Source organism: Rhamphochromis longiceps, linkage group LG8, assembly GCF_057381845.1.
Source record: "Rhamphochromis longiceps isolate RC_006_pf linkage group LG8, R_longiceps_female_GT1.1, whole genome shotgun sequence".
Lineage (NCBI taxonomy): Eukaryota > Metazoa > Chordata > Actinopteri > Cichliformes > Cichlidae > Rhamphochromis > Rhamphochromis longiceps.
In genome coordinates this window covers 25,793,651-25,912,212 of record NC_140564.1, presented here as the reverse complement: position 1 = coordinate 25,912,212, position 118,562 = coordinate 25,793,651, and the positions used below count along the sequence as shown (strand labels likewise).

At 41.1% G+C, this 118,562-nt stretch overlaps 3 protein-coding genes across 10 annotated transcripts; all 3 read right to left on the bottom strand.

Annotated features, from left to right (window-relative positions):
* Window positions 1–2,088: 2,088 nt before the first annotated feature.
* fbxo11b (F-box protein 11b) lies at window positions 2,089–17,937 on the bottom strand. 4 transcript variants are annotated; one of them, XM_085416730.1, is made up of 22 exons: window positions 17,602–17,937; window positions 16,177–16,337; window positions 15,908–15,989; window positions 15,568–15,712; window positions 15,198–15,327; window positions 13,970–14,053; window positions 13,720–13,852; window positions 10,703–10,809; window positions 9,788–9,899; window positions 8,804–8,910; window positions 8,572–8,709; window positions 8,272–8,489; window positions 8,000–8,180; window positions 7,789–7,911; window positions 6,517–6,602; window positions 5,921–5,997; window positions 5,691–5,834; window positions 5,380–5,490; window positions 5,199–5,306; window positions 5,010–5,118; window positions 3,518–3,616; window positions 2,089–3,358 (listed from the first exon to the last, which is right to left on the bottom strand). In XM_085416730.1, the coding sequence occupies exons 1-22, from the start codon at window positions 17,687–17,689 to the stop codon at window positions 3,229–3,231; spliced, it is 2,673 nt and encodes an 890-aa protein (XP_085272856.1). In that variant the 5' UTR covers window positions 17,690–17,937; the 3' UTR covers window positions 2,089–3,228. The 4 variants fall into 4 exon arrangements, with proteins under 4 accessions (XP_085272856.1, XP_085272857.1, XP_085272858.1 ...); XM_085416731.1 differs by having other exon boundaries at window positions 15,568–15,709; XM_085416732.1 differs by having other exon boundaries at window positions 15,929–15,989.
* A 6,308-nt stretch (window positions 17,938–24,245) lies between these two features.
* On the bottom strand, window positions 24,246–40,078 carry fshr (follicle stimulating hormone receptor). 2 transcript variants are annotated; one of them, XM_085415317.1, is made up of 15 exons: window positions 40,002–40,063; window positions 39,873–39,959; window positions 36,802–36,873; window positions 35,889–35,963; window positions 35,570–35,644; window positions 35,396–35,470; window positions 32,757–32,828; window positions 32,271–32,351; window positions 30,119–30,187; window positions 29,950–30,024; window positions 27,237–27,422; window positions 26,425–26,645; window positions 25,297–25,478; window positions 25,013–25,204; window positions 24,246–24,782 (listed from the first exon to the last, which is right to left on the bottom strand). In XM_085415317.1, exons 1-15 carry the CDS (start codon window positions 40,061–40,063, stop codon window positions 24,246–24,248), a joined length of 2,061 nt encoding a protein of 686 aa, XP_085271443.1. The 2 variants fall into 2 exon arrangements, with proteins under 2 accessions (XP_085271443.1, XP_085271442.1); XM_085415316.1 differs by having other exon boundaries at window positions 39,873–40,078.
* Window positions 40,079–49,143: 9,065 nt separating this feature from the next.
* Window positions 49,144–116,066, bottom strand: nrxn1a (neurexin 1a). Of its 4 annotated transcripts, XM_085416726.1 has the most exons (25): window positions 115,671–116,065; window positions 113,153–114,587; window positions 105,517–105,534; window positions 104,650–104,679; window positions 88,569–88,870; window positions 87,364–87,387; window positions 85,319–85,480; window positions 83,540–83,611; window positions 83,059–83,283; window positions 82,097–82,244; window positions 79,720–79,850; window positions 77,438–77,690; window positions 73,848–74,051; window positions 72,394–72,420; window positions 69,401–69,523; window positions 68,696–69,077; window positions 68,112–68,302; window positions 66,971–67,144; window positions 65,620–65,739; window positions 64,585–64,766; window positions 62,187–62,358; window positions 61,172–61,261; window positions 59,814–60,124; window positions 52,654–52,732; window positions 49,144–51,843 (listed from the first exon to the last, which is right to left on the bottom strand). In XM_085416726.1, exons 2-25 carry the CDS (start codon window positions 113,883–113,885, stop codon window positions 51,542–51,544), a joined length of 4,455 nt encoding a protein of 1,484 aa, XP_085272852.1. In that variant the 5' UTR covers window positions 113,886–114,587; window positions 115,671–116,065; the 3' UTR covers window positions 49,144–51,541. The 4 variants fall into 4 exon arrangements, with proteins under 4 accessions (XP_085272852.1, XP_085272855.1, XP_085272854.1 ...); XM_085416729.1 differs by lacking the exon at window positions 61,172–61,261 and having other exon boundaries at window positions 115,671–116,066; XM_085416728.1 differs by lacking the exon at window positions 72,394–72,420 and having other exon boundaries at window positions 115,671–116,066.
* Window positions 116,067–118,562: the final 2,496 nt, after the last annotated feature.

Genomic DNA, 118,562 nt, shown 5'->3' with positions numbered 1-118,562 from the left:
TAGGCGGTAGGGTAAAGTGTCTTGCCCAAGGACACAACGACCAGGACAGAGAGCCCGGGGATCGAACCGGCGACCTTCCGGTTACAGATCCAGCTTTACAGTGGTGCAAAAAGTACTCATTACTGTGGCTCAGTCACACTAGGAGGAGGCAGCCTCCTTGCGACAAGGACAAATCTGTCTACATTACATTAACTGATTGCAAGTAGCTGCAGTGACTGGGCAACCAAAGGTGGTCACCATCCACCTCTGGGTGACCAGTTTCAGGTCACCTGGTGGGAGGCGACCTGTTTCCAAATAAACCGTCTAAATTGGACTGATTGCAGTCGGTCTCAAATAGACCGCTAAAGGTTTGGAAATAATTGTTCTTCGCCAAATACTGTAAACAGTGCGAGTCAGGCTGCTAAAGAGTACCACTCACCTATGACACATCTGTGTGCCAAAGAGAATTGGTCTCAGCTGGTAGCAAACTGGCTGTGGTCTTGTTATATTCCTACATAAAAGCATTGTTACCAAGTAGCTCATATATCTTGGTTAAATTGTCTATTCTGCAGCAAATACATCACTATTTGTGGAGTTTCAGATCTGAGGCTATGACTGGACTCTAATTGTAAGTAAATATGTATTTGTATGTAAGCAGTAGCAGCAGTTTTCACTGATTTATCACGTTGAATAATCACATCGCAAACAGATATCATGCAGTTGACTACTTAACCCTATTCAGTCCCAACTGATTGCAGACTTTCTCAGTCTAGTGGTTTGCATGTTTTCCAAACAAGTGACAGCTCCCTGGTTTGATCCCAGGAGGATCCCTTTGGGGTTGTGATAGGAAGTGAATCTGGTGCAAAAAAATCTAACAAATTAAACATGTGGAACTACCTGCTGTGGTGCCACCTCGTGAAAAAGGACTTTATCTCCATCGCTGATGTGTCAGTAGAAAAGGAGTAATACATAAGTAAAGCCAGAACTGAATATTACTCATATGTATTTTTATCATCTTTCTCATGCGGCCACAGTGAGTCTCCTTTGAAATGTTCTGCTAGATGTTTATCATCTTATATATTTCACCAGAATTCAGTCATGCTCATTAAATTTGGAGGCTTGTATGCTAAAGTAAGTAATCCTTCTCTGCTCCAATTACATTTATAGTAAAGGCTGAAAATGCTGTTAAATTGTCAGAAACCCCAAATTCTTTAAATATCTTAATCTCGTAACGTGAATACCAATGCGCCCACAATGCAAAAGCATCATAGAACAAGTACCACCTCAGCCCAGAGGGAACCCACAGCTCTTTTGTTGTGCGTTTTGTACACCAAATGATTAATGTAGCTATAATTTCGATAGCAAAATTGTTAGTTGCAAGCCTACCTGAAACGGTGAAACTGACTATATCACACTTTTGAACCGCAATCCTCAATCTTTGAACGCACGCAGCTTTTAGAGAAAACCTGATTCAGGCGTTCAGCAAAGCTCGTCTCTTTCTTCCTTCTGGCTTTGATCTGTGTACAGCTGCAATATTAAGTCCATCAGTCATTGTAGGCAAGTTCAACACGTCTCCAAACGGCCACTGGAAACAATCCAGCCATAAATCTTCCATTTACATGAATTAGACATAGCAAACAGCAATCTGAAATATCAGCAGCCAGTTCTGATGATTGACGCCGTTGCTCCATGACAATCCAAAACCCCTGACAGGCAACAGAAGACTCGGAGCGGCTGCGAGCAGTCAAATTATATCAGGGCAGTTTTTCACCATCATAACACATCTCCTCGGGTTCTCAAGTTGCATTTTGTTTTTATAAAAACGGACATTTATTGCAAGTGAATTTAAAGACAGACACCTCTGATCTAATAAAGTTTTATTTTCTTAGAAATGGCCAGTTTCCTGTTTTCTTTTTTTGTCTTTCTAAGAAAGTATACCCTTTTTGGATTCCAACTAGCATCTACATAATGGTTATTGAATACTTCACAATATATTAAGTCTAGATGTTATGGTACATGCATACGATTCAGGCTGCATGAGGAGCCACAGTCACCACGATACACAGGGCTGGGGGTGAGACAGGGGAGGATATTTTTTTTTTGGGGGGGGGGTGGGGGGGTGGGACGTGACTGCAGATTGTCTCTTTAGTTCCAGTTTTAGAGGAGTCTTGACACCTATTGAAACCCTCTTCACAAAAAACACTGACTGCATCAATTTATAAACATATAATCACGCACACACAACTTTCACTGTACACGACACACATTTACACTCGTACTTTTTGTACAACTGTGGAGCTGCTCCACATGCCATTGAGTCTAATATACTAGAGGGTTTTCTTTTTTTCCTTTTTTTTTTTTTTTTTTAGTGTTTAAACGAGTTTCTCTTTCACAGAAAGAACTTCACAACTGGAACGTCTGAGTTTCTGCAGCCTGACAGGCTGTTTGGGCAGGAGAGGGGACGCTAACCAAAGAAATAATAATTATAATAATATATAATAAAATAAAAGACATTCAAATACAGTCAGCTTTTTGCTCAAAAATACAAAACTACATGAGAAAGCATTGAAATAAAATCCACTGATCTGAACATATATTAAAAAAAACAAAAACAAAACAAAAAACAGAAAAAAAGAAAAGCTTAAGTGCTCCATCACACGCGCGCACACACCATCTTGCTTTTACCCACACACACGCACACACAACAGAGCAACATCCACCCATCCGTTGCCTAGGTACAACTGCCTGGGCAGCCAATAGAGATGGCAGCTACGAGGAAGCAGGAAGTCTTTGACAGCAGTTCTTATGATGACGACGATGGTGATGATGATGATGATGGTGTTGGTGAAGAGGGGTAGGAGCTGAGGTTAAAGAACTGTGAGATCGTCAATACTCGAACCTCTCTGCATAACTTTTCTCTTCCTCCCGCGTTTGTTTATAGACTGCAATAAGAAGCACTCCAATAAGGAATCTCTTGTGGCCTTTCCGAGTCTTCCCTCAGCTCCACGGCTCCCTCTAGTGAAGTCTGCCTCCACTGCAGGCATACGAGCTGCAGGCAGCAGGAAGCCGCTTCCTCTGCAGCCTCTTTTACCTCGATCCCGTCCGAGAGCGCCGCAATCAGAGTCTCTCTGGGTCCTTATGGCTGCGAGTGGATGCGTGTGTGTAACTGTGTGCGTTTATGTGTGTATGGCCGTGTGTAATGTCATGTGTCTGTACGCTTATGGGAGAAAATAACTCCACCAGAGGCTTTCAGTTATGTTGCAGCGTGTTGGACTCGATGGGCGGCGCCGAGTCATACAGAGTGTCCGTGTCGTGTGTGGGCTCTCCCGCCAGCGTGCACGGGTTGGACAACGTCCCCGCTCCACAGTCACAGAAAAACCTGAAGACAACAGACAAGCAGGGATTTAAGCATAAACCTCAGAGACATTCAGGTACAAGAACTACTCGCTTTGCTTGAAACTGAGATGCATTTTTGTCAATATTTAATAAAAGTTATTAAATATTAAAACAGTGAAAAAAGAAAAAACTAAATCCTCACCGATCGTGCCGTATAAACTCTACATCATGTCCTTGGTGGCATTTTTTGATACAGTTAACACAGATGGCATTCCTATCTGTCGTATTACAGGTGTGACATCTGGAGAGACAAAGGGGAAAATCTCAAATCAGATTAATTTTCATAACAGTAAGGTCAAATAAAGTAATCTAAAACCCCTGCACTAATTATTATTATTATTGTTGTTGTTTAGCGACCTGCTTATTATAAATTTCTAGCTCAACCATTTGATCTTTAAATTCAAGACAATCCTCACAGCTGCCTCAGTTTCACTGTACAATTCAATCTTTGCACCAGGCATAAAAATAAGTCAGTAACAAAATCAGCAAACATCAGTCAAATACAGGAGCACACTTTAAAGAGAAATCTGGGGACTAGAACAGCAGCTCGGGAGGAAGCCGTCTATAGTCAAACTAATCAGCTTTTAATCAACTGCCCAATCATTTCAGCTCTAAATAAAGAAGGCCTATTATACTCATTTATTCTTTGCATGATTTACATGTTCAAAGTAATCCCTCTCTCTGCTTAAAACAAGGCACTTTACAACTTTCTTCTAATTGGCTGTCCCTACCACAGGGCTAGTGTGCTCACAGCTAAATCTCTATGCCTCATATTAATGACACTTTATTTGCATCATAAAGATCCAAGAGTAGAAAAAAATGGAGTAGTTCTTTCTAAAGCCTAAGATTTTGGCTTAGTAGATTACTCGCAAATGTGCCGAGTTAAATTTTGTGCATTTCAGTAACTACAGAAAATGACAAGGAGGGTAGTGAGAGGGTCAATGAAAGGTCTGAGGAGGAATTAAAGGTATCCACACAGGCAAAGACCATCAGCGACCAGAGAGCATGAAATTACAAAGTGCCTTCAAATGGGCATGACAGGATGCCAAACACAGTACTGTCCAAAAGCCTTGAGCCACTCCTTATTTCTTTCCACTGTTATGAAAATGGGTGCAGTGATTTATTAAAGCATTGACAGAGCTAAGAAAGGTGGACAAATGTATTTTTGTGAATAAAATATAATTTAAGAGGTTCTTTGCCAACTTATCTGTTACATTTAGAGAACACTGGCTCATCCCTTTAGCTAAGTGCCCTTTTATGATTGAATGAGTCATAAGTCAGCGTTAAGTGTCTTAGCAAAAAAGACAGTAGATGGATAAGTACACATAAGGTAAACATTAACAGAAAGCTTGGCTACTTGGAAGAAAAATAAATGAGAAGCAGCTCAAAACCTCCGCAGAGTATTACACATTAGAGGGTTGCCCAAGTAACCAGGGTCTGGAATGTCAACTAGCATTCAGCCATCAGCTACAAAGCCATTTTCTTGGAGTCAGTTGTTTTGTGTGTGGATGGTTCTTAAGCCTTAAGTTAAGGATGCATAAGTTGTTGGGTCCCATTATTTGGGCATCCTCATTGTATGGGTTTGTGTATATACATGACAGAAAACATACTGGCGTTTCTCTGACGAGCTTTACCTGTAGAAGTCGTGCATGGGGTAACTGGTATAGCTGGAAATCTTATAGAGACACTGTCCTCTGCTTACCGCCTTCTCAATAGCATCCTGATTATTCAGAATTTTATTATCTGGAGGAGGAAAGGCAGGTTACTGACCAGGTCATGACCCGACTGAGCTACTCTTTAATGCACATATAGCAGCACGTTACCTTTCATGGTGACGTTGACCCCTGAGGCCAGAAAGAGGCCTCCAAAGCGATTGTTGAAAATCTGGTTGCCCTCCAGTGTCGCGGTGGCATGGTTGGTGATTTCAATACCTGGAAATGAGAAATCGGCCATGAGTAAAGGAAGGGTACAAATAAAGAGGATATCTGCGCCCATAAATCTAACCTGCTGCGAAGCCATCAAAAATGCGGTTCTTGCGTAGTACTGGATGACTGTTTGTGCTGATCAACACACCAGCCTGAGCGTTCCTGAAGATGTCGTTTTCTTCCAGCAGACCTAAAGAAGGTTAGATTTCACAATAAGCTAAATATACACACGAGCAAAAAAAATAAATAAATGAATCACATAGTAACAGAGGCGATGGTTTGTTCATCAAACATAAATAGCAGCTACATAAGAAAACTGAAAAAAAAAAAAAAAAAAAAAAAAAAACATGTCAGAAGCTCCCCATGGCCACCCGCATCATGCTGTGTTACCTCTGCCTCCGTTAAAGATGCAGATGCCTCCATCTCTGCCATCGTGGATCTTATTTCTTCTCAGTGTGGGGTTGCTGTCTGTCTTGATCCACACTCCTGCCATGGCATTATCAAAGATCTCGTTGTCCTCAATGAAGCCCAGACCTGTTGAATTTAACAGCACGATTAGAGTAAAAAGTATTTGCACATTATTTGGCAGACCCAGTGTAATGAATGAGTGACATCCAGACCTGAGTTGTAGACTAAAATCCCTCCATTCTGGCCTCCCCAGATTTTGTTGCGCCTGATCTTTGGGTTGCTCCCCGTCCTTTAAAGATGTAATAATGATTGTAATTCATTTACCATATCAATGCAGTGGAGTGTACGGATATAAACATTAATGCCTAGTTATCCCTCCCTAGTATGAGCTATGTAACTTCCGTTTTAAGTAACAAATTTAACAGTGAGACAGATTTGCTCCCTTTCACCAAAAATGTCTTAACCTGCCAAAATTACACTGGAACCTCCATCTACAATTTCACAAATGTAACAAAAATGTGGTGTTACTGTATATTTGAATGCAAAAGTACTTAGTACTAAGAATACTATGCAACACCCACTGCAGTGAAGTTGAATCTTAATGCCTCAAATACATTTTTCGGCTTCATATAGATATGTTTGGTCAAACATTGCTCCTTTATTGGGAAATGTTGTTATAATGTTGGTCAAAGATAAGTATTAATGAGCATTTCTGCTCCTGATTAGAAAACTTTTCACTCTCAAAGTCAAATAAAAATAATTATTAAAAAAAAAAAAAAAAAAGAAGATAAAAGGGAATATGCTTTACCGTATTTGGACACCAGAGTACATGTGATTGTAGATGTCGTTATCTTCCAACACACCGTGCCCGTTGTCGTAGAAATATACACCAACCTGAAGTAAAAGGATGAAATAAAAAAAAAAAAAAAAAAAGAATAGTTACAGGTAAAAATTAACTAGATTATAAATTGGAAACAGGAGCAGAACACATCAAAAAGTGTAGTTTCGGATTACTGGCAACAACACTGCAGTCATTTGAAAACAAAGGTGAAACACAAACACCCTAGAAACTAAGGAGCAGTGGCCTTATCCCGGTAGCTTTAGGGTTAAACTTTACTTTTCTGTAATACGAAGGCAGTTCCCTTCCTAGCAGAGGTCATGTTTGAGATTAGGACTGAAAGAATAAAAACTAAAACTATGCACATCAATTATATTCCATCAAATCCTCCCATGTCATAATGACCGAGCTTTGATACTGATAAAGCTACAGCTTCGTCAGATTTTTCCCTCACTCGTACCTTTATGGTTGGTTCTTTTATAAAATTATCTCCTCTGCTGCCTGTACACCTTTTCATGCCTGTGATTGGTCAGATGGTAACAGTGGCACCCCTTCCATTTAACATGCTTGGGGCTAAATTTGGGAAACTGAGTTGACTTATCTAGCAATAACCACCTCTGTGTGCCCACTTAGCTTGATTGCTGATGTTAGGGTAAGAGAGGGCAATTAAAGAAAAGATATCCTGGGTAAGCTGAACTTGATTCATAGTACAAGGCCTAGAAGTTAATGATAATCACCATCTAGTCTCAGTTTCCATAAATAAGCCCCTTAACAAGAATATTCGTGTTCACACAAAACTCCTAAAAAGAATTTCTTCAAAATATCATCCATCAAATCATTGATAATAAAACAAAGAACAAAAATACGTTGTTTTATCTTCTCCGTTGTGATGCCTTTCTTTGTTTTACATGTTTACAAACAAATTTTTATATTCTCAATTGAGAAGGATAAGGCATCTTTGCTTTGGACGTATACAGATTGGTAGGAAAGCAGAAAATGTCAACGACTTTTCCCTGAACAGTTTAATACAAAAATGAAATGTACAGACTGACAAATACTCAGATGCTGCAAGCTTAAACAAGATCCACTTTAGTTGAGCTTTTACAATGCAGGGTTTTAATATTAAATGCACTGCTAACATTTAAATTAACACGTTTGTTGTTTTACATGCTGATATTGGCTAATATTAAAACAAATAAACCGAAAGAGAATCAGATTATTAATGTCAGCTCTTGTTTTTACCTGTTTGCCACTGTGAATGCGGTTCTTGCGGAGGACGGGAGTGCTGCCTGTCGTCACCCACACTCCTGCAAGCGTGTTGCTATAGACCTCGTTCTCTTCAATCACCCCTTGGCCTTTCTCATGCTAAAACAAAAACAGGTTGTTACAAACTTGTGGGTGTGGATTTTAAACACTGGGGAAATAATCTCAATCAACCAGATATCACATCTACCACGTAAATGCCTCCATGCTGTCCATCATGGATCTTGTTATGCCGTACAATGGGGCAGCTGTTGGTTCGAATCTGGATCCCTGCTAAGGCGTTACCGTGGATGTCGTTACTTTCTATCAAACCCCGCCCATCTCCAAATATGTACACCCCTCCTTGGTTACCATTGAATATAGCATTTCCCCTGAAATGAATAAATCAAATTCTATTAAACAATCTTGAATTCAACAGATTCAGTATCTTCCACTGCCTTTTTCCCCAGTTTATTATCTTACCGTATCGTTGGGTCACTGTTGGACGTGATCCACACACCGGCAAAATTATTCGCATAGATTTTGTTCTCTATAAACTGGCCCCGCCCCTTCTCGTGGACATAGATGCCTCCTGTTTGGCCGTGGTGGATCTCACAACGGACCACTGTGGGGTTGGCGTAAGCTTTCACCTCAAAGCCTGCTATGCGATTTCTATGGATGTTACAGTTCTCAAAGTAGCCCTGAAAGCCAGAAAAGACAACAAGTGAGTTCATCTGTGATGTTTACACAGAAAAATGTAAGAAAACAATTTACAGTAGTTACCATGCCATGGTCAAAAGTGAACACCCCAACATCTCTTCCGTGATGGATGTGGTTACGTCTAATGATGGGATTACCGTGGTTTTTCACCCAAATTCCTGCTAGCGCATTGTTACTGATTTCATTGTCTTCATAAATGCCCTGTAACAAAAAACAGTACGTGTAAATCAGAAGCATAATCTTGCCAAACATTTGTACGTGTGTGTGTATTCATGGAGATTTATTTTCGTTTTACCTGTGCGTGGTCTGTAATGTACAGTCCTACATTCTCACAGTCACTGATGTTGCAGTGTTTGATGGTTGGACACGCTCCCTGTCCACTCACACACACAGCTGAACCCACTAAACACAAAAAGAGGGAAAGAGAATTGTGACATGATCTTTAAAGACTGATCAGTTTTATAATCGACTGACAGTAATCAATTCAATTTTATTCATTAGAGATGCAAGAAAAGACTTGATCTTTGGAACTACACAAGTGTTTACAGCACACCAGTGCCCTGATCAGCAATAACACATGCAACTAAAATACAACTATGCAGAACCATTTCATATTGAGTTCATATGCACAACTAGTGTCCATGAACCAGTAAATAGAACAAATGCAATTTTAACCAGGATTTAAATGCTGTAGTATTACTGTTAAATTCATGACTGCTTCTTGCAGTTTGTGCAATAAAAAAAAAAAAAAAAAAGTCTTTGCATTCAATCAACACAGACTGAAGTATCATGTTACTCTCACAAATACAGTAGCTGTAGTGCCTTTGGAAACCCACAAATATTTGCCCCAATAGGCAACTAGAGAAATAGAAGTACAACAGAAACTGGAACCAAGTAAGAAAAACATTTTCACAGATTTCTGAGAAGCCTGATAATTTTACTCTTATATCTCCAAGCCCTCCAATGCTAAATCTAGGCTAACCTGGAGACTGATCAGTTAAGTGAAATAAAATAAAAAAAAATTAAGAAAAAAAAAATTAGGGATACAGCTGTGATTTCAAATCAAAGAAAACCTTGGCTCAGACCAGAACATACACAAAAACAAAAGGTTCCACAACATCATGTAAAAATAGTTCAGTCCTGCAGCAAACACCACATTTGTCAAGCTGAATATTCACATGCCAACAAGGCACACGCCGAGTCCTGCTTCACAAGGTTGTCCAGGGTCAGGAGTACGCCCCTATAACCTGTAACAAGGAGGTATAATTGCGTGAAATACCTGTACACGTGGAGCGGATAACGCAGTGGTCGATGTTGGGGCTGCAGTTCACCGTGATCTCCAGACAGTGGTGGGCGTTATGGTGCTGCGCTGACTTGTCATCAGGATTAAACTGAGGAGAGAAAAGCAGCAGAATTTAGAACGAGCCACGATTACTGACAACACATTGAGCTTCTGTCCTCCCACAACATCCACACTGGACTCCTCCTACTGGAGGCAATTAGTGCAAGTAATACTTGAAGCTCATAACAGGATATTTCAAGGCACCTTAAAACATCCTGTTATGATACAATACTTGCGTTTTTTTTTTTAACGCAGAAAGGACAAAATATGTCTGCCATATTTTTCTCAAGATTTACAATTTCTTGTAGCCAATTTAGCCTTTAATACTAAATCACCAAATACACAAAGATGCTGTGCCTCAAATGACACACTTCCACTATCTCAGGTGCATAAGTCAGGGTTATAGAAACTAGAGAAGTAGAGAGGGCCTCAGGAAATCATATTGCTCTCCCACCTTTAATTAGCAGCTAATCAATGAAAAGACATCAGTCACACACACAAGGCCATAACTTTCCACAATGTAAAGCATTTCTCATGATCTCTTTCCACATTCACCAAGCTGTAGATGACTGTGAGGCCCTCATAATTATCATTACAGGGTCCATGTTGTTTGTTATTAAACCAATGTGATTTTTGCTCAAGTACATGTTCTATTTGAGCCACAGAGACTCCCATGAGTTTCAATTAAGGACGCAATTTTGTCCTTAAGTATGAATGAACAGATCAGAGACTAAGCTGTACTCTCAAACACAGAGACTACATAACCTAACAACAGAGCATTGTGATGGCACTAAAGGACAATCTTTGATACCCAATCACTCTTTAAGTGTAAAAGCTGAGACATACAGTTACCTTGATGGTCATGTATCCCACATACGCATCCTCTGAGCCCTCCATGAAGACGAACGTTGAGTCTCTTGTGTTCTCTATTATCACCTTGTCTGCTACTTTATTAGGCGCTGAGGGGAAAGCATAGAACAATGATTAACACCCTCATTCAGCCAGATCCAGTTCATGCACAGCAATGAAGTCTTTTACAGTTGCAGCATAGATTTTGAAGTTCATTTAAGCAATTACATTTTGTTTTTCTCCCCACAGCCTCAAAAGCAACTCTAACTACTACAAATAGTTGCATTATTTTTAATACTTGGAAGTGAAATCGATGGCTGCCTAAAGTCTGTAAACCAAACGTCACCAAATGTTGAAATATTTTGCCACTCCTTTCCTGCAGCCACCTTTAAATGATAGCACTGTCATTAACAGGTGAACAGGAAAGAAATTAATTAACAGGGAGGGAAGAAAGAAAGACCCCCATGGGGAAATTCCTCTCTGCATTTAACCCATTCACTCGGTGATTGGGTGCCATTGGGCATCCGGGAGCAGTGTGTAGGGATGGTGCCTTGTTCAGGGGTACCTCAGGGTAGCAGTTCAGTGGATTCGAACCACCGACCTTCCGATTATGGGGCCACCACTCTACCTACTGAGCTATCCCTGCCCCCTGAAAAGCATGCTCAGTTGAGCTGAGGTCATGTGACTGACTGACATTTAAAAACATTACATTTCTTTGCTTTACGCTGATCACGGATTCCTTTCACAGTATTGTTGGCTCACCTTATCAGTTTTACAGCACTGAGTGAACAGAAAATACTACTCTGCACACATCAGCATGCATTCTTCTATTTCTGTCAGCAGTAACATAATAAACACCAGTGACCTGGTTCTATAGGAAGTCACACAGATCAGTGCTGTAACATTGCCTTCTTAATGTTTAAAAGAAAAAATGAAATTTGCTTTGGATCATTAGCATTTCCTTTCCTTCTCCATACTTTCTCAAATTTTTGGCAAGTAAATTTTGGTTCAAAGAGTGATTTGATTCAACGACTCTTCCATAGAAACGGAACAAATAAAAAGAAAACAAAGAGATGGGTTAGGGAAGATTGAGTGAAAACATAGCACATATAGGTTCTGAAAATATCTCACTTTTGCTTGAGTTAACGGCTGTACTCCTCTGACTAGCACTCCAAGCAGCCGTATTCACACAGGTAACAAGGCAAAACTTTGCTCTGGCATTTTAGTTGGGAAAACTCCCTTTTAACAAGAAAAAAACCTCCAGCAGAACCAGCTTCAGAGAAGGGCAACCATCTGCTACACTCAGTTGGAGGTTTGAGGATAAGAGAAGAGAAATAAGATGGGACAAAACAGACTGTGATGTGTGTCTTCTGGCTTTATGGATAGACAAGGCTGTGTGTTGTTTGCACAGCAATGAAAATGTATGCTTTGCCTTCTAATATTACTGCATAAGGGTTCTGAGAACCAGGAACTCCATATTTAACTGTAATGTGTGAGAAACACTCCCCATCTATACAACCCCACCCTCCCCAAAAAAGAAACAAAAACCAAAACTCAGATGGATGCGATTCAAATCACTCTATTTCTTTAATAACAATATAATGTTTGAGTATTTGTAGCAAAATATACTGGTCAGTGGTATCTGAGGTCTAACAAGACATGCACGGAGACTCATCCGCTGTCAGAGACCACGACATCATACTTAGCTTTCACTAGCACAGTTTCTTTACTATAATGAATTCTGAAACCTGACAGAGACTGTTGTATTGCTGAGTTCAGCAGTGTAATTCTTATTTCTTTGGAGGTAATTAAAAAACAAATCAAAACAAAAAACCCAACAAGTCAGCAGTTACCAGATAACCAAATGAGTTATTAGCCATCTATATCTTTGCAATTGGACTAATGTACTTTCATCTTTATGTGAGAGCTTTCTAATCTTTGTTTAATGTCACATGGTTTCTTTGTGTTATCACTCAGATGCATCTGGCTATGATGAGTGCACAAGATGCATGTGTTTGTTTTTTTAATTCAGTCTATAGAAATGAAACTGCTAGGAATTGCAGGTTTAAAAACAAAAATAGAAAAAAAAAAAGCACCTATAAGGCAAAGTCTGGCACATTTCACATGGTGCATCTGAGTGCTAATGTTAATTGATGTACATTGTTTCTTTTTAACTAAAAACCACCCCTTCTCGTGTTGTACAAACAGTGATGTCACCAGAGCCTGTCGCCATTTATACTGAGCCCTCAGACAAAACCTCCCCATCAGTGCTGGGATACAAGTAGAAGAAGTCCAAATAAAAACCAAAGTGATTGGGGAAGGGTTTTTCTTCAGAAAGTCTCATCCTTTCAAGCTGTTGCAACATCTCTCCCTGCATAATCTGAAAATCTGAGTTTCTGTGCCGATATTGAAATGGCGGAAAAAACTGACATGATAGTACATTCGTGTCTTCGACTGGCCAGCTAAGCCCAGATACAAAAATAGAAAGATAACCCGACCAGCCGAACACCAAAGAGTGGCTCGCACCAGTGGATGTAATGTCACTTTTGGTGTGAGATGCTGTTTCAGAGGGTGACAGCAGTGGGTATAATGAGCTCTGTAGTCTTCTTTCTCCCCCTCACAGCAGCCTAATGATGGCTTGCTTTACTTTTACTGACACCACTTTGAAATGCACACTGCTACAAAAATGCATCAAGCAACATAATAAAAAAAAAAAAAAAAAAAAAAAGAAACAGGCTAAATCTTCCCACAAAAGTATCACTCAAATCAGTCCATTGTCTAATTTTTTTTTTCAGGAAGCGAAAAAAAAAAAAAATTAGGTACTGTGTAAAAATGAAAAATGTTGTAAATCCTAAGTGCTTCTTTCACCCTTTGCCTCCTCTTGCAAATGCAAAATTACACAAGCAATGTAGACAATGTACACAACTGAAGTGTATCTTCTGCAGAGAGATGCTGAGTGCATGCAGCAGAGGCATCAAGATAATGTTTTAACTATCTTTCAGTGAAGGCAACTTGCTCACCTGCACCAATCATGGTGATCGGGGATTCGATGTAAATCCACTCATCGGTATAGATTCCAGAGTGAACAAAGATGAGACCATCGAAATGGGCCTCTTGTACCCCACCCAGTGCATCCTCAATGGTGTCATAATACTGCAGGAGAAAGACAAAGAATTCATTCATTCCAGGTCAGTTTGGAACCTAACCTTAAATTAGCTGTGCAACTCAGAAATATTTGTGCTGTACACTCCATCTACAGTTTTAACTTACCAGCATATTCTCTCTGCCTTTGTATCTGCCAGGGTTACTGTAGAAATGTTCAGCAAAGCCTGGTTTTACATGTGCGCCTTTGTACTGTAGCACAGAATAAGAACAAGGTCAGTACATATTGCTCTTGATCCTTGGACCTCAACATCAAACGGCAGAGCAAAAAATCATAAATTTTCTAGGTGTCAAACAATAATGGCGCTACTCAGTGTTTTCCTGACCTCTTTGGTTAGCAATCCTTGTTTAATTGTAAGAGGCATAATCATTTTATTAATAACGAGGAAAAGTGAGAGGGGATGTTTTTTTTCCTCCTTCTTGATCCCTGTTCTGTAAATCATCATGTAGTAAAATTAACCTGAACACCCCATGCAACCAAAAAACCAACCACAAGAGAATGACAACATAGGCAGTGTCAAAACAAAGAGTTACTTGCAATAGATGCAACAACAAGATACTGCAGTGGTTAATGTTATAACAAGCAGCTCACTCCAAGGACTAAGACATCTGCAAAAACCTTAGCAACTATAAAAAGCAAAATAACTAAAGTCAATGTGACTTGAAAACCAAATCATACATTTGACAGGCATTTCTTCCAACAGGTAAGAATTCACTGCACAGAAGTTCTGACAGGCCGTGTATAAGCAGCGAAAAAGCTATCCGTCATTGAGTTTGACCAGTTTCCTGTTGATAAAAGGCACTAGGCAACCACTTCTCTGAAATTCTGACACTCCAGCTTGTTTCCAGAAAGTAATGACACCAGATTAAAACCTTTAACTACTCAATTTTACTTGACTTTAAAAGTAAAGACACTGCACAAAAGGCATTCAGTAGTCACAGGGCAGAGGTACATATGACAAAAATCTGATTAATTACCTTTGACCCATTTCTGTGCTTGCAAGGAACATTCGTCACAGGCTCATTATTGTTATGAGTCAAATGATATTGACGCTTCTATAGCTCCATATAAAAATGATAAAACTTCTAAAATTCAGAGATATTGATTCGATTCTTAAATTCGTTTTGCTGTGTGTGCAACATGAAGCTGCACTATTCCCACAGAGTGACACTTTTTTTTTTTAAACTACACAAGTAGCAAAATTGTACTGCAAACCCATACACAATGTTCAAAACTCTACAGTGTTTACTTTGATGTGTAGAAAGAAAAACAAAGAAGGACAACATTCACTACTAATACTACAACTGATCACAGTGATGATGATGAATAACTCACCAGCTGCTGGAAGCTCTCCTTCCAGGGGTTTGGGTGTTCATGCTCTTCTGGGCTAACTTGATAGAACCTGCCTGGCTCAGGATGCATCATTGGACGTGTGTACTCAAACACCTCCATGTACAGGCGCTTCCTAGATAATTAAACACCACATTCAAAACATACCTTGGATGTCTCTTTGTTTAATAAGATAAGATAACCTTTATTAGTCCCACACGTGGGAAATTTGTTTTGTCACAGCAGGAAGTGGACAGTGCAAAAGTTATGAGGCAAAAATTAGGATACAATAAAAATAAATACAGTACACAACTGTACAGAATAGAATAAAATAAAATAATGACTACAATATGCAAAATGGGAACAATGCACTGACCATAAGATTGGATCGTTTGCTAGCTGGCTGAATCGTTTGCAGACACAAGCTGCCTGACAAAGGTCCTGTTCCAGTAAGTAGGAGAAAATCTTCAAAACGACCTCATCTGGAAGCTTCTGCTGCAGATATTGCTCTGCTGGTGCTGCTAAAAATATACAGAAAACACACACACACACACACACACACACACACACACACACACACACACACACACACACAATCAAAAGGTAAGATTTATGAGAATCACTTCACTACAAGAACATTAAGTCATGCTATTTAATAGATTGGGGGAAAAAAATGAATCACTGTCCTTGCCCAGCTGCAGACATTTAACACACACCTGGCAGGTCGTGGCTCTTACCGGACACACGTGCCCGCTTGGCTCGATGGCCAAAGACCTCTGTTGATGAAGTTGAAGCTCCCTGTAAAAGGTGATGAGTAGGATATAAACTTCAATGCCAAGAAAGTACTGAGCAATCAACGGGAAATTTACTGCTGTGTCACAAAGTTATTGCTCCTTTAGTGGAGGACAACTAATCAGCCATTCTCTCCCACTCACAGTCATACACAACATTGCAGTAAATTACTCAAAAAGTGCTTCTGTCTAACCTCCATTGGGCCCTTGCTAGGGCAGGCTGAGGCGGTGGCGGCAGCGGCGGTTCTCTTGGGAAGCAGGGTCTTGCGTCGAAGCTGGTAGGGACTGTTCTGGGCACCTGGACCGGACTCCTCAATAGCCATTTCAGCTGCAGCTGCTGCAGGCGCCTCCTCATCTAAGTAGAAAAGCAGAAACATATTCTACATATACACACCACTTTCAAGAAAGGCACCTCTGTGAACAAATCTGGTTTATAAAGCAGGGTGAGTCATGTATTTAAAAAAAAAAAAAACTACATTAAAAAAAAAAGATAAAAATCAACATTTTCTTATGAAGTCTCATCTTTTTCTTTTTTTAAAACCAATTTTTCACACCTATAATGTTTCCAGAAATGGCAACACTTTTATTATCCAGATCATTATCGACACAGTGGTGCACATTTAAATCCCATACTGTATGCCAACTGCGCAGGCTAACAGCCTGGGTAATAGCTGGCAAGGCAGACAAAGGTTGGTGATTGATAATGACAGATGCACCCGCTGCAGCCACATTACCAGTCTTATATGTTTAGTTATTCCCAACAGATATCAGTCGGCGTGCATTTGTCTGTAAGGCGGTCCTGTGTGTGCAGAATCAGACACATCTTTTATGGTGCTGTCAAATTAAGGGCCGCCTATGATGTCGATCAGACGTGCGGCTAATGGCTAAAAACTGAACTGCGTAGCTGGTAAATCCGCCGTGTAAACAAATCATACCACGGCTAGCAGTCACCGAGAGTAAGGAAGAGGGATAGTGCTAAAATCTGCTGCCTGCATTAGCTTCAAACTGCAGCGCAACGAGCACAAAATGGACTCGGTGAATTTATCCAATTTCCACCGTATCATCTATCACAGCTGATCTGTGTGGCCTCTTCAAGCTGCAGGGGAGGGGAGGGGGGCAGCTAGTTAGCTTTGCCCTCATTCGCTGCTAATGTTTTTGTTAACGTTACACCCCAAAAATGGCAGTCCAAAGACGCCGCAGATTTACACCCTCAGAAACTGTAGTGACAGCTGGGAATGCACCGCTCGAGCAGACGCGGAGATTGTGGTGTGAGCGACTGGAGTCGATCCCTTTGCCTCCCGCTGAGGTTACCTGAATCTGAGCTATTAATGTTGTAGCTACATACGCATTACGTTAAGCGAAGACAACACCCCCCCCCCCCCAACCACCATCTAACCTGGTGAGCTAGCTAGCGACGTTAGCTAGCCCCAATCACTCAAGCCAAACAAAGCGAGGCCTGGCCTGAGCCATAGAACGAGAAGCCTCGGTGTTTCCTGCCGAATCCGACGCCTGTAGGAGCGTTAAACGTACCATTAGCTAAAAGGGAGGGGTTATGTAAAGGCTGTTACGCCTGACATTACTTCGTGTGAAACCTTTAGCTTGACCGTGGAGTAGCGTACCTCTGTCCCCGTTGTTCCGCTCGGGCTGCACCGGGCGCGGCCTCGACACTCGCCTGGGTCTCCTGTTGGTGGCTCTGACGGAGTTCATCTGGGGAGTTGGTTGTTGGAAAAAATACACTGCTATCCTCGACCTCCCGCTACCAAATTTAGCCCGCAACCCAAACAGCCACCCGGACAGCAGTTATTCCCGGTTACACCCAAACAATTGCGATCAAAAACCCGCTACTATTTGGGGTGTAATCGCGTTTTTTTCCCTTCCTCCGTCGGTGTCACAGCTTCCCCCGTTTCACCGCTCGGTGCCAGCTCCGTCTCAGTCTGTAGCAGGAGGAGCCATTAACCCACACGGGAAACAATCGCGAGAAAAAAAAGAACACAAGGTCCGATGGACCAATAATATTTACCATCTCATAATCTCACCCTGCAGCGACCAATCAGAAGCGCCATATCAAACGACTTGCCAAAACCTTTCTGTTGGGGTTCGGAGTCGGTCAAGCGGCGATTTGATCATTGCAGGACACATCAAGGGGCTGTACAAGCGTCACGTAAGTGTATTTTACGGGTTAATTGTAAACCAAACACACAAAACTGGACTTAACTGCAAAAAGAAAAGCTATTAAAAAGGAATTTGTGTAAAAATAACTGATATGGGCTGATGTTCTGGTGGAAAATATGAGTCAGTTGAGAGATGTGTTTGTATTTAAATGGTAATTATGTTCAATTAGGAATTTTTCTAAATAAAAGTCGAACTTTTGGAATTCAATATTTTTTTGATTTCACCACACACACAAAAAAAACATTTGTAAATTAGCTTTTTGGAAAAATTGGTTATTAATTAAAAGTTTTAAACCAATGCGCAGTTAGTTTTATTTATTTATTTATTTATTTATTTATTTATTTATTGTTGCGTTTCTTTGGTGTAAATTGAAAGGCAGACTGATTGACTACACTTTTTTCTTTTGCATCCATAAATTCAAGTACAATTACAGTCACTTTACATTGCAGCCACATTTCTAAGCCCACTGGAATTGAGTGAATGGACACTGACAAAATTACAGATTTTGATTGGAATACAACTTTAACGCTTTAACTTGTATATTTATTATGCACGACGACCACCAGAGGGCATTGTTTATCTGCCAACGATTAGTCTTGAACTTGGAGGCTTTATACCGAGGGTGTTTTGTTATACCGTCTCCAGTGCTGTCTAGAGAAGATGTCAGAGAGCATAATGGCATGTCTTTCGGTATTGCAACACTCACTTTTTTTTAGTGCACATAAATTTGAGTGCAAATGCATTAAAATTATTTATCTTTTACTTACTAAAAATTATATGATATGATATAAAAATGAAGAAGACATACAGTGTATGTAGGGGACAGGTAACTGTCTGATGAGCATTAATCTTCATGCAGGACTTGATATAATCTTTTATGAAAATTATGTAGAAATAAAAAGTTATTTAAAAAAAAAGCAAATTAGGAAATAATGATTGATTATTTATTTTTGTCGTAAGACAACATCGAGCAAAATTTGTAGGATCTATTGAGACTGGTGATTTTATTTGGACTTTTGTGCACACAGATGGAGGTAAACTCACCAGAAATCTAGCCCCAGTAGCATCACCTGGTGGTGAAAGTGTATAATTGCACCCTAACTTTGAATGTTGGCATGTAGGAGGCAGTGTATCCATATCAATGAGATGGTCTTGGATTCCTTCTTGCAGCTGCAGCCTTGAGAGTGTGGGTTGCTACTGTGTGTGTGTGTGTGTGTAGTGCGTGCGCGCACAGCTTATCTAGCTGCTATATCCATCCCCCCGTAATAAGCAGAAAGAGCAGCTGCGTACCTCTCCTCCTACGCCCACCCACCCACTTTGCTGCACAGAGCAGAGGTTGGGAGGGTCACTTTGTCCTTGAAAGCTTTGGATGCTCTGAAGGACAGCATTGCTAGATAAAGACAGCTCAATTATTGCACGCATATGTGTGTGTGTCTGAGAGAGAGCTTTTCTGTTTGTCACGCCTCTTCGAACGCTCACATTCATCATACAAATTCTATTCCAGCAGAGAGGATATAATAAAACACTTTATAAAATAGTGTAAAAAACAGCACATTGAAATATTCTTCAGAAAAACAGATTCAAAAGTGACACTTAATGGGATGTTTGTTTGAAAACGTAAACACAATTACATTTCAAAGATAATTACAGGTCTGTGGCTTACAAAATAGACAGAGTTGGTGGCAAATTGTAGACATTGAGAGGTTCAGTAGACTGGGTGTATGAGGAGATTGTTAATCAGCAGGTCCCTGCAGTGTTCTTCTTAATGAATATCATTCAATCACAGCACTGAATGTTGAATGAATATGTTTTTTTGCAGTGTGCATATGCTGAAATCTCAAGCATCCAACCTGCTTAAAAACCATTCTGGAGCATTTTAGTTTGTTAGATTATCTCGGGATGCCAGACGGATGGTGTTTGTTACATAGTAGATGAAGTCATTAGTTTTCTCCCCCCTCCATTCTTTTCTTCTTTTACTGCCACCCATCTGGCACGTCACTTGAGTTAAAAGGAACCCATGGGTGTCTAGAAGAGCTGTTTGACCCAGATTTAGTCCAACTACATTCACTAACTACTTTATTAGGTACATTTTGCTAGGTTGAACACCCCTTTGTCTTCACACTGTCTTAATTTTTAAAAGAAATTCAACTGGAATTGAGTGGAGGAAACATTCCTCAGAGATTGTGGTCCATATTGATGTGATAGAATCACACAGGTGCTGCAAGTTTATCAGCTGCACATCTGTGATGATCAGTGTTGGGACTAACGCGTTATTAAGTAACGCGTTACAGTAACTACGTTATTATTGTGGTAACGAGCACGGTAACTAGTTATTATGCCAAAACCGGGAACGCGTTACTTGTTACTGGGATTTAGATAGGCTCGTTATTCGTTACTTCGTGTGGTGGCTATCGCGGAGCTTCCACAGATTCAATAACATTAGCAAGTGGATGAAGAAAGCCAGCAAGTGGATGAAGAAAAAGGGAGGCAGGAGGAGAGACCCGAAGCGGCCGCTGGTCCGAGAGTGTCAGGTGAACTGAACTTCAGGTAAGAAGTTATAACCTGCAGTCCATCTGGGTCAGATATGAACCAAGTTTAGGTGGAGTTTATTTTCGTTATGCTGACTTTTTCGTACTGCGTGCTAGCTAGCATGACGGAGTTTCTATACAGCTGGGTGGGTGCTATGAAGTTAATGATGTTGAACTTTATTTTGTTCATAAGGTTAATTATTAGAGTTGCCAACCGTCCCGTAAAAAACGGAATCATCTCGTATTCAGAGAAAATATTACGCGTTTCGTATTGAGGTGAAAAGGAACAGTTTCTCCCAGACTTCAGCTACAATGACAAAGACACACAGCTGGAGTTATTCTGTGTTTACGCCGCACAGCTGCCTCTTCTTCTCTCATCCTCTCACCCTCCCTCTCCTGTTTCTACTTCAATGAAACTGATCAATGATCAGCTGATCGGCTTTTCTCTCTTGTTTGTTTATCGCCCACTTTGCGCCAGAAAGAGGAAACCAGCGGATGTCGCGGTAAACAACAGCAGCACTTTTAAGCTTGATCAGCTGTTGTTAGAATTTATTTAATATTAATTTCTAGTATCAGCTGATGTTGGCTGGAGCCACAGCTGTAAACCTGCTGGTTATGATATTGGTTTGGTTATGTGATGAGAGGGAAACATGAAGATGAGACCAGGAGATGTCCTTACTGAATCATCAGAGCTGAACAGGTGATGGAGAAACAGGTTTACCTTTTAGTTAACATGAATGAGTTGAAGGGAAGTTATGAACTGTTTCTGAGAGACTAATAACACCAAGATCCTTTTCTAAGCAGCTGACAGCTGGTAACTGTGCAGGGGTGGGTCTAGCAAAGTGTTGCCAGGGGTCCATGTAGGGCATTAAAAGGGAAAGGGGGGCACAAAGAAATACTTTCTTATTCTCATTTAAAATGTCTCACTTTAAAAAAAAATAATTATCTGAGTCTTGCAACAAACAATTGATAGATTGATACATATATACCATCAGAACAGTGTACATCACTGTCACAACAGTGTTTATTTTCATTCAAAGGCTTTATGATTTTTCCTATAATGGTGGGCCGGTCTCTAGTCAAAATGCCCGGGACAATTTTTTTGTCCCAGTCCAGCCCTGTATGCAGCTCATCTTCAGTCTGGTGTTACCTACATCTTCCTATTCAGAAGGCAGAATTTCCGAGTTCTGAGTACAATCGAAACTGCAGTTTTCGTGTTGGATGTGAAAAGCAGGCTAGGATAGAATCAGGCGTGGGATTTCTCTTGTGGAAATGTGCACATTATTTTTTCCTTTCTATTGGTAGGTGGCACAGTGCACTTGTGGCAAGTAAGCAAGCTAGAAGACTGGCAATCTTGCTGGGTATCCAGTTACGGAAGCAACACATTAACAAGAGAATTCTGAGTAAAACCAAAGTTACTTTCCCTAGTAACTAGTTACTCTGAAAGTAACGAGTAACTTGAAGTAATTGAGTTACTTTTGATAGAAGTAACTAGTAATGTAACTAAGTTACTAATTTAAAGTAACTTACCCAACACTGGTGATGATGATCTCCCATTTGACTACATCCCAAAGGTGCTCTGCTGGAGTGAAATGTGGTGACTGTGGTGAACTCCTTTTCATTTTCAAGAAATCAGTTTTAGATGATCTGAGCTTTGTGACTCAGTTTGCTCCGTTACATCAAACTCTGAACCTACTATAAGAACGTCAGAATAGAAATCAAGAGTTATCAGACTAAGCAATGCCCAGTTTTCTTACATAACTTGCACACCTTGATTGTACAGAAGTTATTTAAGTTAATGTTGCTATCCTATCAGTTTGCAGTCCGGCCAGCAGATTGTGGCGACATGTGGGACCATCTGGCTCCATAAACAATGACACTATCAAATTAACTCCAATCACCTTTTTCCCATTCTGGTGCTCATTTTGGACTTTAGCAGGTTGTCTTGATTACGTTTACATAGAGGCATGTTTAGAGGGGGAGGAGCTTGGAGTGGCATCCCCCCCCTTTAGTAATCTTGCAATGGTCAACACCATTGGATGAAAGCTTGGTATCGACAATTAGAAATGTAAGTGAGTAAATTTACTCCAGTAATTTACTGAAGCAGAGATTTATTGTACTTGTACTTTATTTAAATGCTTCCTTGTTATGTTACTTTCCGCTTTTGATTCCATTTTATTTTGGATACAATTGTTATAATTTCATACTACATAATACTCATTTTAAAGCTTAGCTTCTTTTTATTTTGTACATTAATTGTATTTGTTTTATAAATGAACCTATTGAACAATATATCAGGAATCAAACTCATCAACAGCTGCCTCGTTAAAGAGACGAGAAAAAAATAGCCATTCTATATAAAGAGTGTGTTTACTTTAGGCACTTTGAATACATTTTGATTATATAACTTGTGAACTATTAAGCTGTTTAAGTGTAATTACAACTTTTACTTAGGTTAAGTCTAAATACTTTTTTTCCACCACTTTTCACACAATAAACTTGTAATAAAAAACACAGGGTTGCACACCAAAAATCATACCCAATAATTTCTGTCAGTTTTCTGATCTTTTTGCAAATCAAATATTTAAATTCCCCCCTCTACTGTATTCTTGGTCTCTGCCATGCCACCACATTTAAAAAATCTTGAAAATGCCCCAGTTTATGTGTCTGAATGCACTGAGCTGCTGCCATGCGATTGGCTCATTAAGTATTTGCATTACCAAGCAGCCAAACAAGTACACCTAATAAAGTGGCCAGTGAGTGTATAATTAGTTCTTTTGTGGTCATGTTTGCATGGATTGCTGCAGTGCATAGCTCAGGTAACCAAGTTTAGACACGCCACTGAACACTGTGTCTACTTTGTGCTGAATAGTCAGCTGATACTATTATGATTGAAACATGGTGATTTATGTGTAACCTTAAAGGAGAGGTGAAAACATGGTAGGTATGCATGCTTTCTCTTGGGTCTGAACTGCTCAGATTGTGGCGACATATAAATATAATTTTATAAAAAGCTTTTTGTGACTTGTACACCTCTGGTCTCATGGCCTGGAAGTCTAATCTTGACCACTTGTACATGTACATCCCTAACAGAGATCTCAGACTTGCACAGAGACAAGCATCAACTTCTTTGTTGAACTGACCCAGATCTCTATATGGAGGATCATCACTTCTGTTGAGAGCTGGGTCTCTGGATGCTATTTATTAACCGAAGCGCAGTCTTCAGTGGAAGCCTTCACTGGCTCAAGCCCAATAAACACAGAATCAGATTAGGAGCACAAACAGAAGCAAGAGCAAGAGCATTGTTTATTTTAACAATCACTGTGTTTTGCAGACTCCTGGGTCAAATTGTCAAAAATGAGTTCTCAGCTCTTTTGCCTTTCACTTGGTTGAATTTTGTGTTTTTTCTTAGATCTTTCTGGTCTAAGAAGACAGAAAAAATTTCCCAGGTAGTAATCGAAATTCATGATCTAAGGCATCATTTTAAGGAATTAGCAGCCTGTTTGTATCGATATAATATGCAATCAAGGCAAAAAGTCCATACCTGTAAATGTGGGTAAAAGTCAGCACTCTTGTTTTCCATCTAGACTTAGCGTATTGGCCAAGGAATACAAGATAACACGGCTATTCTTTGGAGAGGTCCACGCTGGCTGCTGACACGAGGAACTCTCTGTCCGGTAAATCTGCGCTCGAGTCTTAAACAGCCCGAAGCGAGCTGCGAGGAGAAAGAAATCCCTTCTGAAGTTACGGGTGAAAAAGGCATATAAGAAGGGGTTGGAGCATGAGTTGATGGGGTAGAATAGCACCAACAGTAGCTTCGAGTCTGAGACGGTGATGAGAGGCAGCTTGAGGGCAGCTGAGATGGCGAAGAAAGAGATCGGAGCCATGCAGATGAAGTCTGTGAAGATGAGGACGGCCATGCGTTGAGCCACACGGGTGTCGGCGTGGGCTGGCGCTGATGAAGGCTTGCGAAAGGTGAGGTAGATGCTGAGGTAGCAGCCGCACACACAGAAGAACGCCAAGATGTTGAGGAGGAGAAGACAGACCACGTAGAACTGGGAGACCAGGGACTCAACATCCATGGGGAGGCAGATGCTCACCTGCATGAAGAAATAAAAACAATAAACAGTATTCGGGGGTCTTGACATAATTCAACAATATAAACTATCGACTGGCAGGCTAAATTAGCAGACACCTACAGTATTAGGAGTACCGGTAGTAGTAAAAGTAGTAGAGCAATAAAAGTAGAGTGATGGTTGGTTTAAGAAAGGAGTGAAGTACCACCTTGTAGTAATTGTATCAGCATGTAGTGGTGAAATTTAACACTCACTTTGCCATAGCTGCTGATCCCAACTGTGGGCAGCAGTGCAGCCAGCAAGGAGAAGATCCAGCCTATTGTCATGATGATGCAAGCGTGTCTCAGGCGAAGTTTGCGGTCAAGTCGCAGAGCATGCGTGATGGTGTGCCAGCGCTCCACGGTGATTGCTGTTAAGGTAAACACTGACAACTCACTGGCGAACACCTGTAAATGACACACAGACACGCTACTTTACAATTCAAACACATGCTTGAATGAGCGTTGTCACTATGTGATGTGATGTGATGAATACACACCGTGAAGAAGCCTGCAGCATTGCAGCCCAAGCCCATCTGCCAGTCTATAGCATAGTTGTAGTACCGTCCACGTGTGAGCATATCCACGGTTGCAATGACTACCAGGTAGATGCCCATGCAGAGGTCAGCAAAGGCCAGGTGGCACATGAGGAATCGAGGAACAGTCAGCTTATAGCGGCTGCCTGATCACAGATAAAGAAGACAAATAAATAAATATCAGCAATAAAATCCACTTAGCAGATCCAAAGTACCAATGAGCCATAACATTAAATATTAAATGGGTGAATAACATGGTAGCAATGGCATTAGCACCTTTAATGGGGTTGTAGGATATGTTAAGCAGAAAATGGGCAGTCACTTCTTTATTTCGCTGCTTTGGAAACGTGAAATGTGGGCAAGTAAAAGGAAGTTTCCAGACAATTTGGAGTAAACTGTCATGGCTAAACAGCTGGGTTAGAGCATTTCTGAAACTGCGTGTCCTGTGAGGTGCGCCTGAGGCTTTTCGAGGCCCATGGCAAAGGATGGCTAGTCCATGTGTCTAATCCCTCAGAATGGCTACAGTTTCCCCAAAACCTATGCTGCACATGAAAGGAAAGGTTTCAGAACCCACAGGGCATCCGAGCGTATTTCACACAGATATGTGTAACTGCAGACTAATCAGAGCAGCAGAGCCACAGCTTGGGTTCCTCCTGCCTTCGCTGCTAACAACACCCAAATTCAAAATATCTCAAAATTTAAGGCTATTGTCTCAAATATTTAAATTACACATCTCAAGGTTTTGACTTACTAACTAAAACTTCTGAGTAAGTCAAACGTTTGAGATACCTAATTCAGAAAATGGAGTTAATAGCCAAAAATGTTAAATTATAGCCAAATAAAGTGGCAGAAACACGCTTTCATACATTTTGGTTAAGTTTCGGGGAAAAAGTCTTTGGTCAGGTTTCAGGAAATGGTCTCTGATAAAATAGATTAACTGAGAAGGTAAACAATGTATTAAAAAGTTTTCCTGGGTTTACTTTAAACCAGAAAGGCCTGAAGATCTGTCAGTTCCAGTGATGGAGCTGGAGAAATATTTATTTAGGTGTTCTAGACATAAATATCCAAATACCTTTTAATTACATAACATACCTAATAATACAAGGAGAACTACTGTGTTGCCCAGCAGGGCAAGGACAGAGATGATCCAGATGAGGATGCGTAAGGGGGCAGCAGACATTATATCTTCACAGGGGTTGAAGTCATCAGGGGCTGGGCTGCAGGTGATGGAGGTGGAGTTGGAGCAGTGTTCCCTGAAGAAGTGCAGGTTATTTTTAGCCTCGGGGTTGTCGCACAGTGAGTGCCATCCCGATCTAGTACACAACAATACACACAAAGTGGACAACACAGGAACAAAGTAAATGAGTTTTGTTTCAGCAACTGCTTGAGCTGTTGACTCAGTGGCATTTAACCAGAAATGGACAAATAGGATTTTGAAAAGACCATAAAACAAACCAACCCACACATTTGTGTACGTACATGTAAGGGCTCATCCCAGTGTCTCCCAACATTTTCCTGGCATGCCTCACTTCAAAAGGCAAAAATGCTTCACGCCTAACAGCCCACATTATTATTTATGATCCAAAACAGCATCAAAAATCTTGTTTGTTATATTTTCGCTTACAAAAGAAAATCAAATTAAATTTAGTTTCACTTCATAGTTTTTTTCCCAGCCTTTTTGTAGTCTTTATACCCCACAGTGAGAGAGCCACTGGATTGAAGCGACTGAATGTAAGCTTCACAGACAGTTCACACTGTAGTGCCACATTTAATAAACAGTAAGAGTGGTTTCAATCCTACCAGGTAACTCTTTGCAACAAAGTGAAGAAGCAACTTCCCCCAAATCTCATACAATTTCCAAAAAAACATCTTCAGGTGTCTTTTGACTGGCAGAGCACGCGTACCTGTTTCGGTGCATGTTCAGGAAGGCGCAGCAGTGTGATGGGTATGTCAGCTTTGCCTGGCGCAGTTTGGTAAAGAGCTGAAGAGGAGGAAGTTCTTTCAGGTTGAAGGCTGACTCGGCGATCAGCCTCTTGAGGCCTCCAAGGATCGAGTCTGGCAAAGAGGCAAGGGCTGTTTCAGAGATGTCTCTGCAGAAGCAAGCGGAGAAAAAAAGTGAGTTAAAATTTTATTTCCGGAATCAATAGCATGCTTAAATGGACAGTTCACCCCCAAGAAGCAAACAGACATACTTTTCCTCTGGGCTCTAGTGGTATTTATTGAAGTAATTCTTTTGGTGTGAGCTGCTTGGTTTTGAAGACATTTCTGGTCAAAATTTCTGTCATTTCTCGAACGTAATAGAGTCTTTCTTTGAGGTAGTTAAATTGTCTACAAACAAACTTTTAAAAACTCAACAAACCTTGTTTTCTTTCTACTCTACTCAAAGACCACATCTCAAAAACCAGAGCTCAACTGATGAACATAGAAAATAGTGACTGCCCCCCAAGAGTTCAAAGGTTGGTGGTGGAGGAGATGGATAAAATGCCCTAGATAACCTACGCAAGGTTGACATGGCCTGAAAGGGAAATTAACATATCACAAGGACTTTAAAGAGTAGGTCCTGGCAGAGATAACCAAGAAGAAATAAGACATAACATAAGAGAGTGGACCTTCTTTGGGGAACTTACATAAAGGCCTTATCACCTGGTGGAAGATGGGATTTCCCTGTAATGAGGGGCATGTTCACATTATAAGACATAATGATAAACCTTAATGGCCTCCATTCACGATTGAGCTGTAATGGAAGCAGCAGAAAGCAAACAGTTCCTCCTGCTCACAGGAAGCTTTGTCAATATGTTTTTGTTGTTGAGTAACCTGGCCATGTTTTGGGAAAGAGACATTTTTTCTTGGTATTTTTAAGCCTTTTTCTGCCTTTATTGGACACCAAAGCTAGGAGAGAGAGTAGGAGAAAACATGCGACAAAGGGCCTTGAGTTGAATTTTAACTCGTGCCACTGCATTTACGATTTCGTCTCCTGGTGTCTTAAAATTTTTACAGAGTGGTCTTCAGCAACAAGTTTCCAGGCTTTCAGAAGGACTTTCAGTCTTTCTTTGGACATTGGCTGCTTTTTCACTCAGTTTCAGTCCGATCCTCGAAACTTACCATTTTCACAAGGAAACTTGGGTTGTTTTGTTCAACTACTGAACACTCAGCTATGAATCATTCAAGCATAAAAATAGCACCTAACTCAAGTGATTAACTAGTGCCGTGTCTATACATAACAAAAATCTCAGCGAAGAACCAGTTCTAAATTGTATCTTTAGGCACTTTGTTACAAGCAGCCTGTCACAGAAACACATCATTTGTTCCAATTTCTTCAACTGAATATACCAGAAATACTAAAATAATACCGCAGTTTGACAGGCATAAAATACATTTTTTTTAGCCAAGGTGATTCCCTAAGAGCTGTTAGCCAAAAGCTTGGCAAATCATGTTATTGTGTTCAATGTGTTGAAAAATGAGGGAAACTGGACAAGTGGAGGAGAAAAGAAGAAGTAGCAGCCCCTAAAACTATCGACAGCAGATGAACAACAACATTTGAACTTCCTGTCCATAAGAAATGGGAGGAAAAAAATCCAGCAAAGACGTGACACAGGGCCTGAGAGACGCATCAGGCCCTTCAGCTTATCCATCTGCTGTTCACTGAAGGCTCATGAGAAATGCTCTCAGTGAAAGGATGGCTGTCAAGAAGCCCTTCTTAAGGAAGCAAAACAGGAAGAAAAGGCTGAGGCATGCCAGATTACACAAGAACTGGACTGAAAATCAGTGTGGATGGGTCTTATGGAGTGATGAATCTGAAGGTGAAATTTCTGGTGCAAATCGTTATCACAGTGTGCGGGTTAGGTCAGGACAAACTCTCTCTCACTTGCGTTCTACACTGTTTTAAAGAATCGCTGCATCCATTTACAATTTTCACTCTAAAATATAAGATTTCTGCACAGTACTATAATATTTTTTATGGTTTAAGCACCGCAAGGCAAGTGTCTTTCAGTTCTGTCACATGTAAGTGAAGGCAAACAGTTCTACAGCTAATATCTCCAAAGCTGGGAAACCCACACCAAAACAATCTAGATGGATAAATGTCACCACAGCCCAGAGGAAAAATGCATTAATTTAATTTAGGGGTGAACTGCCTTTTTAACAGATTCTTCTCTTCCCCTTAGTGTGCTGTCTGTAATAGAGATTTGATCAGTTCATAAAATATAAATTTTCATGAAATGCACTTGGATTTAAGAGAAGTGCCAGCTGAATAAAAAAAAAGAAAAGAAAGAAGCTGAAGAGAAGCTACTGTTTGATTGCCAAGTGACTGCCAGGGAGTGAAGGAAAAAAACATCACAGTGATGATAGTCCAAAAGAATAACAAATAATTTGTCTGATTCTTACTTCAGTAGACATGTCTCTTTGTTAGGGGAATAAACAGAAATCTCTATTTCCAAGTAGAGTCCATCATGTTCACCTGACCCTAAACTATTTTTAATCTTAGATCTGTAAAGATTTTCCAAGTCTGTGCAGATATCATCTCCCACCCCCTGCTTTCTCCAACATTCTGACTTTAATAAGGTATGATGAGCAGGGTGAATCATTTAGGCATGAGTTACTGTTGAATGTCATGCTTACAGTACCACCAACTCACTGGAACCCACAAAGGCACTGGGACTGATGTGAGTAAGCTGTCGGTTGCCTCTTAGGAACCTGAGAGCAAGGGAGAAAGAGAGAGTGGAGTTAAATGTGTATGTTTTTTTTTTTAAATCTTCTGTTTGTAATTGTGTCTCTGCCTGTGACTCACAATCTGTGCATCTTTGTTCCGTTGAAGGCGTCACTTGCCACCTCCTTGATGCCATTTCTGGTGAGCCGTCTGTCATTAGAAAGGGAAGCCAAATTACAGTCATGTGGCTCCAACACAGAACATTTCCAACTGTAAACTTACTTAGCTATCAATGCCAATTTTAGTGTTTGCACTTCTTTTGTTCTCAGTGAGTAAAGCTGTACAAATACAAAGAGTTTTAGTGCAACACTGAGTAAAGCGTTGATATGATTGTGTCGCCTTCTACTGCCTCTTCTGCTTCCTACTTTTCTTCTGTATTTAACAGTATGGATCTCAGACGCTGCCATCAAAATGTTTTTTTGGAAGGATCCTGCATTTATGGAAAAAAAATCCAGCTTCTTCTTGCTGAGTGCTGATTGCATCCTTTTATCCATCTCTATTAATTTACAGCCAGCAGCCTTCTGGATTACTATAGCACAAAGTCTGGTAGGAAAAAATGTTAATAATAACAACTAGCCCGGCACTGCTGACTGAATTGGAGAACATCGAGTTCTGTAGATAAAAGCTGCACAAACAAAGATGGTTTTGTTCGCTTTTTTTACCGCGCAGTCACAGAATAATAAACTTGCTTTGAAGTCTGGGTGCAGAGAGTCACAGCCTACCAATGATGGCCCTGAAGCTTTGAATTTGAACGAATATTTATTTATCAGACACAGAATTTAAAGTAGACTTTTTGCTCTTCATAAGCTGAAGACTATGCAGTTTGATTCCCAGTTATCAGAGTTCATAAGAGGTAACTGGGACTGCAGAGTGCATTTATTCCTGTAGGAATGATGAGTGAGTGGCATTTAGTGATACATACTTACATATTTTACATGTAAAAGCAAATTTGACATTTATTTCCTTCAACTGGTACCACCCTTTCTGAATTAGCTTAGTACAAAGCCTGGAAGGAAATAATAATAATGATAACTAGCCTGGCACAATTCAAAGGTTTAAAAAATCCACCTACTCCCTCCTGTAAGACTCATTAGTTAACACATTATATTGTTTTTTTGAAAGTGTAAAAAAAAAAAAACCCCAAATCAAAACAGTTTTACACGAGGTTATGTGCCAGACTATTTGTTGGATAGGTAGAGTAACTTCCTGACTGCCCGATAAGCTACTTAAAGCCAAGAAATAGTCAGACATATCATCCCTATAAAACCACAAGAGCTGAACAAATATAATTTTTATTAGTAGATAAATTATAAATTAAGTTATACAGTAAATTATACAGAAATGTGGCTCCACTGCTGTCTCCTATGTTAAGCTAACTTTTAAGCTAACCTATTGCTGGCTAAAGCTCCTGGTGATTTAGGCACATTAAACAAACAGCTAAACTACTGCTACAAGTAAAAGTAATGCTGTCAGCAAAGGTTTTTAAAATCAAAAAGGTCACACTGGCTTCAGTAATACGGGATTGATATCAATAATTCATTAGCAATTAAGCTGCATCTTCACTACTGGAACCTGTCATGGTTGAACTAATGCTAACTCAAATTTTCGATCTGTACCTACCAAATGACTGCTAACAAAGTTTTCGTAGGACTCTCTGAAGTCCTGTTAAAAATTAAACACTAAAACTAAACTCCCCAGAATTTGGTGGCTTGTAGAATCACCTTGAGTAGCATAACTTTGGTAAGTTGTTTCTGTATGACTTTATCGGTCTCTTACATCATTGTGGAGAACCTTTGGCTCACTCTTCTGTACAACATTGCTCTATTAGTATGTGGGTTGATTTAAAATCTTAATTTTTAAACTAGCAGCAGTTTTTTTTACAGATGAAAATGATTGAGTGAAAGCATCAAGAAGCCTTAAATAGAGGTAATTAATTACTGCTATCTCAAAATTACACTAATGCTTTCATTTTTTTTTTCAAAGAAAACAATCTGTGACATATGCAAAAAGCAAAAAAATGTAATTTTATGTTAGATTAATGATCTGCAGCTGAAAAGGAAAGCACAAAAATTTATAAAAGGCAATAAAAGTATGAGTATGAAACATAGAAAAAAGGAGAAACTCAGTGAAGAGGGCAAAGAGCATTTCGTGGAACATTCATCACTGTGCATGTAATGCCCACTCGGATCTGTGAGGGTGATGTGTTTCTAAAAAAGAAAGATGAATCGCTTACATCTCTGCAATGGTTTGAGTGCAGAGGCCTCTGAAGGCATTGGCAGGGACTCTCTTTATGTGGCTGTTGTCCTGAAGATCCCTAAGCAGTACAAAGAACAAAAACTTTAAGATAAATGACCACTATTGCTAAGTAAGTGGTAGAAATACATTTTTTAGTGGAAAACCCCCCCAAAACAGCAGAAGGTGTAAAACATTAGGAAGCCTTCAGCAGTGCCTGTCTAATCCACTGTCTTTTTGAAGATGACAGATGTCAGTTGGGAGACAGTTTGAATATGGATTTTTAAAGGATGACGGCTAGGGACAGATGGTGCGTGTTCCTGATAGTCTGTTTGGTAAGAACTGCTGAATTCTTACTGCAGTAATATATGATTAGTGGTGTGATTTCTTATGGGAGTATTTAATTCTGTATGCATATAATAGCCTATAAATTCACATGTGGAGGCGTGTATATGAGATCGTTTTTTGTAATTGTACTGAGACCTACAGCAGAAAGCAGGCGGTGGAATGGATCTTGGAGAAGTCTGGAAAAATCCTGAGCCCGGTGTTGGAGATAGTCCTGTGATGTAAAAGTAAAGGTTTAACCAGAACATGTTACTAAATTGTAACCTCTGAAAAGCAGACACTAAGCAGGGAGTAGCAGTGATAAAATCACATACACTGTCTCATCCATTGTAATAAATTAGATTAAAAAATAACAAAGACATACTGATGTCTGATGTGTCTGCCATCCTAACATAACTTAAAGACGATTCTCGGGAATCTCATTGTTGGTGCAAAAATGCCATTTTATGTTCGTTGCTCTGTGTGCTATCATTGGCATTTTTAAAAAATTCAGTAATAAAAATGGGGACAAATTATGTGTTTTTGTGGCAGCTAGTAACAAATTGCCTAAAAATACAACTCTAGTTTCTCCCCCAAGTTAGGTGAATTTTTCATGCTTATGATTCATATTTTAGCATTACGTGACTTACAAAACAAGCAAACAAAAAAAACAAAACAAAAACCCATTCCTCTGAAAATGGTCAGGTGGAATAAAAATGACTAAAAAAAGCAAACAGTGTCTAAAGAAAAACTTCAGAAAGCCTGGAGAACTTTTGCTCAAGATAACTTTAAAGAATTACAATAAAGTCTTGCTCCTTGAAAGAGACATGTATACTAATGGAGAAACTTTCTACTAATAACAAAAGTGTAACGTATCCATTGCTTCCTCCCACATTTTCACTGCAGAAACTCTGATATAATTGTGACACTTCACATCAGTCTGTCATGAAAACATTTGCTCCTCTCAGGGGGCGCTGAGCTACAACTGCTGAGTAGCCTGGCTTATTAACCAGCCAGGTAGCTAATTATACTAAATATATCTCTGAGTCACTCCATGTTGATAAGTGATTTTAAGTCTGAACCAGCTAATTGGATGTCAACATTATGAAGACCCTTTAAAGTTTGAGAACTCCTGGATTAAAGGTTAGGGTTCGGGCTACGATGAATCACAGATTTGTGCATGAAATATTCATATTCATGGTTTATGCACAGATTGGTGCATAGGCACCGTTTACCAATGAGGTCCAACGTGTTTTTGTAATGTAGGCCATTTGTTGTGTTTCGGTCCCTGCTATATTTGTGGGTTATATTATGTTTCTTTGTGCATGTAGTTTCTCCTGCTTTCTGTGTTCTCCTGTTGCTCCTATCACGTTTAGTCGTAGCCCTCATGTCTAATTGTCTCTTGTTTACATCCTGTTTTATGTTTGGTTTTACTTCCTACGTTTACCTCTTTTTGTGATTGTTTGCCATTCGGCCATCAGACTGTCTGATTGTTTTCATCTGTTTAATAACCAACTGGAAACCAGCTGTTACCCCTATCTGTGTGTGTGTGTATGTATATGTAGTGTTTCCTTGGTCTTTGTCTTTGATTGTCAGTCAGTGACTTCTGATTTGATTTCTCGTGTTTCCTTTAGTGGATCAGGAAACAGGATCAGCCATTTAAAATATTCTAAATCAGGTGTAGGCGCCTATACAGCCAATTTAAAATCTTTTAAAATCACCCATTAACCGGTGTACAATTTCAATCCCAGGACGTTCTTGCTGTGAGGCAAGAATTACTTTCATATAGTCAAGTAATACCTGTGAGCCAAAAGCTCAGGCTTCAGGCTGCTCCGACAGTTTTTTTTCTACTTTTGGCTCTGTGTGATGTTAAAGAGGGCCAGAATTCCTATTATGATCCTCTTACACAGGTCTGGCTCTAAGTCTAAAGAAGGGGTCCCCAATCCCAGTCCATGAGGGCCAGTGTCCCTGCAGGTTTTAGATCTCACCCTGGGTCAACACACCTGAATCACATGATTAGTTCATTACCAGGCCTCTGAAGAACTTCAAGACATGCTGAGGAGGTAATTTATCCATTTAAATCAGCTGTGATGGATCAAGGACACATCTAAAACCTGCAGGGACACCGGCCCTCGTGGACTGGGATTGGGGACCCCTGGTCTAGAGCCTCACCCACCTGCTCATAGAAGATGAAATGGATTATTTCCATGGGCTGCATAAAGGCCCAGCATAAGATGAATAAGGAGTATTTTGAACTGCAAATTTTGCAAAGCTATATTAACAATATGGAGCCGTAAACAAGCATAATAACACCCCCACGACCCCCAAGGAAAATATTTGAAAACAAACTAAACTTGCACTAAGGTGGCCCTCTTTAAAAAAGCAATCGCTTTATTCTTTTTTCTCACAGATTTCTGTTTATGTGTCCCAGTTTTCACAAATTGGGACAAACAGTAACAGTTAAGAATGTCTGTAAGGGATTTGAGCGCTGCAGTGTTCTTTATAAACTGCTACTTTGAGATTGTTTCAAAAGACATAAAATAATACTTTTTTTTTGTTTGCAACAAATTAAAGTAGCAGTCATGAAATGGCCTTTAAGTCATTTTGTGGAAAAAAAGACTTTCCCCCCCCCATGTTGGGGATGAAGGGTGACACTGGGGAGCCAAGCTCATTAAAAAATAATGTCTTTGATCATTTGCGGGCCATCAGAAGTAGGGCTGTCACCCGTGACCTATTTTGGACTCACAATCAGTTTTGAGAGACAAACTGTGGTAGAAATGTGAACTCTCACTGAGTACTCACAAGAACCGTAGTCTTGCCATGTTCCTGAATGCATCGGGGTGGATGGAACTCAGGTGTTTTGACTTTGTTATGATTCTGAAAGAAACATATTTCAGTCAGATTCTCATTAATATAAATGACTGGTTTGCAATTACGGGGTTTCACAGGTGCCATTATCCTGCCAGTTATACTTACATCTCACTGAGTTCAGGGAGGTCGGAGAAAGCAAAAGCCCCGATATTCCTCAGAGCAGCATTTTTAGATATTAAACTGAGGGAAACACACGAATATGAAATATATTTAAAAAAATCATGTGGTCTATTATTCATTCACACTCATTCTTTGGAGTCTTTTTTTGTCTCCGCCACCCCTCGGATGCTTAACTTCTCAATTATTTGGGTGATCTTCCTCAGAGGCCGGAGCTCTTCATGTTCCATTACAAAGACTAAACACAAACATGTAGGATAAAATCTGCTTTATGCAGTCAGCGGCTTTTAGTAATCAGTATACTCACATTTTGGTGAGCTGAGGGAGGCCAGAAAAGGCAAAAGCACCGAAACTCTCCAGCATGTCGTTCTCAGATATGGTCCTGTAGTTGGCAGTAATGATGAGTAAAAGAAGAAGTAAAGAATTTAAAAGTTATTATAGGAGGGGTTTTTGTAATCGATGTCTCAAATCAGACAGAATCCTTGGATTTTTCCTGTAAAGTTATTAAAAAATAAAAACAAACTTTGGGTGTAGGACACACCCTGGTTAAATATATGTGCAAAACACAGTTTCTATTTGCAATTCCTATGGTTTTAAAATCAATAAGTCCCTTAAATAAACTCTGCAGATGAATCATGAAAATCACAACAGAGGCAACTAAAAAGTTCAATCTATTATCAAACATTTTTTAGCTTGTGATTGCTTTCTTTTACACTTTAACATGTAAGAGTCAGCACCTGCAACTATTTTCACTTTTGAAGCTGAACAACTGATCCTTGCTTGATCAATATTTTAATCACTACTAATTAAAATGATTCATAGCAGCAGAAAAAAAGAACAATTTAATTTGAAATCACTGTTTGCTAATTATAAAAGTTTATTGTAGAAATATATTTATGTAGAAAGCAAAGTGATAACGTAATTGGCACCGTGTACAAATTGTCACATGAGTACAAAATCAATATCTATAACTCCAGCTCTTGTTAAATATGAATGTGGACCAAAGTGATTTTATTCATTCAATAAAAAAAAATTGATCCCCAATATGGAGATCAATTGTTTTATTGAATGAATACAGTGGCATTCCTGGCTGTGTTACCAGGAATGCAACTGAATTATTCCCCGTCTGTTTGGATGATCCATATCTCGTGTGTTTTGACCTCCTCAGCACATTATGCTCCGCATCGAAGAACAAACATAATCGACAGGCGCACACTTACAGTTCCATTAGGTGCTGGAGGCTGGAGAAGGCGCCCTGCTGAATCTCTCTGATCTGCGTCTGCTTAACTTCCCTGTTGATGCAGAAACAGCCACTCACATCAGGTTTCAGCACTTCACACTGATCACAAGGCTCGCAGGGGCTTTGTGTGCACACTGACCAATGAAGAAGGTCAGTTACTCAGTCACGATGAGATTTTTTTTCTTTTCATGTGTGAAACAAAATATATGTGAAGAAAGTCTACACGAGTTCCCAAGCTCTTTGCATGTGGTCTTGCATACTTGCAGCATACTTACTGCATACTTGCAAATATCCCCACTGTTCCCGAGCCTTGACCTTCGAGCAAAATATAGAGCAGAAGAGAACACACGCATGGCCTCCTGGGAGATCGCAGCGCATCTCTAGGGATGTTTGCTTCTTCTGCCACAAGTGTGTCCTTGTCTTGAGTGTGTGTCAGCTGTATTTACTCATAGGCTATGTTTTTTTGTTCTGTTTTTTTGGAAAGATAGATTGTGTAAGGAGAAACTGCTCGTGTGTACGTTTCGATAGAAGTTTGAATAAATGCTTAGGGTGATTCTAATCTTCACCTCACCCTGTCTCTTTCTCTGGAAGGCCTTGAGATTCTTTGCAAATGTTTAAGCAGCCAAAGCAAAAGGTCACTGTTTACTATGAGTGGCATCACCCTCAGATCTGCATGAGACACCTAAATCAATCATGTCACCTTTAATCAAGCACTACAGGTTAAAGTGACACTATGAAAGTAGAAATAACTTTACCTAGGGCTGTTTGATATAACGATATATATCGGATGACAATATAAAAACGTCTAAGTTTCATTTTACGCTATCGTTTGTTTCGTGGTGTTGTAAAATAAACTGTTTACGGCAATATTTTTTCATCGTTTTGATGGTCACTGTAGTGGCTATATTAATTTCTTAAAGTTCTCTCTTTCTCTTATATTTTATATAACCACAGGGACGGACAAGCGCCTGTTTTTATTTGTTGTGGTTAGTAACAACGACTGTAACAGCATCGCGTGTCCGCTTGTTTATGTTCCACATAAACCTTTCACAATAAAGCTCAAGATCCTGTTGAGACTTTTCAAAATAAACTGAATCACGTGAAAGAGCAGATTATTTACAGATGAGAATTAAAAAAGAGCTGCCAGGTCCTAAAAAATAAACCTTAGACTCAAACATTAGAACAGGCTTTTCCCCGCAATACTCACAAAGAAAACTGTGGCCTTTACAACTTATGTCTAAAAATGTATAGTTTCATGCATCGGTTAAAACACTCGACTCCAGCTACATGACGCACAGCTGGAACACTTCCCGCAAGTCGAGCTGCCCGAGATTCACAGAATTTACAGAAAATGTTACATTTTTGTGATTTATATCGTTATCGGACGATAGAATTCTTATATCGGGATATGAGATTTTGGTCATATCGCACAGCCCTAACTTTACCTGAGGCTTGGATTTCTCTACACTAAAGATGGGAACTTTGCTCATTTTCCTGGTACCAAAATCATGAATGAATGTCTTGATTGCTTAATCTGTATTAAAAAAAAATGTACAAACAGGACTTTATCATAACTGGGCAACAGCTAAGGAAATCATCGTGTTATAGTGCAGACAACACAATGCGCAATCCTTCGACAGTTTCATCCTGTATTCTGCTGATTGATAACAGTAACACACAAAGTAGCATAAGAAAAAGAAAAAGACTGCAAGCTCATAACCCAGACTGTCCTGGTGGGAAGCTCTGACTTTTAAACCCTTCATTTTGTTTGTTTACAAGAAAACTCAGCGGGGGGTCTTTAACCTGTGGCTACCTGCTCAGTGGCCAACAATAGTAAGTAGCTGCTGCTGCGCTACAAGGTGCCGAGGATGAGCAGAAAAACTTTGCATGCATTTCCCCGAATCACTAAATGTTTAATGAAACCAACCGAGTCAAGTTGAGAGCAAAACTGAACCACTCGTCCAGGCAGATGAGCGAGGATTAGACAGGAACGTCCGGATGATTATGCACGTTCACGGATGAGATTCAAATTTGTAAACATTTCATAGCTACTGTATAGCTTTAATATGGTGAATGGGTGGTGGGATTTATAGACACATTTGCTGCTCCACTCGCATGTCAGTTTGAGGGATGTCGCCAATTATACAAATTAAAGTTGCTCCACATAAGGAAATCAGCTCAGACTACAAAACAGCAGAAGCTATAATTTATGTACTTTGTGGTTGTTCAGGTTTAAAGTTTCAGGCTTTCTTGAAAGCAAACTTTCAAGCTACAGAAAGAAAAAAAACTCGAATTACATCACTGGGTCTATTTTAAACTTAATGTGTGGAGCGTGAGAGATGCGGGTACTCAAAAAGGAATGAAAAACTTTTAAGCTGCATTATTGAATATCTGGGATCATGTATTTAGTAAAGCTTGGTAAAGACAGAAAGGTATCTTTTTGGATCTGCTGGTTTGGACTTGACTATTCCTTAGTTTTTCTAGCTCTTGTGAGTCTCAAAGAAAGAAAAGTGTAAGCATGCTATCAAATACTGCCTGCAAACAATTACCAGAAAAGAATGGTGATCAGGTGATAGGTAGACTTCATTTAGAGGGGAGGGGGAATAATGTAATCCGAGGAAAACTGGCACACACATCTCCTTAAAAACAGTAAACAGAATGGGGAATAAAATCTATTAACATGTGTGACACTCCATTGAAGGCTTTCTATGGGCTTTTCTAATTTTCAGGGGATTTATATGAATTTTTCACCACTCTAGCAGTGTTACACTTTAAATATTACATCACATTAATTTAATTCATTTAAATGAATAGTGTGCTTCTTTAAAATCAGGATGAAACACAAAGAAAAATAACAAACAGCTGACAGTATCATACAGTAAAGTTTCATTCCGCACAGCGCTGTATTATAATGTTACATTGATGATGATTAGGCATGGTAGCTTAATATAATCTAACAATGATGGCAAAAAAAGTAAACATCTGGATCCACAACCAGTGGATCCTTTTGTGTGTGAGTCTCTGTGTGCTTGTGTGTTTGTGTGTACTCACAGGCACTGGGCGCTGGAGATGTTGGAGGGAAACGCCGTGACTCCAAACATGACCTGGCAAGACGGGCACGAGGTTTGTTTGGCCAAACTGGGATGAAATCCAGGTCTAATGTCCATTTCAGAGCCGCGCGCTGAGGCTGCTGCCGTCTTTATCGTAACGATCAGCAGCATTATTAGTGTCATTACCAACATCACTTCAGTCTGCCAGGGTCCACAGAGTGGTTTCACTTTTCTAGTTTGTCTTCTTTTTGTGTCTTTTACTCTGATATTGTCTCTGGTCCACGCTCCACATTTGATATGAACGCTTTTACCTGTCTGTCCGCTCGGGGGTTCAGCGCCAGGTCAGTTAGAGAGAAATGTGAGGTGTTTTGGTGTTTTCTGTCATGCAGTAGTGAATGCTGGGGGCGTGTGAAAAGCTCATGGGAGTATGAGGATGTAGGAGGTCTCAGCTGGGTGGAGTTATGTGTGTTTTTCTACTGTGTAACAACTTCCAGAACAGAGCATACGTCTTGATAAGATATAAATGACTGGTGTTCTATGAGCTGAGACTGCAAGAGAAGAATAAGTGTAGTGATGCGCTGTGAAAAACTGTGCAGTCCTCTTCCTTCTGTGAATGTGTATTTTCTTTTTCCTGTCCTATTATGTCAAATGTAGGTAAAGATCCCTTTAATAAGATCAAAAAAATAATATTTAACCTCATTGTTGGCTGTCGTGCATCTGCAAGCTTCTGTGCAACCCAACTCCACACCACTTCATTGTATATTTTCTGCATCTGACTTATCATCCCTGTTTCCCTGAGTGCCTGCGCTCATCTGTGTTGAGGTTTTGTTGCTCCTCTTGCCACCCCTGGCTTTTCATGTATACGCATGGAAAAGCGTTCAGGTTCCTGAACAGAAGAGTGCCACAAATATTAATGACTGCAGATGGAAATTTCAGTTTTCCTTTGAGTCATCTGGTCCTGCCTAAAAAGCTTCAGTGCACGTTACGACAGCTTTTCTTAAAAACACTCTTGCTGCCAAATATGCAGTACCTTATACACTCGTCAGACACTCACTTGTTATTATATAGTGCAGTAAAGAGGCGACAGTAAAGTAGGGAGAAATAGAAAGAGTGGCAAAAGACATGTAGCAAAGAGCCTTCGGTCGGAGTCTAATCTCAGGTTACTCGATTTTGCCTTTCGGCATTTGGTCATAAGTGGCCACTTTATTATGTATACCTGCTTGAGAGTTTGTGTAAAGCAGATATGTAATCATGCAATCACATAGAAGTTACTCCAGTACCTTGATGAATCTATGCAACAAAGAATTGAGGCAGTACCAGCCAGTTGTATCTAATAAAGTGTCTGTTAGTGTATAGATGAATATCCTTACATCATTACTGGTTACAAGTAGGCTTACAAAAAGCTTCTTTAGTTTAGTTTCAGCTGCACAGTCCTCTTGGTTGTTCTTCTTCTTCTTATTTCAGCTGCCCCCTTTAGGGGTTGCCACAACAGGTCATCTGCCTCCATCTCATCCTATTCCTAGCATCCTCCTCTGTCACACCAACTCTCTGCATTTCTTCCTTCACTACATGAATGAATCTTCTCCATGGTCTTCTTCATCTCCTCCGTACTGGCAGGTGCCAACACCAAAAAACAAAGCAGGACAGTCAGCTGATATGAAAGGCAAAGCTTGTAGCTGATGCTTGGAGTTTAACCTAAAACCAGAATATTCAGTTAATTAGTTTAACGACTCTGTTATATTAGAATGTTCCAGGTCTCTGTGGTATCTAGATATCTACATATGCCTTTATATTTTGTTTTTGCCTTTAGTTTCACATCCAAGTAAGGAACTGTTTCAGACCTACATGTACTTATCTTTTGTTTTTGTTTTTTTAAAGCATTTAAGCATTAAGTCGTGCCAGAAAACTAACAGTAAAAATTAGAACAGGCACCAGGTGTGAATCTGTTTTGTCTCTTGTCTCATATTTGTTGTAAATGATGAGCACATTTCGATAATAGTGGACATAATATTCTTTTCTACCACACTCTCCTCACACGTCAGCAGGACACGCAGCCAGCTTGCAAGGACATTCAGGATTCAGGTACACACACACACACACACACACACACACACACACACACACACACACACACACACACACACACACACACAGTAATTAAAAAAGAAATACCATATACAGTTTCTTTTCCCTTTGACATTTTCTTCTTTTTAATGTTCGGCTTTTGCTCTCCATTCATGTTGTCATCTTTTGTATTTATACATTTTTTGTGTGTGTGTGTGTGTGTGTGCATACAGGCGCGCGCGCGCGTGTGTGCTTGTGTGGACTGTGGGAATTTGATGTGGTTGAGGAAAAGAGCTCCTTGTAATTTATTCCAAAGCAGGAAGAAAAATGCAGCCTTGAGCTCCTGACACGACCACGCACACTCTGTCACACACAAGGATACACTCTCCCACAGTGGCTTGCTTATACACAAGGCAAAAAAAGGAAAGAGAAGGAATGTCATGGTCCTGGGTCGTGCGACCCAGTGTTTTGTGTTTTAGCCTATTTTGATGTTTATTCTTTGTTTAGGGTCACTAAGGCAGTCCAGCCATTTGTACATATTACCCGTGTATTAAGTCTCCCTTGCCCTTCGTGTGTTTATGTCTGCGTGTCTTATATTGTCAAGTCCATGCTGTCGGTTATGTCATCTCCCCTGTACTACGTCTCCCCGGTTCATGTGTCTTGTCTAATCTCCATGTTTCCTGTTTTACTTTGAAAGTCTGTATTCACGGTCAGTGTATTCAGTTTCACTCCTTCTGTCCTGTCGTTAAGTTCATGTGTGTCAGCTGTGTTCCCATGTGTGGCCACTTCCCCTGATCATCCCTCATGTGTATTTAGTCTCTGTGTTTCATACAGTCTGTCTCGCGTCGTCTGTGTTACCACCTCCTGTGTTCTGTACCTCCAGCCATAGTCTTTCCTTAGTTTTGTCCAGTTTAGGTTTTCTGTTGAGTACTACACGTATGCTGCCCTCATTCTGTTTTTGTTCTTTTCATCAGCCATAATAAAAGGCTCGTTTTGGTTGGAATCCACTCCTGCATCCTCGTTTGTGTTCGCACCTGGGTCCACCACACACCTTTCCGCACGGTCTGCCTCCGCAGACCTTGACAAGGAAAAAGAAAGGATAGGCAGAGTCTAACAAGCACAGCTGGAGGGAGTAGAGATGAAGGACTAAGCAGGGAGAAGCTGTACAGCACCTGTGTGCATGTGTGCGCTCCAGCTGAATTTGTGGATCAATCTGCTGCTGATTGCTCGACACCTTTGTGAGGGAGGTGGAAAATATTAGGGAGTTCCTGCTCTTTTTCTTGTGTGTGTTTTCAATTAAAAATTCTTTTTTTGAGACACATATTTTGCACTCCATTTAGGCAATCTCATTTCTGCGGTCTGCTACAGATTCAGTGGGACAGCAAGCCACTGTAATTGTGTCCGTGTCCTCTTTTGATTGTGACTGTGAGAAGCCAAAATGAAAAGGTAGACTAATGATGATGCTGAACAAACAGCTTTAGAAAAGAGCCTTTCTTAACAGTGTATGTGTCTGAAAAATCAATCAGTGCCTCCCACCAGACACCCTCAGAATCAGATGGTTTTCTTTGTACAACAACTGTAACTGTGAAAGGTTTCTTTAAAAATATATTTTTTTCTTTTTTTCCCTTCTTTTTACATTTTCATACCAGGCCAATCTTCTAACTGGGATTCTTTCTCTGTCAAAATCATTTTGTAATATAGTCATATTGATGAAACACTTTTATATCCTGAAGATTTTTTTCAACATCCTTGCAATTCCAGTGTATTGCACACCGTGCATCTCTAAGGGTTCCCTTTCATATGCTGTCGCTAGTTTTTGTCCTACATGGTTACATGAACCATGAAATCTAACACAAATTGCACTTTTTAAGCATTTTTTACACATGTATAGATTGGTGAAGATGACCTCCTGTAGTTCAAACAGAGCACCAGAATTGCAAAGAAAGTTTGTTTTTGAACGTAACGTGGTTGTTGGTGCCAAACAAGCTGGTCTGAGTATTTCTGATCTACTTGGATTTTCCCCACACAACCTCTGTAGAGTTTACAGAGAATGGTTCAAAAGAGAAAATATCCAGTGAGCAGCAGTTTTCTGAGTTAAAGGCCTCAGGAAAATGGTCTTAGCTGATAGGAGGACAGCAGTATCTCAAACAACCACTTGTTAAATCCAAGGTATGCAGAAGAGCACCTCTGAATGCACAGAATGTCAAAACTAGAACTAAAAACTGAGGCTAAAATTTTTACAGGGTCATCAGGGTCACCCTCTCCTCCTCCTCCTCTCCCTTAGCTTCCCTGCTTAGCCTCTTATGTCCTTGTCTAGTCTTGTGTTTTTTGTATTACTTTTCCCTGGAACACTCTCTCACAGTCTGTTCTCTAAAACCTAGGGTTGGCTGGAAGACTGTTTACTTAGCCTAGCAGGGCGAAGGACACTGTCTCAGCTGAACTCTGGACACGCACACATACATATACACTGATATGCGCACACTCATCCACCTTCCCTTTCCAAACGCCTTCGATGCTTATTCCCTTCCGATGCTGACGGTGGATCAAGGAGACCAGCGCACAGGCTGCAGGCCCGGATGTACTGTCTAAATCTGCTGTCCCTCACCCTTTACCCTCCCCTGTTGCTTGTCATGTGTTTCTTTGGTGTATTAAGAGTTTTTTCATGTGCTATGTGCAGAGGTGTTTTTTTTTTCTGTTCTCAAACTGATCTCCTTGTTGGAGCTCAGTCTGGGGGGAGTTATTTGTTTCTCCTTATCTTTCCTCATGTGGTGCATTTTCCATTGTTATACCTCTCTGACCTGTCTTCCCCATGTGATGTTTTGTGTAATGTATGTATGGTCGGAGGGTAAGATGGCGCTGCCATTGCGTGCAATAGGTCGGCAGCCTTATGAAATGAAATTTCCCCTTGTGGGACTAATAAAGGTATATCAAATCAAATCAAAATTCAACTATATAAGACTGAAAAACTGATTAATCTCAATCTCTTCAGCAATATTCAGACACTAGGGTCAGAATTTGGTGTAAACAACATAAAAGCCTAGATTTATGCTCCCTTGATGGCGGTGATGTAATGCTGTGGGGGTTTTCTTTGCACTTTGGAGCCCTTAGTATCAACTGAGCATCATTTAAGTGCCACAGTCTGTCTAAGTATCGTTGCTATCATATCTACGCTACAGTGAACTTTCTGATGACTTCTTCCAGGAGGATGAAAGACCAAGTCACAAAGCTTAAATCATCTTAAGCCAGTTTCTTGGACATGACAATGGCCTCCACAGTAACCAATCTCAATTCGGAAGAGCATCTTTGGGATGTCACGGATATCATGGATGTGCAGCCGACAAATGTACAGTCATCATGTCAATGTTTCCAACACTTTTTTAGAAGAATGAAGTTCCTGAAGGGGTCCAACACAGTACCGTAGTAGTGTGTACAAGTTCAAGTGAATACTAATGAAAAGTGTCCAGATTGCTGCAGCTTTGTTATTAAAACTGTCATCATATTCCATCATACTGATGCTCAAAGATTGTTACTCAAAAAAATAATGTGCTTAACAAAAACAGGATTCTGGGTTTTTGGCAGTTGGAGTGTGTAAAATGGATTTGGTTGCAGCTAAAATGAATTTGGCTCTAAAAATTTCATGCGTCCATCTCTTGTAGATATGAGGGCTCAAATGTGCTTTGAAATGATAAATTAAAAAGCACACCTTAGGTACTTTGATTGCCTGTAACTTGTATAATTCCACAGAATGAGTGCAAAAGTCATACTAAGGATAACTCTGAGGGTATCTGAATTGGATTATCTTCGGGTTTTGTTAACCTAATAGAGAATGTATATATCAGTGTGTTGCAGCAAATAAAATCCCCTGTTGTCCCACAAAGAATTTTCCCCATAGACCACAATCATAAACTGGACAGCTCTGATGTTGTTACCTCTGTCTGCAAACAAGGCCTTACCACTGTTTTTGTAATGACATGTGTCATGGTCTGGCTCCAAGGCCACAACAAAAGTAGAAGGGACACATCAGTGGGCGGTGAATTTGAACAGTTATTATGATGAAGCAAACAAGAAGAGAATTTTAAATCTGCAATATGTTTATCAGATAAGTCAGTCATATAAATGTGGGTGTATGAGGATGGTGAGGTGGAGGATGTTGTGGAGCACGAGCTGAACAATACCAACACAGGTGTGTGCAGACATTGATGAGGATGAGCTAGGATGAAAGCAAGAGAAAAAAACTAAGCTGGAATGGCATTTTCCCTTCTGATTCCACAGACTACATGTGACATTGCCTAACATTATCCTGTTATATTCAGGGGCATCTAGGAAAACAGAGATATTAGCTACATTTCATCACAAACTCTATGCTTTAAGTACTGTGCAAAAAGTCTGTGACCACCTTTGTTCTTCAACAGAGTCCGAAATCCCTTAGGTATTTCTTTAAGTAAAATAAAGTGTTGGTGTGTCTGTTTTCCTCCCTTCATGTCAGGTTTTCAGGTATCTTATGTTCATGTCTCATAGTTTTGTTTTTCCCAGTTTAGGTTATAGTTTTCGCCCCGGTTCACTGTGCCTTTTTTCGTATTCTTGTTCTTGTTTCTTGTTCAGCCAAATAAATGGCTCGCCTAGTTTTAGTCTCTTCCATATCAGCTTTTGGGTCGGCACCACAAACACACCAGCCCGCCTTTTTGTGACAAATGGTTCTTTTCGGCACTCATAATTCTATCAATTTTAACAAGACCTCCAACCCCACTGGGTGAAATGCAGCCCCAAACAGTGGCAGAGCCTTCACAATGTTTTACAGATGACTGTAGACATTAAATGCTGTATGTCTCTCTTGACCTCCTCCATACATACTGATAACAAGTTGATTCATCACTCCATGATCCCTGTTACCACTGATTTTTAGTCCATTTCTTGTGTAGTTAAGCAACCACCTTTCCACTGAGACCATTTCTGATGAGGTTTTGATGCCATAGATGGATCAGCTGAAGCGCCAGATGCATCTCTCTCAGGTCTGTCATATTTCTTAATGACATGAATGTTCGTCTGCTGTAGATAGTTTTATAGGCCTGCAACTACTTCTTTAGTCCTCCACTTGTCCAGCTCCTTCACATTTTTAAGGACCCACTTGCACAACTGAGATATACTGAGACAAACTGCTGAGATATAAGTTTTCAAGTTTTCAACCAGTAGATCTTTGGGAATCACGTTAGATAATCACTTTCTTGGTGCAAAAATCCTGTTTTATGCCTGTCAAACTGTACGCTATCTTTGGCATTTTTCACAGATTCAGCTAAAAACTGGGAACATGTGTTTGTGACAGGCTGCTAGTAGCAAAGTGCTTAAAATTGATTTTTTTTGCTAAGTTGTCTGTTATGTGTAGACACAACACTGGTTCATACCTTGAATCAAGTGTCCTTTTCTATGCTTGAATGATTCATAGGTCAGTGTGAAGTGGCTTAACAAACACAAAACATTCCTCTGAAAATAGCCAGGTGCAAGGACTGGACTGAAAATGAATGAAAACACTGTCAATGTCCCCCCAAAATTATTTGAAATACCCACGGAAAACCTGAAGAACTTGAACAGACCACTTCAAAATACAAGAATGTCTGGCTCTTGGAAAAAATATAAAGAAATGAGAGGTGAAAATACTTAAATACACAATACTGTATAGGTACAACTTACTTCAAACATACAAACACAGACATTTTATTAAAAAAATGTGTTAAGGAAGCAAACTTCTGATCCTTTTTTGCAAATAAGACTTAAATGGCACATAATTATATACTTGAGTATATACAATCATATACTCATTTCTCATGTTTTTATTTTTTCCATATAACACGTCCCTAGATTCGCACATTTAGAAAAATATTCAGCAAAAACAATAAACATCAAAAATATTTAGCTGGAGTCACATAAATAAAATGTAACCTTAAATAAATAAATGCAAATTTTTCCTAGTGAAGTAGTGAGTATTTTTTTTACACTGTATTGTTTTTACTTTTATTTACAGGGTTGCACTACTGCAAGATTGCCTGTTTTTTTTTATTTATTTATTTTTTATTTGCTTAAATGTAAAACTTGTCATTAACTGTGCTTCTTATTCACACTGAAGCTGGAAAAAAAAACTTGGATTCTAACATTGTCATAATAATAAACTACAAACAATGCAAAGCTACATTTTCCTGTTTCACTGCAACATTTGTTAAAAGGTTATATTTATGAATCTCCAATCACTCTGCACATGCTTTTTTGCATTTCTGAACATGTACAATCTATCTGTGTGTCATCTTACTTGAAAAACAGATCTCAATCTCAGTGACACAACCTGTTTAAAGAATTCAGATTATCTGCTGCTAATACTAATAATCTGATTGTGTGTTGTACAATCAGATTATTGTACACTGTCGAGAAACAGCGTTATTTTGTATTCACTCCATAAATATTGCAGGGCTCTGTCTTTATCTTTGTCCTAGCTGTCTGTGGCCAAGGACAGCAAAGCAGCAGATGGCTACAACCTAACACAAGCCTTTTGTTGAGCACAGACTGTTCTGCAAAGACAAAAAGAAAGCAAGACAAACAGCGAGAGAACAAGATAATGCAACTGGGGAGGTGTTTATTGAAATAGCAGCTCTTTGTATGTTTCACCTGAGGATGCAAGTTCAGCTCTGCAGTCTCAGGGATCTTTCATCCGGCAAACAGCAACTCTGCAGAGACTTTGCGTTTACAGCACAGAGTTGTGCATCAAAGCCCTGTTTAGTATGTGCAGTGGGGTATATTTGTGCATTTGCCATCCCAGTAAAATGGTGTGGGACCTAGAAAGGAAGAGCTGCTTTCTTTTCTTAATTTGATGAAACAAAAGTTGAAAGGATAAAACAGAATGTGGATAGATGTGCAATTTATGGTCTCTGAATTTACAGAAATGCCCTTAATTTCTGTACTTGTTACATGAGAGACTGATGACAGTCTCTTATGTCCATTAAATAAGGTTTGCTGGAACTAAAAGACATGCCTGACATCAATCTTCTTTTTATTGGGAACTATTCCTCTAAGATCTGCCCTCTGATTCCCTGCTACCTTTTGACTTGTGTTAATTAGACAGTCATCCGATATCATCATAGCTGAGGGGGGTGCGATAATAGGCGCTTTAATGATGTCCGCAGGCAGATGGGAAGTGAAAAACAAACACGCAAAAAGCTCACTTGGGTAATATTTTATTTACTCATTAATCTTCAAAACTATTTTTCATAATAAATTTCCACTTTATGTTCATCAAAGAACCGTAACAATAAAAATAAAAGTAAATACTGTAGAAAAATTGTACATATAGAAAATAAACATGGTTAATGAACACCTAGATGTAGAATAATCCCACTTGTTGAGACGCCTCCTATGTTTTCAGATGGCAACACAACAGAGATAGAGGTAAAGGAAAGCAACAGACATGGAGGAGAGGGAGACGTAGTAAACGAGAGGGAAACACGAAAGAGGCAGGTCAAAAAGGCCAGTTAAGGATGGCGAGAATAAGGGGAGATGTTAAGTTAATTTTGACATTTATACTTTGAAATCTCACACACAGTCTGTTTCATGTCCTTCCTTGCCCTGGTCTGTTTTGCATGCATCCGACTGGTTAGTTACATTGCTTGGAAGAACTGTAGGGGCTTGTTCATGTCATGGCACTGTTTGTATCTTGTGGGGCTACACTTATTGAGCTGCAGAGGGCTCAGACACTGCAAAAAGTCCATAAACAGATAATTCGCCATTGCCCATGGGAAACCCATCCGTCTGTCCCGTCTTGGGACATGTCACGAGTATTGATTCATCTGTCAACCAACAGCAATGAATACATGAGGACGCAAAGAGAAAGAGAGAAAAGGGAGAGCCAATGAAATCAAAGCAACTCAAGTTGTCGTATAGCCAATGGCATCAAGAACTGGACTTTTCTATCTATTAGCAACACATGGTAACATTTACTTTGTTATGTTTTTCTTTTCCTCAGCTGGTTTTTGCTATAAAAGGTGGTTGGTTAGCGTAGGTATAGTGGGCGTGACCTGTAAGACATCAGGCTAGGAAACAGGATGTGGCCTGTCGTGGGGCGCACGTGTCCGACGGCAACCCACAACATCCCCCTCCTCCTTTCCCACCTGCAGACAAACCTACCACCTTTGGACTTAGTGGGACACGCCACCACTCCACAGCACAGCTCGGGCATGCAGCACACTCGAGATGGTCACGCTTTGCCGATGAAGATTTGATCTGAGAGTCGATTTGGCGACTGAAATCATTGTTGTATCCCACAGACTGAAAAACCATTTGAAGTGCGTACTCAGAAATACTTCAAGCCGAGGTGGTGAGTTTATGATGGTGGTGCGTCACGATGTAACCTCTGGAGTTTCAACGCGGTATAAATCACACGGAGTAAGATAATTCACGTGCAATAAGATCCCCCCCCTCCCTTCCCCAGAGTCTATACTGCCCAAATGTTCCTCATATTCATCATTATCGTTGCCATAACAGTTATCATTATGAGCGTTGTCTTTTTCACCAATGTCTTCTTGTATAGTCTTCAGTGTCAGTTATGAAGATATGCTGCGCTTTTAGCATTGCAGGTAAGTGTATGTCTGCATGTGTAGATCCTTTTTAATTTTACCATGTGTGTGTTTGTATGTAGTCTATGTACGTATGTGTGTGTGTGCAAGACACCACAGTGCAAGACTGGTGCCTGTAGGTAGCATCTGAAGTCTCCTGTCCAGGAAAACATCTTTCAGTTTTTCACTGATTACACTGTTTTGTGATTTTCAGGGTGCCATAAAACAGCAGCGCTGCAGCGTAACAACCACAGCCCATCCGTTATATTAATGGTGCACCAGCCCTGCCGCTGCCTATCCACTCGCAACTCACTGTCTCTCTTTGGCTACACCCTGAATTCCTGCCGTGCTGTCTGAGGGTAGACTTGGACCATTGGTGTGCTTGTTTCCTCAGCATCCTCATTGCTTCTTCTAGCCCCATCTGCTAACAGGGAGAAAGGCCAAGAAGCTTGGAAGAGAGACACTTGGTGCTTGTCTTGGTGCTTTTACATCTTTGTTCTGGTGCTCTGCCTCTCACGCAAACACTCTGTCTGCCATGTGCTTCACTTAAAGTCTTCCTTGACCTCTCTTAGTCCAACTGAAGAGGTCCAACTGTGGCAGGGGAGTCTCTTTTTTTTTTCTTATCAGGCTGACCCAAAATGGTTCTTAACTGGGAGTTGAACTGGTGCTTTCTAAATCATTTGGAATGGTGTTAATGTTCATAAAAGAAGCCTCTCACAGAGGCTCTGCTCATTGGTAAATACTGTACAGTAAGGGCTCATGCCCTCAGGCCAGTCTGTGTGTGTATGTTTGTGCTTGAGTGTGTGTGTGCCTGGGCTCGTTTGTGTGCATGTTTGTGCTTGCCAGCATGTGTGCAGGTGTGATTATTGGGGAGTAAACATTAAGATCAGCATGTCTATGTCATGTGTGTTTGTGTGTATTTTTTTCTTTTTGAGAATATATCTATTTATGTACATATACCGTTATATATATAAAGGTGTATGCGTATATGTCTGTGTTTAAGAAGTCATCCGCCTCAGACATAGTACTCCTTGTCTTTGTTCTTCTTGTTTTTAGAGATCTTGGCGATGCCCAGCGGCTTGTCCTTAGCGCTGCCATTGGGCTGTGTGGCTGAGTTGCTGATGTAGTTGCGGCTCTCGTCCACGTGGTAGGAGCCTTCGTCGCGGTTGCGATACTTGTACATGGCGTAGAGAAGGATGAGGATGCAGAGGGCAGCAGCTGCTACAATGCCCACCACCATGCCCGTAGTGCTGCTGCTCTCCCGCATCTCCTCAGACGGACCCGGGAACATCTTCACCTCTGGCAGGGGAGGGCGGGCTGTGAGGGGAGAGAGGAGGAAATTGATGTTATATGATGGTTTAGTTTATACATTATTAATTTGGATTGCCTGCGATGATGGTGGGAGGAGAACTGGAAGACACAATGCATCATGGTGATGAATTATTTGACAAGCGTTTTGCATAATGCTACACGCTGGTAAGGGAAAGCTACAGCTTAGAGCCAAAGCTGTTTACATATCATCACATAATGCGTAAACAGATTACAGTACACATCGCTTAGAGGAGGATCCAGAGCACAGGTGCACGTTATATCAGGTTTTATTACATACTTCTGACACTTTACAACAGCCAGAGAGAGCTGCAGTACGGTGAGACTTCACACCATATTAAATGATTTATAAGGAAGAATTTAAATATCAAATTTTATGGCTGTCCAGACATAAGGGGATGGAAAAGAAAAAGGTGAAGGAGGGAGGAGGTAAATAAAATGGGATATATAAAAATGAAATTTTAATGACAAAGAGCAGGATACAGATGGGAAGATAGGAAGAGATGGAGAGTGTTAGGTAATGCCCGAGGGTGGAAACCTGAGCACAAATAAAAAATTAACTGGAGAGCATAAAAATGGGTAGCAGTGCGAGTGGAGGATGTAAAACAGGTAGGAAGCATTGTTTTTTTCTCTCCAAGGGCCACATACTGAGCATGTATATTGATAACTAATCTTTTTTTTTAACTTATTGGATGTTGGCGGCCAGACTTAGAGGGCCCAGGGGATGTATTTTGCCCATGAGTGACATAAAAGCTGCGTAAAGGCAGTTTCACATGTATATTAGTTAATGTTTCTCACCTGAACTGGGGTCACATGGGTCAATGTCTTCATCATCGCTTGGGCACTCAGCTGATGCCACCAGCAGGTCGTCTGTCGACTGAGAAGAGAAGATGGAGAAAAATTGGCAAACGTGTCACACACACACACACACACACACAGACACAGACACACACACACACACACACACACACACACACACACACACACATACACTCATATACATACAAACTCATGATCGTCATCATTTCTAAGACAGAAACCATCAGTTCCCCACACCCCTTCTGTTTATTTCCTGTATGTGTGAGCACACAGCACCAATCTTTCGCCCACCCGTTTTCAGTTGACCATAAACACTTCTGCCTGTTACAGCCCCCAGCAATAGCAGGCGGCCAAAACCTGAGTGCCAAGGAGAGAAGAAGAAAGAAGAAGGAGAAGAGAAACACTGAATCCCTTTAAAACCACAAGGAGACTGCTTAGTTATTATCTAGTACTGTCTCAACCCTCCCCATCCTTTGTTCTCTTCTGGCCTTTCTATCTGCATTCTGCCATCTCCATCTGATACTGGCAAATGCTCATACGTGAGGCTGAGGACAAAAATAAAACCAGCCTTCATTAGATATCTGTTAAGCGTTTGATAGTTTATTTAAATCTCTTTTATTCAAAACCTCTCCACGAGCACCATGTTGATTTTCTACTTATAGCCCACCTCTAACCTACACCAATCCACTAATACACTCAACGACCGATCCTTTTCCATGCTTTGCTCCCTCTCAATGGAAAAGGCGCCCTTTTTCCTCTCAGTCCCTGCTCCTCTTGTTGCCATGGCAACTCTAAGTTCAGGCTGTTAGAAATGATGGGGAATAAAAAAAGAGGAAAAAAAAGGGAGTGTGCACCCTCAGCGGGGACCTGTGCGTTGATTTGCAGTTCCAGCCAGAGTGCGAGGAGAAAGGAGAGAAAAGAGGGAGGGAGTTAAAGATAGATGGATGGATAAAAGGAATTTCAGGTGGAGGCTATTGGGGAGAAAGAAAGAGAAAAGAAGACAGGAGAGGAGGAGGAGCACTTCAAAGTGCTGCGGTCTTTACTTAACACGGTGCTAATGTGCTCCGCATATTCATGAACTACTGTTAAACATCGCCCGCCTTGACGCTTCGGCATGAGAGATATTAAATGTGTGAGCGTGTGTGTGCATGCGTGTGTGTGCTTTAACCACACTGGGTGCTCAGTGCCAGCATTAAATTAAAATTGGATTGTGATGCATTGCAGTGGATGTTAGTAACCCACGGAATAAAAGAGAGGCGAGAGAGCAGCGGAGCTAAAAAAGAGAGAAGAGCAACAGAGGTGGAAACTAAAGTGGAGGAGCAATCTAAACCAAATCAAAGCGCTGAGATGTCTAAGTTAGGACAAGAATAGCAAACGGAAACTCATTAAACTGCCATTAAACCTCGCAGTCTCTTCTTCCTGTAGGAGCACAGTTGGTGTGAGTAGCGGAGATGTGAAACCTCTGAAAAAGCCTGCACTGGCCTTACAAGTCTGCTGTAGTCCAGTTTGGCCTAAAAGTTACATTCGGTTACTGATGCTTGACTCGTACTCTTTCCTCAGCTGCCTTTCCAATCAGTTCTGCCCACTGGACTGTCAAATGCTGCTAGGGCGAGCTTAGCCTCTGGAATTCAGCCAGTCAATAAACCCTCTGTGCCTTTGCCAAGAAATAGCACATGAACCAATCAGGCCGCAGGAAACACACCACCCCTGACACCTGTCGGCGATCAATTTTGAGCCACGGTGCTTGATGATTGATTCAAAGACACCTATGTGCCCTCCGCAGACACCTGATTTGAATCCTGACTTCAGCTAAAACAAAAGCCGAGGAGCACATTTTTACAATGTCCCTCCTCTGATCTGTGACATCACCTTGTCAGCTGACCACCCCATCCAAAGGGAGGGTGTCAATTGGAGTATTGATCCACTTATCGCAAGGGAGGCAGTGAACACAAGAGAAAAATGGGGACATGCCAAACACAACTTAAATCGCATTGATTACCCACAGAAGTTCAGAGAAAATCTGCCAAAGCAAGTGTATGCCCGAGGATCCTCCGCCCCTCTGCCTCACCCTCCTTCTTTGTTCCCATCTTTTCACGGTCTATCAATAGAGCATGCTGACATAATAATGGACACAGATGAACACTGATAGGGAGGAAAAAATAGATACAGGTGGACAAAGCGAGCGTGACAAGAAGAATATCTGCATGCTTAAAGAGTAAAATCTCTACCTGAGCCGCCGAACAGTGCCAACGACCATCCATGCCTCCCTGACTGCCTAGTTCACACATAGTAGCTGCACTCAGTCCTCACACTCTCTTGCAGAAGATTCAACAGATTGTCTGCTACTTTCACAACTGGAAATCACACACACATGTACTCACACAAGCTCTATGACAGCCAAACATGCTCCATTGGTCTAGTTCTATTTAAACACATCTACACAGACACGCGAGCATACACCAGATCAGGCTGAAGTTGGCAGGCTGATGAAGAGATCCTGACGAGAGAGGAGAGGAGCTAGCTCCACTACTGCAGATGGTGAGATAGACTCATACACCGCCTGCATTAACAGCCTATCACTGGAGCTCAACCACAGACAGGGAGGGAGGGGGAGGGAGAAGAGGAGGGGGGGGGGGTGACGAGTAAATATGGAAAGATATGAAGGGAGAGAAAGAGCAAAGGGAAAGCGAAAATAACCGAGGGAAGAGGGAGAAAGTATCACCAGAAGATCGATAACAAGTAGAAGAAAGGCAAGATGGAGACGAAGATGTGAAAGATGTATAGATAGCGATGCAGGCAGAGAGAAAAAAAAAACAGACGGAGAAAGAGGAGAGGAGAGGAGCGAGCGAGGCATGAGACGTGGAAGTGCCTGGGTCAGCTGATTCCTGTAGCCAATTGGGCAGAGCTCCGAGCCTCGAGTTTCTTCCATCAGTCTTCCCATCAAACACAGGTACACACAAACACATGAATGCGCGCAAACACACATCCACCGACAGACAGGGAACATCAAAACCAAACTCGAGCTCTGTGACTCAGCGCAGCCTCTAGCATAAACACTCACACAAACTCTCCCTCTCTTCTCCTCGCTGGTGCTCAGCTGTCATGCATTATTAATCCCTTCCACTTTTCAACACGCAAAAAAACCCCACGAAAAAAGCCTCGACACAGTGTGGACGTCAGGAGGAAGCTCATAACATATTCTTACTGCACAAAGCACTGACGGCAGGAGCAAACCCATGGGGTAACTTAGGCAGATCCACTGAGAGACACACGCAAACTTGAGGCGTGTGCGAGAAACCGGCAAAGTGCTCGGACCCATTGCACCTTTGTAAGACATCTCTCACTGCCCCTCCTCTGATGCAACGTGCTGCAATACAACTTATTGTTCCCGATCCACCTGAGTGTATGCGCGCGCGCATGTGTGGATTCAATGTTTTATGTGTGTCTTGATTAAGGCCAGATTGGTTGCCAGGCAACACTAGGCAGCCTCAATAGGGAAGCTGTAGATTCTTCTTAAACAAGACAAACACACATACTCACAAAAATAGAGTTTGGGGGGCAACTGGAGTGATTTGACTTGCACAGACGAGCAAACGCCCGTGCTGCGGTATATCGAGCATATAGTGGGTCTGACCCACTTCTCATGCTGACTGCACTGCATAGCTCCACATCCCAGATTCAGCATTCACATCAGTAAATCACAGGCGCAGGAACAGTTCGCTTAAATCGCATACACATTGAGAAATTGAGCAGTGAAGAGTGTGAAAAGAAAGGCCCTGTGACAGCACTGTCACTCTGCAGCACTATCCCTCCAGCTCTCATATCCATTATTGATGCCTGAGGCTTAGCTCACAGCTCTCTGCGTTCTATTATTTATGTCTGAAACAGCTGGCGGTTTATACACAGAGGAGCTAGTCTCTGTGGGAGACTGGCTGGGAGAGAAAGAAAGCAAGCAGCGGGTAGTGGGGCTCACTATCTCCATGGCAACTTGTATCACTTAGAAAAAAAAAATAAATCTTTTTTTTCAGTGCTGCTGGCGCACAGTTTTATAACACAGGAGAACTGCAGCACACAGACGCCCACTAAGAGCCTGATAACATCTCTGTAGTGATCTGAACAATAGAGGCGTCTGCGGTGTACCTGCTCACAATGTATCCTCTGACATTAGCATCGACTCTTCAGCTGCTGCCGCTATAAAAATGCCACAATAACAATTTTGTGTTTCTATTGTACCATTTGCATCAGTTTACATATTATGGGAAAGCTATTACATCCTCCACTGGCACAAACAATTCTCCTGCAGTAATTTAGAAGGGAGGGACCACTTAGCGGTAAATTTGCCATCTAGTCTATTTCTGTGATTGTGCTGGAGCAAAAAGTGAGCCTTCTGTCCATTAAAGACAAACAAACAGTGCTGCAGGGCAAATAAAAACCTATTAATCACCCAATATAATTAGGAAAAGTGCCTATGGTATTTCCTGGAGCAAAAGCTATGTTTTTTTTAAAGATATTGGACTTTTTAGTTTTGTGGCATTATTTCCTCTATTTGCGGATATATAACTCTAAATAAATCTTGTATATATCCCATGAGCCGCAATCATAGACCCCATACAAAGATGAATTTGCAGTTTACAACATAAATTTGATGAATTTATGTTATTTATGAATTTATTTATGAATTTATATTCAAATTGTTTCTGCATGAGGTCTCTCCCTGTTGAAAGGGAGTTCTTCCTTCCTGCTATTGCCAAGTGCTGCTCATAGGGTTCGACTGGGTTTTGGCGTTTTATGTCTAATCTACCTTGCAATTGTTGCTGTTAAATAGCACTACAGAATACCATATCTTGCAGTGCCAAGGATAGCCAACACGCTCAAATCAAAGTTTAAAAATGGGAAACTCCAGGGTGATATCACAGTGGCTATGTCCAACTTTTATATACAGTCCGTGGCTGCAGCAGACTTATAGATGATAAGACTTGTTCAGACTTTGATTCCCTTTAAAGTCAGGTGAAAGACTTTGATGCTGGAGTATCCTAATGCCCAAGGGGCCTAAGGAGCTGACGCTGTAATTATTATATTTACCATCTGAGTTTTATCTGGAAACTTTTTTGTGCTATACACCCTGTCAGATTACTGCTATGCATGAGAAAAAAAACTATTTTTTTCAGTTCTCATCTGCCTTTGAGTAGCCCCTGAGGAGTCATCATTGTCCACCTTGTGCTTCTAGTTAATTTTAATTTTAATCTACGATGGGTAATGCACGCCCTAACAGGACAATATATAGCAGGCAGAAGGGAAGTAATGAAGCACAAATACTTTAATATTTTCAGGTATTTATACTTTACTAGTCTATTTTTTTTAAAATAGGCTCATTACTTTTTATTTAACACATCTGAAAGAAGATATCACCTCACATCAGAGCACACCTTCAAACACCAAAATGATATGAGTCACAATGGAGGGAATAACTCAAAAAAGATAACCCTATGGGTGTATCCATCATCAGGGCTTATTGCATACAAATAGATGAAATTTATAGTAATTTATGCATCATTTATAGTCTATACTCAGGGATTTAAATAGCTAGAATGATCTGAAACAGCATTCTTGGTGAGACTAATCTGGTAAGACTAGTCTGTAAGTTGTGATTGCAGTACTTCTAGCTAGCACTACGGAAACAGAGGATAAAGGAAGTAAATTTGTTTTTTGTTTTTTTAAGTGGCAATTTATTTCAAACGCAACATTTCTATCAGCTCAACAAATATCAGCCAACGCACAAAATGTTTGTGTGCAGTTTGTCACACAGCGTGTCTGCTAGCTAACAGTACAGCTACTGTATTTCACTCAGAGATGGAGAAAGATGTGAGAAAGACAGGATGGGAGAGAAAGAAAAGAGGTTATATTTGAAGGTAAGGACAGATCAGTGATATCTGACAACCTGAAAGGCTTCAAGCTCCAACATTCTGCAAAACAAACTGACGTATTTCTAACTTTGTATTATTCAAAGTTATATGAAAATACTCAGCTGTTTAGTGTAGGATAAAAAGTTTAGCTTACTGTAATGTGGTGAATGTAAAGCACTGTGCTGGACTGGAGCACAGTGGCTTGGTGTTCTTGGTCAGTGTTAGCTTACATAAAGGGTAGCAGAGATTAATTTGAATTTTAGCTGATGATGCTTAGAATTATTCACTTAAGTTCAATCTCCATCTAACTGTATATTGTCTTGTATAAAGACAGCACAAACAGTATGCTGTCAGTGTAGGGGATGGAAATCAGTCAAGATAGCTTGTTGAATATATCTGCTTACATCACGTTGAATTCATTTGTGAAAACCCACAAAGAGCAGTCAACCTCAGCAGCAGCACAGGTCAGCTGATGACAGCTTGTACATTAAGAAAGACTCCTGGAGCTCCAGTTTAAACCCTGACGGCACACATTTTTCTGTTTGGGTATGGAGGCAAAGTGAAAAAAGTCTGCATTCCCATGTACTAATATTATTTTATTATTATATTAATATAGCACTTAGCTTTGCACAAAAATAGCTTGTAGAAACGTTGTCCAAAGAGCTACTTTTCAGAGGCTCTACCTTTTACAGACATTAAAGAACGTCTGTATTTTTGCCATCTCTGATAATAGCATGCTAAATATGGAACTGAAAGGCAGGAGGAAAAGAAGATGACCACAGAGAAGATTAATAGATGTAGTGAGGAGGAGGACATACTGAGGGTTGGTGTGAAAGGGGATGATGCTAGGGATAGGGTGAAATGAACTGAGCAGTCAAAAGTAGAAGAAATCTGACGTATTATCCAGTGCTTCTTATTATTATGTGAAACACTGCATATGAAACGTGGTCCATGAGTAAAGTGAGCGGAGCTCTGAGCGGAGTATAAAACAATTCCACTTTTCCTGTTATATCTTTCCATCCTTGATTAGTGGGCTGCGGCATGCTAATCCTCTTACTGAGTGCTAAAAGAAAGTTATCAAAGCAAATTACCACTTTTTAATTACCTATTGCCACACGAAAGGAAGATATCTGAGGAATTACATTGGAACAGCAGGTCTTTATGTGACCACACAGATTGGATTTAATAGGTTTTCCTCACATGAGATGACAAAGAAAAGCTTGATGGTGCTCTGACCTGCGGTGTTCCACCCTGCTTCCTGTTAGTGGCTGTGGTGGTTGTGATGTCACTGATGGACGGGGCGGAGTCTGAACGGTTGCCTCCGGCCGAAGCGCTGGACTGCGGGGTGATCGAGGAGGATGGCATATCGCCGACAAGACGCGCGCTCCCCTCCACTTTGATGTGGGGGTGCCCCTCAGCGGCCATGTTGAGGATGCGGAGGCCGTTATAGTAAAGGCCAGCCAGCTGTCCCTGGAACATGGCTGCACCTCGCTCGCCTCCACCAACGCGCACTGTTGTCTGGCTGTTGAAGATGGTCAACTGGCGGCCTACGCAGACACACACAAACACCCGCAACCAAACACACATAGAAAAAAGGTGGACAGGCGCACGCAAATACAGCCACACGCACACACACACACATTCCAGTGGTCACATACGTGCGTACATACACACAAAGTAAGTGTTACACAATCCACCACCCCAAAGCCATGGTGAGAGGATGGGATAGATTATGCATGGCAGAGCAAAATCGAAGCCGTGGAGAACCGTGGAGAAGGCTGAGGCTGAGAGAGATAAGAGTGAGAACGGAGAACCAGAGAAGGAGAAGGGGGTGAAGAGACTGAGAAGTTGACGAGGAGGATGAAGAGGCAAAGAACAGGAGGAGGAGGAAGAGTGAGCAGATGAGAGGAGTCAGAGGGCCCCGAGAAGACGGGGCTGACAGATGGTTGCTATGGTGATGGCTGTGCGGCACGACATTGTATTTGAAGGAGCGACAGACAGGCAGACAGAGAGACAGAGATCTAGAGAACTGTTGTCACAGCCCTATGAAGCATGCACAGGTTATAAGCTCTAGCACTGCTCACTGTTAAAGGGACTAGAGTCTAATTTAAGGAGCTCTGCTGAAGTTTAGGAGGAAAACTTTTACATTTTTTCAAAAAGAATTGCTCTATTAGTCATTTCAAATTTACATAATTCTTACATGGCACAATACTTTGCATGTACTTTAATTTGATTACAAATTTTTTTTCAACATATAGTCTTTAGTAAAATGCTTTATCGTTTACAATTTGATAGGAAACAAAATTATTTAATAAAGCATCTTTTATCAGTACTTCTTTTCTATTTTCTGATTTATTCACATTTAAATCTCTCCATCGTCCCTTTAACCTGATATTATCAGATACACACTAACAAGATACGTTCACAGGCACTACAGTTTACACAGTATTACACACTACAGCTGCCCAACTTTTAAATACTTAGTTATGGATTTAGATTTTTAGATGTTAGTTGATGGTGCACAATAAGTCAACTGTCTTCAAATTGTATTTTTTAAGCTGAAAGTTTTAAGGAATTTTAATCAGGGTTTTTACCTTTGTCGAGTAGCCAATCGTCAACTACTCGACCGAGCCGATAGGGGATTCGCTGTCTGGCGATGGCCAGGCGCTCGTTATCAATGTTGCCTTTAATTTAGAGATGAAAACACAGTAGTAATTACGCACATCCAAACTTGGTACAGGAGCTGGATACAAAAAGAACAGCAATGAAAAGAAAGTAATGGTCTGCTCATTGTTGGCATGTCACTGTGTTAAGGTCAGCTTGAAGAGAAGAAGAGCTGAATTCACTACGTTTCCACTGAGCGGACTCTTACTCTCTGTTCATTGGGTTTAATTTAAAGAGACATTTCAGGGGTTAACATCTGCAAGAGCACAGGGAAATAATGTTACAGCTGTCACATACTGCCTATATGACTGACTGAGTTTAGTGTTACATACTCACACACACCTCACAACAACTAGCATTTAGCATTTTGGCTATGAGCTACCTAAAGCCTCATTGTGTTAAAGACTACTAACTAAGATTACCACTTTAAATATAAAACCCAACAAATATAAAAACAAATACTATACTCAACAAAATACACTTTTTTCTTTTTCTTATTTTTTACTCTAGTTAAACATTTATCTCCAAATATGACATGTTTTTAAATTATTATTTGACCAAAAATGCACCAGCTGTTATTATTTTCTTTTATGGTGAGAAAAAACAACTGTATTGAATATTTTCATAAATTACCTTTAACACTATTTAACAGGCCTAACATAACATAGCTGGCTAGTATACAAGCTATTGTAAAAACGACCTCATTTTATGGTTTAAAAAGTCATGTTTCATGTCAGATCACACATATTTCATTTCAAACACAATAACATAAAACAAAGCTGCAATTATATGTCTCAACCTCAGTGTTTGAATATAAACATTGAAAGAAAACACTGATTAGAAAGTGAGTTGAATTGGAATAAAGTATAGCTGGCGCTGCCCCCAGGACAGGCAGTGGTGTGATGAGTCAGAGGGTTGGGCCTATACGTGCGGGGCAGGGCCTACCTGAGGGATAACGCTCTATGACCGGCAGGTCGTCCAGCTGGAGGGTCGCATTGCCACCACTGCGGGTGAACCGAATTACGTGGTACTTCCCGTCGTTGACAAACTTGGAGCTCTCCTCGATGTTGATATCGTCAGTGCCGACATTAAACACTACTCTAATGTTGCCTTTGTCCTGAGGAGGAGGAGAGGTATGACAACATTTTATCAGATGTGTAAAGGTCAGGATATTACCAGTTTCATGTCTTTTGGGTATGCACAGCAGAGTGTGTGTGACCACGTATTTGTGTATTAAATGGTGTAAAAGGACCTGATAAGTTTCACCAAAAACCAAAAGTTGAAAGCAGACAAACAAAGGGGTGGACAATGAAAACCAACGCTGTCTTAAGTATGGTGAATTTAAGTACTTGGCCCATGCCTGCTTAACCAGCAGCTGCAACTGATTCAAATAACTTCAATTGTTTACTCAGAATGATAAAACTATTTAATCAATGCTGAGATAGAGCTGGGCTTTGGGTAGATGACCTTTGAACCTGGATCAAAATCTGCTCAGGTTAGTGACAAGTTATGCTGTTTTCCAACTTCATCTTGGATCAGTAAAGGAATCAGTCTTTCGCATTCCAGTCATAGTCTAGACAGAATTGTCACACATAATGGCCAGGGAAAAACTCCAATCCGGCCCAGTGAACAGTTTTGGAGGAGGATATACATTTTGGACTTTTAACTGTATTTTCATAAGTTTCACACTTTTTCCTAATGATTAAGACCACGGACATTTATACTATAGTAACAGATTGACAATTAAATGACAGAAAATTTCCTGTTTTTTTAACTATTGACTACAATAATTTATGTTTTGTTTTTTTGCTTGTTTTTACAATGAGTCAGGAGTTAAAAAAGATAACTTTTTTGTAAATTAACGAAACCTTTCCAACTTTCCACATCCTTCCATTTACTACAGCTGAATTTCTTTATCCTGTAGAAAGATTGAGACATACTGTTGCACCTCTTTTTTTTATATTAAGATACCTCAGGGCTTAAATGTGTAATTAAAGTTATTTACACTAACATAAAGCCTAGTTAAAATCGACATGAGCCATATGTGGTCCTCAATGTTAAAATAACTTTGAGATCCTTGGTCTCGAGGATGACATCAGTTTCCTGCCAAAATAAGGTTGTTTTATATTGTAAACTATACCAATGATGACATAAAATAACAGCTATAGCAATCGTTGATGGCTTATTTTAATGATCGTAACAGTGCTATTTTCATAGTCCTATTTGAGCAAACAAATGCTTCAAACTGAAACTGCTCTGTGATATTTCACGATTTTCTGATATTTTACCGTGCAACAAATAAAAGCTCGATTATGAGGATGTGAAATCTTGTGAAGGTGTTATCAACCATTGTAGAGATAAATGTGAGAATTTATTTTAGGAGGTATTGCTCACCACTTGTCAAGTACCCAATGCTGGGATGTTTAATAATGTCCATGTGTCTGTTATGACTGTACAAGTGAAAGTTTATGAGAGCTTGCTGGGACAAGGTTGATCACTGAGGGCACCAAGACCCTCAGTAAAATACACAGCTGAATGCAGTTTTGTTGGCCTTAATTTATACTTAATTATCATTTTAAGAGAACATGTTGTGCTTTGTCTTATTTTCTGTCCTATACATACTGCTACAATAGTTCACGGTCATAAACATGGCTTAAGTTTCAAATAATGAAGTCAGGCTATGAACAAGGAATCCTCATGATCCCAAAGCTAAAGCTTCATACTGCTCAGCTAAAGACAGTTGTTTCTACTTTTATGGGGGATATCCCTGATATAGTCATCTCGGACAGGTGGCTCTCCAAACCTTCTGTTTGTGAGAGAGCCAATCAGAAGAAAGTTGACTTAAAGAGAGAACATTACCAGATTGTTGGCTGAACTGAGGTACTTCATAGAAACCTTCTATAATATAAATAAGGAGCTGGAAATTAGTATATTAGGTCCATTTTATGCATGATCACTAATTTTTACACTAAAAATCAATTAATGTAATTATGCAGCCCGGAATCAATAAACAAATAGCTTCTGTTACTGGAAGGGAGGAATAAACGTGTTCAACTCTTTCATAGTGCGATATAATTTCCTTATGAGAATTCATAACAAGTCTTTTTGGTTTAAACAAGGAAAATACACAATCTGTAAAGGTTTTGCCATAATTACATGTGTCATTTGGAGTGGTGGACCATCGTATTATGATGAAGAGTGAATACTGTTAATAGATATTGAATGCACACAGTTCTAATTACAAGTGTTGTTACTGTAGCAATAGCTGACTAAATGAATACAAACAAGAAATACTACATGAGAATGATAAATCACATAAACCTTGACAAATTGTTGTACTTACTATCTGCAGCTGAAGGTAGTCTCCCAGGCCGGATGCGCTGTCCACCCGAAGCAGAATGGCATGTTTCTGTTGAGTGCTGAACCCGAGGGCAAGCCGGTCAGCCCTGGTGCTGGGACGCTCATTAGGGGGCCATGTGTAAATCACCAAGCCTCCATCACGGGCAAAGATATAAGTGGTTCCAGCTGGTCGACACAGATAAAAAAAATGTAATTACAGGTAAATCTGTGTGTTGTGATGGTGTTATCTGCCATCACAGTTCGACCACTCCAGCTGGTAAATCTATGTTTTGGTAAATCTTTTAAACACAAGGAGCATATTGGAAAATAATAACAAAAAACTTAAAATGTCACAGCTGACTGGCCTTTTCTATTCTGACAAGTCCTTCTCCAGGCTGTTTCCCAAATTACTTATCACCATTACTGCAGGAGGCTGACTGTATAAGTGACTCAACCAAATAACAAATCATATAATTGTTTGACTCATAGGGTGACTTAAAACCAACATATATCTCTCTTCTAAGGTTCTGGAGGATGAATTAATGTTTAAAGCTAGAGAGCATGGAGACATTTTTAATCTAATGTTACACATAGACACGCTATAGAACAGCCAGTTGAGGGATTGGTATTTTTTTACAATATCAAAATCAACAGTTGACAGTGCCCTCCTGTGGAGGCTGAGAAAAAAGGCACAAGATGATGCTGTGATTTGGTGTTTCAAAGCAAATCATTCGACTGCAGCATTTTCACATCTGCAGTTCTGCACCACAGTGAAGATTTGATTAGGTTTATTTCTTGCAGTTTAGAGAGTCAGCCGCTGTGATTCACCTAACTCGGTTAAATCAGATAACAAACCTGCTAACAAAAGGCAAATGCATGATGAAACCAGCATGATCCAAATGCTGGTAGATAACGTTTTTCAAGTTGGTATCTACTTTGAATACAGCAGATAACAAACTCTACACTTGAGCTGTCTGCACCACAAAAAAAACTGTAATCCCCCCTGGGCCTGGGAAAGACCATAAAAGCAAAGACTCACCATCGTTGCACAGTGGCCCGGCGTATGAAGTCATGCTGCAGTCACAGGTGAAGCCCTCCCACTGCTGCAAACAAACTCCCTGATTTGAGCAGGAGTCTTCTTGGCAGGTAGTGCTGGGCCCTGCAGTGACAGATGTGGTTGGGTGGAAGGGTGCAAAAGTTAGGGAAATAGAAAAAGACACATGGATTTGGTTTTGTGTGGAGCCCAATGTGTTTACAACATTATTAGAGTACAGTGTGGTTATTTTTAAACTGCATTTCCTTGAAAAACTTTGCAGTTTCAAATGGTTGAATAGGCTTTTTGTGCTGTAATGACGTTATTATTAGTAGTATTAGTCAGACTAGGATGTTGTGGAAAGGCTCCCATTCTTTAGCTTTACACTAACAGGATCCAGTATAAACACGAATGAACCTAAAGTGTGTTATTCAGTGAAAAGAGCCAAATGTGGAGAGCATGCAGGTGGTGAGGTTAAATGAATGGGGCGAGGACAGGAGGGGAAATTAAACATAAGAGAGCAGAGTTATGTTTAAAGGCCTTCATCTCAATACTCTTCCTTGAGCAGTCGGTCACCATTCTCTCCCTGCTTCATGCTAAACGACTCAGGAGGAGGAGAATGTCAAAGTGCTAAACTTAGCTCTCCTTCGTTGCCCTCAACACAAGGCAAGGAGGAAAGAGTGTGAAATGATTCACAAATGGAGTATTGAAGTTGAGGTTAGGAGTCAGTAGGAGAGAGGTTAGAGAGCATGCTGCAAGGTGGTGGAGCTGTGGTCAACTCAAGTCAAGCAGTGGTAATGTTGCTACTGTGATGAAATCACTACGGTGGCTAGGAGAGGATAGGTCTCCTCTGACCTTTGACTCTGGATCACTGGGATCCACACAACACTGGACACCACTGGGTAGTTTTAAACACACGCACACACACGCGCGCGCGCACGCACACACACACACACACACACTCACACACACGCGCACACACATTTCCTCAGCATCACACACACACAAGTGTCTCTTACATGCTCGCACAAAGCGATATACCTTGCAAGTCAGCTTTCATCAATGTAACTTTTGTCAGCCAAACAAAAAAGCAAACAAGCAAATTAAGTTAGATGGTTAGTCAATGCACACAGATGCCTGTGAACTACTGAAAGAGTGGATCAGAGAGAGAAAACACAATGTGCAGAAAGACTGAGGAGGAGATGAAAAGAAAGAGAGTAAAGTTTACATCTAACAGGCCAGGAGCTGGGTTAGTGGGTTATGCTAATAACAGAGAGCATGATTTAAATGAAAACTGAAAGAAAAAGCAGTTGGGACACGGGGCTGGAGCAGATCTGCCGTTTTGTCTGCACCTCACCTTCACAGCCCCTCTCCACTTGTCCCATGGTTGCCAAGGCATCAGCCAAAAGGTCCGGGAGCCGTCCGTTTAGATCGACTGTTGCTAAGCAACCCTGAAATCCCTCACGGGAGTGGACAAGCTTAGGCAGGTCTCGGTACATCTCTTTGGAAACGCCCCCGATGTACAGATCACCTGTCGAGGAGCAATATAGTGAATGGCAGCTTCACAAAGCAAACACGAACTGTCTAGTTTTGCATGACTGTATCAATAATTTAATTGCAATAAATTATAAATTACTTTATCAACTAATTGATCTAATCACATAGCAGTGTTGTCACAAGTTCAGTGAGCTCAGCCAAATATTTTCAGTTAGTCAGTTAGTTATATATAGTACCAATTTAATTTAGCTTGATAAATTACACTAGGTTAATTGTTTTTGCATGTTTTTACCCTTTAATTTTTTTTTTATAAAACTGTTTAATTGCTTTCTTAATTAGAGTTAGAATAATAAAAGACACTACTCTCATATCTGTATGGTAATAAGTAGCTACCTCCAGAAGCTGGTTCGGGCAGACTACTGGATCTGCGCTGCCTCATGTACACGAAACATAACTCTCCTCACATCATATACCAAACACACCCTCCCAATTTGGTAGTCTATTTAAGCTACAAAATTTCTTACCTTTCCCTCTGACATGTCAGTGCCACTACTGCCCTACATCACTGTCTGCTGTTTGCAATCCCTTCACCATCCCAGCATCCACCTGTAGACTCCGGGGGGATGTTTACTCATCACTTCCCAATTTTATATTTAACATATTCAATGGAGTGATGAGCTCAGAGAGTGTCTGCCAAGCTGCATGCTGCTGCTGTAACAAATCAGTTTAAACGTGAGCTGTCTGACTGAACTTTGTTTACTACAAAGGCTGGAAACAGGGAGATACGGCTAGTCTCGTTCTGCTCAAGGTAACAACACCTCCAACTTCATTGACTCAGAAGTAGTCTGGCACACAACCTCCACAAAAAACAGCTAGTTTGTGTTTAAAACAAAAAGAGGTGCGCGTATTACAGTATACGGTCTCATTAATAATGCAGATAATTAAGATTTATCTCGTGTCAGCTTCTGTATCTAACTTTGAATGCCTTTATTTTTGCGTACCCTTTAGGTCAAGGTTCTTGGCACCCATGGTGGTCTGTGTGGTGACTTTGGTGTCAATCTTGACTGTGTGGAGATTGTTAGTGTCTCTGGATATGTGCACGTTGTGCCAGTGGTTGTCATTAAGAGGACTGTTAGAGTTGCCCTTAATGAGGTGTGCTCCGTTTCCCAAGTCAGAGATGTAGTGAAGGTAGCTAGAGAAGGAAAAAGAAAAAGAGAGGGGAGGGGATTAAATAACTGAGAAGTGAAAAGGGAAATTAATCGTACTTGTGATGAAGAACAACACAGGGTCATCCGCTCCGGGGCATTATTATCTGTCTTTTAGAAGCTTAATTACAAGAATAAAAAAAGAGCTGCGTGACTTGTGCATTTTTCATATCGTACACTTAACAGCCCATTTCAACCTTAAAGTCAAGAAATTTTTATTTTTTTGTTCATCGAGGATGATCTTAATAGTAAATTATAAATTTCTGCAGGACAAACATTAACATGAACAAGTAAAACTGCCTTTTATGAGTAATATTTTATATTTTATTTGACGATGACTGACTTAAGGTAAATCACACACAACTTATTGTCCAGCTCACCCTTTAACCAGCTCTACCACTATGAAGTCATTGCCGTCTCCTCTGTTGAAGAGGATAAGACCGTCTGGGGACGTCGTCTTGAACTGCATGAAGAGATGCATGGAGTAATAGGCCTGCAGCGTGGGCAGGGTGACAAAACTGGAGCGGGATCGGAAGGTGACGGGGTCGGCCACAATGCTCTTATAACCGATAACAGCATTGAGCTCGCAGTAGTCAATGTCGCCGTTCTTGCACAGGTCAATGTAGGGCATGCCGTTCAGCGTCAGGCCCTGAAGGTGGCCGATGAAATTGGAGGGCACGGCAGGCATGAAGCGTTTCTCAGTCACAATGCCCGTCTCCACATTATGGAACTCCAGCTGGGTGTGGTCACCCGCCATCTGACCTGGTGGCGGGGTAAACTTAAAAGGTGAGGGCTTTGGAAAGGTGGGTTTCAGGTGGAACTGTTCAACACTAAAACTAAAAATATTATTTATTCAACATCCTCACTATGAATAAAAGACAGACTAATACTAAAGTAGACACTATCATGACCACAATCACAATTCAGTATGATTGCTTTCAGGCACAGATGCTCTCTAAAAAAGAAATAAACCGCTTAATGTTCAACACAGAATTCAAGTGGATGTCTACACTCCAACTTAAGACCTGGAAAAAGTGTCATTTTATGGGGAGAAAACAAAAAATAAGTCAGGCTGCTGTGGTTACCTTCAGCAGGCTGCAGGTCGTCCACGGTGAGTTTGAGGCTCTTGCCACGCCGGACTACCCTCACCGTGTGCCACTCATTATCATTGAGGTTTGACCCAGCAAAGATGGTCTCTGGGCCTTTACCTACACATAGCCCAGAGCACCATTAACATATTGCATAAAGATGAGGAGAGAGACAGAAAGAGAAACAGATACAGAGAAAGAACCAGAAGAAGGAGAAGAAGAGAGCCAGATAGTTTGAGTAAAAAATTAAGGACAGAAACTGAGAAAATGGAAGCTAATAGTAGCAGGGGAAGGAGCCATTCATACCCTGGGGAGACAAACACCTCAGTGTTAACGCACTCTTTCCAGACAAACAGACATATAGACAGACAGGCTTCTTTGCAGATTTACAAGAGAGACAGATGACGTGACACAGACAGACAGAAGGATTAACATAAATGGATGTTGGGGGTGTCTAAGACTGGAGACTGTGAGTCACAACAGGCCCACGCTGAGACAATCCATCTGTGGACAGATCGCACCGCCATGACGTTCTCCTACAACCCACACATGCACAGACAGCAAATTCAGACCCCCTTGACCACCCAACAGCCCTCTCGCCTCCACACTTATACTTGTTCAGGTGCCTGAATGTAGGAGATTTGCTTATGCAATGCTGCAGTCAGCCTCATGGTGGCACTAGACACACAGTGGAACTTCAGCGTGCTCTCCAAGGTGCTGATGTGCTGCAGAATGAAAGAAGCTGAGCTGTCCTCTCGTGATGTCTCTCTCTCTCTTTGCTCATCTACCAGCTCATATCTTCACATAGTTGACTGCACACATTTGACAGGCTGACTGTTCCCCAATCCTCAGTGTCCCCTTGCTTCTACTCTTTACAAGCACCCCACCAACCTTGAGCGCAACTCCCACTACCTCCCAACACACACAGGCATACACTTACACATACTCCCCTTCCCTCTACTTGCTTTGAGAGTCTGCTTACAGTGACCTATAGGCGGTAATGACGGGGGAGGTGAGAAGCAAACTGACCCGAACGAATTCTGCTGCAGAAAATGTCAAGCATGCCGACATCAATCACGGAGGCACACACATACGGTCCCACACAGTCACACACACATATGAACACAGGTAGAGAGGTAAAGAAATGTAGATGTACAGGCTGCCGACACGTAATCATAATTAAGTCAATCAAAATGGATGTGGTGTGAAATGTGTGTGTGTGCAATTGTGAAGCTAAAAGAGTGTGTTGGTGGACTCGGAGAGCACAGAGGGTTCCCCTGAGGAGACTCAGCTGTGCTCTGGGCATGAGCATCTCATCCTGTTACCATGGATCATTGCCTTGCACTGAGTGAGGGAAAGAGTATGTGCATGTATGTGCGAGTTTATCATGTGTGTATGCGTGGACTTTTTTGAGTAGTAACTGAATACTCAAAAAACAAGCAGACTGATGTGACAGTGAAGCAGTGATCTGTGTTAACCTGGGAGGGAGAGACAAATGCACCCACACCCACACACACACACACACACACCTATTCTGGGTCAGCGTTAAAAAGCCATTCAGTGAGTTACTAGTGAAGGCTGTGGTGGTCAGCAAACAGCCTGTGAGGTTAAAGCAAAAGATGAGAAATGACTCAAACAAAAAAAACACAAGGGAGGCTGATTGTTGCTTGGAAAACATAATTCAAGCCAAATGACATGCGAGACATTATAAAAGCAGGACAATGAAAACAAAACAAAAAAAAGTGTTTCATATTTCAATAGCTCCAAATAACAAATGGCTTTTCTGAAGGATACGCCTCAAATCTCTCCCATGCCGAGGCTTTTATTTGACTGCTGAGTGGACTATTTCACTGGCGCCTGCCTGTTAAATACATTTCCCCCCTTCCCCCTTGAATATCATATGTATAATTTATTGTATGCACACGGTGTGCCAGAAAAGTGGCTGCCTACTGAAATGTTCATTGAGACAACTGGTCTAAAATTGGCCAGCAGACATGCGGAATAGCAACAGTGCTGTGTGGCTAGTAGGGTTTCTATGGCAACAGCAGTCGTCCATTTCACCACCTCTTTGCCGTCACAGAGCATCCGCTTCTTTCGCTCTCTCTCACTCTCCTGCTTTCTCTGTGGTCGTGACAGAGAGAAACTCCACGTGAGGGAATTAAACTTCATCAGGGATTCAGCTCCACTCACAGCAGCATGAACAGGAACACACACTAAAGAAAACACACACACACACACACACACACAGACACACAGATGGGCAATGAAAAGACTACAGAATGCAAAGGCACTCACACAAGCACACACGCCAAAACCCACTAAATGAAACACTACCCAAAAATCCCTCATGTACAGTTTAGAAAGAAACAACAAGCAAACAAAGAAAACAACCCGACAGACGTCGGGATGAAGGTGCGACAGACAGAAACAGAGGGATAACACGTCTTTTGTCTCCGGCATGAAGGAGAAGTAATTACCCTGAAGCTCTAAGTTGTATTCATCCACCAGCTTCCACTCTCTACTTCCGTACCTCTTATTTATCAGCACACCTAATTTTACTTAAACACCTCATGCCCGGGTTTCTTCTTCTCCTTTTTCTTTTATTTTCTCCTTCCTTCAACCCCCACCATCCTCTCTCATTCTCTCTCTCTGCCATCGATCCCTCTTTGCTAAAATGGCCGACCTGGAAAACCCTGGCCCTCAGCAAAAATCGCACCTCTCCTGCAGTGTAGCTGAACATCGCACGCATATGTGCACCTCCCCCGTCAAACACATACACACATGCACACACACACACACACACATACATATCTGCACATAGACAAATGGTACAAAAATATGTTGAAAGAAGATTAAATGAACTGACATGATACACAGAGTGAAAAACAGCCACACACATTTATAAAAGCACATACACACAACGGCGCACACACGTTCTGAGGAGGTAGAGGAAAGGGGGGGGGAGTTAGGTGAGATGGAGGATCACTTACTGGCTGTACAGTTTATCCTGATACAGTCTGGAGGGAGAGCAGAGCAGAGGGTTAATGCTGCACACATACACATACTCTCCACGCCCTGGGGATGCACACATCGACACACCCTGCATACATATACAAACACGCACACAATGCTGAGAAAACACACGCCCCTCGTTTGTCACAGGACCACAAGCTGGACCTGGACAATGTGCAGCAAATGCAGTTTCTTCGATTTTTATTTTGTAGCCAATAAAAGGAAAAATCTGAATAAAGACTGATGGATTTTTACCTTGAGCACAATAAAGAGAGCGGTGTGTCACAGCATGACTGGTGTGGTCATTGGCTGCTCTGGCCTGAGCGACAGCTTCAGTCACCAATAAAAAGCGTGGGTAGACTGTGATGGGTTATGTGTGTCAGTTTTGTCTAACGACTCTGAACACATCCCATAATTTTTGTCGCCTATCCAGAGCGCGAATCTCCGTAAATGGTTGGAAGATTCAGCCCCTGTACCTTTTTTTAAAAAAAACCCCCATGATGCCTTGGTGTGTCGAGTGGCGTCAACCACAGAAAAGACGTGGCTGCAGACAACCAGAGACCAACACATGCACCCCTCTGTAAGGATGTGTGTGTTAGCATGTAAATGAATTCACGTGAAAGTGTGTGGCTGTGGAAAAAATGGCTGCGAAATGTGCAAAGTATTCATGTGTGTGTGCGTTTGTGTTGTTTGTTGAAGGTGTTGGGGATGCACAGGTCTGCTGGGAGTGAGCAGAGAATGCAGCTTGAGGCTTGACCCTCTGTTCAACACAAAACCAATAACCTTTAGCTGTTTATATTTGCATGTGTGCATGTAATCTGTGCAACATATCTGCTGAAGCAGTGAAATCCATCTCTTGTGCATACTTGCAGCAAAATTAGCTGAAATATTTATTGGAATTACTGAGAATTCTAATTTAAAAGGGACATCTCATGCTCATTTCCAGCTATATATTTTTAGCCTCGGACTCTGGTGCTCTACTTTTCCATTACTCTAGGTAGTGAATGAGTTCTGCATGATTCATATTTCAAATTTGTGTTCCTTTATCTAATACTCAACTTTTGCACAGTCCCCGGTTTACCCATTTCCCAAAACAATTCATTTTAACTCTCTTCTCCTTCTCTTCAAAAAAACTTTCTTTTGATTGGCTGCCCCTCACAAACAAAAGCAGTCAGGTAGGGCTTCTGTGCTCACACTAGAGTAACGGTGAGCACTAAATTTTGGCCATTGCAACAGTATATATGTATATATGACAGAAAATAAGAAAAGCATAATAGGGCTCCTTTGAGTTTACCGGGACAAAAAGTTATTAATCAACAGTTAATGACTTTTCTATGCAAGAAATTACCAAGAGGCCAGTATCAGCTGCATTCCCATGACAGGTAATTAAAGTAATGCTTGAGATTCTATGTGTTTGTGAGCATCTGTGTACCTAGGTTGACAGTAAGTCGGACACGGGCCCCATCCAGCTCCAAACGAAGGGTATCTGCGGAATTACGGGAAGTGGTTGCCATGAGAACGCCATAGGCCCGCTGGGAGCGAAAGCGCAGCGAGACGTCCTCCGCCTCGGTGTGCATCACCACAGGCAACTGCACCTTCATAAACTTACTGCCGTCGTACGACAGGATAGTTGCATCTGCACATGATCCACAGAGAGAGAAAGAAAAAGAGATATGGAGAAGGAAGAGAGAGATGACGACAGAGGAGGGTGAGGTGGGTAGAAAGAGAAAAAAGGAGGATGATTGACAAGGAAAAAACACATAAGGTGGGTGGAGGGAAAGGCAATCTGATGCTGAATGAATCAGATTTAAACATGACAAAGTATGTTACTGCGTGGTTATACTTTTGCTGGTTCCCCCGCCAATACATGTTGAAAACCTTTCTACAAAATGATCCCATCGCTTTCCACTCTTAATTCATCATCACTCCCTCCGCCTTTGAGAGGAGTATGTAAAAATAGCCGCAGCTGGTTGGCTGGCCCTATTATCCGGTTCAATCAGAATGCATGGTGTTGAATGTGTTAGCCATCGTCACTGACATCTCAGACCCTGGAGTCATAATGTAACAAGCTCAGGTGAACCTGCTTTAATGTCTTTTGCATACTCATTTGCATATTCATAATCTTCTCTCCCTGCTTCCTGCTGGGGCCAATCCCCGACTGCTAAACTGTTTACCTCTGAGGACCCTATTTTTTATTGGCCAATTACATACACAGCTAAACACACTCTCCATGCCTCTGTGTCTTTATCTCTCCTCCTTCTTCCCTTCTTCTTATATCTCTCCACTCCATTCCTCCTTTGCCTTCTCTCCCCTTTTCACTCTCCCTGTTTCTGTGGGAGACGGTTTGAGCCAAGGCAAAAACAAGAGAACAGGAAGAGAGGAAGGCGTCATGAATACTGATGAGCCGAGAAGGAGGGAAAGAGAGAGACAGTGTGCGTGTGTGTGCGTGCATGTCAGAATAAGTGAGTGAATTTAAGTGTGAACAGAGAGGGGTTTAGTAAAGTGAGAGTGGGGCTGGGGGGGGGGCAAGAAAGAGGGAAAGGAGGATGGGGAAAGGGAGAGAAGCTCCTGGCTAAAATGCAAATGAACCCTCATTAACTTGAGGAAAAAAAGAAAGTGGTTGGCCTGTTATATCACACATAACATAACTAACAGCCACACATACACCCGCCCCTGCGCATGCACACACATGAACACGTTTCTGATAAGGGAGACAGCTGACTAAATTTTCCTCATCACAGCACCTGACTCACTACCAGGCAAACAGGGGATAGAGGGTTGGTGAGAAGAAAAGTATGGAAGCCCGTTCATGCTGGGGAAAGAAAAAGACTGACGATACAATGCACGCTGGCTGTGTCACATACTGTTGCATCATTTGACGCCTGTAGCACACACCAGATGGACCATACAAACAGAATAAGTAAAGGATAAGACCAGTCACATTCTGCATTTTTTCTTCTCATGTCATCGATCCCCCGAAAATCCCAAAATCAGATCCCGGCTCATCTCTCAATGCCTTCTAACTTTCTTAACCTCATTTCCAAATTGATTTGTTCTTGCAAAGTTGTTAAGTAAAAAACATGTCAGGCTACTTTAAGTCACTTTGTCGACACATCCAACACAAGGTATTGGGATCAGGATATCTACATCACTGGGATTCAAGCACTTGTACTCTAATACTAATATGAACGAAACTATCTGCAACTGACACCCCCCCCCCCCCCCCCCCCCCAAAACATTTCAATAAATAAAAACCAGGCTAAACATCTGCTAACATTTGCACAGTGGTCACAATGTAACAATAAAAATATAATAGCCACTATTTGACACAGGGTTCACACACACTCACGCACACCGCCCTAGCAGCAGGGTGATGTGAGTATCAACCCTGTTGACATTTAAAAAAGCACAATTTATCCTAGAAAATCTTGACATGTCATCTTTTTGACTGAAAAGTAATAATTCTTAGCCATAAATTCAAATTCGTCATTTTACTACTCCCATTATACTCGCCATTAAAATGTGTCATTAAAAAATAAAAGCAAACTCGGAGCCAGAGCGTGGCGAGCATCTTTGTTCATTAATGAAGAGAGAGGGGGAACAAAGGAGTGAGAGAGAGAGAGAGAGAACGAGGGAGGGGAAAAAAGGGAGGGAGACACCGCAGGTAGAAGGCATAAACATGGCCAATCACTCTCTCCATCTGCTTCTCCATCTGGGCTTCCTTTAATCCACTGAACCACCAGTTAGTGACCCCTCAGTGCACACAGAGTGGGATGAAGTAAGATATACACAGAGCTAAGGAAAAGAGAGCGATAGATGCTGCATTGCTATGATAAACATACACACTGTGGATGTTTGTCCTATGAAATAAAACATTTTCATATCAACTCCTTTCAGAAAGCCTGTGTGTGAGTCTGCATGGGCATATCTCCTGCTAGATGATAGTACAATCATCACTTGAGACGCATCAGCGGTTATGGCGCAAACAACATTTCTTCTCTTCTTCTTGTCTGACGCCCATCTCGCTTCTTCAAACAGGCCTGTATCAGTCCCTCTGCCAATCTTTCCTGCTTTCCATTTCTCCCCCGCCCTGGTCTCATACCATTTCTCATAACTCTCTCTCTCTGTGTCAGATTTTCTTCTCCCATCTCCCATTCCTCCTCATCTCCTCACCCGCTGTCATATGGCGGTTCCAGCCCGGTGAGTCCACCTTCCTCTGTCACAGCTCCTGCTCCCTGCTTTCTGCACACTTCCTCTCCCATCGATTCCCAGTCACTGCATCCATAGCACTCCAATAGTCCTGTCTGCAGCCCTGCTTCTTCCCACCTCTTCTCCTCGACCTCTGTTCCCTCTCTCCTTTCCCACTATTCTTTCTTTGGTACAGAAAATACAGCCAAAGATAGAAAACCTGCACCGTTATTATTTTTGTTGGTGAGCTAGTAGACTAATTTTTTTCATTTTTTATCTTCACCCATCCATACAGTATCTACTCCTCTTTTTATTTTCAGCTTCCTACACTCCATCACCAGGGATTTAGTGCAAAGTAAACACATCAGGACATCTGATTTCAGCATTAAAAAAATGAAATAATGCTTTAGTCACATTTTTATTTACCGTTTTATTTTACAAGTGCACCTTTTTTAATGCACCTATCACGCTAATTCAACCTGCTATGAGTGAAAAAGCATAATTCAAAGTCACAAATAACCAAAATTTTTTACAACCAAGTGATCACAACATATTTTCAGCAGCTGATTTATTTTTGATCTTAAGACTTCTGTGCTTCCACCCCACATCATCTGTCACTCATGCCTTTGGCATTACTCAGTGTTCTCAGGCAAAAAAGCAAATGACAAAGCTGTCATGATGACTACAATTTGCATCATGACATATTATTAAATTTTCACCCAATGTGGCTGTGCATTGACTTTAATTAACTCTCTTACTCATCTCCATTGTGAAAAGGAGACATTAGCATTTCTCTTGCTCTTCGTCCCCAGTCTCCTACCCTGTTATTCTCACCTCTCTCACAGGAGCGTCCCAGGTAGCCCGTCCCAGAGCAGTCACACACATAGCGATTCCAGCCCTCCCTGCAGATACCGTTGTGCTGGCAGGGGTTGGACAGGCACTGTTTGGGCGGCTCTCTGGAGCATGAGGGCTTCACTCCCACCGCCCTCTGGGCCTCAGCCAGCCGCCGGATGTCTTTGCTCTGCCCGTCCACAAATAGATCTCTGATGCAGCCTACGTACCCGTAGTTCAACAGCGCCGTCCACACCTGAAGAAGAGGATGCCAGTGTTGAGTCATGACTACTGGATATTTGTCCAAACTCTTGCAGTGTGTGTTGCAAAACTAAATACAAACAAATAATGTTTGTATCATCACTGTACAGCTTTTATTTATTTCATCATGATGTATTTTTATTTCTTACACACTTTGCATAAAACAGGTATTGGGGTAATCTTTTTTTTTATTAATCTAAAAACAAAAAATTAGTTTAAACTTGGTTGTTTCATCTATAATTACTAAAACCTTTTGCTGAAAATCATTCTCTAAACACTGGTTGCACATCTGTGCTCCAAGACTGCAAAATGCATAAGCTGCATTTTTTTAAAAGTTAGTTTAATAATTTTTTATATACCTATTAATATTGTTAACATAAAAAGTTCCCCAAATCTAATTTTTTAAAATCAATTTCAATTATAGGCCCGCCAGTTATTTTCTCAATTAACTGATAAAACATCAGGAAAAACAAATGAAAATTCCATGTCCATGCCAAAAGGAGAAAGAAGTATAAACAACAAAAACAAGAACATAATAATAAAATAATCTGTATATTTGGGAATATGTTTTAAATGGTAATTTTACCAGCCCAATTCACCCATTCATGCAGCTCTTTAGTCTATGCCTTACGTTTTTCTAACTTTCACATATACTCTGGTGGGTGCAATTTGGAGTTCAGTGTCTTTGGTAAATACTCTACGGCATGTGGGCAGGAAGAGCTAGGGACTGCCGACCTTTCGATTAGCAGACACAAGTGCTCAGTAAGTTGTTGCTCAGTAAATTCACTCAGTAAGTTGTGGTCAGTAAATTAAATCACTATTGATTAAGTACTGGAGACTTACGGTCAGTTTTACCCTGGAGGTAAAATACTACCAAATTACTAACAATAAGAGGTGAAAGACAGCAAAAGAAATAAAAAAGGATATGTTAAGTCACTCTGTGCTTGACAAGGCTAGATGTTGCCAAGAACAGAGAGCACATGCTGCAAGCTAAAGAAATTTCTCCAATTGTGTTAATATATTTGAATGCCAGGAGAATTGAAGACATGCTGATTGCCATGGCAAATTATTCCGTAATCTGCTGGAGGAAATCAAAAACGACCTGAAACCTTGAACTATAAGAAAGCATTCAATGCAGGTGGAACCAAAATGTTTCTTTCAAACTTTTATTTTTCGCCCTCTGGTTCTTGATTTAAAATTCCAAAGATTTATTTTTCATAAATCCTTTTAAGGCTATGTGGCACCCAAAAATCAGCTTCATGACATTCAAACTCCCTGCTGTTTTTTCACAGTTCAGGACCATGGACAGCACACAGTTTTCTCCCCCAGATCACTGCCAACCATACAAGCACTATAAACAATGACTTCTTTTTAGTGTACCTCTTTAGGTCATAGCATCTATTTTAAACTTCCTCTCTGTATGGCACTTTTTTACTGTGCCCACAATGGTGTTAAAGTTGCTTCTTTGTAAGAAGTGGGACCTTGCTGTTTTGATGTATTTTAATGAACTTGTGAAACACCTCCTCCAACGCCTCCCATTCTACCGCAGAAAACTTCCACTGCTTCTTGTTGGTCTGTGATGTCATGCTGTTTCCTGGGAGAAACACGCGTAAAACCTACACGTTTGTCAGATTACAAGTAACAGGCTGCACACGAGTTGTTAACAGCTCTCTCGCACATTCTCCTCCAGCTTTGGAATGCTGGACTTTATTGAAATTAACTTGGTCAATGTTACAAAAAAGAAGAAAAAAATCTGTATATTGTAAGTAGATTGCCGGCAGAATCAGACATTCTGTTAATGTAGGTAAAAAATTTTAATATGGAGAGTTTAGGTTATTCATTATTGTCTGCAACTGCCACACTTTACTAGAGCTGAAGTTGACATCATCTGCCAGTCCTAAACACCCACACTGACTATATTAAAACACAGGAAAAAGTGAGGAATGTTTGATGTTTGCTGGAAATTTTCTTTTAATTATTTGAGCTAGAATGCTTATCATAGCACATGATATCTACACACAAACCTCTGTTGGGAAGATGAGTCCAGCACGATCCTCAGGTAAACCTCCGAGGTACAAGGTGTCATCCAGGTCCAGGATTTCACTGTCTCCCGGGGCCGTGTATGCTGTTCTTACACTGTTCACCGAAATAGTTCCTGAACACGTCGCCAGACATCAAAACAATATCAGTAATTGTTATGACCTTCAGCGTGAACATCCTCATCACAATCACCACTGTCATCACCAGCACCATCACCACCAGCACCACTATTATGAGTGCCATCATTATCATCTTTATCATCATCATCTTTGCGCCTCTCTTTGTACTCCTCCTCCTCATCACCACCACCACCACCACAAATCACAGCTACAATCAGAAGTAATTGAAATTCTACACAGTCCTCGGGTAGTCCCTGTGAGTTAAAAAATGCCACATTTAACATTTTTTTTGCTAATAATATATTTCCTTTTGGAACAGTAACGCGCGGTTGGAGCAAACAAATAGGATTCCCACTGAGAGGAAAGGCAGCTTCTACAGACCTCTGTAATTAACACAGAGTTTCAAGCAATAACTATATGCTCATAACAGGCTGACATGTGTAAAACATCCCCATCTGTAATAGAACTGTACAGTACTGTGCAAAAGTATAAAGTCACCCCTCATTTCTTTATATTTTGCTAGGAAAATGTAAAAATAGGAGCACCAGTTCATTGAAACACCTGCAAAAATGCATGGAAATAGAGTATGTGTAAGGCAAAAACAGAACTTGTACAATTCTAATGAGTTTAAAAGTAAATGTTTGACATGACAACCTTTATTCTTCAACACAGCCTTAACTCAATGGCAAGCTTTCTTTTAATTTCTTTAAGCAGTCTTCAGGAATAGTTCTCCGGGCTTCTTAAAGGCCACTTCAAACCTCTTCCTTGGATGTCTGCTGCCTTTTGCAATGTTCTCAGTCAAGATGATCCCACACTGCTTCAATAAAGTTGAGGTACAGGCACTGGGGAGTGCAATCAATGACTGATGGTGTTTCATTGTGTGTTTTTAATCCAGGTATGCTTTCACTGCATTGGTAGTTTGTTTTTGTGATCATTGTCATGCTGAAAAATGAAGCCATTGGCAATCAGGTGCTTTCCAGATGGTATTGCATGGTAGATCAAAATCTGATGGTACTTTTCCATAATTCCATCAATTTTAACAAAATTCCCAACATCACTGGATGAAATGCAGTCACTAACCATGACAGAGCCTCCATCAATTACAGACACTCACTAGTGTAACTCTCTCTTGTCAGATTACAAGTAAGAAGAGTAGGAAAGTAGATGGATCTGGCAGAAAGGCCAGATCTCACAGGTCCTGTATCTGGATTTGTTTCCTTTTCTTATGACATAACTGTCAGATGCTGTTCAGATGCTGTAGATAGTTTTTTTCCACCTCTTCTTTTGTCCTCACTCGTCCAATTTGTCCCTACACTTTTTACAACACAGTACGCACCATACGGAAAGTTTTTGGCTCTTTTGGGAATCACCTTGTTGGTGCAAAAATACTATTTTATGCCTCCCAAATTGTATTATCTTTGGTATTTTGAGTTGATTAAATTTAAAAACATTTGGAACAAATTATGTATTTTTGCAACAGGCAGCTAATAACCCTAAAGATCCCTAAAGATACAATTTAAAATGGGTTCTTTGCTAATTTTTCTGTTATGCATAGACACAACAAATCTAGTGATTCATAGGCCAGTCTTAAATTGCTTAACAAAAAAAACAATTCATCTGACAGTGGTCAAGTACAAGTACAAGTACAAGAACTGGACTAAAAATAAATTAACAAGCAATGAATGTCCAATGATAAACTTAAGAAAGCCTGGGGAAGTGTTGTTCAAGACTTTGCACAGCACTCGATAGACTTACCAGAGAATCTGGGTCCTTAGCAGCAAAGTATAAAGAAATGATGGGCGGCTCAAGACTTTTGCACATAACTGTAACTGCAAAATGATTTTAAGACATTGTGCAAGTATGTTTTACATACCGACTGACAGTAATTGTGACAGAAAGGAAAGGTTTAGAGCAAATGTGATTATGATGTCAAGTAGCATTAATGGGTCTACCAGTTGGATACGAAACAGGCCACCAAAAGCTTTAATTTTAGTCTGAGTGTTATTATACCAGCACATGAACAATAAACTTGACAGACCTGCTGTATATGAATTGGGTTAAAATAGTCAAAATAAAACCCCTTAAAGTCAGATTCAATAGAAACAGGTGAATTAAATACATACAGAATGCAGATGGTTGCAAAAATGGTCATGTTAATCTGCTGCTTGCTTCAAAATGTGCACAGCTACTGTCAGTTCAACTTTTGCTATTAGCTTCAGAATTAAAAGAGCTGCGATTGTACCTGAGCGTCCGTCTCTCTGGAAGTCAACATGGTACCATTCTCCATCATTGACCTTTCTGTCGATGGCCTTGGTCTTGGTGGTTCCTGAGCCCATGTCCAGCAGTAAGTACAGGTGTCCATCAAGCATCTCAATAGCAAAAAAGTCCACCTGTAGATGAACCGGAGACAGGTGTAAAAAAAAACAAACAGGAACATTTGTGCAAGCTGTGAAAATGCAAATTATAGTTGCAGGTGTGACATGAGTGCAATTTGTTCAATTTACTTCTTTTTGAATTCTCATTAATGAACTATTCATCTTGAATTTGTAGAAGTGGGGACTTTCGTTTGTTTAAAATCTCAATTCTGCAGCTAAAGCTCAGAATATCAGTCACGATTATAAAGTCACTGCCCTGTTAGAGAGGATGATTAAAGGTAGCCGTTTTAATGAACTGAATTTTCAGATGCAAAATCTTTGTACACATTAATAAGCGACAGGTGCGTTGGAGGAATAAACTTCATTAAAACAGCTCAATTGAACTCCCGCACGCTGTTCCACTTACTGTTCGTATACTTACTAGTGGACCATTCCACCTTCTTCATAAGTAACATCCCTTCATATCTATCTAGATAATCATTCCAACATCCAGCAGACTAAAAAGATTAATGAGATGAATTTAGCCACCTTGCAGTATGTGAGTGGTCAGCCAATAATATTCTACAAAAAATATTCTAAATGAATTTCTGTTCTTCATAAATGGATTTTGTACTATTTCATCAGAATTTTGAAAAATGTATACTTTGATAATACCTAATACTTTGTTTATTTGGCTACACCCCTTCAAAACTAAAGTAACTCATATGAACTTCTGCACTTTGTACTATAGTGACCCAAAATATAGCTGCTAAACATCAACACTGTCATTAAAATTTATTTCAACATTATACATTATACATTATACAGTTAGCCTAGAATTTTTTTTTACCTTGACGGTTGGAGGTGTGCGCGGATCCTTGCGCTGCTGCTGCCGGGGTTTGCCGTGGCTGAAAAGCATCAGCCCATTGGGCTCTGTCGTCCTGAAGTCAAATGAGATGGATCCCGCCTTCTTCGCTGTCCACTTGCTCAGTGCCACGTAAGACTCTGGGGTGTCAAAGGTCACGGGGTCTAGCGTTGCTACACTCTCACACTTAAAGGACACCACCCCACTTACCTGGTACAGAAAACAGTTGAGTTGTTAAATTGCTGTAGTGACTATCTGGACCAGTATGGTTCCTTTGTAGTCTGAGACCGAAATAAAGCCAGATTCCAGCTGTGAAGTGGCTAAAAGATAAAAGCTTGTGGCTACCTCTCAAATATATAATCCCATTTACATCGCTACAGTGTGAGTCTCACAGGGCGAGACATGAGGTGTTTGAGGGGATCCAGCATTGTCTGGCTTGTTGGGACGTGTTGATTAAAGCACATACCTTCATCTTGGGGTCTCCCTGTTTAGCCAGTCTAGACAGCTCCAACCGTACATCGTTGTTCTTGTACACCACCTTGAGGGGAGGGGATTGAAAGAAAATAATGATATCTGAATGCTGCTTCACTTTTAATCAACACACATAACATTTCTGATAGAGAAATTATTAAAGTAATGCTAAATTCTTATTAGTAAGCTGGAGGAATGTATCTCTCTCGCTGCGTCTCTGTCTCACTATCCCTCTATCTGCTTTCTGCTATCCAAACATTATGTACTAGCACACACAATGATGCTAGACTGTTTCCCTGTAAGGGAACACACACGTGACAGTTCCCAGGATAACGTTGGGGGAAAATGTATGAAAAGGTTCAGCAACAGTAAGATTGATTGACTTTTGAGCGCACATCGATTAATGTTTAACCTATTCAAACACATTTTCTATTCAAATGTTCTGATGGGTTTTTTATATGAAAGCAAGAACCTAAAGACCAGCATCCACTCCGGCTTCATCTTTTCAAACTCCCATTTGTCCCTGCCACCTGCATGATTGCTTTTACATCTTCTATTTTCTTTGCTTTACTGTTTCTCTCTTTGCTTTCCCTGACACAGTCCGCTCTCTGACTCAGTGTATAGAGTGTGCTTGTGCTGAGCATTCTGATGTTGAGAGATGAGCACACAGGCTCTGCTTTATTAATCCAGACCTCCTTCTATAACCTGTGAGCAACCAAATACTCCTCTGCATTGGCTCTGCGTTTTAATTTTCTGCATGTCAGGTGCTATTGTGTGTGTGTGTTTAAGGCAAGGGGGTGGCTCTTGAACACAATAAGTGCTTCAAACGGTCTTACGGTGTGGGTGTTTATGGGGAGGATTGTGCCTGTGCTGCATCCAATGCACAAAACTGTTACAGCCGTGATTGCTCATGCATATGATGATTTGCAGCATACATCTTAATTTGCTCACATGGATTATCATATCATCGTATTAAATATGTAAATGTGCCAGTGGAGGGTTCACTTTGACAGCGGCAGCCTCATTTAAACATCATCACTCTTAATGAAGCAACACAGAGTGCATTCACTACTGATACAGATAGCTCTCTGTTTGGCACATCATCTGTTGGCTTGTTTGGTTGTTTGTTTATGCCTCTGTGTGAATCTGCGTGAATGAAAGGGAGACTCAGGCAGGGTGTGTATCCGATGGGCGTGAGGATGTCTTTGGGAGTTTCGTTGTATCAAGCTCTGGGTATCCATACGTATGTTTATTTGCGTGCAGCAACTGTTTCAGCGGAAATATTTGGGCATATAATATTACACTACGACTGTGTTTTCTGTGCATGCATGCATGTGTGCATTGTGAGTTTTTGTTTCTGTGGTGCTGTGGCCCATTTCAAGCACAGTGGATGGATGGAGCATCTCTGTGGCGTACCTAATTAGCATGTTAGTGCTTAGTTCTGTATCTACTCTCTCAACTACACTCATCACTGATTCTCTCTGATGCTGGGGAGGGTGTGTGCGTGTGCGTCTGGGACTACTTGTGTGAGTCTGCCAAATGGAAGCATGTCGGTGTATGTGTGCTTTATAAGATATTGTGTGTAAAAATGTTTGTGTGATGCGTGGCAGAAGAAAGAAAAGAAGATTTATTTTAGTTTAAATGAATATTTCTTAAACCTTAGGTCAAAGCGGACAGCATTAAGCACTTGGAAAGACATTTTACACATGCAAAGTTTTATCCTATGCCAATAATTAGTTTTTTTTTTTTTTTACCTATCAAGCATGTGCCCCACCTCTTTCAGACATCCCATGAAATTATTGCTGACTGGAGAACCAGGCAGGTCAGCGGTGCTGGGGCTTCCTCCCACGTAGAAGAAGTCATCAGAGCCTAGCATGGTGTAGTCCTCCTGTGTGTAGCCCGTGGTGGTCAGGATGCCGTCCACAGAGATGGTCACCTACACAACAAAGCACAGGGAAAGGACACGCTATATACTCACACCAAAGGCAGCGCTAAGCGCTAGCTAGGCGCTGACCAGCCAAATTAGCCCCCGTTGCTCTGGTAACCAATCTATATGCATTCTGGCAGGGAGAAGGCCTGATTGGTTTTGGGAATTGGCCACTTTGATTCGCAGCAGTTGGATCAGTGCTGGCTGTGTGGTGTAACTGAGTAGTGTCGCCTCTTGGCTTTGCTGATGTAACCGGCTTCAGAAATATGTAACTATGCACTGCTAAATACCGCTCACTCCTGCAGGTAGTGGTAAACTCTCATTTTTCTTTTGTGCGCTCTGAGAATTAAAACGGCATAATCTTCTATCTTCGGCCTATCAAGAGCAAAAAGTCTATTGTAAATTCTCTATGCGATTAATAAAGTTTTGCTGAAACCCAAAGCTTCAGGGCCACAATTCTCTCGGTACCCAGACTTCAAAGGCAGTTTATTATTCTGTGACTGCATGGTAAAAAATAGACTAAACCATAGTGATTTTGCTAAAAGGTTAGCCTTGTTTATTAAAGGAAAAGCCAACTTAACCCATATCAGTGAAATTTTCCAACTTATGTTTATGGTTCGTACGCTTAAGCTGCTTTACGGTCTAGGCAGAAGACGCAATTTGATTTATTTCCTAATATGCTAACAAGATTTTTCCTAAATGCTTTGCCTAAAGTGACACTGGTGCTCTTATAATTTAATCAGCTCATTTTGGAGTGTAATAGCCTGTACAGAGGCTTTTAGGTGTCACTGATATCCAATCTTGTCACACTCAAGTCACCGTTAGTGGTACATTATCACTCTCTGATATTCTACAGTACATTACTGACCATGTCTGGCTGCCCATAAAGGTTGTGAGCTCTTTATTTCCCCACTACAATAAGTTCCCTCTGACTGCTGGTGCTCATCATTGCCAGGCAAACTTGCCCAGCCAGTCAGGTGTTAGTAAGTCTCCGCAGGCATCTTCGTGCTATGCAGTAAGGTGTTAGTACTATTTACTTGTTAGTAGTTGTTAGTTGTTGCACTGTTGGCAGCCACAGAAGTGTTACTTGTGTCAGGCCAAGCTGTGTTGGGTTACTGAGGTCAGGGTTCATGATTTCAATGCTGTTAGTCATTGTGATGATGTTATGTTATTGTGTTGTTAGGGTGAATTGTGATGATGGTGTTAGTTGGTTAGTTAGTGGTCTGGGGGGGGTTTGTTAGATCAGCGAATCAGGATGACAAACACACAGATTTAATGCACACACGCACAGGTGTTAGATGGGTTACGCCTCATTCCACACACATAAATATACAAACATGCAGTCTGTTCCTCTCTCTGCATGCAAGCACTGGCAAAGAGGACACAATAGATAATAAAATACAAAAAAACCCCAACAACATACGACAGGATGAGTTAGAGGCACCATGGAGAACATGCAGTGGAGGATTGGTGAAAAATAAAAGAAAAAAGAATTTAAAAAAAGAAGGGAAGGAACCTCTCTATCCACTTTACGGACCAATTAGAGAGGGGAAGGGTTTTTGAGTCACGCCATGCAGGATGGGGGAAGGGGAGGGCTCGTCATTTGCGTGCAGGTGAGGGATGAGCCAATCAGCGTGGGCCTACATGTCAGTCACAAAGTGATGGGGTGAAAATAAAAACAGTAGAAGTAAGGGAGGGAAAGGATTTATAGAAAAAAAGTGGTTGGCAAGGAAGGTGGATGTGGGCTTTTTAAGCATAAAAGATTACCAACCGCATTTATCCTGTTATTGGTTTAGTTTTGATGTCTATGGTTCAAAAGGAAATAGACACGGGGCAAACCCAAACTAAGAAACAATTAGAATGATATCTACCGAACAATGGAGTTTGTTTACCATAGCGTGTCCAATGCCTGAGTGCTTTGTAGGAGAGGGGGAGAAAGGAAAGCAAAAAACTGTGAACAGAACAACCTCGGGAACAAAAAAAGGAAAGCTAGAAGGCCTCTGGTGAGGTTAGTAGGTTGGTTGGAGTGGTTTCGCTAGGAGAAGGGCACAGGTTAGGTTAGTAGAATGAATCATTCCATGGATGGTGGTTAGTTTCACTAGCAGGTTAGTAAAGTTAGTAGTCAAGTTAGTAGTACAGACAGGCAAACGGTAGAGGCAGGGCACAGGTAGGTTACAAGCACCTGGGTGCTAGTGACCCTGTATGTTCTCTAGTCCACTCCCTCGCTCTTTCACTCTCTCAGTCATTCACTCACTCAAACACACAATTGAAAATGCACTCACCTAGAGCTGAGAGCAGTGCAGGTCTGCTGGTAAAGCCACTGTAAACTAAGACCAAAACCTCAGGTATTTTCTTACTACCATAGCATCACTGCAATTGGACAACAGACCACTGACCATGGTTTCTACACTGTTTAGCTTCCCTCTGCTGACTACAGTCTTTTCAGCCCCGTGTGGCCCTGGAACACCTGCACTGTGGTTCATCAAAGTCAAATACAGAGCGAATCTATTTAACAAGGAGTCAGAATTAATTCTGCAACTAATAAACATCTTCATTTGGTTAATGAGTCAATTATTTCTCAGGCAAACGAAATTATTGTTTTGGCGTAGCCTTTTAGTATGCACGTTTTTTTTGTTTTTTTTTAATCATTGCTTCTTCTGGCTTCTCTGCATCTCGTCAGAGAATCAGTGCCACGAGATATGAGGAGTGCTGGGTTGCCCGCACCTATAGCCTGAATACAATCCTGTACAATAAGACACATTAAATGCAAAGTTTCTGAAAACCCCAGCTGAGGTCTAAACTTCACAAACAAGCTAATGAAGTAAAAAAACAAAAAAAATCACAATGTTGTCACATTTGAGAAGCTGGAACAAGTATTTTTTTTATCTTGACATCTTAAAATATTTTCAAATTGTGCTTTACTTCACTCTGCCATTTACCAAGCATTTTATCAGTAAAACTTCCATTCATCCTTGTTATCTTTATGTCCCTCTCTACATGACTGAAAATGTTTCTTCCCAAAAGCCTTATCAGTAACATAAATTGTCTCCTCTCCTCTCTGTTTCGCTTACTCCTCCATCTCCTGTTGTTTGGTTACCTGTCTCAGGTTGCGGGTGACCTTGACGTCATGCCAAGCGTTGTCGTTGAACTTTCCGTTGACGGGCTCCACCAAAGCCTCAAAGGCCCCAGAGCCGAGGTTGATGACAAGTGACACTGCCCCATTCTTGAGCGCCAGGTTGACGTAGTCAGCTGACTTGCCGGTGTGCAGCATGAGGCCATTGCGCTGCAGTGTCTTGAAGGAGAGCGTTATTTCATCACTGCTAGACTGGATGGGGTTGGGCGACAAGTCGTAGCAAAAGTACTCTGAGCCCTTGAAGGTGGCGACGTACTCCTCGCGAGCTGAGAGGCAAAGGGAGAGGAGGAAGAGGGAGAAGAGGAGGAAACAGAAGCATGGAACCATTACGTTGTTGCCAAAGCATTATCATAATGAGTGGTACATTTTCCAAGCTATGTTGCTTCTTCCCACACTGCTCTTCACAAAATGCTCAAAGATGATAAAATGGTGGGTGTTCATCAGAGCCAGCTGAGTAAAACAAAGCTCAGCTGGGCCTGGTTAAATTTGATTCGGATATGCAGTACAAAACATATTGTTTAAGATGCTGAAAATGCTGTTATTGTCAAGCAAAGCCTCACTGATGCCAGCACTTGGAAGAAACACTTCCTTCCATACCTCTAATTGTACCACAGAGTGGTGTGTAAACAAGCTTTGATCATTCATGTGGGTTAGAGATTAAACAGTGTGGATGTGCGGGAGACAGTCGTGAGTCTGTAGCATTCCAAACTCGTTACGAAACCTGTCTCTCTTTTGAGAGAACAGCTGTGTTGGCAGTCTAAAGTGAGGTGCTCTTGTTTGACAACATGGCTCCTTTCATGATGTTTGTTAAATGCCAGAAATGTGTAAGTGTCTGCGTATGTGTGTGTGGCGGCAGCAAAGGTTAGGGAAGTTTTAAAAGTGAATGGCAAAAACCGACGATGAAGATGGAGAAGAGCAGCCTGCAAGCATAATGGCAGCCAAAGCAGGTAGGAGTGGCCAATTAGAATTCAGTAACAGGCAGACAGCCAGTAGCAACTTACCTTGCACACCCTTAGTGACCCACAAGGACACTAGACCAAGGTTTTACAATCCATCATACTTAAGCTCGCATTCACTTATCTGCTCTCACACCTACACACACTACTCTATACGCAAGCCAGCAGCAGAACAAATATGCACACCTACGCACACATCCGCAAAAATGATCATACTATCGTGCTGCCATAGACAAGTAGGGGCGACATTATCTGTCTCTTCACCTCCCCCCACCTTCAAAACATCACCCTTCCTCTGCATCTGCTCCAGCGTTCTCCTCACCACCATCCCTATAGCTCTCACACCTCCCTCCTGGCCTCATGCCACCATTCCTCTCCTCACATCTCACTGGCCTCTTTTTCTTTGCTCTGTGGAGCCTCTGGCATAACCACCATCTTGTAGTTCACAATGACGAGGGGAACAGAGGAGGATTTAGCACACGCTAGGTGAAGCTGGAGCAGGAGAGACACTTGGTGAGGAACCGCTGGAGAGGAGAAGAGGGGGGGAAAGATGCCATATAATGAATAGACTGAAGTGTAATAGGTTATTAAGGTAGTGAGAGGCAGAGAGAGGGATGTTGAAATGGAATCGGCCGCACTTGAGTGAATATAACACAGAGAGAATAATGAGAAGGAAAAAGTGAGAATATATCACAATTCAAAGGCCAATTGTGGCAAATTGTCTTTCTTTGCTTTAGTTGCATGAAAAAAAAATCCAAAGTGTGAATGCCAATATATGAGTGAGAAACAACACATTGTGTTGTGTGATTCCTTCCCTCCCAGCATGTTGATTAAGAGTATGTGTCTGCATGCCTCAAAGAGAAAAAGAAAAACTGCGTGCGAGTTCGCGTTCAAGCGTTTGAAAGTGTAGACAACTATATGCTTTTTATGTGTGCATGAAATGTGCGGGGGTGTGGGTGGGTGCTGGTCTCTGTAAATATTGGTGTATTGCTGTCAGAAAAGCTATTACCAACTCAGGGCCTCGGGCTAGTCTTTACTGAGAGGAGCGAAGAAAAAGGAGACCCCCACACACAAACGTACACAGAAAGACCAGCCACAAATGTTAACACAATCACACATACTCACTCACTCTCTCACACACACACGCAAACGGAGCCAAATGTAGATGAGGTGGCAGAGCGAGAAGGGGTGGGTGTGTGTTGTTCACAATGGGAACACACGCAGCCGTCCAGCAGCATTGTAGCGGTAATTTACAGAGGTGCCATTAGGTTTCAGTGTAGTGCTCCACCATTCTGTTGCTAATTTACAGACACATCATTAGAGCAGACAGGAGCACATAAAGCATCTCTGCATCGATCTGGAAGCTCTGGCCCGCAAACGCTCACTCCTCGTTCTATTACATCACATGCACAACAGACGTGCACGCACACATTCAGACAGGAAAATGCATATTGGGTGACACAAACACAAGGAAGACGTGCGTGCATGTGTTCACTGTGAAGACACACCTAAAACACACAGAGACGCACACGCTCTCAAGTGGGCAGGTTGGAGTGGATCTTCTGTAGCTCAGATTAATGGAGTGAGTCAGTATTAGCTCAGAGTAAACAGTGAGACAGACACTGACATACACACCACATGTCACACTTCATCCTGTGGAAAGCACTGTCGATCAAAACAAGCGAGTCGGAGAACGGAGGAATACAGTGAACGAGGGAGAAATGAAGGGGAAAGAAAAGGAGAGCCTAAGAATGAGAATTATAAAAATGTTCCTGTGGAGAATTTTTAGTACTTTATATTTATTAATGTACTGTAGAAGTTTGGTATAGGGCTGGGCCATACACCCTAAATCTTTTATTATATCTGAAAATACTATCGTTATTGTGATATCATTGCTATAGCAACATAACACAAACTAGCCCAGGCACATCAGAGCACAACAGCACCATGTCATAATTTAGCATCTAAAAGAGTAGCTGTTTTAATAACCTTCGATCATGAGCAGTGCTTTGCAGAATATGCAAGAAAATGTTTCCCCCAAAAGGTGAAAACGACTCGTTTCACCCCTGGATGCAAAAACAAACTGTTGAGTATAACCAGGCTACAAGTAGGAGATTCCAGCATTTGGTGATTGGACGTCAACCCAGATATAGGCGCATGACTCCACTTGTGTTGTTGGTGCGCTGACTAGTTGTGCTGGGTATTTGCACTCGCTAGTTCATAGCTAGCTGCACTCCACATGACAGGAAGGTCACATGGAGTGGATGGAAATTTTAAGCAGCTGGTTTAAAAGCTTGACCCAAGACACAACCCATCAAAGGTAGAAAATATTTTCCAGTTTTATTATCTGATAATATTTGTGCGGCTTTTGAAAAGTTACAAGGTCAAGTTACTTTAGTTACCGTTCAATAAAAGTGTTAAGATACCTGCTTAACATAAAATTACTTAAATTTCCAGGGAAAACACTAGCAAAGCAGCTTGATTTATGTGGTGTCACTTAATGTACTGCTGGGTCACCACTGTTGCACTATGGCTGCTGCTACTGCTGGCTCTTTGGTTCAGTAGACTCAATTGAAAAAAGGATGGAAAAATACTCGTCATTAACTTGCACTTAAATGCAGGCTGCTAGCATCAGTAAAATGTTCAGGAGTTTTTTCTATTTTGTCAAAAATACTAGAAGTTTTCTTGAAATGTTGTGATATCATTTTGTGTCTATATCACCCACCCCTACTGTGGGAATTGTTTCTCGTGGGCTGCGTGTTTGGACAGCTAAGCTAAGCTTTACTTTATCTCTGAGGTCACTTTTTGCAATAACGGTCCTAAATTATACCTGATTAAAGCGAGTGAATAGAAGAAGGGAAAAGAAAACTCTTTAAAGTTAATTAGCTTTGGGTAACTTTAAAGCTAATTAAAGGATATTTCTGAAGAAAACTGTAAAAATTGTTTTTATATCCATTCTTCTTGTGTTTTTTTAGTCGAAAAAAATTAATTGGCCGTTCATTGTCACCAAATACCAAACATTTGCTGGCCTAAACTTCTAAAATGTTCTATTCTTTGGGTCATATAAATACGTTGGGATTTTACACCACTGAATTTACAAAGTTATTAATAAGGAGATTTCTTTTCTTGGATACTGGGAAGCTGTTAAATGTATTTATTTACTATTTTATTTACCACTTTATAAAATAAGTGGTTGTATCAACAATTTTTTTTAGCTAAAAACAAAGCAGGCTCTCTTTTGAATTCCTCCAGCTGTGAGCACTGGAGAGACACAGAGCTGTGAAACTTCTCGTGTGTAAGTAATTCACACAAGCCGACTGTTGGTAGACAGATCCAACAATTATTTTTAATTTCATCTTTTAACCCTCAATGATCAATAAAATAAAAAACACCAAGGATGCGGCACTGCTGGGGTTTGTAACGTGTTGAAATATGCAGCAACTGAACAGCAAACTATTGAAAAAATATGCTCTAATGAAGGTCAGTAGGGTAAAACACTTCCTGAAATGTCTTTTTACCAGGAAAAATACAACTAAATCAAAAACAGCTTCCTCCACTGCACCTCGGTGACTAATCAAATCTTCTCTTGGCTGCTCCCTTTAGGGGTCACTATAGCAAACGATCTATTTCCCTTCCTTCACACCCTATCTGTTACATTGTCTCCTGTCACACTAAAGCTCCAGATATTGTAGTACCTACATTTTAAGTCCGTAGTCTGACCTCTACACTCCCAGTTTTCCTTCTGTCTCCAAACACACCTTCTCACTATCTTCCTCCTCAGTAGCAACGTTTTCATTGGTAACCTAGTAACTAGTGGTTGTTGTTAGCCTGGCCCTCGTCTGCTCTGGTTTGGAAATCTTATTTTTCATTCACTTGTTTAATTTGAACAAAGATTATACACTGGGTGCCCTTCCTGATGCAATCCTCCCTGTTAATCCAGACTTGGACAGGACGCTAGGAATAATCTGGTTTATGGGCCCTGTGGTTGGCTCAAATACTTTGAAAAAAATAAACAAAGAAAATGTTCTGCAGCTTACCAAAATATGCTTTTCTCAATTCTTGTTCTAACTAATGGTGTAATGAGACCACTGCAATTACATAAAGACTCTATGCACCTTAAAACAAATTTACACAAGGCATAAAGCTTCACTAAAAAAATCACCATACAATTGCCACTGTTATGCAAAAGCCTATCAGCTGAGATTCTCCCATCATCTGTCAGCACTGACAATTAGAAGAGGAAGACAGGCTTTTGTATTGCATTTTCAATTACTTCACTTTCATACACAGAGAAAGAAAGAACAAAAAACGAGTGACGGTTTGGAAAAAACCGAGCGACTTCCTGGTAAGCTGTGAAAATATGTCACTATTAATTGATTCCAGCTATCAGTTGAACCTTTAAAGTAAGCCTTTCTACAGCTGGCTGTCAGGGGTGAATATATGTGGGTTGCAAAATGGTCCAAAACACACTCCAGCGACTGCATTTGCAGAAGGAGAGGTCTGTCTAGGAACAGGATAATATGAAAGGAACTTGTACAAAATTAATGAAGTGAACTTTGAAGGCTATGCAAGGATTGAGAATAAGCATAAATGTAAAGATGGAAGGTGATTGGCATTAGTTCTTGAAGACTATCGTTAAGCTACTGCTGTAATGAATAAAGCAGTCCGTGGGGAGGCGAGGGGGGAGAGAGGGAGCGAGAATAACTGATCTGATGGTTGCTGCTTCAGAGACCAGCTGCAGCTGTACCACCCTTCCAATGATCAAACACACATCAGTTGGATGTTTCTGTCTGTTTGCGCTCTCATGGCGAGTGTGTGTTGCATTTTTCTGCTCATGTGCGTCCTCAGCGTTTCGCACACTAATTTGTCATTTCCATGGCAACCCACTGTTACAGGGGCTACACCAAATATGAATGTGTTTGTGCATGCATGTGTTTCAGAGACAGAAACAGAGAGAGGGGGGAGAGACAGGAAGAGAGATGGAGAAGGAGGTCGAGAGAGAGAAAGAGTGATTGAGTGAACAGTACATTATCATGGACAGCTGTACTGAATCAAAATGGCGGATGGAGGCTGGGAGCACGTCGGGGGAGCCTACATTATACAGCACCTGATAGAGGGAGCAGGATGGAAAGTACCAGCCATGAAAATAGAAGATGATCTTCTAGGTGAAAAGTCATTCTGGTGTTGATCTGATCTATGTATAAAATGTATCTGTGACGCATGAAGGGGCGTCGGTAAAATAAAACCCTGATGCTATAAAATATCTGTTCATGCTTTGATTAAGTCGAGGACTACTGGCTGTCTGCGTACAGAGTGTCTTCCCACACGTGTGTTCATTAAAATCATTGTTGGACCAAGAGCTTCTGGACCATGAGTGGTTTGTACTCTCCCTCCTCAATTTTGAACCTTAACACAGGGAAAGAGGAAGATGCATTGGAGAATTTGAAAGGAGAAGGAATAAAAAAAGAGGGAGCAGGAGACTCATTGAGATGGGCAATGCAGAATGGAAGAGAAGAGAGAATAAGGTAGAAGGAAAGAAAGACGAGCCAAGGAAAGGGAGTGGCAGAGAAGGAGGGATGGATGGCTAGAGAGAGGTAAAGACAGAAAAATGCTGGTGTATCTAAATCCTAGTGTAGCAAGCCTCAATCATGGCAGCCCTGTCATTCTGAAGATAGCACGCTGCAGTTCCCTTGCACCTCGTTTTTAGCCCACCATGCAGTTCTGCTATCAGCTCCTCTCAGACTGTCCACACATGCAAATACACATGCACACACACACGCAGCATAAACTCAAGCATCCTGCACGAAGGCATCCCTTCTTAATAACAGACAGGTGGATTAACTATACACTCGTACACTATACAGATAGATGACCAGCATTGGAAATGTATGTAAATGTATGCTAACATATGCATAGTTTCCATATTAAGTTAAAGTGTGAGAATTCATACAGTCGAGTTCACTAAAGGCTGCAAATGCCGTTTCCATCTCTATTCGGTGATATACAGCATCTGGCTTTGAAAGCGATTGGGCTATCACATCACAGCCAAGGGAGCAATACTGTAGAGGAGGATATTACTGTCAGGACACAAGTGACAGATTGCTCGTCTGCAATGTTGATGTCTTATTTCTTTTTTGTTGTTGTTGTTCAATTGAAAGCATTTATTCCCAGTATGAAATATGCACTTTAAAAAATGCTACACCAGCACAGAAAAATACAATACTGACCTAAAAGTGAAGAATAGTGCAGAAACTGTGATTGAGTTGAAAAATCACCAACAATATAGACACCTGTCTGAATGGTTTCTTCTAAATGTTTGTCATTTTTTGCAAATCGTTGATGATAGGAAGGTTTTATATAATTTCTGCAATAGCAGGAATGTAAGACTCACAGGACTGCTAATTAATCTAGTAATGTTGTGATCATTTTTTATGTTATGTCATGTTTACACTTTTTGTTCTTCTGGATATGCAGGGTGGTTTCAAGTGCTTATGTAGCAATAGACCACCATAGCAGAGACTCCCAGTCAATGTGATGTCAGTAAAACAAGTCTTTCTGGAAACATTGTGGTATATGGTACACAAACTGAAACTTGCCGCTTAACAAATAATGGTCATATATTTTCATGCAAGTGCTCTGGGTGCATGATATAACTAAAGATTAAAAATATCTCCTTTACCTTCGTACACTATATTAAGTTGGAAGTGGCTCCATAGTGTAGTGGTTTACACTTTTGCCTAACAAGTGATTGGCATTAGACCATTTCATTAAGATCCTGCTCCAATGAATAAAACAGGCTGTGGCCTGTTGTGAATAAGGGAGTTAATACTGCATTAAGTTGGCTTTTTAAAAAAAAAAAAACCTTACAAGATGGCACAATTCACTTGTTTCAGGTTGAATTTTCACACTACTTTAAGTAAAGCCAACTTTTTGTTTTTGCAGTGATTCATTGACTTGAAAGAATCAGATGCAACTGAAACCAGGTGTTATCTACATAATCATGATCATCAGTCATAAGAATTTTTATATACGTTCTAACAGTGAACAGCAGCATTTTATAACTTTTGAAAAGAAAGAAACTTTTGCATTCTTTCGTTGCTGGCGTGGATTGAAGACACAAATGTGTGATAATGTTGGTGCTACAATTTCAATGACAGGTCAATGCAGAAGCCTGGAGATTTATAGATTATACGGATGTGGATGTTGCAAAAACTTAAAAAGACGTTTTGGAGAACGCTTTGAAAGAAATGCCACAATTCCTTTACTGAGAATTTTGACTTCTTGTCCTATAGCAGCACTGATCAGTGGTTTTGAGTGGCGGCACCAATCTTTCAGAATACTCCAGCAAGTCCGGCACACCTTTACTGTTAATCATAATCAGTGACAGGGCTGTAGGGACGAACTTGCCTTTGGTTGATGTTGTTTTATGTTCTAGTTTCTGTGAAGCACTTTGTGATTTTATCTTGAAAGGTGCAATATAAATACATTTTTACTTTACTTTACTAGTTAGCTCACAACACAACTATTGAGGTCAAAGGTCAAAATTTAAGGTTTAGCCAATCCTGTTAATCGGTCATTGGATACTAGTGCAAAGCTAATAAAAAGTCAAAATGTCTTCATAAAATAAATTATGGTTTTGAGAATGGATTATAATAAATCCAATAACTCTTGGACTTATCTCTAAGCTACCAAAGTCTGCTTAACTATGATTGGTTAAGAAAACCCAAGCTTAATCTGGACCTTAATCTAACAAATCCCAAAATCTTCCCCACCATCAGTTTATGTAAATTCGCATTCAGGTGTATGTCTATAGAGATTATCGTTTACGATACTGGATTATTCATTAATTGATTCCCTGGATGAATGATGGCTTTCTGTTGATTAAGCACTCCATTAATTAGCTCTGATCGAATAATTGAAAAGAAGAGCAGCACATTAAACAGCACTGAAAAGAATCATTATGAGCAGTCCTTTTGTCAACAAAGAATTATATCTGTAAGAAGATATGAGTCTCCTTGAGTCCCATGTAGTGTATTTAAAACTTATTTAGAATATTAAAAACAAAGGACTGCTTGATTGCCTTTGCTTAATAAACAGCAAATCATCCACGCACCATCCATTAGCGATGAATGGATGGTTTGCTGTTTATCAAACAGAACCGTTATACTAGCGTTTTCATCAGTCAATGTGGTGGAGTGAGCCTATTAAAAGGTCTGAACCCACGGCTGGCGCCACTGAGGAGCCAGACATTTTTTATAGGGGTGGCCAGTGTCAAACCAAACGCCGGGGTGGCACAGAAATGGATGACTCGGTTTTATTGCTATGTGTTAAATTAATGTAGCCTAAATAGTCTTTTTTTTTCTTTTCTTTTTCAGGCATCACTTCAATGAAGAAATGCACTATAGGAGCTTGTGTAAGATATTTATCTTGTTGATAAAGATAAGGCTCATAAGATAATTGCCATTTAAATGTGTCAGAGAAACACGTAGATGGTCAGTAGGTATTAAATGTATTAACAGTTCTACATGTAGCCCCCTCCCCCCCATCAGGCTTTGTCATTAGTTGTGCAAGGTGGTCCGAGGGCTAGCCATGGCTTCCCCAGACAACCTCTTGGACAAACAACAACAAGGTCCATCTCAGGACTATTGCAAATCATATTAAATTTAGCAATGTTTTTGAGAAGATACAATCATTTAAGTGAATTTCTTAGAGATAGAAATAGAAGAAGTAGAGCATAACAAAAATAATACCGTACATCAGAAATCCTTTTCAATTTCCATGTTAAGAAAAAAACTATGAACAGCACACTTTTTGCCATTGTGTTCAATCCTTTATATCTTGTCCCTTTTTGTTCCTTTTATCTGTGTTCATATCTCTCTGTCTCTCTCTCTCTCTCTCTCTCTGTCTTGCTCAAATTTGGCCTTCTCTCTGGTACCCAGGGAAACTGGCTTGTTTCCATGACAATGTCTTCAGGCAGAACAGTGTATTTGTCTTAAGCTGGATAAGATCAGAGTCAGTTTCATCCCTTTTAGACACACTCACACCGGCATGCAGACAAACACATACAGTACATACAACATGGCACATATGCACAGTAAAGTAGAAGAGCACCAGAATTAGAAAAATGTGTAAAAAGCAGACAATTGGCAGCATTTAGATCCACACACATGCTTTAACATCTCTCACACACACGCACCTAATGAAACCCTCTTGTGGCATGTTGTTAACAAATAACAAGCACATAAAGAGCTCTTTTCATAAAGGTAATGTGATGGGTTTTTAATGAACACTTTGGCTATTTTAATTGTCATAGTTACGCCAGACAAGTGCCACAAGTAAATGAGTGTTTGTGTATGCATGCACGATTCCTTTGAGTGTGCGTATGCTCGTTCATGTGTCGTTTTGGCAAAAAGCGAAGAAATGAACTTCAAATGCCAGATGGGGTAGTGAAGTGAATCGCCAATTGGGCCGCTACTCTCGGTTCCCACCCAGGCACAATGGAAATTGCTAAGACAAGTAAGAAACAATTGGAGCACCAAGTACCCTGTTTCTTTCTCTTTCTTTCTAAAAATGGAGTGTGTGTGTCTGAGTGTGCGTGTTCGATGAGGTACGTGCATCACTGATGAATACCATGCCGGCTGATGCGAGGCTCTGTCAAGTCGGGGAGCCCAAGGAGAGATGCAGCACTCCTGCTGAGAAACGCTGCAGTCTTATCTCCCTTCCTGTCTCCCCGTGCGTCGCCGACCTTCTCTTTCCACCTTTCTTTTCCCAGTTTCTGAATTCGCTCCTATCTTTCGTCACCATCACTTTTCTGCACTCTTTTACCCTATCCCATCCACCCGTCCTCCCACCCTCCCTTACATACTCATTGCCAGCCTCCGCTCTATCTTTCCCCTTCATCCTCTGCAAATGGAGAGTCCGTTTGATGTCTTTATTTTTAGGCCATTATAGGGTGCTTCGGCTTTGCGTGTTCCCTATTAGCGTTGCAGTGAATGCTAAAAAATGTAAATGTGTACGCTTGCTAATGAGCTGGTAATTGCATATAATTACCAGTAAAAGTATACATTTAGTAGTGGGATTGCAGCACATTTCCCATGTTGAATTCAGTAACTGCATCTCCCTGATAATGTGGGGGCTGAGCACTGTATGTGGTGCTGTGACTTTCATTACAAGAACTGCATGGGTGTTAAGCATTAATGAGTGTTGTAGTACAGTGGCGTAATGGGTGTTAGTAGTGGAGAGTAGAGGCAGAATTAGTCCCATTAGTGGAGAGTTTATATCTGGGATAATTGTCAATTTTCCAATAAAAACTTTGCTGCAATTGCTTTACCATTGCTGATTGCTAGAGGGCGCACAGTTTCTTTTTTCACAGCTCAAGATGAGGCCATCAGGAAACAAAATCATGCCAGTCAGTAAGGCAGGCAGCCAATCATCAGATTCTTGCCTTCTAACACTAAGCATCTCTCTCTCTCACCTCGAGTTGGAGGCTGCTCACTTGCCCGTCTTGTTAATTATGTAAGCTTTACAACATCAGCGGCTAATGTGCGTCTGATGAGTATCTTTCATTCATTGTACTTTGCTAGGATTAGCCGGAGGAACAGAAATCAGGCCAACGCAAACAATAACTGAGTGAATTTACATTTTTGAGTTGATACTTGTTCACTGTACCTAAAAGCATAAACGCAGGGCCTGTTCTTTCACTGCTTCCTGACAGCGCTGACACTAACTAAAATTTTTGGAGATGATTAATTTGCTGATTAATCATTTTAAAATGTCATAATATGGTGGAAAATACTCACCATGGGAGTAAAATGTCAACAATGGATCAACCAGCCTAAACCAAAACATATTGTGTTTAACTAGGCTAATTAATCTGAAATTAATGCCCAATCTTGGTAATGTTTTTGTTTGATTATACTACTAGTAATGCCATGGAGTTTGTATCTACTTCGCTTTGTCATACATGTGAGTAAACTTAATATTTTGAAGTTTTTCACTGTTGGTCAGACAAATCCAAGACATCAACTTGGGCTGTAAAACATTTCTATTTATTTCATTTAATGTAACGGGTAAAAAAAGAAAACAGATAAAAATAGAAGCCCCACCAATTGGTCGAGGTAAATGGCTACACTACACATTCTTTCTATAATATACCCTTAGGTGGCTTTTGCTGAGATTTGGCAAAAAGATTTGGCATGATATAAATAAAAGTGCACTGCACCAGAATCTGTTGATCAAAAAACTAACTTGCCAATTAATCAATAAGTAATCATTATCTGTAGACCTAAATTATTTAAAACTAAAAAGGAAGGCATTTTGCTAAGAGCAACACATCATTTATCAATAATTTACACTGCTGCTGATTAATCTTCTGATGAGGGGCGAAGCATTTCAACAGTACCACCTAAAATAACAGAGTAAGATGAGAGTGTGCTGAGAAATTATACAAGTGTAATTAGACTAACAAAAATATGTATTTAAATTTTGTTTCAGCAGGCCTGTAGTTTATTAAAAAATAAACAGCTCTTGTATGATTTATTATTAGGGCTGTTGGTGGTGATGAGTAAGAGGTAGGAGACATGCTGTACTTTGCTGGTACCGACTGGTTCCTCTTGTCTTGGCGTCTGCTACCACTCCCAACCCCACATATGGTGGAGTCAGCACGGAGCTCGTCCACTGCGTATGTGTATGTGTGTGTACATGTGTGCTTTTTTTTCATTCTTCCGAAAAAGCGCATTTATCCATGAAAGAACAAAAGGGGGTGGAGAGGCGGGGGGGGAAACGCACAAAAGAGACAATTCAAAAAGAAATCCAAAGACTGTGATATTGGGCATGTGTGTGCACAGCCAGGAGTGTGCGTCCATCTGCGTGTTTTTACCATAAGACAATGTGTTAAAATGAGCCGCTTTGATTGCCGACGCTTTATGAGTCACAACTGATGACTCACAATCCACCTCCCCTGAACATGCACCCATGCACTCACACAAGACACACACTGACATACAGGCAAACACACCTCGCTCTCCACTGCCTTCATCCACTGACCGTGAAGAATATGTGCAGGCAGCCTTACTCATGCATATTTACACTGAACACATACTCACTCACCTACTCAGCGGGCACTCTCTAAAGGTTATTGTGTGTGAGTTTGCGTCTGTTTGTCCGTCCGTTCACGTACACGCATTTTTAAAGGTCACTTCAAGAGAGGCTGACCACTTGTCTGTGTAGCGTATAGATTGTTGGATTGATATCGAGAACACTTGGACATGCAGACAAACAACCATTATTAACTAGGCAGCCCGCTTCAGAGCTCGAAGAACATACAAATATCATAAACAAGCATAGCTGCCAATTATGACCAAGAGCCACTCGTCAATCCTATTCAGAATCTACAATCATTCATTCACCCAGAACCCTTCACGGTCTATTCTTGGAGAGACAGAGAGAAAAGAAAAGGGCAAAATCTGCTACTTGGCTTTAAGCACATTTTCCATCCAGATTATTGCTGCTCAATACTTTTCATGAAAAAATCCATTTCCCCCCTCTTCCTTTGGCTGCTCGATACTTATGAAAATCCAATTTGGCTCCCTCCTTTCTTTCTTCCCTCCACAATTCGTGCATTTTCACCCACTCAAAGTGATTAGTGATCTGTGGGTATCATTTCCAGGGAGAATGATAACTGTGTTTTATGGAGGAGGGGAAAGGTCCAGCGCTCCCCATCAGGGCTGATCTCCCTTGGTGAATGACTGGGCTGGGAGGGCAGACCGGAGCACCGCTGTCCCTTTGCAGATACAGGCAGTTGCTCTACATCACAGGAGAAAAGACGACTCACTTTATCTCTCCCTCGCTTCCTATTTCCCTCTCTGCTCCCTCTATCATTCATTCCTTTAGCTGTTCTCTCACAGGCACGGTCTCTTTTTCTCAATTTCTCCTGCCCACACACACAAACGCACACACACACACACACATATGCTATATATCTTTCTAAGACACCCCTCCCCACACCAATCCACCCCCTCAAAGAAACTCATTTCAGCTTTGCAGGCTCCTCAAAAAGCCTCTTTACGCTGAGCTAACCTAAGCTAGGCTTCGTCTGCACCATTTGACAGCCTTTACATCTCAGTATGCAGAGCAAAAACACACTCGCGAAAACACACACGCAGCCTTTTCATGTGTACAGTGTCTGAAAGAGGCTTCAAAGGTTTAAAAAATAAATAAGAGAAACAGTTTTACTTTTTAGCCTATCACAATCCAAACATCCGTAATAGCGAGGGCATCCACTATACACAAATACACTGAATACATTGTGTAATAATGCTGGAAACATATGTTAATACATGTCTGTCCTTAAGTAGGTGATTTAAAATGCTGAGCATAAGCCAGATGAAGCCATTAAATTTTCACTGCCACCTGGATGATTCACGGCAGACATTTTAAGGCAGAAACTTCAGCAATGTGAGTTTACTTAGCAATCAAAACACAGAAAAAAAAGCCCAGATAGAAATATACTTGTCATAATAGAGATGTCTTACATGATAGATGTTTAGAGACATCATTTGTTCTCTTCAAGATATTTCTATCTGCTAGCTAGGATGAACATTTCATTAAATGGCACATTTCAGCGAATGCACGGCAGCCCTGTCACAATGGGAGACAGCCGTCATCACATCGTCTCTCTCATCCAATCAAAGAGCACAATAGACGCGGATCAGCCTGTCACGATCAAGCCTGTCTTCATGTGGGCCAATCAGTGTATTCATCAGCGTCATGCAGAGCCGACCGATCGAGCAGCACCTACCTTCCCGATTTTCAAAAGCACGGTAGGCTCGAGCTTCTATTCAGTCGCACGCATGCAGGCAAAAGTAACAGCACGCTCACGCACGCATATGCACACACACTCATACGTCAACACCTTACCTTACCAAAAATGAAACATTCCAATTTAACAGCAATTGCACATAAGAATTTGAAGCTGAACAGCTCTAAGTCTGAAATTACCATACATTCAAGAGCCTGTCAATACATTCAACTTCAAAACCATCCAGAATAGCTCATTAGCCATAGATACATAAAAAAGTATGGGAGGTACCTCTGAGCTTTCCTAAAATCACAAAGGGTGGTGTCCCACACAGAGTGTAAGAGGGCAGGAACAAAGAAGGAGAAGGAGAAGGGGGTGGGGCAAGAAGAAAAGAGGTGTGGCAGTGTGAGTTTTTTGGCCATCAGTGAACAGTTTTCAAGCAGACCAGTGGCACTTGTTTTTGGGGATGTCTTCAAAAACACTGGGCAACTTGTGTTTTGAGGTGTAGCAGCAATGCTTTCATATGCTGCAGGAACATCTGTTCAGAATCACATGCGCTCGCCAACGTATTAACGGGAGCCCATGTGAGCACCGGCAACGGCAGAGCGAGACATGCTGGAAGCAGATGAAAAGCCATGGAGGAGTGCGGATGTGCGTTTCTCTGAAAGCTTCCAGTCACTGATTCAAACCCTGTTGTAAGAGCACACATGCACATGTATGGCTACATCGTACACACACACACTCAGCACTCACATCCCTCTCAGTCAAACTCTTACACACAGATGAGAGAAAATGAAATGAGGTGAATAGTAAAGACCAAATCAAACCATCCATGTTGTCAGTCGGTCAGTCGGCCCATAGATCCATCTCCATGACCTGGAGCCCTGCCAAGTCTAATCCAACCAAGCGCTGAAGCAGCAGCCATCTACACCCTCCCGTTACTCCAGCCTTGACTACTGAATATATATCTTAGAAGAAGTTTCTCTCAGATTCATCACTTAACACCTAAAATAATCTTCAAAGGCATGGTTCAGGTCTAACTGTTTCAGCAAATTGCATTCGTTTCAGCTTAAATTAAAACTCTGGACTGTTTAACGTCTTAATCACGGAGAAAAAACTGACCTTCGTTCAGTGCCTAGAGAGACAACTTTCTTCGGCTCCAGGTGGCGATGAGGTGGGGGAGGGATACAAGGAGTGTTGGAGGAGTGTAGGGGGAGTTAAGAGGTAAGGGGGAGGGAAGGGTGATGGTATAGCAGAGGACAACAGGAAGTGAGGTAAGAGGAGGCCATACCTTGGTCGCCAATCATCAGGTGTGCCAGACCTTAAAGGAAGACAAGAGCACAGTCAGCACAGTAAAGGATCATGGGGTCTGTGTGTGCGCATGTATGTGATTTTGTGATACAGGAGTTTGTCAATGGCATGCTGATGAAGGCTAAATTTCTCTGTGCCGGTGTGTGTATCTGTGAGTGCATGAGTCATCTAAATTATACAAAATCTCTAAAAAAAAAACAAAACAACCCTCGCTTTGAAGACACTTACTTATCCTAGGCACCGATCCTACGCACAAACAGGTATGAACACAGACGTTTGCACATAGCCATAAACTAGGTCGTACACTTTACAGTATTTGCGCGTCTACATAACCTCGAGGCAAGAGCCACTTCAGATGATTGCGCATGAGATGTAGTACTTACCAGATATCAGCATCCAACCCCTACATACCCACACAGACCAACATACATCTAGGCTGGTTACCTTTTTTTAACCTGGCTATCTATTACTAATGTATTTCCATAACAGAAAATGTGCTGAGTGAGAGATGAAGGTAATACTGACATGGAAAAGATGTGAAAGCGAGAAGAGGAATGATGAAAAAGAAAAGATGATCATGATTACGAGTTAACTGAAGAGCAAGAAAGGTGTCGATTAGAAAAAAGAAGCGAGAAGAATGAGGAAAAGTTTGAACTAAGAGCAGGATATTGAAATAGATAGATAGATAGATAGATAGATAGATAGATAGATAGATAGATAGATAGATAGATAGATAGATAGATAGATAGATAGATAGATAGATAGATAGATAGATAGATAGATAGATAGATAGATAGATAGATAGATAGATAGATAGATAGATAGATAGATAGATAGTACAACCTACCTGGAGTGTAGCTGTGCTCTGGAAAGGTGTTGCGGCCGGCCGAGGAGAGAGAGAGACAGACATTCATTAACATGCATGCTCAGCCCTTGGGTTACCATGGCTACTTACTGTACATGCACACCTGTCCGGGGTTACCGCGGCAACACACATGCAAAAGTCCACGCACGGACACAATGGATACCATGCTGCACTGGTAGCCAAAACTGAGATTTATCTATACATACAGATGAACAGTCTCTCTACGACTCCACGCGGGTACAAAAACACATATCTAAGAGCGTAAACAAACACACGCCCACCCACACTTGTAGGGTACACAGGGGTGGAGGTAGGGGTATTCAGGTAGAGGGGTGGGGAGGGGGTGTTGGTGTAAATATACAGTCCTACCTGTAGGTTTGGATTCAAGAGCCATTTACCCCATAACTTACCTTGTAGCCGCTTCCTCTCCCCGGAGCCCCCCGACATATAGCATGCAACACACACTTTCAATCTCGCAATCTCTCCCACATCCTCTTTACCTCTCTCCCCTCCTTCTCTCTCTCTCGCTTTCTCTCTCTCTCTCTCTCTCTCTCTCTCTCTCTCTCACACACACACACACACACACGCACACACACTCACACCAACGTCGACTATGGCAGTAATAATGATGTGAAATAGCAGGGTAAACATGTAGGGATGGATTAGCAGTGCAGGAAGACAAGGGGCATGCATGGTCCAATACTGGGACAGAGTGTGTGTGTCTGTGTGCTTGTGTGTACATGAAACTTTGGGCGCCTGTGTGTGGATGTGTGAGTCTTGAGCTTTGTGTTCATGTGAGTATTTCCTTCCCTCTGCCCTTGTGCCGGTGGCATGGCAGAAACAGGTGGAACCATTAGCATGCTAACAGTGATTTGCCCTCAAGGACAATGCAAGCCAGGCCAGGCCTAACAAGCCAGGTTCACTCTGCCTTCACTGGAGGGCAAAATAACTTAGACAGTAATTACATTTATGCACTGGCTCTGCTCAAACTGTCTTCACTTACTACATCTATATTCTGAGTATCTCAAATCATTTTATTTCACCAAAGTGACATATTGATGTGCTCCGGAACAAAACCCTCATAAATAGTTCCTTCATTGCACTGGTATTAAATATGTAATATACTGCAGTTTTTTCAGGGCTGAGAATGCCTACAGTAAATAACAACATTACGCTTTGCAAATACTTCTAGGCTTGACACAAATCTGCAAAAATATGAGCAGGAATAAAAGTGGATCATTTGGGAGCCTTGAAGATACTGTGTAATTGTAAACGTGTACGGAAACTAAGACTGCCACAGCTAAATTGCTTATTTCTAGCATAGTCCTAAGGATTCATATTTTCCTCTAGCAGAGCATGTTCATTCTGTATTAAAGATTCATAACTGAATTTTTTTCTAATTTTTAGAGGGTTATAATTTTATCTCAAAGCTTTATTGTGCAGCTACACCGAGGCTGCTGGGTTCAAAATAACACAGTAATTTCAAGGTACCATATAAAAGATAAACCTTTATGCCCGGCTTTGCCTGACTCTACACAAAACAACTACACAGTGTCGGCTCATATACTCGCAAATAATGATCATCCCAGTTTTGAAAGCGACAACTCTTTCACAACCTACAATCAACATATTTGCAACCTTAGATGCTATTAACATGTTTTTGCTTCAGTCAAAGAGACCTGGGCCTCTAGTCCCCTTCTTTTTTAGCCATCCACTTAATTTTAAACACAAACTGAGAATTATCTCCTCTAAAGTGTGTCAGTGCATCTAGAATGAGAATTTCCTTTGAAAAACTATAAATCCGTAAGAGTAACTCACTGCTAGTGTTGCTGATGCATATATATTGGTTCAGCCTGCGGTTCCTGGGGTTTGAGATATCCCACAGTGCCGGTATCTTGTCACACCAAAATGAACAACAGCGCATGAGGCCAGCTTTTTTAAAAATAAATATTATAGATCCAGAACACACAAAATAGCCCTCCAGAAAATGTGGGCTATCCAAAGAAAACACATCATCTGCTCAGTTTTTCCTCACCAACTTCTTTATATCTCTGAACCAAGAATGATTCTGAGAATTTAAAGATGGCGTTGCACTCTTCTGTCCAAGGTCTGTGTGTTGGTTAGCTGGCTAAGAAAGACTGCACTTTCAGTAGAAAAGCTCAGTCCATTAAATCTGTTTCCAGAACTAATGTCTGTGAGTTTTTTTAATACTACTACCAGTAAGTAACTAAAAAAGATTTCAATTAACCTTCAAGAGCTGACTGTTAAGCTTCTTTAGGCTTTTTAAAAAAAAATTATTGTGCCTAATGTGCACTGATGAAATTGACAGATGAAAAAACTGCTGCTGATATGCTTGACACAGCTGAACCCACCTTCTCATTTTTCTTTAATTGCTGAGTTGCCCTTTTGGTTAACTGCAGTTTCCTCCACATAACAAACTGATGCATTTTCCTCCCTCACAGAATTTGTTATTGTCCTTCCTATCAATCAAGGCATTTGATTCCCCCCCTTCTAGCAACTGCACAAATCAACTAGTTTTCCTTTGACTGATTGCTTTAGAATTTAGGGTATAGAATTTGCCTCTTCTTTTCTTTTTTTTTGCCCATAAAGAATTTAATATATTAAATCCAAAAGCAATTAATAATTGTGACGCTATACGTGAAAAGCTGGCCAAATATAGAAACCAAAAATGCAGCTGCACACAAAAACAGCTATGCTATTTCCAGTGTTTGTTATCTGAAATTCACTGTCTGCAAATGCCTCTCAAAACTATGTCCCCAAAACGTAGCGTATCAACCCATTTCTGATGCATAAACTGCAAATAAAAGGCATGCTATTTTGCACTATATCCTTATCTGCCAAACCTCATGGCTATGAGGGGAAAGCCTGGCTCAGCTAAGCTACAAATGCCTTGGGGTGCAACCCGGTCAGACAGCCAGTGAAATTTTTAACTCTTTTTGGGGGGGCCATTTTAACCCAGAAGTTTTGCAATTTTATGCAAATTAATAATTAAAATAATGAAAACATTGAAAAATGTTGTGTTACAATTGCACATCATTTTCATTCAACATTTATGCCTAAACTCTGAAATCTTAATCTACAAAAATAAAAAGAGAAGAGTCTGAACTGATTTGCTTACACCAAAACTTAATGCTAAGCTACAATACCAAGTCTCAGAGCAAATTTCAGCTCTAAAGTAAAACACAATAATATGTTTTCTCTGAAGCTGCAATTTAGTTTGAAAAGAGAATTTCCACATTATTTTAACCATGTAATGCTACAAAGCTTCTTACTTAAGACATTGAAGCACATCCATCTAAGCAGACCTCCAAACTCGAGACTACAATTTATGTGACTACAATTACTAACAGCAGCCACTGGTGCCAAGAGAAAAAACATGACTCTGGCGCATGTTTTCCAAAACAATTGGCTTCACTCACAAATGAAATGTGAGTCCAACACTAGGAATATAAAACACCCCCTTAAAAGGAATAAGTGGCCTCTTGTTGAGCGACGAGTGCCAGAGAAAAGTAGATATTGTATCTGGTGTGAGCTTTTCCATAAAATGTCTTCACCTCTTATTTAGCCTGTAAAGCTACACCGCTGTTAGGAACCTCAGTGGTATTGTGACTAATGCTGGTGCTGGAGCCAGTGCACTGTGTGAATGTGTTTCTCTGTGTGATTGTATATTTTGTGTTGCACGTGTTTGTGCAGGTATGCGTGTGCCACTGCTGTCTGTCTCCCACTGTGCCCTAAGCAGCAGCAGCAGAACAGCAGACTGGATTAGACTGGCTTGGATCATACCTAATTCTCAGTGCAGCACTGAGTTTCTGCACAGAGCTGATCATAGCTTCACCTTTCACTTCCTGAACACACGTGCAGCACAAAAGCCCAACAACTGCTATTTATTTTAGCACTAATGATTTAGTCTGCAAAATGCCAAAACTACTAAATAATACTAAAAATTGTCTGGCGTTAAGTACCGGGGCACAAGATGATGCTTTTAAACTCTTATTTTTTCTGACCAGCAGCCCAAAACATAAATATATTAAATGTAAAATGATACAAATGACAAAAAAGACAGCATCTCTCACTTTTTAGAAACTAGATCAAGGGAATATTTGGCATTTCTACTTTAGAAGTGGCTTAAACGCATTTTCATGATTACTTAATCAGCAGATGACTCACCCAATTAATTGCTTTTTGCTCATAAAATATTGGAAAATAGTTAAATAATAGTCAAGGTAAGATACTCTGCTTGTTTTATTAGTCGGTACAAAACCCAATAAATATTCAGTTTACTTTCATATATGACAAAGAAAAACATCAAATGCTTACATTCGGGGACATTCTTTGTATTTTCTTCCTAATTAATTCATTTTTAATCATCAAAACAGCTGCTAATTAATTTTCTTCTTATTTCTCTCTCATATAGACTAATTATTTCCTCACAAATGAACATAAACGTACCTACTTTAATACCGTTTTTATCTCCGTGGCATGTTAGGAGTGGTGGTCAAGACTTTCATTATTGCCTTTGACGACCCTCTCCGTGCTGCGTCTGATTTTTAATTGCACTAACTTTTGCTTCCTCGCATCCCCTCTCCTCCGATGACCCGGAAAACTCCACATGTAGCAGTTTATTTTTACAGTGCTTGCTTTGTAGTGTCATTTACAGGATTGACAGAAAGCACATACTGAGGCGCAATGCACTGTTGTGCTGTGCCGTCAAGCAAAGCCCCAATTTGTTTTTTCATTTACAATCGAAAACATTTTTATGAAGCCACGTGGCGCATTTTAGTGCAAATAATAATGTAACAATTCAGAACAAACAGCACTGTTCTATACATGAATTAGAGGATTTAAAATGTTCATTTAATTACTATTATAGCTGCAGCTAATTCAATGTATTAAACAACTTTCATATTTCATGAATTTATAAACAAGAGATTTTCATATCCATCTGTCTTTAAAAGGTAAAATTTTAAATTGTTCCTTATAGAAGATTCTAGGAAATCTTTATGAATGAGTTAGACAGGGCGTCCAATTGTGAAGCCTGTTATAAGTAACCAGCAGCTCTTAAGGCTGGCACTATGGATCCATGGATTTGTATAATGGAAGCTTCGGCACCGCTGTCCTTGCATCTCGTCCTTGCATCTTCGCCTTATATCCTCACTGGGAGGAGCTAAGATGCGAGAAAGAGATGTGAGGGGAGGAAGCAAAAAAGTATATTGAAAAGAAGCCCATATGTTGCCTTTTGTAGTGGTTAATAAGGTCATTTCAAAGTCATTAAATTCTAAATCAATAAATAGACTATGTCACTGATTCTTGTCTTAAAACATTTAGATATCACCTTGTTTTTACCAGTGGCTGGTAGGAGGTAACACAGCCTTTCTGTGTGGAGTCTGCATATTCTGCCTGTGCCGATACTGTGCAAAAATATGCATGTTAAGGTATTAACTGATTCTAATTTGGACATTGGTGTGACTGTAAGTGTGAATGGTTGTCTGTCTCCCTGTTGTTAGCCTAGTGATGAACTGGTGCCTGTCCAGTGTGACCTATGATAGCTGGGATAGTCTCCAGCCCTCCAACATGACTCTCATTTGAATAAGCAATTAAGAAAATAGATGGACAGATGTTAATGACCATCGCCAGACCACTACACCATGTGAGACATGGGGAAATCAAATGTTTCTGTGAGTCCACAAAATGCAACAGCTGTTAAAGTTCTGAAGAAAAACAACTGAAAACAAGGTCCAATGCAAAATCTGTAAAGACACCATTGAAACTGATAAGTACTGAATAATATTTTTGCTTAAAATGCCCATCTGCACCTGCTATGAAATGTGTGTGGCTATTTTCTTTCCAGGTACTAGAGGTGGACAACACAGGCAACCCTGGCAACACCTGAAGCCAGTGTGTTGACTTTACAACTAAACCTGTCATTGTTAGTTTAGGTTCACTTCTTATGCTTCCTATTTTTTTTAATTAACTGTTTGTTAATTGCCTCGTTTGTGTGCATCTCCCTTGTTTGTTGTAGGACAGGTGGCCCGATTTGTGAACATGCCTCCTAGATTAAACACGCAGTAATCTCCACTCACTGCCACATGCGTGTAAACAGAGTGGAAAGACTGCGTGGCAGATATGATGCCTGAAGTCATTTGGAGCTGCAGGTACAAACGAGTGCAGAAGGGGGGAGGCTGGAGCTGAGGCGTGGAAGCAGGAGGGTTAGGAACGCATCTTTCATCGTGTCTTCTTATTAGTCCTGTTTCCATGGTAACCTAAGCCAGCCTACTGTCCACTAAATGCTAGGGTGTGATATGACGGGTGGCTAAAGGGGATGTGTGATGTTGAAATTGGTGCTGGGTGGGGTTTAAGGTTAGCCATGATGGAAGGCCACTCGGCTGTTTTTTGGCTGATACATTTGTGTCATTTAAAAAAAAGAAGAGGAAAAAGAAGAAAAATCAATTGCTGGGGGGGGGGGGGGGGGGGGGGGGCTGATTGGTATCGCTGGTGCTGAAAACAAAAAAGCACAGACTCGTTTTAGAGAGCTATCGATTAAGAATGCAAATTATCTCTGAATGAACTGAAGCAAATCTGAAGACACACACAACTTAGAAGGGGGAAATTAACGAATTTGCAATGATAACCATAACCTGGTAGCTGAGTTCATTAAGCAGCTGTTTCATTTTTGTAACAGCCATCAGTACGCTGCCCAATGTATTGGCACTTGTAGTGACCAAAGGCACTACTGGAAGTATTAAGAGAAGGTCTTCTAGCAGTTATAAAACGATCTGCGGCATACTTACAAGCGTTTATAGTCTGACTTTTTCATCTTTATAAACACAACACTGTCTCCTTTTTTATTATGCATAAAAGCACTGACACAAAATCATTACACACAATCACACAGACGCAAACAGAGCATCTTAACAGGCTGCAAGCTGTTCAAATTAATGGCAGGCGATAGATTGTACACACATCATTCAGCACCCTATGTATGGTACCCCTGAAGGCCATTTAGAATCAATGCAAATCCATTAACACAGGCAGGCAGGTGTCGGCCATATAACAACCACTGATTTCCAGCATCTAAGCCCTGCTCCAATTAGAGTTTCTCAACATGAGCCAACAGCCATGTCCACAACTGATCTATATAGTTATTGTGTTTTGCCAAATGCACCTACTGAGCTCCTCAAAACCTGCAGCCAGCCATTTTAGTGACTTTCAAGAATTTGTTTCAAATTGTTTTCAAGCTCTCTTCTCCAGCTTCACTACACTGACTTCTCTTCCTGGGAGTGGGCTTAATTTTGGGTTCTGGAGGAGCTCACTTAAACTGGGAGCCACCGGCAGGTGTAAGAAATCAATCTCAAACATAATCAGTATGCATGTCTTGCACTGTTTGTGAAGGCTCCTGGTCCATACACACAAATTGAAGGTAAATGTGAAGGTGTGAATGAGAAATAGATATCTTTGTTGAAGGACTTGGTGTTTGTAAAGAGAGGTATACATATATGTCCACATATGTAAGCGTATGTGCATGTGTCTTTTGAGGTGTACATGTGTATGTGTAAAGGATGGGATGTATATGATGGGTCAGCATGATTTTGGGCCTTACCTTCGCTGCAGTCATTGCCTTGGTAGCCGGTGTCGGAGCAGTCGCAGACAGCCTGGTCGTTGACCACATTGCACACCCCTCCGTTCTGGCACTGATGGTCTGGGCCACAGCCAGCTGTTACTGTGACGCCCTCTGAGCCGTCTAGTGTCACCAGTGAGCCGTTGATGCTCACTGCCGTGATCCAGCCACGGAAGGCAGGGTGTTCCCGCACTGAAGGAGAGGTGAGGCGGAGGGGCGAAGAATGTAGCTCTGGGCTCACCCCGCCCATGTAGGTATGACTGAATACTGTCATGTCTCTTCTCTTACTCTTCACTTCTGCCCATCCTTCCAATCGCCCATCCACCTCCAACGAGGTGTTCCTCCAATCCCGCTTGACACGCACTGCGTGCCACCGCCCATCACTCACCGCCACACCTGACTGCAGCTCAGCCGGCTCAGCACAGAAGATGGAGAAACGCAGCCGAAGGTGACCGTGGAGAAGCAGCAGCTCCAGAAAGTCGCAGAATCCCTCGTCATCCAGGTAGAGCAGCAGGCCCTCCTGGCTGTGAGTCCGCAGGCTGAAGCTCAGCACACTCTCGCAGCAAGCGTTCCATACTGGGAACCGCCCCCACTGGCTGGAAACGCCTCCAAACTCCAGGACCTCACCTTGGGCCTGGCCCCCCACGCTGCACAGGCAGAGCCCCAGGAAGAGCAGTGGGGCTGCCGCCCAAACACAAACCGCCATTACACTCATACACACACTCACGCTCACACTCACACACACACACGGGAGGAGATAGTGGCTAGAGCTGGGGTGTTCCCTCTAGCCTACAGCTCATGGTGACAACTGTAGGGGCTTGTGAAGAACTCTTTATGGGTTTCTCAGGTGACCCTTCTATCTTGCAAGTGCTCCTTTCAAAGGTTGGCTCCTATAGGATTCAGCTCCAGGAAAGGGAGGGGGTCAAACAGCGGCTCCCGCCATCCTTTCAGTATGCTTTGGACATCTTTTTTTCCCTTGGTCTCTTGTTTGTGTCGTCTCTGAGATGCTCAGTGTCTCCTCTCCATTCAGTCTTTATTCTTATCTTCTGACATATGAGATTCCAGGTGTGTGTGTTTGTGTGAACGTCTGTGTGAGTGTTAGATATGTGACAAATTGTATGTGAACTCCATCTTTGTGCCCTAGATAGGGCCTTATCCCCCATGCAGGCAATTCCCCACGGAGTACAAGTGCAAGTGTGTGTGTGTGTGTGTGTGTGTCTCACACACTGGTAATGGAGAGAAATGACACCGTCATAGCAGTATTTTCTCCCCCTCCTCCCTTTCTTAGTAGGGCAAGACTTAAAGTGTGTGTGGGCAAAAAAAAATATGTGTGTGTTTGTGTGTGTTCGAATGTATGTGTGTGTGCAAGTGAGGTATGTGTGTCTCTCACTGCCGCGTCATCACTCTCTCCAGCGACCTACAGAGAGAACAGAGACGGCACAATCAACCAGGGTCACACACACACTCACGCATACATATATACAATACACAAACTCTCGCGCACACATACACAACCTGATCCCGCTGTTGTTCTCAGATTACTCTTTCTCGTGCATTTCTGCGCGCATACACACAAAGACATCATATTGTCACACTACACAAGGAGCAGGCCCACATAAGTCTTTATAAACATACAGATTAACACGTAGAATTTTTACTTCCACGCAGCCCACACGGCAGTGGTTTAAGCCAAGCACATACAGTATATAGGCACGCGCATACATACATACATACACAAACAGCACCTCCTTCAGCAGAGCTCCCATCATGCCGCAGGAGATTTTTATAAGGGGGCATACCTGCGGCGGCCTTAATGTCCAAAAAGAACAGCTGGACCCACTCTGACACTGGCGGTATTCTTACAGATTTTAATCAACACCTTTCGTGTTTCAGTTTATTTTGTAAATGGGTTTAACGAGGCTACCTCGCGGCACCGTCAAACACCGTGTTAGGTTCATCACAAAGAGCGGGAGCAGCACCGCGCGCTGCGGCGGATGACTCAAACCGCCTCGCTTTTATCGAATTAACGGCTTCAGAGCCCATTTCAAACAGTTGAACACATTCACACGCGCACACACGGCACAACCCCACAGTGGCAGCAAATGCACACGCACAGTGGACTACACGTAGCGTCTTCTCGGAGTCTTTGAGAGGCGAAAAGCGGCGACATCACAGTTATTGATAGACGGGGTGAATGAATGCGGTTGAAATATCGATTCTCGATTTGCGGCTATATTTTCTCTCCATTTTTTTCTCCCTCTCGACTACACCGGGGGTTCGGTCTCATCACCTGAGCCCTTAGCGCCTGACGTTAACTACAGCTTAGCTCACCGGTTACATGTTAATTACTTATTTTTTTTCTTTATACGGTTAACCTGCTGTTTTAATTGGAATTACACCTGTAATAGTGTCGTGGCAGCCTCGCCCCGGTAAATAAAAGGCAAACCGACCGCGGTGTTCCCTCAGCTCAGGCACATATTACACTAGAAAACCGACCTACCTCACGCGCATCCTGTGGTTCCGTGGCAACAGTGCCGCGCGCGGCTCATCGATTTCCCTTCCATTTGAGGAGAATCTCCCCCGAATTCGCGAGAGAGGAGAGAGCAGGCGCGCGCCTGGTGGCAGACTGAGTCGGTCTACCGGACAGGGACGAAACTATCATAGGATCGCCTCCAGGCGACAAGGTGCTATTGCTCTCTCTCTCATACACACTCTCTCTAGCTTCCCTTTCCTCTCTCGCGCTCAATCTCTCTCTCTCTCTCTCGCTCGCTCTCTCTCTCTCTGTGACTCAATGCCGCTCTCCCCCTCTCCTTCTCTCCGTTCTCCTGAGGAGGAAAAGGTGCAGTCTGATGCTCTCCGCGAGACTCGACAGAGGGAACGTCACGTGGTCGCAGGAGAACGATGGAGTGTGAATGTGTATTTGTGTGTATGTGTGTGTGTGTGTGTGTGTGTGTGTAAGAGAGAGAGAGAGTGAGAGGAGAGGATGGGCGGGGCCGCGCGCCGCTGCAGCACCTTGGACAGGGCGCACTCACCGCCCGTACGAAGCTGAAACGCTATTACCGGAGGCAGAAAATGAGGCGAGAGCCTGGGTAGATCCGAATGATTAAATCCGTGAGTGACAGTGAGGATGGCCTTTACTTCACTGGCGCCACAGGAGCGAGAGTAAAGACAGCGATTCAGTGAACTGTGGGGGAAAGGACGGATTGAAGAGGCCGTGTCAGTTTACAGATCTCTCTCAATCTGTTTCTCTTCTCACACAGAGAAAACATAATCCATCTGAAAATAGATTACATACGGTGTTCAGACACCACACGGACATATTACTGTTCACACCCTCCTTAGTTCCAGTTAAGAGAAACCTTCAGGGTGGATAAGGCCCTTGAACACTCTGACCTCAGCCCCTTCCAACACCTTTGGGATGAGCTAGTGCCATTTCTGTGTCAGGCCTTAAAGCCCACCAGTGTCTTACTAACTGTGCCAGGAGTGTTAATCTCACGCTCTAGTGACTGAACTGGAACAAATCCACAACCATATAGTGTCAGCACATTAGACTGAGATGTTCAACAATAATTTATGGCTGCCATATCTTAGATAAGAATCTGAGCATTATTATTATTTTTATTTTATTTTATTTTCAGTTTCTGATTTTAATTGATTTTAGTTATTGTTCCCACAGTGGAATTTATTGTTTCAATTGTCTTTTTAAGTGTTTTAAAACACTTTGTTTTTGCTGTCTTTTCATTAGCTTCAGTTTTAGTTTTAGTCTTTTTATTTGTCATAATGAGGGTATTTGTCAGGGTCAAGATTTAAGAACCTTACAAAAGGTATTCCAAACAAACACAGTTGAATCACACTCATCTTGAAATCCTGGGTCTAGGTAAAGAGATGCACCCACACCTCAATGGGCAGGTTGTTGTCAAATGCAACAAGCTGAAAAAGAAATACATTTCCTTTCCAGTTTTATGAGCACAATGTTTTGTTTTAGTGGATTTTAGTATTTCTTTCTTAGTTTTTGCATATTTGTCTGACTTGCATGTTTCAGATCATCAGACAATTTTTAATATTAGACAAAGATAACCCTAGCAAACACAAAATGCAGTTTTAAAAAGATTATTGAATTTATTAAGAGAATAAAGCTCTCCAGACCTACTTGGCCCTATATGTGACAGATTAACTGCCTCCCGGTTTTAAATTATTAATTAACTTTATTGTTAATTATCCAATTTTTGGGGGAAAGTTGAGTTCACTTTCACTAGCCTCACCGAGGCCTGATTGCCGCCAGATCCGTTGACTCAAGAAATTGCTTAAATAGAAACTGTCTGACGAAGTGAAGATCTCAAAAGCAACACATCATGCCACGATCTAAAGGAACAAGAACAGATGAGATACAAAGTCATTTATCAATCTGGAAAGGGTTGCAAAGCCACTTTTAGCTTTGGGACCCCAGTAAACCACTGTAAGAACCATTATCTACAAATGGAGTAAATTTGGAACAGCGGTGAACTTTCCCCGAAGCGGCCAGGCTATTAAAATATCTCAAAGAGCACATCAACGACCCATCCAGGAGAGTTCCAAGTAGAAAACCACTGGTGACCAAAGGGAACACAAAGGCTTGTCTCACATTTGCCAAATAACATCTTGATGATCCCTGGGAATTTTGGGAAAAATATTCTGTGGCCTGACGAGACAAAGGCATAATGTTTTCAGGGAAGTTTTGAGTCCTGCTACATCTAGCATAAAATTAACACAGCATTTCATAAGAAGAACATCATGCCAACAGTCAAACATGGTGGTGGTTGTGTGATGGTCTGGGGTTACTTTACTACTTCAGCACCTGTAGAATTTGTTGTAATTGATGGAAACATAGATTCTGCTCTATATAAGAAAGAGAATGTCCAGCCTGAAGCTCAAGTTCACTTAGTTTATGTGGCAGGACAATGGTCCAAAACACACCAGCAAGTCCACCTCTGAATGTTAAACAAGTGAAAATGAACAAAAAGAGGTTTTGGAGTGGCCTATTTAAACTTCTGACTTAAATCAGGTTGAAATGCTTTGGCATTATCTTAAACAGGTTGTTCATGCTAGACAAAAAAAAAACTTCATTTAAAAGCTGCACCATGTATTTCCTCAGGTCTAATATTAAAATTAGTTTGATGCTCTGAAACAAGGGTGACAAACATGCAAAAAATGAATAAATCAGGAGGAGAGCAAATACGTTTTTACAGCATTGTCACGGTCCTGGGTCGGTTCGACCCAGCATTTTGAGTTTCTTATGTTTTAGTTTATTTTTGCATTATGGATCATTTCTTATTCTCTGGTGATACTGTTTTGATTATAATTATGTTCTGTTCCTTTAGCTATCCGATGATGATGATGATTATTTCTGGTTTAG

What these genes read in the sequence shown, in the direction of transcription:
- fshr (XM_085415316.1), bottom strand. Translation starts at nt 40,063, where the DNA reads ATGTTGGTAATGACACTAATAATGCTGCTGATCGTTACGATAAAGACG. An exon ending in CTCCCTGAACTCAGTGAGAT is followed by an intron (nt 35,471 to 35,569) that starts GTAAGTATAACT and finishes TGTTTCTTTCAG; the next exon opens with AATCATAACAAAGTCAAAAC. An exon ending in TCCACCGCCTGCTTTCTGCT is followed by an intron (nt 32,352 to 32,756) that starts GTAGGTCTCAGT and finishes TGTACTGCTTAG; the next exon opens with GGATCTTCAGGACAACAGCC.
- fbxo11b (XM_085416730.1), bottom strand. Translation starts at nt 17,689, where the DNA reads ATGAACTCCGTCAGAGCCACCAACAGGAGACCCAGGCGAGTGTCGAGG. An exon ending in GATCACCATGATTGGTGCAG is followed by an intron (nt 10,810 to 13,719) that starts GTGAGCAAGTTG and finishes CTTTCCCCTCAG; the next exon opens with CGCCTAATAAAGTAGCAGAC. An exon ending in CCCATGCACGACTTCTACAG is followed by an intron (nt 3,617 to 5,009) that starts GTAAAGCTCGTC and finishes TTGTCTCTCCAG; the next exon opens with ATGTCACACCTGTAATACGA.
- nrxn1a (XM_085416726.1), bottom strand. Translation starts at nt 113,885, where the DNA reads ATGAGTGTAATGGCGGTTTGTGTTTGGGCGGCAGCCCCACTGCTCTTC. An exon ending in GCACACCTCCAACCGTCAAG is followed by an intron (nt 82,245 to 83,058) that starts GTAAAAAAAAAT and finishes GTTCATCTACAG; the next exon opens with GTGGACTTTTTTGCTATTGA. An exon ending in CCGACTTACTGTCAACCTAG is followed by an intron (nt 72,421 to 73,847) that starts GTACACAGATGC and finishes CTCTCCCTCCAG; the next exon opens with ACTGTATCAGGATAAACTGT.